The sequence below is a fragment of the Stegodyphus dumicola genome, chromosome X1 (assembly GCF_044657685.1).
Source record: "Stegodyphus dumicola isolate Sdum_Otavi_A_Nest chromosome X1, ASM4465768v1".
In the NCBI taxonomy this organism is placed as follows: domain Eukaryota; kingdom Metazoa; phylum Arthropoda; class Arachnida; order Araneae; family Eresidae; genus Stegodyphus; species Stegodyphus dumicola.
This window is the reverse complement of record NC_140780.1, coordinates 158,969,984-159,106,930: the sequence shown is the minus strand read 5'-3', so window position 1 is coordinate 159,106,930 and position 136,947 is coordinate 158,969,984. Positions and strand designations below refer to the sequence as shown.

Here is a 136,947-nt window from a genome sequence, read left to right as displayed (position 1 = left end):
TATGGAAACCTTTTGGAGGATAAATAAAAAAGGCTGGTATTCACGTTGGAGATCACGAAAAAACCCCATGCAGTCAGCATGTTCGCCGAGATTCGACATTGAGTGGAAATACCAGTATTCAGCTGTCTCGCCAAAAATTAAGAGCTAATCTAGTCAAAAGAAATCATGTTGAGAATGCGATGTGTTCTAATAAATTTTAACTTTATCTTTCTTTTGGCGTTATCTTCGCTGTTGGCTATTGATTTTTAGTAGTATATGAGTTACACACACCTAGCGTGTTATAAACATACGATACATCAGAAATTTTGTGCTAAACTTGTGAGGGTCCTTTTAAATACGTGTGATCAATTTACAGAAAAGAAATGAAATATTTCCAGGAAGTAATTTACGTACGTTTATTTACTTGCAATACGCTTAATTTCTCGCATAATAAATAAGGAAGAAATTATAGATTACATGCCTTGTTTATTGTCTAATCACAAACAAATTATTTTCCAATGAGCAGATTTAAGGAAGTTTTTAATACGAATAAAAGTTCCGGAAACCTACTTAAATGTCCTATTTATTTTCATCTTAATTGGAAACTAAATCGAGTTGTTCTTGAGCAAGAAAGTGAACACACACACAAGAAAGATTCCTAAGTTACAGTAAGCCTATTTTTGTAACGCATTATGAATTATATTTCTAAGGTTAGCAAAGGTTAGATAAAAGAACATGACTTATAGATCATTGAGAGTATCCAATATATTGAAATTTTATATTCAAGTTACGAAAACTACTTAGACGATTGGTTATTCGGATATGACAATGTACTACTTGAGGTTCATCTTTGACATCGCAATTGCATTATGCTGATAGGAATGATTAGACAGTTGACTAATTGATTTGGCAAAATTCGCGATCGCCGATAAGCATCTGCTTAGCCAGCTTCGTGAACGTGATTCTGAGGAAAAACTGGCTTGTATTTAGTTAAATCACTAAAATGCCAATACACTTGGTCATTTCTGGACTCGATATCCGAACCAGATTTTAACTATCTGAGTTTTGGGGAACTAATAGAATACAAAAATAAGTCTGTAATCTGAATCTTAATGGTGTGATCCTAGGAATTCAGTAAACATAGCTATTAAAACTGTGAATAAATAATTTTCGCTGTGGAAAGGTAAACGGTAGAATATCGCTATCTGAATTTATTCGATGATTAAGGAATTCGAATGATGCAGGCAGATTGAATAGGCAATATTTTTCAAACGTAAAATAACGTGCAAATGGACTGAATTATTTGGACTAGGGCAAAGCACATTAGGACTGTCTGCCTAAAGGAGGGATGCTTTCGTGGAGCGCTTTCTGAGGGAAATTGAAACTATTTACGTTACAGTTTGGTTTACTCAAAATAAGCAAGCGGTTTACTGCAAAATAAGCAAGCGTTATCCCGCTAAAGAGAGGGATGCCTTCGGAAGGACTTCCTGAGGGAAATTGGCTCACATATACGTTGCACATGGGGTAAAACCGAATAAAGCTCTCGTTTGTCGGAATCTGAACTTGGCCATCGAATCACTCGGCTAGTTGTGTCATATACGACTGGAAGTGTTATCTATAAGAAATGCGCTTGAATAAAAAAATGATAAATACATTTTCAATTAGTTACTGCATGAACCTCGGAAGCCGCCACTTTTAATTGTTCCTGTTGTCTTATATATACCAAATGTATTTCTTCATAAGAATGATTACATTGAAATAACGGATAGTAGATAATCTGAATTACCTTGTAATGCCTAATTAACGTTTCCTTCCAATATATTAGATACAATCTTGAAGTCGGCTTTTCTGTTTCTAACAAATTATTTATCATTGAGACCAATAGTCATGTATTTCTGGTATTTCGTTCAGGAGATATCCTTGAAAGTCGAGAAGAATTTTACGGTCCCATCTGTGGCCGAGTGGTTTAGACCGTTGAACACTGATAGTTCGAGCTGGATTTGAGCCCAGGCAAAAAAGGCTAGCTTCTTATTTTTTTTTTTTTCTTCCATGGTTTTCCTTATATGTAACGCGAATACGAAGCGGTTTATCTTGTAAAGCTCTTCACGAAGGCTTTCATTACCATAGGTAGATAGTCCTCATGTGCTTTGTTGTAATTCGAACTACGTAACCCGAAACGAATTCTGGTTCAAATATTTAAATCGGTTTAAAAGAATATTTTAAACAAAATTATTTATACGCATGCGTCATATTTATACAAGACTTATATTTAAAATATGGATTCAATACTTTATTAATAACAATTACCTGCACACACACGCACAGACACACGTGAGTAGTAGGCAGTTTTTATTTTTTGTGGCAACGATCGCTTAAACCACGTGTTTGGAATGACGTCAACTTTATTATTTCAATTATTTCCCTTAGATCATTGAGACTATTACAGTCATTGAGACGTGTGTTCCCATTCGTCGTATCAAACTTGTTATTTCACCTAGTCCTCCCTCACTGTGCACCATAATGTCACTAGGAAGGATTGCGCATGTGTGAACCTGCTTTGATATGAAAACCGCGTCACACAATTGTTTTTTCACGACGACGAACGAATACAATCTTGATGGCCAATCAGATTCTTGCTAATAATATCCTTTTTTGTAACCAATGAGCATGTTTATTTTTCTTGAAACGGACTACGATTTCCTTTGGCTTCTAAATCATTACTTTATTCATTGCTGTTTTAAATGTAAGACTTTCCCACATTTTAAATTTCTCTTTTTTTATTTTATTGGAATATTTTAATTGTTTTCTTTTTGTTTTAAATGTAAGACTTTCCCACATTTTAAATTTCTCTTTTTTAATTTTATTGGAATATTTTTAATTGTTTTCTTTTTCTTCTCATCCTAATTAAAGTAAATTTATTAATTTTTCATTCCATTTTTTCCTTTTCCAAACATAAATTTTATTTTTAAATTTCGCAGATTGACGTTTATTTCTGCAAAAGTGAATTTACGTTTTCTTTTTAATTTTTATTTTGTAAAAGTTTTTTTCCTTTTTTTTTTTTTCAAATTTATTCCTTTTCTTATTATTACTTTAATTTTTTTATATTTAACTTTCTTTTTTGGTTTTACAAAAGTAATATTTATTTTTACGAATATAAATTTTCCTTTTCACTTTTTATTTTAGAAAAAAAAATTTTTCTTCAAATTTATTAATTCTCGCATTTTTACTTTATTATTTATTTATTTATTTTATTTTTTTTACATTTAACTTTTTTTTTGTTTTACAAGAGTAATATTTATTTTTACAAATTTATTTTTCCCTTTTGCTTTTTAGTTTAAAAAAAGTTGTTATTACATTTTCTAACTTTATTTTTTTTACAAAAGTAATATTTATTTTCATAAGTTGAATTTTTTTTTCAGTATTTGGTCTACACAAATGCAGTTTTTATTTAAATTTTTTCCCTTATGTATTTTACTTCCAAAAGTAAATTTAATTTTTTGCTTTCCTTTAAATTTTTTTTCTTGTTACATTTTTATTTTACCCTTAACTTTCCCCCCTTCTTTTAAATACAATATGACGTTGCATTTCCATTTCTCCAAAAGTAAACTTACCTACATTTCTCTGTCTTCGAAATTTTAAGCTGGAATTTACATGCATGTAAATTCACTCTGAACAGATAATATTTTCTGTAACTTTAAACCAATACGCCCAATGTTCATTCTATATATAGTTTAACGGGAATACTACATTTACTTTTTATACTACTAAATTGGAGATACTCAGAACTTTCTCTTCTAATGTATTCTACTAAATATTAATAATTGTATTAACTTTTTCGCCAAGTATACAAAACTTCGCGGATTCTCTTTTATACGTCTTACCTCTATTCAAAGTATTCACCAAACTATGTCTGACAAATGTAATTTTTACACTTGCCATTTACACATTTACCCTTATATTTAATCAGCGGCCGAGCGGTAAAGTCGCTGAACACTGCCCACATGTATAACATTTTTATTTATCATGAGCATGACACATATTAAGTAAGTAAAATGCTTTTCACAAAGTACGAAACAAGTTTCTCTTTTAACCGGCTGTATTCTTAAGATAAGAAGCAGTATGGAATGCTTATTACTACTCGTTCCTCATTTCCCCACGCATTGATCAAAATATATGTGTACTTTAAAATCAGTTATACAAATTCAAATGCAAGTATTCAAACAGGAATACTTCACAAACTAGATAAAAGATAGGAACACAATGAGCTTAAGTGATAAATACAGAAAAGCATGTAAGGACCAAGAAACAAAAATGTATTCGTGCAGAACTTTTTAAGATAAACTTGCTCTATTTTTGCACATGGGTTACATTTTTCATTTCAGATTAAGCAAACATTCAAAATAATTACTGTATAACTAAAAATTTTATTCACACTTGTTAGTAATGTAATTTATTAGAACAGTGGCAGACATATAGGAGAAGTATACCATATCCATGGAAAAATTTTTTCCCAAACCAGACTGTAATAGTGAAATATAAAATGGAATAAGAAAATACCATATTTCCAACAAAATTACTATCTGAGTATGCAAAACATGAACAATAAATGTATATTTCTTCTGAAAAAATGTTCCGAATGTTATAAGTTAGGAATAAGAATATTGACTAGATTCATGAACAGAGCATGAAAAATAATGAAGAATTTTTAATTTTATTTTGGCTTTAGTACATTTACTTATACTAAAATCTTTCATTTGGTTGATTGTACTCTACATTTAGGTGCAAGTTGATAAATCAGAGTGATTTTGTGTTTTAAAGATTCAGATTCAGAAATATTACAACTTTAGGAACAATACAACTCAAAAGCAAAAGGATTAAAACAACAATACACTGTAAGCAAGCGAACGTGATAAATTACTCTTTTCGCTGATTTTTGCATTGTCATAGATTTTCTCGTGAAGTCTATTTCTTTCTTAAAAGTTTATATACTAATCTCATTAGAAACATGTCTTAAGAAAATACCTCATCTTCATAAGAAACATCAGCGCTTTGATTTAAATTAGTAATAAAATAAGAATCATTATTTTGTAAATTTGTTTCCCTTTGACTCAAAAGTTCCTTCTTTATCATATTCGAAATGAACAATTAACTGTACATAACTAATATATTGTGTTGATGAACGAGAGTTATATTTCAACTTACTGCATTACATTTCAAGTTAATGTGTTTATTGCATCTTTTAATAAAATCTTAAAAGTAAATGAAATGAATGTTTCATTACCAAATTTGTACTTTCTAACTTCATTCTACTGAAACGAAAACAAGAAGTTAAGTAGAATTGTAAATTCTACGTAAGAGCGAAGATCAAACGCCCACTCAGAGTTTTAGGAGATTGCTGGCATGTTTCTTCGTTGGAACCGCTTTTTACGAAAAACAGCTTTGTAACTAATTTTGTATAATTACCGTCCAGATACTGCAGAGTACTTGACATTCATTATATCTCTTTTTATTAAATTTTCATTTTATATTCTGCGTAATTCAAAAAATAAGTTTCGAATAGGATGAATATTTGCACATTCTACTGAATTGTCTAGATCTGAAGAATTTCTTTTACTTCCAGATTTTTACCTTATGTCTGCATAACCTGCAAGTTATTCCATTCGTCTTCCTGTTATTGATAGAAAAAATTACATTTACGTGAGAGATTTGGAATACTGAAGTTCATATGAATATTGAATAAAGAGAATAAATCCGGCATTCTTTCATAATTGACTAATACTCTGAATAATAAAATTTTAAGAAAACATCAACTGCATTCACGTGAATAAAATAAATACATTCTCCAAACCAAACATCCAAGTGTCAACATAAACGATCTGCAAATATATTTTTAAGTATTTAAATATTTCATAAGCTAAAGATAAACCAAAAAAGTATCGAGAATTCATTGGCGTATGTTCAAAAAGATAAAACCGCAAAGATAAAATAGTTTCCAAATAGCAAAGAGAAAACAGTTTCGAAATGTCTAAACGACTACCTAGAGCACACTCTCAAAACGTTTGCGAAAAGACAATGATCTCACAAAGACATAAATTTTATGGAACATGACATTATTTAAAAATCTTCGTTCGAAACTTTAGTTCTGATATAGGAAAACACACATTAAGTAATTAAATGTGGGTATTCGTGTACATGTTTGTAAATATATATATATATATATATATACACTTTTAGGAAAATTTTGCGTGTTTTCTATTTTGGTAATATTACTTTTAAGTTAGGAACATTTTCTATAGGGGACATATGTGTCTACGAAATTCTTTGAAGAAAACGGAAAGTAAATAATCATTTTGATACTTCACTAGAAATCAAGTGTTATAGTTGAACACCGATTTAAAAATTAACCAAGAGCACAACAAAGTACATATATAAATTATTTTGCTAATCGGTTATGAACTTTTAAGTAGAATATATCTAGAATCTTCCAAATTAGTAATGAAACGTTCAATTTAACCCTTGAGATTTTACTAAAGAAGTCTCTGTAATAGTAAAATGCTGGTTAAAACTGTGCTTACAGAAGGAAAGAATATGCCTTTTTTAAAATATTCGCATGATATGTAATAAAAATGAAAGCATGGCCCCGGTTCAGCAATGCAATACAGGTGTTAAGTAAAAAAGGTTTATAAACTCATTTCTTTGTCACGTACGAAAATGTATTGAACGAGCGAAAGTTAGTAACATATTAGCAGTGGACTAATAAAAAAATTTTGAAAGATTGGTATGAAAATTAATCAAAAAGTATAATATAAAAAACTTTTTCTTCGCAATAAGATATGAATGTTTTCGTTTCAGTAGAATGAAGTTAGAAAGTACAAATTTGGTAATGAAACACTCATTTCATTTACTTTAAGATTTTATTAAAAGATGCAATAAACACATTCATTCGAAATGTAATGCAGTAAGTTAAAATATAACTCTGGTTCATCAATACAAGATATTAGTTATGTACAGTTAATTGTTCATTTCGAATAAAGAAAAAAACTTTTGATTCAAAGAAAAACTTATTTACAAAACAATGATTCTTATTTTATTACTAATTTAAATCAAAGCGCTGATGTTTCTTATGAAGATGAGGTATTTTCTTACACATGTTTCTAATGAAATTAGTATATAAACTTTTAAGAAAGAAATAGACTTCACGAGAAAATCTATGACAATGCAAGTCCGTGATCGTGGTGACTTAGAGAAAATATTCCAAGTCTATATGAGCTGGGTTAAAAGTCTGTATTATCTACATACGAATACGTTAATGTCAGAGAAAATTAATCTATTCCCATAGAATACTAAGATAAAAGTTCCATTTCTTTTCTTAACTTCTGGTTTAACGTGGTAGTGTCGTTGAAGTTAAGTCTTCCAAACCCGTAACAAAATTATTAAATTAAATAATATAACTATTTAGTAAAAATTTGTTCTCAAGACTTTACGAGGCATCGTAAACGATAAATAGGAAAATATTTGAAAATTCAATGATTTGCAGTGGCAGTAATGTAAAAAATGGTAATATTCAAAGTGTTCTAAAGGTTACCAATAAGGTACTTCACAAAAACAGTTTATGAAAACACGAACACATCACAGCCACCCACAAATAACTTCCGTCAAAACTGAAAATTCTGTACTCAAAATTTAGTTTGAATGCAGGAAAAGAAACATTAGGGGTTTCAAAATGAAAATACTAATGTAAACTTTCCAGAATGAAATGTACAGTATTTCAGGAAATATTCATTTAACTTCTAACTTGTTTGTAATTTTGTTAAATCATATGTAATGAGCGAATGTGAGAAACGAAATGCATTCGTATGCGAAAAAATAACAAACATTTAACTATCTGAGAATGGTTTGGTTTTTTTGGTTTTATTAGATTACTGCAAAGCACTCGAGGGCTATCTGCCTTAAGGAAGGGATGCCTTCGTGGAGGACTTTCTAAAGGAACCTGGCTCCTATACACGTTACACATTGGAAAACCCACGAAAACGCCCATGCAGCCTGCCCGTTCGCGGGATTTGAACCTGGGATCGAACTACCAGTATTCAGCGACTTACCGCTCGGCCGCTGGTGGGCCTCTATTTGACGATGAGTCACATTACATTGGAAGTGTAATGGCATGAAAAGTAAAAAAATATATATGTATGGAAAATTTTGATGATCATTTCTGTGTGTGTTTGTTTCGAATAAAAATTGTTAAATGCTCCTAGGTTAATAATGAACAACTAAATTCGGTCAGTTTTCATCAAAAACGCAGTAAGAAGTTCTGCGTGTTGATAAAATATTTCTTAAATTCTTTCTCTTCGTGACTTCCCTCAGACATTGGCAAGACCAACGGCTGTCAGGACAATACAAGATAACTATGTGTTTAATGGGTTACTTCAAAGATATTAAAGAAATAACGTTTAGGAAAAAATGTGGACATTTTCAAGGAAAAATGTTCTCTTATGTTCTTTCGGGATCATAATTGAAAATAAAATGCAAATATTTAATAAATACCTAGATAAATCTCAGGAAAAACGGTAAATTAAAACAAAATGTTTTCTTAAAGTCTATGCAAATGGAAAACAATGATCACAATAAATTTGAAAAAAAATCATAGTTGCATTAATGTTTTGCTACCGATCTATGAATTCATGAAAATCAGCGAAAAGAGTAATTTATCACGTTCGCTTGCTTACAGTGTATTGTCGTTTTAATCCTTTTGCTTTTGAGTTGTATTATTCCTAAAGTTGTAATATTTCTGACTCTGAATCTTTAAAACACAAAATCACTCTGATTTATCAACTTGCGCCTAAATGTAGAGTACAGTAAACCAAATGAAAGACTTTAGTATAAGTAAATGTACTAAAGCCAAAATAAAATTAAAAATTCTTCATTATTTTTCATGCTCTGTTCATGAATCTAGTCAAGATTCTTATTCCTTACTTATAACATTCGGAACATTTTCAGAAGAAATATACATTTATTGTTCATGTTTTGCATACTCAGATAGTAATTTTGTTGGAAATATGGTATTTTCTTATTCCATTTTATATTTCACTGTTAGTCTTTTTGGGGAAAATTTTTTTCCATGGATATGGTATACTTCTTCTATATGTTTGCCACTGTTCTAATAAATTACATTACTAACAAGTGTGAATAAAATTCCTAGTTATACAGGAATTATCTTGAATCTTTGCTTAATCTGAAATGAAAGATGCAACCCATGTGCAAAAATAGAGCAAGTTTATCTTAAAAAGTTCTCCACGAATACATTTTTGTTTCTTGGTCCTTACATGCTTTTCTGTATTTATCATTTAAGTTCATTGTGTACCTATCTTTTATCTAATTTGTGAAGTATTCCTGTTTGAATACTTGAATTTGAATTTGTATAACTGATTTTAAGGTACATATATATTTTGATCAATGCGTGGGGAAATGAGGAACGAATAGTAATAAGCATTCCATACTGCTTCTGTTCTTAAGAATACAGCCGTTTAAAAGAGAAACTTGTTTCGTACTTTGTGAAAAGTATTTTACTTACTTAATATGTGTCATGCTCATGATAAATAAAAATGTTATACATGTGGGCAGGATCGTGTGGCGCCAATGTTTAATTAAAATAATGCTTTTTTTGAAAGTGCGGTCTTTCTTATGATAAGTCATACTTGTACTGCGTTAAAATGTTTAATGTTGATGACTATAGTAGATCATTATATAGAGTGTCTGTCATTATTATCTATTCTGTATAATTATTTGCGTGTAATTTTATTTGCTGTCTATGAGAAGTTAAATGTCACAAAAGCTGTAAGAGTTCATTATTAAGCAACGCCAGTTTGAAATTTCTATCTTAAAACGACTGTGTTAGATCATTTAAGTTAATAATTATGTTGGATCATTATTTGGAACTCTACTCAGTATTTCGTGTAATGTATCATAACTAAGTAGGAGTTATAAGTCAGGTATGATAAATTAAATTTCGTTCTCAAAAGGCTGTAAGAATTCAGTGCTAAATAAATTATTGTCAATGTGAAATATGGGTATCTTTCAGTTAAGTTACAATGAATACGTTAAAAAGCTATAAGACTCAGGAAAAAATAATGATCATATTTAGTGGCTGGGAAAAAATATTTCAAGTTAACAAATTTTTATATTCCAAGTTGGGAAAGGGCGCCAAAGTTTCATTTCCATAGCTGAATATTAATTCCATGTATATTATATTTGACTTTGAGTTCTTCACAAAATGTGACTATTATTCAAAATTAAAATAATAGATTACAATATGGATATTCTTCTCTGTAGTTAAAAAAAATAATTCGATCTTCTGTACCTTGTTAAGAGAGTATGGCTGTGATAAGTTCAAATAGAAGAGTGTTTATAAAGTTCTGCGGTAAATGGTGGAACCATATTAAGAATCCGAGTGACGTTTTTACATGAAGGAAAAATCAAGGTTTAGTGTATGTTTGGTGATTTAAGTAGGATGTGTACAAGAAAATCCAAGATATTTTTCTAAAATATTTCAAAGAGTTAATTTGTGTTAGTAGTATAAATGAATCTTGCTGAATAAAAAGGAGTGTTCTGAATATATACGTATAAATGTCTGGAGAGTAAAATAATAAGAAATGAAATTACTGTTGGTACGTATCTAAACTTAACTGGGTAGAAATGCCCCATGCATTGGTTCGAGTAGACTTAACATGAAAATTTATTACTCCTTATAAGATTTGCTTAAAGTCGGTAGGTCTTGCAACAACGAAATTTATGTAAGTTTATATTTAATTTATTGGGGAAAAGGAATCAGAAATACAGCATGAATATCTTTTGTAAGTTAAATGTAAGGGTAAATGTGTAAAAGGAAAGTGTAAAAATTACATTTGTCAGCCATAGTTTGGTGAATCCTTTCAATAGATGTAAGAAGTAAAAAGAGAATCTGCGAAGTTTTGTATAGTTGGCGAAAACGTTAATACAATCATTAATATTTAGTAGAATGCATTAGAAGAGAAAGTTCTGAGTATCTCCAATTTAGTAGTATAAAAAGTAAGAAATGTAGTATTCCCGTTACACCATATAGAATGAACATTGTGCGTATTGGTTTAAAGTTACAGAAAATGTTATCTGTCCAGAGTGAATTTATATGCATGTAAATTCCAGCTTAAAATTTCGAAGACAGAGAAATGTAGGTAAGTTTACTTTTGGAGAAATGGAAATGCAACATCATATTGTATTTAAAACAAGGGGAAAAAGTTAAGGGTAAAATAAAAATGTAACAAGAAAAAAATTTTTAAAGGAAAGCAAAAAATTAAAATTTACTTTTGGAAGTAAAATACATAAGGGAAAAAATTAAAACAAAAACTGCATTTGTGTAAACGAAAACTGGAAAAAAAATTAAACTTATTAAACTTACGAAAATAATATTACTTTTGTAAAAAAATAGTTAGAAAATGTAGTCACAACTTTTTTAAACTAAAAAGCGAAAGGGAAAAAATAAATATTACTCTTGTAAAACCAAAGGAAAAAAAAAAGTTAAATGAAAAAAAAAAAAATAAATAAATAAAAAATAAAGTAAAAATGCGAGAATTAATAAATTTGAAAAAAAAAATTTTTTTTGCAAAGTGAAAAGGAAAATTTATATTCGTAAAAATAAATATTACTTTTGTAAAACCAAAAAAGAAAGTTAAATATAAAAAAATTAAAGTAAAAATAAGAAAAGGAATAAATTTGAAAAAAAAAGGGGGGGGAAACTTTTGCAAAATAAAAATTAAAAAGAAAACGTAAATTCACTTTTGTAGAAATAAACGTCAATTTGCCAAATTTAAAAATAAAATTTATGTTTGGAAAAGGAAAAAATGGAATGAAAAATTAATAAATTTACTTTAATTAGGATGAGAAGAAAAAAGAAAACAATTAAAAATTTTCCAATAAAATAAAAAAAAGAGAAATTTAAAATGTGGGAAAGTCTTACATTTAAACAGCAGTGAATAAAGTAATGATTTAGAAGCCAAAGGAAATCGTAGTCCGTTTCAAGAAATATAAACATGCTCATTGGTTACAAAAAAGGATATTATTAGCAAGAATCTGATTGGCCATCAAGATTGTATTCGTTCGTCGTCGTGAAAAAACAATTGTGTGACGCGGTTTTCATATCAAAGCAGGTTTACACATGCGCAATCCTTCCTAGTGACATTATGGTGCACAGTGAGGGAGGACTAGGTGAAATAACAAGTTTGATACGACAAAGGGGGTAGCTAAGAGGTAATGCTCTTTTTTAATGCGAGAAATGGCAGGTTCGAATCCCAGCCGTGGAGTTATTTTTAAAATTCAGGGAAAATGATAGTAAATTCATTAAAAATGGAATTAAATGTAACGGAATCAATTAAAAGTAATGACGGATTAAATAATTAAAAAGATGATTCATAATTAAAAAATTAAATAATTAAATATAAGTAAAAATAATGATTAATAATTAAAAATTATTAAATAATTAAAATAATTAAGGGAATTAATTGAAATAATAAAGTTGACGTCATTCCAAACACGTGGTTTAAGCGATCGTTGCCACAAAAAATAAAAACTTTGAAAAATAGGTTCGTTGCCAAAGAATAACAACGAAACTTTGACGACGTCATTCCGTCTACATCATCCCTTCCATCCACGCCACTTCCGATTATCATCCAAGATGGAGGAGAACACGCCGCTTTCTGTGACGTCACTTCCGCCGCGCGGTTACCCCTGCCTACTACTCACGTGGGTTGAAATCCTAGGAAACAAGGCCAGCTGCATGAGTTTCCATAGTTTTCCCCATGTTTTAACGTGGATAATGCATCAGTTTCGCGTAGGAAGTCCTCTACAAAGGCAGGCAGATAGCCTTAGAGGGCTTTGCCATGATCAAACAAACCAACCACCTAAAAACCTTCGTAGCCTAATAAAAGGTAACTGGCTTTTGGCATTGTACATTTTATCAAAGTGTTTTTATAAAAATACAATATCCTACATATTAAAATACAAAATCTTACAAAATTAAAACTTCAAGACAAATAACTTGTGTGATCAAGTTAAATTCTTTTTTAGCACTTTAGAAACGAAAAATGAATATTAGCTTAGACAAGAAGAAAGAAAAAAAATTGTTACAAAATAATCTAAAATTATGTGAAAATATGTGTTAGTGTGTTTTGTGTGTGTGTGGTAGCACTTGTGTGGGTGGCTGGTATGAAAAAGTGTATAAAAAGCCAAGCCAGTTAGTTTCATGACCATAGCTGACTCAAAATTATGTGAATATAAATGGTCAAAATCGGGAAATAATTTGTCATAGTTAGGGTTTAAGTCTAGATCAGGTATTAAAAGTCATAATCAGGAAAGAAATAGGAAAAATTAGAGAATTTTGAAAAATTAGAATAAAATTAATTTTGAACAGAGATAGGAATTCTACTATTTCTAACAGTTAATTTAAATTCACTTGCTGGATTAAAAGGTCTGAGTCTAGTTGAATGAACAATTTCTAATATCTCTTTAGTTAGAGGATTAGGTTTATCAATTTCGTAAGTAACTTCAGAATATTGTTTTAGAATTTTGTAAGGTCCTGAAAATGGAGGAGAAAGTTTAATTAAAGGTTGCGTGTTCGCGAAAAGCAAAGCCATCGTATTTTTTTATATTTTACATATATATGCACAAATAAAACTGAGTTATTATTGGATAGTTATTTGGAATTTAAATCAATATTACTGTTTTCTTAGTTTCTCCCGGAAAAGTGGCCCATGAAGACATTCTGTCCCCTCTTGATAGATAGCCTTAGCGTGCTTTGCCATATTTGACTAAAGAATGAAACATAATGCTACTTTCACTTTGTAGTAATAGAATTCAGTGTTTGTCTACGCACTTAGTTCTTGTTATTGTCAGGTCTTTCAAATATAACAATACCATTTTTCAAATTTTTCCTGTAGTGTACACAAGGACGCCGAAGTTTCAAGTATTGCGAAAGGAACCTGAAATGCAGAATAGCCAAATAATATTTTGTAGTCGTTTTAAAAGGATTATTATGAATCATGGTAAGGAAGTTATTTCGATAATTCTCTTCGTAACATTTTAATAGGCATTCGTAATCGTTGTATAGGATATCGACTAGTGGCCAGTGATGGCATAGATAAACCTGCGAAACACTTGTCGGTCCACTTTCTTTAATTCCTGTGACTGAGTAAAAGTTTCGTGATTTTTCCCACAAATAAAAGCTGGCTTTTTTCAGACACTCCTTCTCGAAGGTATACCTGCCTGTAGACACACTATCTAATCCGTTTTCCCGTAGTTTTGATGTTCAGTTTTGGAAATCTATAAGAACATCTGGAAATGTAGCGTTTGGAAGTATGGAATGTGAGTGACATAACATTAATTTTAAAGGGCAAGAGTAAACACGATTTTAACTTTTATATTAAATATTTCGACAATAATAATTTAAAAAAAATATTGCAGAAATTTGAATATTTTTCGCAGTTAATGATAGAAGAAAGTAATAAAATCTGAGGAAGCATATATAACTAATTTGTTATACATATATTTGGCAGTACTAACTGCACAATCCAATGCTGTTTATTCAATTTTATCCAAAAATGATAATGACATTAGTATCTTCAGAAATTTTTAAACTAAGTATTTTTGATAAGTGGTATCTAACTCTGCGCATTGGCGGTGATTTAAAATACTGATATGATAAATTACCGTAAATTGAAATATTTAATTGGTCGAGTGGATAACATTCTTGAACACTGGTATTTCGACCCCGTTTCGAATTTCAGCGAATGGGCTGGCTGCATGAGCGTTTTCGGGATTTCCCCATATGTAACTTAAATACGTACTAGTTTCTCTTTCCTCCACCATAAGTGTGCCTGAGACAGATAGTCCTTCTGTGCTTTACCATATCCGAATAAACAAATTAACAAACCATCCAACGAAGAGCCTTCGTGAACGTCGCTGCATTTCGATAAAAAGAAATAAATGTGATTAATGCTCCATGATTAATTTTGACAGTTTGTAAGCAAAACGAGATATCTCGTATGATATTAATCAAATCGTAAACTAAAAAATTCACTAAAATTTTAAAATTAAGGTGTGGTAGATTTGTAAAACTAGACTCGAAATTTTGCTTTTATAAGTTATTTTTGATGAGAAAGATTTCCCGTTAAAAAGGGCTTCATATTTATATAGCTTATCTAATTAAAAAAAATTACGAACGTTATTGAAAGTATGGATCTGTGTTTTCTGAACAAATAGTATCAGTTTTATGTAGCTGTCGGGCAATAGAGCGTTACGTAGAGGAAGGTAAAAGTGAAAGTAAGCGGAAGTTTTTGTACGTTTTCGCACTGTTTTATGATGAACTTAAGTCAAAGGAAATATTCGGCGCAGAACAGTTCCTGTTTCTTGACTCAAACGACAAATTTGCACGACAGCCACGAGCGAAACCATGACATCGATATTAATGATGGTCTAATGGTGTCGCTGATATCAGTTATAGCCTTTGGCACTGTGTCAGATGAAAGAAAGTTTCTTGTGTGGATGCCGAGATGTTGAACCTCATGGGTCGTTTTGAGGTTGGTTTATCTCAACACAGAGGGAAAATATGCAAGGTCCATTGAGGTAGGAATAGACCTCCTTCTTTCCCCCCGTGATAGGGTCATCCAATCATAAAAGATGGAATTAATACATTCTTCGGGAAAAAATAAATAGAAATGCTGAATTATGACTACTTTCATTTTATTTTATTAAATATGTACAGGCAACTAGCCTAACTAATACGCCATATGTATTCTCATATTTAACTCGTATTTAAGTAAATTTATTTCAGATGATTTCATGTTAAAGATAAATATTTGAACAATCACGAAGGAAAAACTGTAATTGACGGGGAGATTTAACTTTTGTTAAATACATTTGAGTTCAAAAGCAAACAACGACGTTGAGGTTTCAGGATTTCCAGATACGTGTGCTTGTGAACATACATAAAAAAAACACCTTCCCAAAAGGAACGTTACCTACAGAATATAAACGAAGTTTGTTAGCTTCCGTAAATTTGACTACGCTTTTCTATTCTCATTGCTGCAAAAGAAATTAATAATTACATTCTAATTAACAAATACATTTCTTTCCAAACCAACGCGATCTTATCAGAGTTTGAAACAATGCAAAGTTCCAGTGAAATGAGTGCAAGGTAATTTCTAATGAAACAGAACTCGCTGAAAACCTACTTAGTCCTTGGAGTCAAGGACTAAGTAGGTATGAGATGCGTATTATAAAGTCTATAATATTTATGGTAATCTAAATGTTCTTGACACATTTAAAAATTTAAGAGCACTGAATGTATAAAAGATGAAAACTGAACAAATATTTTGTTAGAAAAATTATTTTTATTTTTATTACTTTTTATCATAGCATTGCCAAATTTCAATACAGGTAACATTTCTTGCTCGAAGCATGTTTAACTAGTACGGTCTACATCCGATTAATTGAGGTAATACCCGGGAAAATGTTCAAGATTAACTTAAAATCGTGGTTAATCGGAGGTAGAAAACCTTTTGATGGTCATCAATGAGCTCAGCTCTAATTTCAGTTGCACAATCGCAATGGGCGCAAACTAATGTAGTTCGCATTATAAATTTATGACTGACAGATATCGCATGTGTTAGGGAAGAAAGAATGCTTAATCTCGCAACCACCGATGTGTTAAAAAAAAAAAAAACACAGGAATGTTAGGTTAGGTTATTTCAATACGGCAAAAGATACAAAGGGTATCTGCGTAGAGGAAGGCATGTCTTCGTTAGGTTAGATTAGGTTAGGTAATTTAAATAGGGCAAAGCGCACGAAAGCTATCTGCCTAAGGGTAAAGATGGGTTTGTGGAGAACTTTCTAAGCGAAACTGACTCTTATTCACGTTAGGCATGGGGAATACCAACCAAGCAGCCAGCCCGTTCCTCTGGGAGCTAACCGGGGTCGAACGGCCAATATTCAGGGGTCTTTAAGCCCTCGGCCACTGGTACAAAGCCAAAACGCAGGAAACAGGCATAACCCTTATTATAATTAACAGGAAATACTACTAAGAATTCATCTATTATATCACCGGGATTTTAGCCATTTTTCTTGGAATGTCCTCCTCGAAGACATTTTTCCTGAGGCAAACAGCCATCGCGCTCTTCGCTGTAATAAATTAAGTAATCTTCAGCATTAATGTAACAAAATTTGCGTATTTTCTTTTTCTCTTGTTATAGTTTTCATCATTTTATGTATTTTTGTATGCCTAACATTTGTATCTCTTTTAGACATTTTACATCTTCCGCCCAAATTGGCTTATTTTAGACATGTATATGTAAATATTAAACATACAACAAAGTCGTCAAAGGCAAATCATTTTATTACTTCCAGAATCAAAGGTTGGTTTAGTTTATTTAGTTATGGCAAAGCAATCGAGGGCTATTTGCCGAAGAGAAAGTTGGCCTTCGTGAAGGACGTTTCTAAGAAAAACTGGCTTGCATACACTTTACATATGGGGGAAAACACGAAAACGCCCATATAACCAGTCCGTTCGTCGGGATCCTGACCACGGACCGAACTACCAATGTTTAGCGATTTTGCAGCTGAGCCGCTGGTGTGCCTCCAGAGTTAAGTGAAAGGTAAAATTCATTCATTAAATATTCTAATTCAGAGCAAAGTTAAAACGCATTAAATATTTTAAAGAATCATACGCAACTTTAGCTTTTCCTCTACAAATTATCAGAAAGTAAATTTTTAGTGATTATACCTGTTACAGAAGAGGAAGCGGCGATTTGTACAAAGCAAACATTAAAATATTTTTCGCACATTAATTTTTATTTATTTATTTATTCACTTATTTATATATTTTTTTTCTACTTTTCAGTTTACACTCTCTTTCCTCTGTAAAAATTTACCTGTTTAAAAGCTGTCGAAACTCTCGCTCCTCGAGTGAGAATCAAATTTCTTTTCCTAAGTTATGCAATCAGGTACAAGGCTAGGAGGTGAAATTTCCGTTAGAATAAACTTTTGCTGGGTCCTACTGGTCGATGAGACCGGTTTGACCGGAACGTGAATCACGTGCTGAGGTACCCGAATGTATGCCATGTCATTTTGGAGAAAAGAATTTTCATCTGGAGCACGGAAGAAGGAAAATAATTCAAGCTCTCACAAACACTTTTTGTACTATTCAGGAAGGCCCTTAAAACCAAAGTAATTTTAAACTTCTTTACCAGAAAATCAAAAACAAGTAGCATAATTATTTTGAGGAAAACGAATAATTTGTTTCATACGTCTGTGTAGACTTTTAGCTAATGAGGATGACGTAACAAGCAACAACAAGGAAATGAAACGTCATTTAATTTTTTAAAAGCTTTTAAAGTCTGTGAGTTCTTAATTTTTCGTTTAATATTTACAAGAGGAATTATAAAATCTTAATCTTCATTATAGCTTTATATTTTGAACATTTATATTTAAAATGTGTAATTAAAAGTTTTCAATCATATTAAGGAATTTTTTACAAAATACATTTAATTTTGTAATCTTTGCAAAATGAGAGTTTTATGAAATGTAAAATGATGCTTAGTTTATCACAAAATGCTTATCATCTGATTAGTTTACCACATTAGAGTATGCATTCGGCAATTTAAAAAAAAAATCAGAACGATCGGAATTTTTTCGCTTGTCTTATGGGAAGCATAATACAGCTGAATTTAAGAGACTTAAAAAAAGGATACTTAACTGAACTTTAAGTTAGGAAAAATTCTAAACTTAAGATTTTAGGGAAAAATTCCAGGCATTTCGAAAGATCCTATAACTCGTCTCCGTTCTTCTAAGAACGAATTATTGAGGAAAACCAGAGTACGCCGTTCGAGCTCTGTCATAGCTAATTAACAGCAGATATTAAAAAAACGAACAAACATATGCATCCAGGCCTTACTCGAGATTCAAACTTAGATCCTTGTTGATCATTAGCATTCAAGCCTAACCATAACATGGAGTGGGCGTCTTTTTTTCAAGAAACAATAATGAGGGGGAGAAGGAGTTTTGGTTAATGAAGAATACAGATTTGTATGATAAAAGAGCGTTGTAAAACGCCTTATTCGGGTCCTGTAATCAAATTGTGGCAAATGTGCAGTTTGTCATGATATAGTAACGGAGTGCAGTGAAAGACATATAGTCATTCTGTAGCAGGTGAAAACGTGTATTTTAATGCTGAAAAAGACACATTAAGCATATCATAGTAAGAAGCTACAGGATGAGCAGGGCAATACGTCTTTGAAATCAAGTAAACATTTCACTTTTTTACCATGGGTGTAACTATTGCGTTTTTTTACACTTTATTTACCTGTTAAACTAATTACGTCTTTATAGCAAAATTATTTTCTGCAAGCCTATGTACTTTAATAAAAGTATAAAATATTTTTGAAAAATGTAACATCCGTTACACATGAATTTATATTTATTGCACAAGAATACTTATGTTAGGAATCAACATATTCATCAGTACAAACATCACGGTAAATAAGTCCTGTATATTTTGGTAGTTTATTTGACTACTTCAAACCATAGTAGAGCTATTTATCTGTGATGAGGATTGCATATTAAGAGAAAGTGACTTCATTGCTACAAATAAGAAAAATTTATGAAAATTTTATGGAGCTAGACCATTTAATTATTGGAGAATCACCCAGTGACAGAAGGTATAAGACTACTTAACACTGATAATTCAATTCAGGTTATAAGCATAATTGATTGGTTGCACGGGCATTTTCGTTGCTTTCCTCTTGTGCGTATGAATCAGGATCTAGTTTTCCTTAAACCCTCTACGACAGCATCCTTATTTTAGGCAGACAACTTAGTGTTCTTTGTCATAATGTAATAAATCCATCAACCTCAGGAAATATAATCCTGGGCAACTACAAGTGTTATGTGGCTTTAGCGCTCTACCACCAACCGGCATAGAATTCTGTAATTCCAATTCTAATTTCGCCGATTAACAAAATTTAAATTTCACTTTTCACTTTTTGAAGGGATGACTTAGTAAGGTCTATGTATGTACAGCACTCCTTTAATATAAGATTTTTGGCCCAGACTCTGATATGACTGCCACTTTAAAAATTTTTTTTTAGATTTTTTCGTTAACCTGCTACCTAAGAGTTATGTCAGTTTTTATAAAAAACTGTGTAAAACTTTTTTTAATAGCATTCAAAATTTAATTTCTAAATGTTAACTGAATTTGCTGTTTCTATAATAACGTTTCTGAACTAATAAGTTTTAAATTTTGTTTTGGCTAAATAAAATTTGCAATAAGTAAGTCTTTAGTAAACTTTAAACTCTTGTCTTTATAACTGTTCGTAAAGTAATTTCGTTTTTTCACAACAGAGGGCTTAAGTGTATTTTGTCACAGCCGACTTCACGCTTAAGCCGCATAATCATTATATATTTTGACAGTCCTTGTTTGTGAAAACGTTCGATTGATTCTACGGAGTAGTTTTTGGTTGGTGCCCTTTCAAATATGGAAAGTGAAAAGCAGCATTTTCGGCATATTTTACTTTTTTACTATCGAAAGGTTAAAATGCTATTCAAGCAAGAAAGAAAAAAAAAATATCCGATGTGTATGAAGAAGATGTATTGACAGGACGCCAGTGCCAAAACTGGTTTGCAAAATTTCAGTTTGCAAAATTTCGATCTGGCAATTTTAATCTTGAAGATGCACCACATTCTGGAAGGTAAGTTGAAGCTGATGGAGGGCTTAAGAACATGAGGTACCCATATGTCGAGTTCTGATATTAAACCTAGGCATTTCAAATGACCATGAACGGTCGAATTCGATAAATTTAATCTCTCAGCGATTTTATTAGTTGTTAATCGCCGGTTTGCATCAATTAATGCCTTTATTGTGTCTTCATCAACTTCAACTGGCGTAAAATTGTTGAACGCTTTACTAACTGTAAGCAAGATAAAAAGAGATATTTCGCCAATATTTTTATCCTACTCTTGATTCTTTAGTCATACCTGGTGCTAAGAAAGGACCCTTTTTCTTATCAAGGCCACATATCTGGTAGTGATACTTTGAGAAGTTTCCATTATCCGTCACGGCGACTATTAGACTCGTAGATAATCGAGGATTAACTGTTATTTTATATACTACAATGTGTAAATTCAGTATACTAAATTCCTGTCGATTTTATTACGTAAATTAACTGCACTTAATTTTGAAAACAGTTAATTAAAAATTATAGTTAATTTGCATAATCCAATGTAAAAATTAAAAAATAAATACAATTAATTTCGTTGGATGATGTAAATTAAACTGTGTTTTTATGTTTATATTGATTATGTAAATAAATTGCATTTCATTTCTATACATTCATTTTGAAGACAGGCCTCACATTTTCAGCGACATTGATATTCAGGAATTTATTATATTTGACCTGAATTCCAAAATTAGATGGTAGTTTAAGCATTTTTATGATGTGTATTCTTAATATTTTTACATCAAAGTTTAGTTGAATATATTTAGAACCTAATATTTAATCACAAGTAAATTATTATTACTATTATTATTATTATTAGTTTTTGTGTATTGATACTCGGATGTATAGACATTTATGCGTAATAATCAAAATATGTTAATTTTACTTTTTATTCCAATTTACTAAATTAAAAAGTGAAATTTTAAACACAAAGGAATTTACTGTCAGTTTATGAGGCTGTTGTGTACGGTTTTATTTATTTTTATTAATAGCTATTTTAATTTGTTAGTGCTTTCTGTCTTCTCATTCTCCTCTCGTTTCCTTGGCAGGATGTAATTATCCTGTCGATGTAGGTCTGAGCCAGGCTGTTAGATTAAATAGAATCGTGTAGTCTTGCACTACTCTTTACTTTTTAGTATTAGCTTATTTTTTGATTCTCACAGCAAGTGGTCGATGATTGTAAGCACGTAAGTCCGTGCCATCTGTAAAGTGGATTATTCAATAGAAAGGTCTTTTACGTCCGTCCTCTGTTGTATTCATCTTCCAATCTTTGCAAGAAGTCGCAAGATTAGCATTTAAATAGATCTAGTTATATTGCATGATAGCCAAAAAGACTAGATCCCACAGCTGAAGCTACACGTTTACACTAACTGTGTATAGTTTAATCTCAGTAAAAGATTAAAAGTTAAAAAATTTAATATGTATAAATACTATCCCACTTATATTGGTTTTCTGTCAGTTTCACCATTGTAATATACCGTCAGGATAGTGAAATGTTTCTTAAAGACATTAATTAGAACACTCTAATTAATTGAAAAATTTAGTCTTTATTCGTCTAAACAAGGTTTTGAAAGAATACTTTTCAAAATACTGTTAAGTACAGTAGAAGAATACGAATATAGAGTCAGATATATGTGATGATATAGCATGTTTATATTCCAGAATCTTTTGCAACTTAGTTTTGTGCAAATTTTCCCTAGGACTTCCTCAGAAGCGTAAATCATGTGATATCGATGTTTTTGCGAATATCGATGTAGCATTTGATAAACATGAAATATTAATTATTGCTATTTAATAATTTGATACAATGAAATGTGTGTAGCCTTTTATAAATCGATGGTACTATGAATTATGTATGGTAAACTGTCAATCATGTGTGATAGATAAGATGATGTTTATCTTATAGCAAACACAATTTCACGAGAGAATTCCTTGATTAAAATAATTTAAACAAAAGACATTGAGGGCCTTTTCCTTCAATATTTAAAATTCAATTAAAATTTTTTTTAGTGTAAAGACATTTACGTTATTTTTAAAGAAGGTTTGGTAAATCCAGGTTAAATATACTAGCAGGTAACACTGTTGAGCAATATTTGTTTCCGCATTTTGAAATGTTTCGATTTAGTAGCGTTATATTATTAGATGGATGCTACCTACGTTATTTTATGTCCGACTATAGCATACTTTTAAGTTCAGTCACCTCACCTCAACGCAAGCGAATAGAAAAAGAAGGTATCTACTGCATTAATAAAACTCGCTTGTATTCAGGTCGTGAAAGTGGTTTAAGATGCCAGAGGGATGTACCTGACCTATGAATGGAGGTCTTTGGAAAATCAGGCTCTGTTTACTTTGCGCAATCTTATTATATTCTTTGAATTGCCAGTCACGGCGCATAAAATATATTTGACAGAACGATTATGCTCCTAAAATAGATTGCTTTCACTATTTCCTAGCTTTAAGTCATGCTGTTCGTGACTTCTTACTGAAAGTAAAAGTTCGTATTCATTGAATTTTCCAAAAGGATAGTAGAATTAAATTCCGAATCTTAGGGATAATTAACATCTCTGATGTACATAAAGTCCACAAACTCTCGCCCAGTGTTCCCTTCTGTAATAATTTAACTTCTGTATTCAGTATAAATATCAAACAAAAAACATATGAAAGAAATTAACTAACGGTTTTCATTTGAAATTTAATATACTCTGCTCCGGGAATAAAAAATGTATTGGATAGCATTATTGAAACGTAGAGAGAGGAGAAAGCTAATTTTTTACATGTACATCAGAGCAATTAAAAGAAACTTTATGCGAGAAAATTTTGCAACGAAGTACTTTGAAAAAATTACAAAAGTAGTAGTATCCTTTTTAAAGTTACCAACTCACTACCTGACTAAGGCAACCAGCTCGAAGGTTATCTGCCTGTGAAGAGGAATGTCATCGCGTAGGATTTTTTAAAAGAAATTGCCTCGTATGCATGTTACACAAGGAGAAAACTACCAGAATTACCATAAAGTCAGCCAATTCGCAGGAGTAAAATTAAAAAAAAAAAAAAATAAGTGGGGGTCAAGAAGAAAGTCCAGTTTCATCACTCCTAATCCAAGAAGAGGATTACCATGTCTAACTAAAAAGCTTCTTCAACGAATTTTCACATGAAGTAGAAGTTCTCAAATGCTTTTCCTTTATCTAAACTCTGAAAATGTGTCTGCAGCTGCCGCACTTCTTGTATAGACAGATAAGACTGTAATAATAGTATGACAGTGGGACTAAAATTTCACACATATATAATATTTTCATATCAAATTTCCTACTCGTAAGTTACATGCACCAACAAGCACATAAAATGATATAAATATTTAATAAGTTTTAACTGGGCAATCAACGAGATGTTTGCTTTTGTTTATGTTTGCACAGTTCGTCATCTTCAACGTGAGCCATTTCGCATATTTTTTAAGGCTTTAAAGAACCAGTTTCAAAAATTAGTAGCTTAGCTCCTTTATTACTAGAAACTTCAACTTTTCAGCTACGGCAAGAAGCCACGTCTATAAAAGCGCTTCTGAGCCTTTAATAACTAATTATTTATATCTTACTTAGTAAATAATGAATTAAAAATCTCTAATTGCAAAAGGTTTGTAAGGAGAAATTACATAAAAAGTGCCCATAGACTCTTTATACTTAAAATGACATTGAACGCGAGGTGAGATCAAAGTGAAATCGATATAAAATCTGTACAGAACCTAAGGTATGATAACACTTAGCCCATATAAAAGCACGTATAAATAAAGAACTAAAATAAAGAAATAAGCAGTGAAATCAAATATCTGCAAAAAATCTGATTAGCTCTTTTGAAGATTTACTGTTATATCCGTTTATTTATCATATATAATGCTTAAGAAAACAAAATGAAACGTTAATATAAAATTATAACGTTAGTTCAAGATGCGCAAATGGTTCTTGAAAAACAGAAAGGTTCTTTTAACGAGTAAGGAATGCATAAAATTAAAAATTTACGAAACTAACAAACAGAAAACGAATAACGAATTGAAGAGTATTACGAAGAGTTGAATAGAAAAATAATTATCTAGTAAAAGTACTTTATTCTTTATACATAACTAATTTACAAATGAACTTTTTTTTACACCAGTTACAATGAAGCTAAACACGCTGTAACTGCTAAAAAAGGTTTAATAAAACCACCTGACAATCCATAATTAAAAAAAAGAAATTTTGACTAAAAGGCACACTTTTGAGACCATATAAATCATTCAACGAAATTGTCGGGAGGATTAAAGATCATTCCAGTAAATCATTCCTGGGAAATTATTCGGAAGTTACATAAACATAAGAAAATACCTTTAGCATTAGAACAATTTTACGTAAAACTATTAATAAAGTTGTTTCTTTCAAATCTCAATTTTGATGAATTTACTCCGAAACCGTTTTAGGATGCACTGTATAATTCACGAGTTATTAGAGCATTTAATGATAGTGTACATTTTTCATTGGACTGACAGAGCCTGGCAGAGAAGAATAGCGTTGATTGCTGGTAGACGAAACTGCATATGAATGTTGTACATAGCATGTAAAATATTTTCTGAAAATTACAGATCATTTAAAATTTTATGATACATGTTGATCAAACATACGGTTCTGGTCTCGTAAATGTATTCATGGATAAATTTCTATTAGAGAATGTGAGTTCAAGCACATTGCTTACATGGTCGCAGTTATAGGACAATTGGTCAAGCATTTCTTTAGAAATTAGATAACATGTCTAAAATCCAAAGTGTCCAGTGACTTTTGAATATGTATTGAATCAAATTTAGGAAAAATCTTAAAATAACTATTGAGTCAAAAGTGTGAGTAAGAGAAAAACAAAGCATAAAAAAAAAAAATCCTAGGAACAGCAAGTAACCTTTCTTATGAATATGAATTTAAATTTGTGTTCCTTTTTTGATTAGATTGCTAATTTTTAAAATTTATGAACCGAACAAATGATTAAATAAACAAGCATAACTGAAATTAACTTGCTTTATGCTAAGTTTTGTATTATGCTTGATTTCAAGGGCTTATAGCAAGTGGAAGTTTATCCTTAAGTGCAACTTTTCCTGTTTCTACTTTACCAAATTTATTTTTCATTCAATGCTAATTGTCTGGAAATGGAACAAAATAATTTCCACTACTTCAATTGTTTTAACCTTCAAATTTGACAGCTATTACAATCAGGTATCTGCTTTCGGTTATTGTGGTTGGTACTAAAATGAGTTTCGTCTTATTACTTTAATGACAAAGAAAATAATCAGGAAAGCAGAACACGGGCGCTAAAGTACGTGAAATATAGCAAAAATAGAAAATGCGAGTTATGTATGCTTAACACAACAGAAAAATGACCATGAATTTAATGATATGAATTCTTCAATGAGTTACTCAGCATTTCAATGGACCTATTAGAATTTCCTTCATTGCGTAAGTGACTATTGTAAACATCGTATTCACAATGCTTTCAAATGAATTTTGTGAATAATAATGACTCGGACCTAGTAATTTTCCCCTCCCTTTTCCCTAAAATATAAGTAAACATGGTGAGTGTGCGGACATCAAGGACATAGCCATCTCGGAGCTAAGAAAAATGCATCTATGCTAAGAGGAAATTTTTTATAGTGTGCAGTATCTGCTTCTGGGTCTGACGTCTGGAACACAACTTTTAATTTGCAACGATATTTTAACTAAACGGCTTAAAGGGATCGTTGTATGGAGTTTTTCTTATATTTATTTGTGATGTAAATATGGTCCGGTTTTCTTTTAGGAAATCCTCCACAAAGGCATCCTTATCCTTAGGTGGATAATCCTTCAGTTCTTTTTTATATTTAATATTATAACAAAAGCATCCTTATACTTAGGTGGATAATCATTCAGTTCTTTTTTATATTTAATGAACTAATTGTATTTTAATATTTTATAAAATGTGACTATAGGTTTTAATTTCATAACATTGATCGGCTTGACACATGCTTTAAATTACAAAGTTTTTCAAAATAAAGTAAAGACTTTCAGAAAAGCACTTTCGATGCTGCGATTTCATTTTATGCTCTTAACTATTAATCAGTTTATCTGGTGTGAGATTGGAGATATACTTTCAGAGAGCGGAATGAATTTTTATGATTCAGCAGTCAAAAATAAAATTTTGTAATCACCAAAATAAAAAATATGAAAAAGCTGGCATCGCAAGCAAATTTATGCACTTCAAAGTAATACTCAGTCATAAATATTCGTTCTGCTTGAGAAAAATTCCTCTCCATGTTGTAACAAACAAACAGTTTTGAAAGCTAACAGTGTAAACTGCAACTGAAATTTCGATAAATATATTATTTCAAATAGTATAGGGTTAAACAGTCAACCTTTAAAATTATCTGCCATTAATATCGCGATATTTAAAAAGATTTTGAATAAATATGTTTTTTTTGTAGTTTACAAATTGATTTTAACAATTAATTACCCGTCTCACCCAAATCAGTTAATTATGAAATTGGGGTAAATCGAGGCTATTTAAAAAATTGTTGGACTAATGCACGTTGCACACAGCATCTCGAAAAGCCTGTAGCTCTTACCTTAGAGAAAAATATGCATCTTTATATAAGATGGAGCTACTCCTCGGCAAGCAAAAGAGCTGCATCATATCAACTTCGCTAATCACTAATGAAGTTGTTGGACTATATTAAACTTTGCCATTAACATCTCTAACAACCTGCAGTTCCCTCCTTGGAAAAAAAGGTGATGCTTGTAGAGCATTATTCTACGCAAGATGAAACTACACTTCGATAAGAGAAAAAAAAAAAAAACCTGCATCATAACGACTTCGTTAGCAGATAATTAAAACAACTACCTCTAGATTTCTACAATTTCTAGAATCGCCCACTAGGAATTTCAGAAATAATATGTTTTCTGGCTACTGAAACACCTCAAAATCGCATCAAATGGAATGCTCTGAATTATCTCAGCTGAAGTGCCACAAGGCATGGCCTGATAGTCTTTCAAACATATACAATCATTGACTATGCCATGTATGTCTCTTCAGGATGTCCCACTCGAAAGGGAACCCGGGTAAAGTTTGATAAAAGTCTTAGAACAGCAGGAAATGAAACCATATTTTTACATGACATACCTTTATGTTTGAAAAATAAAAGTACATTACAAGAAAACCTGGAAATGACATACACCCACCTGTATCACACTTCAACACGTCACTGCATGTTCGTGTCTGTTGCTGCCTGAGTACTGGGGGTCACTGCTTGGATTTCAGAGCAGATATTCTGACGTAACTCGCTGATGTGATAACATTTAAGTCTGTGAAACATGGTCACAATGAGGTTCCAAGACCTGTGAGCGAGTTTCGTGCTTCAGCGTAGCGTGGTTTAACTATTCGTGGTGTTCCGGCCGATTTGCTTCTTCCGGTGCTATTTCATTCTGATAATATATCGATATTCTGTGAAAGAGCGCATGTTTCTTGTGAAACAGTATTTAATAAGTGGGTCCTTTAAGGCGTGTCAGCGACTGTTTTTGGAACGTTTTGATGGTCGAAGTAAACCATATAAACACTGTATTCAAGGTTTTGTGAAGAAGCTAGAGACAAAGGGAACATCGTTAGATCAGCACGGCGAAGAGAATATCGGTAGATCAGCACGGCAGCGGGCTCAGTTAACCGAAGAAAGTGTGGTTGCTGTAAAGACACGATTGTTGGCCGTGTCCACAAAGTCTCTGGGCCATTTATCGCAGGAATTTGGGCTATCGCGTAGCACGTCTCAAAGAGCTGCTAAGAAAGCAGGTCTGTAGCCCTACAAGTTTACAATTGTTCGTGAACTGCTACAGACTGACTATGATAAACGCCTAGCATTACGATACTAGTTTTTTTAAGCTGGTGTCAGCGCGAATTTCATCGCGCTCTTACCAGCAATTCATTTGCCACATAATGAGTATACCACGCCTGTATAACCTTATTTATTTTGTCGCTAATTGGTGAATTACACGAGGAAGAGTATAAAATAAGGTCTTTACCTGTATGATCTGTGTTGGTGTTGCACTGAGATGTGAGATGGGTGAAAATGAGTGTTATGGTAAGATCGAAACTGGGCCAATGCGAGGAATGTAGACAAAGTTGAGAAAGTAAACAATGCTGGTCATTGAACGGAGACAGTCACGAGGGTGTCACCCACGCAGGGACTGACCCAGAGAATGCTGCATGATGTAGGGCTTGGAGTTAATGAGAATTAAATTAAATTAGTGAACTTATTTATTTGGGATTAACTGTCAAATGTAAACAGATGAGTGGCGTATGGTCTTAAGCAGCAAGATAGGCAGTATGGCAGTAGTGGAATAACGTTTTCCTGACAGAATGATTTCCAAAGAATTATGGTCCCAGAGGTCACTAGACGTGACTAGACTGTAAATATGTAATGTTAGATGTCACAAGGAAAAACTTGACTTGCGGAAGTAGAGCTTAGAACTCACTTTTCGCAACTCTGTGAAAATATTTTATGAATAGAACAATTAATAAATATCTTCTTTATACAAAGCAGCTACGCCATCCTTCATATAGCACATAGGTGATGAAAGACAGCTAAGTATTGAACATTCATTGAAAATCATATCCCGTAGAGAGCCTGGAAATTGCTGTCCCTATAAAGTTAATATTTGGTACAATGATAATAAGGGTTTTACTATTTCAAATCTTTCTATATATTTCAAAATCGTACTGAAGAGGTCACAGAGACGTTTTGTCAGATTCCAGCACGCAAATATGAGTAAGCAACAGCAAGAGTTTTTCTAGGTTGAGAAGTAAGCTTTTTATTGCAATGTTATGACAATGTAGTGGCAAAATAATCAGTAGACTGCTAGTTTTAATATGTAAGTGCGAAATCTGAGCATTAATAGTTAGCTCATATATAAGTAAATCGTAAAATTGGTTTTCGTAGCCTTAGATATCAAAACATATTTCTCATAAATTACTACAGCATATTATAGTAATTTCTGATATCAGAATTTTGACCCAGTAACTAAACCGTTATGACTTCAAAGAAGGCAGGCATGAAGTACCAACAAGAATGCGAGGATCATCTGCTATTACAGGAATACTTTCTTGTGAACTTTTTAACGTAAAGCAGCTAGCTTTTTCGTTAGAGAAAAGAAGCATTTTTGTTGCACATAAGGAATCTCCTTAATACACAATTAAAAACATAAATGGATGCGTATATTCCAAGGCAAAATTAACATTAGGTGGTGGTCTTATTCACTCAGCTTCGGGTGTGAATTATGTCTTCTGGAAAAGAAATATTGTATAGTAATAACTGTAATGTAAAGTAATTGGAAAGATAGCCTTTAACTCTTTGAAGGGCGGTGGTTACATACAGTAACTGCATTTTCTACTGAACCCTTTCTTACTCACTCGTGTGAGTGGTTTACAAGACTGAACGTTTCTGAAGTTCCCTTGTAGCTCACTAGATGGCAATCAAGAAACATAAGCCAGTGATTGATGCAGCAATTCGTCTAAGCATCAGCCATCAAAGACAACATTACGACGATGTGCATTCTGCAGCACCAAGAAAAAGCCTGCAAGAACAGTGTGGGATTGCAGCACATGCAAAGTTGCACTCTGCTTGAAAAGAAAAACTGTTTCCATGGGGAAACAGTTTTTCTTTTCAAGCACCATAGGGACTCATTTGTATTGATGTGTTCTGTGGGCGGTGGTCACTGACACTAACCACAAGAAGTGGTCATTTTTTTCACGCGTCGTAGAGACATTAGGTATTTTTTTAGAAAGAGGCAAGATGAAAAATTAACAACGCCTTCGCCGGGAATCGAACCGCGGACCTCTGGAATACCGGCCCAGTGTGCAGAACCATTACACCACGAAGGAAGCATGGAAAGTGGGAGAAATACCTTATGTACTCCTCTTTTTAAAGGGCGACTAGTGTTTTAGGGGACCTAGTCGCCAAATCTTGGGTGTGGAGCATCATCATCCACAACCCTTTCAGTTCGGGCGCCACTGTAGAGACATTAGGTTTTTTTTGGAAGCAAGGCAGATGAAAAAATATGCAACCGCCTTCGCCAAGAATCGAACCACGGACCTCTGGAATACCGGCCCAGCGTGCTACCGTTACACTACGAAGGCACGCTAGGGAAGTGGGAGAAATACCTTATAGGTCTTGGACAAAATAATTCAAAAATAAATCACAATAAAAAGTCACAAATAATTTCATTGTAACACCTGATATAGTAAATAAAACAAGAGTTTTGCTGAAAAGCTTAATTGCCTTTTACTGCCCCTTAAAGAGTTAAAGCATACGATTTATTTTTTACTGTACATAAAAACTGCTGACTAACAAGTAAATAGCAGCCTATAAGTGGCCATAAAACCACGAAACGAAGGTAGTTTCTTTCAGGATTCATATCCCGGCGGGAAACAGGTGACTTCAAGGGTATTTTCAATGTTTTCAACCTGTTTTACATTAATACAAACCCTTTTCCCTTGGAACATTCTTCTTAGGCAGATCCTTTATATGTTCTGCTATTAATAGAAAACCAATCGGTCGAAAAATCGCGGTTAGTTCTGGGAAATTGATTAAAACCTGTATATCAAAATCGAAATATGTATTTCGATTTAGATATACAGGTTTTACAGGCTGCTTCCTTTTCTGTATCCGTGGTAAGAAATTATGAGCCCCTTTAAAAGGGGGGATTTAATGAGTTCACTCAGTTTCATTATGTTATGTCTATAAGCTTACTGTTACCCGGCAACATCTTAGTCAGAAGTGCAGGAACAGGTATGAGTTTCAAATGTGAAATATTATAGCGTTTAGGCTATAAGATATTTTTGCCCTTCTTCCAGCATACCTTCGTGGTGTAACGGTAGCACATTCGCCGCATATTCAAGGGGCCCAGTTTCGAGTTCCGGCGGTCATTGAAAATTTTTTACGTCTTCTGCTTCAAATAATCCAATGCCTGTACAAATAACGCCCGAACTAAACGACGGTGGATAATAATTCGTCACCACCAGGATTTGACGACTGGGTCCCCTAATCCCCATTCGCCCTTTAAAAGGGGGACTGTATAAGGTATCAGTAGTGGGCACAGCCCGATCCATCTAACCAAACAAGTTGGTCTCATGGTCATAACAGGCCACGCCAGGACTGTATAAGGTATTTGCTCTCTCCTTCCAAAATGCCTTCGTGGTGTAACGGTAGCACTCTCGGCACGTATTCGAAAGGTCCAGCTTCGAGTCCCGGAGAGGGCATTGCACATTTTTCCCGTCTCCGGCTTCAAATTAACCTAATGACTTTACAAGGCTTTATTGTGCAATTAAAATGTCCCAAACTAATTTTTAACGTTGATATGCGTGAGACTGAGATTGGCAGCCAACTCATTTCCCTGTTTGTCTAAGGACGTAAAGAAAAATGTCGCTGTGGAAGGAATTTCTGAATCTTAGAAAAGGTTTCAAAAGAGTGATCTCAGATTCGTGTTAAATTCTATTAGCAATGGCTCTTCCAACATTTTCGTGACTAGAACACATTAGCAATGGAATTTCACGTGAATAGCAATGTATTTTTTAAATTAAAGCACAGTGTTTTTAAATAACTTAACGCAAAAGATTAATATCTAGTTTCTAATACGATTTCATCAAAATTCTTTATTTTCCCTTTTGCTACCAATAATTACAAGTTTTAGTCAATATTTAGATTAAAATGAGAGAGTAAATAATGAAGTATTCAGATTTTTTGAAACTCTTTTGAGAAATTTGTTTATTATTTTATTTCATTTATATCCGTATACTTCGATCTTATTACGTGAAGGAAGTTGGTATGATAAATTTCAATTCGCTGGTTTTTATCCGTAAAGAATTTTAGATAAAGAAATTTGTATTAAGTTATATAGTTATTGATTCGTAAATTTCAATTATGCAATATCTGCAATATGCAATCGAAATCTTTTGATCAAACTTCGTTTCGGAAGTTTATTTGGTTAATTTTAACCATGAATGTAGGGAAATGTCTTTGAGTCAGTCGTAGGTCTCTTCTCGTGGCTTGCGAAAAATGTATAAAGAAGGAGTTTTATCGTCTACTTCATATGCTTATGCTGCCTAGTTCTTTTGAAATATACTTTCTAAACATTAAAAGTGATGAGCTTTGGGATACTGCTTGCTAATATTAGCATATATTTTGCAATTATAATATTGCAATAATTATGAAGCTTATTCCGTTCTAAACTATACTGGTGAACAAAATTAAGAGAGGGAAAGCATTTTCCCACATTCCTCCTAAAATACCAGATAAAACCTAGACAGTTGGTTGCTGTATCACTGTGGCGCTGGTGTCGCTGATATGAGTTTATGTGTTCCTGCGGGGGTCAGTACTCCCAGCAGGAGGTATAAAGGTTCGCGTCCAGGTGCTTAGTTCATTCCACTCCAGGTGCTCAGCTCATGCAACACAGTAGTGATTTTTATTATCTTTCTTGAATGTTTTTGCTGCTTTTTAGGTGAAATGAGTACACATCATCGCTTAGACAAAGATATGAGATGGAGAATCGTGGGTAGGCTTGAGGCAGGCAATCCCAAGCTCAGGTTACAAGAGTAACACCAATTGGCATCTCTACTTTGTGGAATCATTTTAAAATCAGTGGGACAGTGTCCAAAAGACCAAGACAAGGCCGCCAGAGAGTCCCAACGACCAATGACGACCGGCATTTGGTACTTTCTGCTAACCGCCGGAGGACGTCTATAGCCACACGGCTGTCTTGTGTCCTCGCTACTGCCACAGGAACATCAGTTTCAAGGAAGACAGTTGCCAGAAGGCTCCATGAGACAGGACGGTATGCCAGAAAGTCCGCTATTTGCATCCTACTCACTCCCTTCCACAAAAGAGGGGGTTTACACCTAACAAAGTATAGTTTACACTTTTACACTCACAAAGACAGTTGCTTACAACACCAACTCTGGATATAGCTTCAGTAGGCTAATGTCCTCTTCATGAATGAGTCCATATTCTGTCTGCAACCTGATTCTCGGTGATTATTGATATGGAGAGAACCTGGAACCGATACCATTCCAGCAACGTCATGGAAAGGGATCATTATGGTGGTGGAGGAGTGATGGTCTGGGTAGGGATCAAGCAAGATACCCGCACACCGCCCCATGTGTTTGACAGTGGTTCCATGAATGGCCAGAGGTATAGGAAGGAGATCCTATAGCCCTATGTGAGACTTTTCAAAAGAGATGTTTGGCCTGAGTTCATATTTATGGACAACAATGCACATATCGCCCACTTGGTTGATTACTATCTGGAAAATGAGGATATTCACCGAATGGATTGGTCAGCCTTCTGATGCTGCAATGACCAACAGTAGAAAACAGAGATTGCCATTGAAGATATACTCATTTGAAATTTACGTCACATTCAACGACTTTTCTTTAAAAGATTTAAATCTTTTTCCTTAGACTATGGCGGTAAATGGATTTCACTTTCTGATACCAGACTTGTGAATACTGAAAAAATGCATGTTCATCATAATTTCATCGTTCGAGAATTTCAGGGAATTTTATAAGATTTCGCGAATACCAAATATTTGTTCATTATCAAATAAATTTTCTAATCTGAGATATTTTTGCTATTATTTTCTGATTTCTCTTGTAGTTACTGGATTACATTTCATACTTATATTATTTTAATATTTATAATAATTAAATTAAATCAATAAAATAATTCTATTTCTTTAGAAAAACTAGAAAATTTTATTGCGAATTGTTACAGCTCCAAAAATCCAAAGCAGAGCTTTGAGGTATGGTATGTTTAATCTTGATCATCCTCGAACCTTTTAGATGAAGTTGAAGATATTTTGCTTTTATATGTATATAGATGAGGATAAACCATTATATGAATTTCTCACCTACATTCCTACAGTTTTTTAAGAAACGCCATTCACTTCTTAAACTAATGTGGTAACGTGATAACATTGTCAAAATCTGACAGGTTTATAAAAATAAATAAAAATTATATAAATTTATAATGATCACTAAATCAGCAGTATTTATTTCTATTAGTACTTCGGCAATACTGAAAATGTTTGAAAGTGTTAGCGTAGTTCCTCTATCTCGAAGATTTCTCAAAATTGTTTGTATAAATCCTAGGCCAAGAAATTCTGGAACAAGAGCAATAAAATTTTACATTAAGAAAAATCTGCTAGACTCCCGGTATACGAATAACGATCTCTTCTAAAATACTCACTAACATCGTCTTCTATAGTTTATCAGTATCCACAAATTGTATCGATACAGAAAGATCTTTTCCTAAATGTAATGGAAATCATGTTGTCATGTTGCGCTGTTGATAACATTTCCAAAATTTGACTGGTTTATAAAATCAAAAACAGTTTTGGAAAATTGTAGTGTATAATAATTGCGTAATATTTATTTCGTATTAGTACTTTGGCCGTGTTGGCCGTTAGTGAAACTGGTAGCTTAATTTTCAAAGCTTTTAGGAAATTATTAGTGTAAATCTTAAGCTGAGAAATTTTCGCAAAATTGTTAGCATAAATCTAGGCTGTGAAACTATTAGCGTAAATTTTCGAAAATTTGTCACAATGCATCCTGCGATGGTCAGGCAAATTTCTCCTTCGATAAAATTTCTACCTTACACATGACATTTCACATCGAAATTTTACTTTGTAATCTCCACCATCTAAGCTAAAGTAATCCCTAGCAATCTTCCGTTTCAGAAATTTCTTCACACCAAGCCATAGTCTCTAATAACAAGCTAATGAAGTGTTTGTTCAACTTCTATAAATGAAGTCCATCACGTCATTTGACTAAAGTTTGCCTATTGTAGTGAAATAGATGCCAAGATAATCAAAGGAAATAAATGCTTGTGGTTCTACATGGGAGTAGCCGGGTCCAAAAGAAGGGGTGCAAAGGTCCGTAAATTGAAAATACTGAACTCAGATTGGAATCGAATACGCCCAGCAGCAACAAAGTGGACAAACTGCTGTGCAGTGGTATTTAGACCAAAGATTTCAAATCTAGGCGATGTGGCTAGTTTCATATGGGTTTTCTTGTTTTTCTCATGTTTAAAGTAAATAAGAAACCAGTTTTCTTTAAAATCTCTTCCATGAAAGCATATCTCCTCATAGGCAGATAGACCACATTGGGTACATTCAATTAAATTAAGAAACAAACTGGTAAAGCTAATAAACGAGCAAATAAGCAATGGAATTGAATGCATGAATGTGAAAGGTATATTTCAATTTTGCAATAATTATTTTAATTTCAAAGCCTTTTTCTATCAATTCTTGTTTCTACATACAACTCCCTACCAGAATGAGTTTTTAGATTCGCGTTGAATGCAAATGAGTTAGTATTTAAGGATGAAGGCTCAACTAACTTCAAGAGAGAGTGCTAGGAATCCTTAGCAGCGCGTGTTTGCCTTCGGGCTAAGTCACTCTTGAAGCTGTTACCCTCGGCCTTATTATTACGCGCCTTTTGATATTCTCCGGCTAATTTAAGTTAAGGGGCAACTAACTACATTAGATACTTGTGTTTAGCTTATGTTTAGTCTCCCTAAGTTAATTATAGTTTAGTTTCTTATTTCTTATTCTGAGTTAAAGCCGAGTAGAGGCTTCCTGTAAGCTCAAGAAGGGACACCGACTGTTATTCGTATGAGTAAAATTAAGAGTATTTTAACCTTTCTTGAGTCTACGTTTTAGTTGTTTGAACTCAGCGATAAGTCGCTATACAGTACACTAGGTACCTCGACGTTCATCTTAGAGAAAAAGAGTGAGGAACCCTACAAATGTAAGTAGATTGTGGAAGGTTTAAGAATAGTAATAAAAAGATTCGAACATTTTTCTCACTGCCAGCGTAATTTAGTCTTTAATTTAAGTATTAATTTAGCCTTTAATTTAGCCATTACTGCAACAATATTTCTTGTCGTCTGAGCGGCATCTGTCTAGATGTTATTTTTCTATTTTAGTCTTCTCTCCTGAAATAGCTTTCGATATACAAAATTCTCTGCCATTTTTTAGCATAACAATGTTTTAACTCTGCACAAGATGGTGGCCGAATATTTAAATTCGCTAAATAGATGTAAGTCGAACCAGTTTCAAATCCAGATGGTTGTTGCTCTTTGTGGTTTTCTCATGTCTTCCGGGAATCCGAGCCAGTTTCCCATAGAATGCCCTCTACAAAAGCATTCTTTCCTTTTAGGCAGATTGCCCTCGTGTACTTTGCCATAGTCAAGTAACCTAAGCTAAACCAACACGCACGAAGTACTAAATGGACGTTCAAGAATACTCTGAGACTAAGTACAAAAGGTACTCTTGAGCATGCTTTGTTTGTAAGAGAAAACAAAAATTGTCGTTGCTGCATTCATTAAATTTTACAACATTAACTCTCTCATGCTGTCGATTGTTTACTTTTTCCTCTTTTCAAAAACTGTACCAGAGTTTTATTTGTTGCAGGAGAGAAATGACAGGAAGAAAAGCACCACTTATTTTGCATTAGCGGAAATAATGACACCTTTGTTTAGAAATGCTGTCAAACTGGAAAAGAAAACGTCCTTATTATATTCGTGATTTTTGGTTAGCTGATCCCTCTTGGTGTTGATTGCAAGGAACTAACCTTGCTACCAGTTTGTACGAGTGCAAACATGCGCCATCGTCAACCCATCAGAATAGGCTCTCCTTGACTTTATGTAGAATTTTAGACTGCTTCTATGCGAAACTGTATAATTAATACTGTATATATCTGTATGTTTAATTACAGTTCATCTCACAATAAATATAGAACCAGTATTAATTTTTAAAAATTCTTTTGTATTTGCTGCGTAAGAGTTATGCCTGTGATAAGAATATTACTAATTTTTTACGTAATTAAGTTTCACACAATTTATTTTCTCATTTGGTTTTAAAGTAGCGCATTTTTAGTACAGATAACAAATGCTTATATTATTTAATTTTAGTCTTCTCCAATATTTTTAGAATGTAGCTATATAATTTCCAATTATTTTACAGATAACTGATTATAATCTACAAAAATCTAAAGGAATATTCGGAATTTGAATCCCGGTAAGGATGTAGCTGTTTGATTAGTTCCACAAAATGTTTTATTCAGTACACTAAATTAAAGCAGTAAATTACACTAAATTCAGTACACTAAATTAACCTAAGCTCCAAACACATGTTTAATTTATAAGAATAAAATAAACATTTCATAAACTCACAAGCATGGCTAAATAATTTGCTCAAAACTATTAATACGTTTTGATTAAAACTATTTTAGAATACAGCTTATTTATAATACAAAATAAATCATATATATGCTTATGATAAGAAGTATTATATAATAACTGTATGCAATTGTTATGTAATGCATTTAAATGATTGCATCGACTACCACAATAACATTAAAAATTTATTTCAACGAAGTATAAAAGATGGCACATACATACAACATTTTACTCTGTGATACAACATATATATCGATAAGTATTTTTTACTTTTTTTAAACTTAATTCACATTACTTCATGATATATGAAAAGTAATATATTGCATTGAACAATCACATACTTCACATCTATAGGATATTAGCATATAGTTTAATTAAACGAAACTCATTCAAAGAGAACATTTATTTTAGTTGCAGGAACTCATACACATGAAATTGACTAATATGCTACTATATATTCTACTTTAGACATAAAGTAACACTACAGCTCATTTGCGAAAAAGAAACAATTATTAATGATAGAGCTTTGAGTTTAATAGTTATCAGAGCAAACCCACTTAAGAAGATAAACACTTTTAAATGACTTAAACAGATATACGATTAGGAGTCAAAAAGTAATCTTAACATTTTTTTTTACCCATGTACAAATAGGATCGAAGTCATTTCATGATTTTTAGAATTATATCTATCGCGTTCAGTACAAGTGTATCAGCGCTTCAGTAACACACACGCCTAGATTATCCAAGGGAAAAATATCTTTTGACTAACTGCTTAGCTTAGCTAGCTTTTCACATCATTACCTATACTACTTGTCAATGAGAGCCTCATTAAAGGATCTACTCAAAGATTTCTGAAGCCATATACTGCTTCTTCATTCTCCGACTAATGTCAGCAGGTTTCTAAATATGAGTAACACAAAATACGATAATTGCTTTTAGTATTCCCTAATACGATAATAGGAATCCTCGTTACAGAATAATATGCACGGAGTCCAGGAGCGAAAACTACGGGCTACTCGGTTCCGTGCAAGCTGCCACAAAATGTGCAACTATATTCACTCTTTTTAGTTAATCTTACATTTCCTGCCCGTCTAACGAGCTTGAGCGAAATAACACCTTAATCTGGAAGGCATATTGTTTCAATGGTATAAATATTTTATTAATTAATATTTTTCTTCATATTAAGGTTACTTCTTTAGACTCGTTTTCGTATTTAATAACAAGGATTCACAGATTTAAAAGAATACATATTACAGTTTAGTTCTTAGAACATTTTGAACTGCTTACAGCCAACAAACATTTAATGAAATTTTTCTTTTTTATTTTATATATATATTAGTGTATGCTTATACAACCACAACATTACGCTTTCACAAGTTATTATACTACACACAAACATTAACATATTGATCACTTACGGAAACATCCACAAAATACACAACATTACGCTTTCACAAGTTATTATACTACACACAAACATCAACATATTGATCACTTACGGAAACATCCACAAAATACACAACATTATACATCCGGGGTTGAACATCAAATGGGGAATTATCAATAATTTAACGATTTTAAGCAATTAATTGTTAATAACCACACGAATATGAGGTTTCAGTTGTCTATTACTGTGGATTTGCAAATATAATTTTTTAAGCTATTTAGAATCTGTTTTGCTTTTCATAGAGTTCTATGACAACTTGGTCTCTAGCTTATGTTTTGAAAGTCTCATAGCGTTCTGTTCACAATATTTGCATCTTTCTAAATATGAATCTTTGAATGATATATATCCGCCAAGCGTTCAGTAAGTAGACCATATATATAACTAATCAAACTTGGTAATTTTGGACTTAAAAAGTCTAAAACTTGGCGTTAAAGCTGCTAATTTGAAAGTATTTATTAAGTAGTTTTTGCATTATCTCCTAGGAAAAGAAATTTTGGTTTTATATACATATATATTTGATTATATATATATATATATATATATATGTGTGTGTGTGTGTGTGTGTACTTTTCACTAAATGAAAATGTACGAATAAAACTGAAAACATTTCATCTTTTTCAACATAGTACTCACCGTGTGCAATAAGAACTTCAGTCACACTTAGCTTGCTGAAGGAGCGGAAAGTATGGTTTGTCTGACTGCTCACTCAATGATATCATTAGCTAAATAATCAGTCAAAGGTACTCTTAATAACTGATAGCGGATTGGATTGCTGTTCGTCTTCAGGTGTGAAGCTGCCTGTGCTAATGCAAGTCAATATCACATTTCTCAACAGAACAATGAATCTGTGTGGACTTATACCTTAAGCTGGAGGGCGTAGCATATCTGTAGCAGTACCTATACACCCATCTATTATATAATTTTGAATTTTGTATTGTAGTAGTCAGTGAATAACTGGTTCAACTTCATTTATAATAAAAAAATCATAGAATTCGAAAAGAATGTCCTTTAATTTTAGTTCTTTGAACATTTTTAGACTTCTTATAGTCATTAAAAATTTAATGAAAGCAATTACTTTCCTTTCTTTTAACCGTTTCTATCACGTGATATACCTAAACACAATATTGTAATTTCACAAGTTATTGTTATCTACTTAAATCAACAAATAAATTCCGTTAAATTACCACATACAACTTTACACATTTGGATTGAAAGATCGAACGGTGAGTTGTGAATACTTTAATGACTGTAATCAATTAATTGATTATGGCAAGAAAAATATGCATTTTCTCCCACTTGATACTATCGATTTAGAAACTGAATTTGTATGAAATGATCTAGAATATGCAGAGTTTCATGTAAAATGGTACGTAAATCTTCTGTTGCTTTTCTTTACTTTTTGGTTTGAAAATTTCACTCAGTTTCGTTTACAAACTTTACATGTCTTCCTAATGTTGGCACTAAATGATGTATATAAATAATTAGACGAATGATCAATACTTTATAATTAGACAGAATATGTGCATACACGATTGGAGGAATGTACAATAGCAAAAAAGTAATTCGCTATTTTTAGCTTCATAGCTAATACGTTCAATGTGGGTATATCAGCACTTCTGTAACATCCAAAAACATTATACAGGAAAGAGAAACAAATATTTTTTTTGACTGACTGCTTAACCAGTGATGTCACTCGATAAACAGTCAATAAAAGAAGACTTTAATAGTTGATTGAGGATAATTACTCTCTCCTCATCTCTGAGAACGTTTGAAAATGTGCAGCCATCGTCACTGCTGTTTGTTGATCTAAAATATTACCACTCAAGGTAACAAACGTATGGAAGCTAATGTTTCAAGTTTGAGGGCATACCCTGGGCTTCAGCCGAAACCCGGCTCCGTTATGATTTTGAGTGAAATTGTAATAAATAAAGCCCGAGATAAAATGAGCTCCGGGATTTTAATTAACTGCTTAAATATTTGTCATTAATTTATCGCAGTTTATTAATTTTTAATCTCTTTACGCTCTATTTAATTTTAATTATTTATTTTAATTTACTTTTCTTGACTGTCTTCCATAGGGCTCCAGAACTTCTGATTTTAGAAATTAAGTCCTGGGCATAGACTATATGTAGGCTATCTCGTCTTCTGTGTGATTTTGATTTCTTATCGCCATATTAATATTGATTTATTTACACTCATTCAGATTTAAAAATAAAATTTATAAACTTTGAATAGAATCCAATTTAAAATTTAATTCTCTCTACATTTCTAGATTACTAATAGTCGCTAAATTTCTAAATAAATGTAATTTTTTCTTTTCTTTCTTCCTTCTTTTTTTTTCTTTCTCACTCTCTCTTTTGTTACTGTTTATAGTAGCTGAACATTTAAATGATGTAATTTTTGTTTATTTTCTTTTTCTCGTGTTTCCTCTTTTCTTTGCCTTTTTTTTTGTCTGCTTATAGTCGTACTGTTTTTCTTTTTTCCTCGATTTGTTATAAATTTTAAACATTTAATGGGATTTTTTTCTTTGTTTTTCACTTTTTCTTTTTCTTTCTTTTTTTCTGTTTTTTTTGATTCGCGACATATTAGCAAAATATTAGGCTTTTACAAGTTGTATTACTGGACGGAAACATGCACAAAATACAAACCCAACAGTACACATTCGAGGTTGAAGGGTTAAACGCTAAATTTTCAATAATTTAACAGCTTGCAGCGATTTATATTTATTTTAACTAACAAGTTAAAATTTAATTTTAAAAACTTTCCTGTAAGCCTTCATTCCCCTAATTGTCAGTGCCAGAATAGTTAAATTTTGTAGCGCGCGTGAAAGAATGCAAATTTCTACTTTGCAGATGTATTTAAAAACCGAGTTTCAGTAGGAGAAAGGAGAGAGTTAGACTCTAGACGTCACCTCTGCCGTAGATACGTTTGCTTATTGCTGGTTCAAGTGGCTTAATTGCATTCATTTGCTACCACTAGTTTTGAAGGGGGTTTAAATTACGGGATCTCACTGAGCCCTGTAGGTTAATTCTATCATTAGTTAATTTCTTCAAATTTTAGCTTTGATACTTGATTTTCAGTTATCGCCTAAGCACAGACGAAGTTTGTTAGCGTCGAGTTGACGCATTGTAAAATTTCAAAGATTTAATAAAGGGTACTTTGACCCTTCTCTTGTGTAGTTTCCTGCTACTCCAGTTTTCACACAGAAGTTTATCCACTGGTCTCTACAAGCTTTAACTGATTAACTGCTTATGACGATAAGAATGTGAATTTCTGCCACCTGTTACCTTAGATTAAAAGTGGGGCCTGATTAGTGCCTAAGGCTACAAAGTCCTGACCTAGGGCGCCGTGTTCTAAGTGCAAACAATCCTGCAATTTTTACTAACTCTTTTTCTTACAAAAACAAGGGAAGTGAACGTTGACAGCTTGCGAAAGAACTCTTTGCCTAAGTCTTCAGAATACCGAATGAGGCACTGAAAAAATATAATTTTTTTGAAGTTGTAATTGTAGCTTTATTTTGTGTAGAACTATAAATAAAGTCTTAATTTTACTTTTTATTTTCCTCTTGAAACTTTAATAATATATCATTCATAATTTCTGCTTTTCTTAAACATTGGATTTTTGAATTAAATTATCTGTTAAAAATGAAACGAATTATCAAAAGTTGTTTTTTTAAAAGATGAAATGTGAGCAAATCGGACTGGAGTCATGTACGACACGAAAACAGTTCAACATTGTTTTAGCATTGTATCTACAGCGCTCAGTGAAGGAATATCAGCACATTTGTACCATTTGGATTGTCCGAGAAAGAAAAAAAAATCTCCTTCTATTGCTTAGTCAATGGTATCATTAGCAGTCAGTCGAAGGAGATTTTAATGATTGAGGGTTATTCGTCGTTTTTCATCTTCGTGCATGCTTCCAACTATGCAGCTACTATTTTCGCAATTGCTTCATATTTCTAATCAGACCAACAAGCTCTGCGTAAAGTAATATTTTAAGCCTGAAAACTTAATATACCTGCAATAAATCCCGTCTAGTATAAGATTTTGATTTCTTATTGCCATAATAGTATAACATTTCCTGCCTATTTAGTAACAAATGCTTATAGACTTTAAATAGAATACATTTTAAAGCTTAATTCTCTGTACATTTATGGACCACTTGTATTCTCTATACATTTAACGACTGTAATTTTGGTATCCTTCTTTTTAATTTTTTCCTTTTTTAATCATTATTTACTATACGAACACGTACATTGAAGAAATACATAAAAAGTATATTCACGGATACAGTAATACGCATTCAGCGTTGAAATGTAAAGGGGGGAATTATCTATAATTTAAAAGTATTTATTTGATTAGGATTATAAAAACGTGCAGCTTATGCTACCTGTTATTGTCAATTAGAAATAAAACTTCTTTTCAGGGGATCTAAAGTCTTTTCTGTTTTACCACTAGTTTATTTAAATCCGAACTCTTTCTCTTCGCTTTTTGATGATTTCTTAGCGTTTTATCTTTCACATTTTCTGCATCTGCATCTTTGAATAAAATGTATTTATCAAAAATGAAAAATTATTGAAATGGTCTTTTTAAGGTAGAAATTTGTTTTAGTTATTTATTTGTTTACGTCTTAGTAAATACATTCTGGTAAAATTAACAAGCTTTACCAGAGCCAATTGAGTTTGTCTTTTGAAAACCGTCTCTGCTCGTATTAATCTTTCAGTTTCCGGAAAATAGCAGTGACACAAAATTTTCAAGGATTGAGTAAACGTTCCGATATATCCACTGCTTGGCTTTCCCCGATTTTAGTTTTTTTTTCAGACATTGGGAAAAGTGCATTAATTTTTATGTGTTTGACTTTGATGAGTATATAATTTTTATGTTATGCAGTCGCTATATTGTTTTTCTTCGCGAAGCCTTTCACTAATATAACAACTATTTACTTTGGCCCCAGCTCTCATGCTATAAAGAGAGAGAGCACAGTACTATTAACATTTCCTTAAAATCTCAGATTATATTCATCTATAAATCAATATATACAATTCGTTAAACTGGTGTTCTTTCTTAATTAATCATACAAGATATGCGTATTGATAAATACTTTATTATTTAAAGACAGACAGGGTTGTTCATAAGTGTCCTCATGCGGCCTTTATTTTTACAAACATTGGTCATAGATATGTACTTCCAACTACAAAAATTCCTTAAATGGGACTTACTAAATTTAAGAAATCAATTTCATATCGAAATCAATTGAAATCGAAAATATATTCTGCTGTTTGTTTATGATTCTTTTTGTTTTACGCATTATATTCCTCCAATTTCCTGCTAACAATGCTAAAGGATTTTAAACAGTAATTAGTTTTTGCTTTAGACAGTAATATTTAAGAATCGTATACCAAAAGCATAAAAAATAATTATAGTAATTTAAAATTTTACAAGAGCTGTGTACAAATCGAAAATATATATTGCTATTTGTTTATGATTCTGTTTGTTTTATGCATTATATTCCTCAAATATCCTGCTTTTTTAATACAAGTGAAATTTTGGCTTTAGATAACAATGCTAGAGGATTTATACAGTAATTAATCAGTTTTTGCTTTAAAAAATAATATTTAAGAATCTTAAGTAGCATTTTCATACTTATTTCTTTCGATACAGAGAAGAACACTGCAAATCTTATTTTTATACCTTTCCTTATATAAATGATCTTTCATTATTAAATTTTTAATGTTTTATAACAATTCAAAGTAATATACATATATCATGATTCATCTGTGAAGTTAAATTCAGTTACGCTATGGAATTATGTTATCCAATTACGCAATCAGTTATGCTACGGAGGTTCGATGGGGACTTCTTATGGTCTCCGAGACTTTTTGCCGCATAGAACACGCTTAAATGCACTCCTGAAATCTGGACTGAAAATTGTGTAAATAATGGGATTGAGCATGGAGTTGACGTAGCCCAGCCACAAGAAGATGGAAAACATGTAAGGATTAGGCTCCCATTCATCATTGAGAAGTGCCATTGAAAGAGCCATCACGAAGAAGGGCAGCCAACAGATGACGAATGCTCCAGTTATGATAGCCAGTGTTTTGGCAGCCTTTCTCTCACGTTTCGCTTCCGTATTTTCTCTAGTGGTCTTCTTCTTCATTTTCATTGGAGTCTGAAAATATATTTGAAAAAAATCGTTTAAAATTTCAATATTTAATGAATTCTGTTAAAAAATTAAAAGTTTCTTTTAAAGAAACCAAAGGAAAACCCATTTATAAAGGGAACTTTAAATTTCCTGAAGTCTAATTGCAAAAGTAAAACGAAGGAACAGAAATAATTCTAGTGAAATCTACGCATTAATTTTTTGATAAGATGAATAAAAAACATTTTTATACTTTCACGTTAATTTTTTTTCCGTATAATGGAATAAACCTGAAAAACTGCTTTAACTTTACTAAATACTTATCGCAATAGTGGAATCATTAGTTACTGCACCAAGTAATTTAAGGGAGAGTCGGTTTATTCACATTATCATGATTATTCACTCAAAAAAATCATCAGTATTTTATCAACTGTTTTTATCTCTTTAGAAATATCTCAAGAAAAACCGAGCAATGGTTAAAAGGAATATTTGGGACAAACTTAGCATTTTATGATTGAATAATCATTTCTTATTTAAAACTAAATTCTCTAAACGTGAAAAATTTCACTAGAGCTTTTCAAAGCAAATGATTTTTTAATTATGAAAATAATCATGCGTACTTTGGAAAGTTTAAAGCTGCTGATAAAGCGCTGCGAACGTTTTGTTAAAAATAATTTCATAACTGTGCTTTGAATGAGAGAAGCTTAATAATGAAAAATAAATATTTGTAATTACAAATGTAGTTTTGAATGAACTGTGTAAATTATGACTGCAAATTATTTACATTCAAAAATTATTTATATTCATTTGAGTACCTCTCTTGACAAGATCTGGAAGGAAGTGGCGATCACCATGTTCCTTCACATCTGTCCTTGTGCATGTACTCAGGAAAATTTTGGTTTTACAGCGAACTAGAGTGGTTCTCAAAATTAAGAGAATTTTACAATTTGATTGATTATAGGAAAAAATGATGGACAGATTTTAATGATATTTGGTATGGGCATAGGATCATTTGATAGAAAAAAGTAATAAAAGAAAATAAGGGTGTGGGATACACGCGTGTAAGGCTGCTCGGCCTAGGAAGATATAAAAGAGAGGTGGCAAGATTGAACTAATAGGAGTTATGACTGCTTCTAACAGTCATCCAACTTCCACAACATGACTTTATACTGGAAATGAAGCAATTCATGAGTCCCTTCAACAGTCCGTCCTCCTCTTGTATCAAAGCTGTTTTCAGATTTTGCGGGAGAAACGGAAGCGTTTACAATTACCCTCCCGAGAGCATCGAAAATATATTTTATGAGGTTTAGGCCTAGATGTCTCGTTAGCCAATACAATCCGTTAATATTTTCACTTTACAGAATGTCACCCACTGAATTAGTCCTATGTGGGTGAGCGTTGTCATCTATGAAATTGAAGTAAGGGCCAACTTCAGCCCTGAAAATGCGAACATAGGGCTCTAAGATTTCTTCCTTGTATCTCCAGTATAAGGTATGTATCGTCACAAAGCCTCTGTCAAAGACATGAATGTCTCTGTGCACGTGCAACATGAAGCTTGCTCAGACCATCAAACCTCCACAGCCGTACTAGTTCTTTTCTGGGATGTTGGAGAGCAGGTACTGTGTCCCTGGCTTTCTCCAGATGGAGGTACGTAGAGAATTGGTTCCTGAACCAGAACTCATCTGTAAAAAAATGGTTAACACTGATGCTTGGTTCAAAGTTGATGCTCTTTGCACCATACTAAATTGGCTTTCTTGGGCTAGAAGAAAGCGAAACACAAACAGCAAGTCTTCTGAAATACATTCCTATTCACATAATAAGCAACACAGGCAAAACACGGAATAAAAAAAAACGTTTTAATGGATATGCGTGAAGTTGATCCAAGACTTTGTGGCATTACTAGACCATATAGCAAACATTATTGCTTGCAAATACAATCAAAAACATATGCATTACGACCATCACATCGTGAAAGACCAAAGGAGTAGGAAGAATGTGCAATAGAAGTACGGTATAACGAGTTATATACCCTCTAGCTGAAACGCATACTTGACAACGGCGAGGCAAGCTGGCAGTAATGTCGTTGATCTCTTGTTGTGGCAGTAGCATCCATTCTGTAGCAATTCATCTCGGAGTTCAAGGAGGGTGACTGGCAGCATACTGCGCCCTGCTCTGTCATCCCGACATGCCCTATTGATGCCCTATTGGATTTGGGTCCGGTGATCTACAGCAGATGCACAGCAGATGCATGATGATCTACAGCAGGCTACAGCAGATGCTGAATGGTTTATAAGGTATTTTCTCTTTCCTTTCAGCATGCCTTCGTGGTGTAACAGTAGTACGCTCGGCGCTGATTTGAGAGGTCCATGTTCGAGTCCCGGCGAGAGCATTGCACGTTTCTCACATCTTCTGCTTCAAGATAATCTAATGACTCTACAGGTGTTACTCTCCAGATTACTGAGCACCACTTGAGCTGTATGAAGGCGGGCATTACCATCCATAAATACGCCTTGGTACACATTATAGCGATAAAAAGACGCACAACAGAGTGTAGGATTTCGTTGCGATATGGGACGGCTGTAACGGAACTATCAAGAATCAAATTCGTAGAGGTCGGGGCGGCTATTCGTTGCCATCCCAGCCCATATAAGTAAGCCTGCGCTCTGTAATGGTCACTTTCGATGATGTATGGCGCCAGATAGTATGTTCCTGGCTTTCGCCATATCATTGCCCTTCGGCAATCATTTTGGATGTTAAAACGACACTCATCCATAAAGAGTACGTGATCCCACTGCTCTGGTATCTAACTGCAATGTTCACTGGCCCAATTCAACCGCGCTCTGACATGCGATGGGGACAAAGAAACACAAACCACAGGTTGTCGGGCGTACAGTCCACCTTCATACATTCGACGTCAGCCGTCGTGCTGTTAGTGGTCTGAGACGTTTTGCACATAAGAACAGGAAGTGATCGTATGCCGTTGTGGTAATCCTTCGGCGTCCAGAACCTATTGATGATACTACGATGCATATTTAGCTCTCTCGCAACAGTAGATTGTCTTGCACCAGCTTGCAACATCCCGACTGCCCTCCAACGCATTTCATTGTGCAAATGGTGTCTTCGTCTCATGCTTTCCTCTTTGGAAATCTCGGATTACATGGAACTATCGCTGCTTGCGAACTGACACATAGGTCCATCGTGCTCCTTTGTAAGACATTACAGTGTGACTGCGGGATTGCGTTTTATGCTAATTTTGGTCGCCTATTTGCATTCGGCGATGCAACCTCTACTTCACATGTGATTTGTATGTTTTAATTCCCTTTCTTTTCTTTTAATGGTTGTTTAGATTTTAGTAGTAGCCATTGAAAGTACGGTAATCCTTGAAACTCGGCTCCTGTGTTCGCATTGAAGTCATGAGAGAGCTTAAAAGCTGTTGTAGTTCTTGTTATATCTCGCTAAAATGGACAAATATCGATCATAATTAACATCCGCGGCTCTTGAACAACCTTGCCCAAGTTTTTTCTGTATGGAGTTCCATAAGTTCATAGTGCTGGGTGTTACATTTGAGTGTTTAGTAATATGCAGTTGAGATTGTCTTGCTTCCAGCCTCACGATAATTTTCCATCTCATTTCACCATTTAAACGTTGATGGGTATTCATTTTAAAAGTATGCTTCTGAGTTTCACCGAATTTGGGGGGAGGGAAAAAAGCCCGCGAGATTTGACGAGGAATGCCAGCGAACGAAGCGCAGAAAGTGCCACATGGAAACCTTCTCCTAACTACTCCGCTGCACGCAAACGTGCGCTAGTATAGTAGGCAATAAATATTTACAGTTTTGTTTGGAAGCACAATTTGTACTATTCTTCCAGTAAGTACTTTTCGCGAAATAAGCAAATCCTCTTAAATTTTGAATGCGCCGTGTGTATGAGCGAATGAGGATTCTCTATTTCTATCTCTTGAGTTGCGAGTAGCGCAGCGATTGCTTGTTCTGTTTTAAATAGGATAGCAATTTTGTCTCAGGAAAAAAAGAAAAATTCGCTAAACGGAGAAATTCACAGTTTTGGTTTTCTACTGAAAGTTTACAGAAATGTTGAAGAGAATTAGTAGGATGCTATTTCCTGTAACTATTATACAGGAATTCGCAACAATAACTACACTGAAGTGCCACTGAATTAGGGATAGACTTTTCTATGCAAATTTTGAAGCTCTGCGCAACATTTACGCTCACGTGAGAACGTTGTGGTAACTGCATATGTAGCTAGTACTATGGCTGTTGTAAATCAGTCATTTCAATTGTCAGTATAGGTAAAATTTTTGATTTAGATACCTCCGATGGTGAACAGATAGTAGGTGCTCGACGCATTGCCCATTCAATTTCCGAAAATGTCATAGAGGTAGGATTTTCAAGACAGAAGGTGTCATGAGTATACCGAGAATACACGGATGATGGGAAAACACTAGCTATCAGGCAACTTGCAAAGGTCAATTAGCCTTGAGCGAATGTGGTGCGAGACGGCTCAGCTGTAAACATAGCTAGTGAAGCCATACATTAGCTCAAATTACCACCCAATTTAATCAGGGCGCCTGTCGTTCGTGCAACGCTCGCTTCACCGTACGGTCTTCGGGAACCGTAGATTCACGATAGTACCATTGCTCAGTGTGCCATATAACTGCACGTCTTGCGTGGGCTAGAGAAAACAGAACATGGATTCTAGAGGACTGTGGTTTGGGTGTGTTTTCTTTTGGCAGTGTTTGGGATCTTTGGTATTTTTACCAAACTCCCTCAATAAGTTTCGGTACGCAGAGTTGCTAGGCGGTCCTCTCTATTCATTTATGTTGGCCTGTCATTCACATGGAAACGGAATATTCCAGAAAGATAACTGCATGTCTCATAGGTCCCAGTTGGATGAGCATTCCTCTGATTTCTTTGTCATGAACTGGCTATTTAGAAGCCCTGACTTGTATCCGAGCACCTCTCGGATATTTTGGAGGAAAAGTGTGAAACCACATCACCCAACACTAGCGATCTCTCCTAAATTGTGGACAGCTATATCCGATGTTTGACAAGTAATGCCCGTAAAATGTTTCCGCAAACTTATTGAATCTATGCCTCGTGTGGCAGGCCATTATCAAGGCCAGAAGAGGCCCAACTCGTTATTGACTTGCTGTTCCTAATTTAGTGGTACTTCAATGTATTTTGGGAAAATTTCACATTAGAGAATTTGCGCTAACATTTTTTTGTTTTTTTCTTCTTTTTTTAGAAACTAATGTGTATGAAGCAAAGTAACTAAATAAGCATTATATGTACATAGAAAGTAACTAAATAAGTATTATATGCACATATTTTTAAATTGATACTTACATTTATAAAACGATTCTAATGATATAACTGTTGCACGAGATAAAGATTTTGATCAGCTTGAATAGTATTCTTGTATATTATATTATAGTAAACCATGCCAAAAAAAGGGAGGCAGGTTTGTATCTTCCGTTCTACTAGGTCGATTGATGAAATTCAACTTGCGTTCCTCATGTCTTGAAAAACTGAATTTGGTATATGTTTATTACTATCGCTTTTTTTATACTGAACTTACTTGATTCCTTCTTTCAAAATTCTTTCAAAAGAGAATTCAAAATTTTGGTTTAATCCAAGTAAAATTCGCACATTTTATGATTTAATTTTTAAATTTTTATTTTAAAATAATTTTTATAAATTTTTCTAAATAGTTTTGTATTATAAAGCATGAATTTTTATTACCATCATTTTTTTTATCATCATCAGAAGTAGATATATTTCTAAGCATAATAGAATGGATTGCAGAATAGATGGAGAGAGAGAGCTTAAGTTAAACCACTCTGTGAGAACTGGAGACATGATGCTAACAGATTCTAGAGACACAGCAGAGAAATTCAATAAACAGTTCTTGAATAAATACAGCCCCAGACCACAGAGATGGCGGAATGAAAATGACAAAAGAGCTGCTAATGCCATAACTGAACCTCAAAAGATCATTAATGATAACTTCTCAAAAGAGGAATTAAACAGGGTAGAAAAAACTTTAAGGTGAAGAGATAACCGGGTCCAGACAGTTTAATTCCAGAGTTTTTAAAATATCTCGGGCCTATGGCTCAAAACACCCTTTTGTCAATGTACAATATATTTTGGAACAGGAACATTAATATCCCATCTGATTGGGTCAAGGCTATGGTTATACCTACCCCTAAAAGTATAAACAAATAAAGGACTTAGACTTTGAGAACTATATCTATGCCTTCAGTATGGCCAAAACTGTTTGAATGAATGCTGACTACTAGATTTAAATATTTCCTGGAAACTACTGAAATTATAGAGGAGGAACAGGCTGGTTTTAAAACATCAGGATTTAATTCTAAGAAAAATTCCTTGGCAGTATTTATGGTTTTCCAGGGAGGCTATGATATTATTTGTAGAAAAAAAAACGCCTGAGAAAATTAGGAGAACAAAGAATAGAAGGAAAATTGCTGGACTAGATTGGAATATTTCTAACTCAGAGAAGGGTTGAGACTAGTTGGAGTAATATAGAATACAAATGCAGGCATTATAAAATCGGCCTTCCGCAGGGTTCAGTGAGTAGCTCCATATTCTTCAACATTTATGCCAGTAATCTCATCAAGAGATTGAAAGAGGTTGGGCATATCCTAGTGAGTATGTTTCCGGATGACCTGGTGATATGGATAGAAACTAGTAACTGTTGAAATTATCAAAGACAGAAACAGCAATATGAATAAAACTCTGAAGATTATAGGTAATGGTCTTGGGCCACAGGTAATAACATGATCATCAACAATTCAAAAACTATGCATGAGTTTTTTGAGACATGTTGTACCTGCCTTTTATTTGCATTTGGAAAAAAAAAAAAAAAAAAAAAAAAAAATGGAAGTAGCAGGACAAAATACCTTATGATTATAATAGACAGTAAGCTAAATTTTTCGGAGCATGCGAAATACACTGTGATTAGAGTGAAAAAAGATTGCCTATTTTAAAGAGACTGGCCAGTGCAAAATAGGGCTGCACGCAAGACACTAAATCTCACTTACAGCACCATGTAGAACCATATCTTTAATAATGAAATTTTGGTTTCGGCTGCACAGACCGAGTTGGAAGTCCGGAAGTGAGCCCAGAATAAAGCTGCCCGCTTAAGCCTTTGACTACTAACGGGACATATATGTCCCACTAAAAGTTTCAAAATTACTGCTAGGTCGAAGATTGCTAAGAATCTCCTGAATGTTGCATATCATCTTCCAATAGTTGGGAAATCAAGACGCCGATGTGCTCTTTGTACACAAACAAACATAGAGAAAAGAAAAAATATGGGTTGCCCAGTGTGTAATGTTTGGTTATGTAAATAATGCTTTACCCTGTACCATACGATGTAAAAATATATTTAATATAATAAAGTTTCCAGAATAATAGGTGTGCTTATAGTAAGTCGATCGCTATATGTGTGGGACATAAGTGTCCCAGCCTTTGGCTTGAAAATCTTTTGTCAAAAAATCCCAACTGTTAAATTTATCTTATTTATGATATATTTTCTTCACTTGGATAGAAAACAGGGTAATTTTTTTAAATTCGTAGTCAAAGGGTTAATTACAGGAGCAGTGGTGTCAACTCCGATAGCAGCTTTACAACCCCATACTTCAAACCCTCATATTGACGTTGAGATATAGAAGTAGGCAGTTTATACAGTTGCTAGATTGAAATCATCTCGGCGGGTAAATTGGATATGAAACAGACAATTGAGCATCATCAGACCTCATTTCTCCAATAGAGATTTGTAAAGGCCTTCTGGTGACTTAAATATTCCTGTTGAAAAGACTTGTAGATTTAAGAATATACTTGTAGACTCCTTTGAGTTTTTGTAAATACCATATAACTAACTAACTGAGTGAAAACAGAGAAAAAGACACATTAGATGTTATTCTAAAAACAAATGCCTTGACACTATTGGACAATAACTACCCTGAACCAGAATAGATACATATATTTACAGATGGTTCTAGAAGGAATAATGCTGTTGGCACAAGTGTACATTATAACTCTTTTCACAGTATGTTCCAATGGGTCAAAATTCTTCAAACTCTGATACAGAGCTTCATACGGTGTTTTTGGCTGTGCCTAATTTTAAATCTAGAAATAAGTTTTTTTTTATAAAGGCCGTCGTTCTTGTTGATTATAAATCAGCCATAGAGTCAATAGCTCTTCAACACCACTCTGAGCTTCCCTTTGCGTCAAAAATAAAACAAGATATCAGAGAACTAAATAGAAATGGTAAAACTATAGAATTTCAATGGATACTATCCCACGTACACAGTGATGGTAATGAAAAAGCAGATCTCTTGGCAAAGAGGAGAACGGAGTTATTTATTGAACAGAGCTCAATTCTTTTGGATTGCCTTAGAAGAAGTATTCGAAAGAATGTAAGCTTACAATACAGAACTATCAATTAAATCGAAGAGTAATTACTCTGAGAGAATATCAGGAATGATTGGAATGAGCTCAGTCACAGGCCACGTAGAAAGGCTGTGGCTAGTTTCAGATTGGGTACAGGGCATGACTGCTTAGCCGAACATCTCGGTAGAATAGGCATATTGACTAATAGCCAATGCCTTATATGTAAAACAGAAACTATTGAATAAGTAGTACTTGCTAGTCTGTCCTGAGTTTGACCCTAAGTTACAACATAGTGGTGAAATTCTCCTGCTATATTGGATGGCAAGGGATCTTTATGTCCTCAGCACATGGTTGCTTTGCCTCTAATCACTGAAGACTTTTAATATAGTAATTGTGAAAGTTATGTCTTAATTTATTGGTATTGTAAAGACTTGAATTTTAGTACTGTAATTTTTAAGTGTTTTTAATATTTTGGTGATGTCAATTTGAATTTACTGTTTTGCTTTTTGTCGAGTGGCTTGATGTAAATGGATTGGATTGATTTCTGAATAAAGTCATAAGAAACAACATATTTCTAAGCATACCTGAAAAAAATTAGATTTCTTTATTCAAAATTTTCCCTGACTTTTTACATACTGGCGCGTTTGAAGTTTTGGCATATTTGTTATAAGAGATAATAACACCAAATGTGGTTTACCCACTTTGTTATAATCTTCAATGAATTGCAACGGTTATTTGGAACCTTAAATTTCCAAATAAAATTTTTTTCAGGATTATTCATGGGGAATTTTCTTTATTTTCAGTGTTATTAATAATGCCTAATAAGTACTTATTAATAATTGATGAAAAGAAATTTTTAAAATATATAAAGAATATTAATCGAAAGTTTAGACTTTTTTATAAGAGTAGATATTTACCTTCGACATTTTATCGCCTGCTGTTTTATATAACTTCATTTTATATGCAACAAAATGTATTCTGCTGATTTTAAAATTATGAATCATAATATGCATTCAATACTTCTAAGTAAGTCAAACAATATGTCAAAAACAGAGCTTAAATTGCGCCGGAGGCCGGCTCTGGTACTTCTTAGTTTTGGGGATAAATCATAATTCTAGTCGGAGCGCGCCAGAGCGCAACGGAGCCCTAAATCAGGAGGCCCCGCCGCTTCTTTTTTGTAACTGAACAACAGTTTCAGTAGAAATTTGATCTCGAAAATTTTATTTTTTGCAATAAAATTATATTACAAATCGCGTATTAAATTTTAATTTATCTCTTTACATTTAATTTAATTTTAATTTAATTATTTAATCACTTTTACCTTTAATTATTTAACTATTTTAATAACAATAATTAATTAATTTCATTTCATTAAATAATAATAATTAAATAAATAACAATTGAAAAATACTAATTATTAAAATTAATTAAATAATAATTACTTTCGTAATAATTAACTATTTAATTCTTAAATTATTAATGATTTTTATAGTCATTTTATTTATTTATTTACTTTTGCTCCTCTTTGTTGACGGTCTTACATAGGGCTGCGGCACTTCTAATTTTAGAAATTAAGCCCTGGTCAAAAATATAAATAAAATATGCTGTCTTCTACTATAGAAATGTGTAACAGCGGCAAAGTTTAATAGAATATAAGATTTTTATCTTCTTTTTTGTCTGAAGCAATGGCAACAAATAAAAATGATTTTGAAGGTGTTTTAAGTCCAAAGATATTTTGTGGCCTTTACTGCGTAGCAAAATTCTTAAACAATTGTTGATTATGTACCTAATAATCCTGAAAGACCCTTTTTTTCAAAGCAAAATTGGTTTTTACGGAAATATAGGATTTATCATAAACACATTTTTAAAAGTCAAGCTGTGATTTTGTGAAATTTTAGCAAGACCTGAACACTACTCATTAGAAATATAATAAATGGTGATTGTTGCTACATTTATTTTTACATCATTATTATTTCTGTTGCATTTTCTGTCATATTAGAATTTATTAAAATTCTTCTTGTAAAATAATTTCAAAAATTTAAAAGTTTCTCCTCCTGTGTAGATAGATTTTTGATTTTATATCGATTAGAATTTTAACACCTGAATTTACTCTTTCTGTCAGCTCTGCCAAAATTAGAAATTAAGTGAGTGACATTGGGAATTCAAATCATTCTCATTGTTTTTATCGCATTCCTCCAGATTGAATAACCACATTAGTCTTCGGTGACTTTCTAGGTTTCCTAGTTTAGAAATTTGTATTTATAAATCATGCATAAATTAGGTTGATTGGTTATTTAAATATGGGAAAACACCTGTAGGCTATCTGTCTCTAAGAGAAAGAATGCCTTTATGGAGGATTTTTATAAGGAAAAGTCGCTCGTATTCACGTTGCACATGGGAAAAATCACGAAAATCTTGCAGGCAGCTCGTTCGCCTGGGTTGGTTTCCTGGACAAACTGTCAGCAGTCATTAACCGTTGGGCCACTAGTGGGACTGCTTAAAATTAAGGGACATGTTATTAGATTTGCAGACTATCTGACGCTAATTAAACAGTTATTATGATTTAAGTCTTTATTATAACTTCTTCTTTCCGTATTCCTTACCAGAATGCAAATTAGCTTTATGTAAATTAGCTTATGTGTATTTAAGCTGAGGTTCTTGAAACTTTAGTTGAGAGAAAGTCGCGTCTTGCTGTTAGTATTTTTCGCCAGCTCTGTTTCAGAATTATATTTCGGCTTTAGAATTCTCACTAGCAGATATTTTAAAAACGAACCGGTAAAACGTATGAGCCAGCTAATTCTATTTACTGTTTAGTCTTAAACTACGTTACCGAAGTTCGAATACTTCTATCTGAAATACCAACAAGTGGTGAAAATGTTGTCTGTAGCACAAACTGCAGCTTTATGTTCCAACTGAAAGTAAAATAAAAAGGTTATTTGAACCTTCTTCTAAATTTCGTGAGTTGTTTAGACTTGACATTAATTCGGTATCTGTCTAGCAGAGTCTGCAGGATTTTAAGTCTAGTTTCCAATTACAATAGCAACGCTATATATTTTAATTTACTGTTTGATTTGAAAATACTGAAAGTGTTATATTCTCAGGCACAAACAGGAGAATTTTATTAGCATGATAATTTTTAAACTACCAACTCTTAGTGCAAATAAACCTTCAGTAACATTTGCTATTATTGTATTCACTTGGTGTTTCTGGAATCTAAGCTAAAGGCGCACGGTTATCTCCCTGCGTTTATTCACCACGGGAAGATTAAACAGGTGTTTAGATTTTGTGATATTAGGTTTATGTTACAAACTGAGGTATCAAAACAATGCTGCAATTTTAAATGTTTCCTTGAATAGCTGACATAAATAGATGAGATTTAGACAATTTTTTTTTAATCTTCCGTTATTCATTCGGTGTGGTGTGTTTAATTATGGCAAAGCACACTAGGGCTCTCTGCCTAAGGGGGGATGCCTTCGTGGAAGACTTTCTAAGGGAAACTGGTTCGTATACACGTTACACATGGGGAAAACCACGAAAACCCCATGCAGCCAGCCCGTTCGTGGGATAGAACCTCGGACCGAACTACCAGTGTTCAGCGACTTTACCGCTCGACCGCTGGTGGGCCGTTTTTCATTCGGAACTGCAACGTATTGCACGATAATCAATCTTCCCACCGGTCAATAACTACTTTGTGGAACCGTTCTATCCTGAAAATAAATATGTGTAGTTAGTGAACCCACGTGTTTTCTAGATTTGTCTTCTCGCGATTATTTTTTTTCACAAAAACTCATGTGTCTTTCCAAAGAAACGTTCTTCCTTAGCACGGAAAAGGATAAGAAAAAATGCGACATTTTACGCTGCCAAAAAACAGACCTTTACAAGCGTTCTCTTTAATTACCTGTTGAATTTGTAATAAGACAGGAAGTTGCATAAATATAAATTGCAATTCTTCCTTTGTTTTTTAATGCACTCTGATAACATAATTGTCAAACTGTGAATGTGAACTAAAACTTCGATTATTTGAGCCTCAATTGACCGGAACGATTTTTGCAACTCGTAATTCAAAGATAAGTTAAAGTGAATATCGAAAAATACTATTCGAAACTGATACTGATTCAAAGTGCAATTTTTAGTATTTTTTTAGGGGTATGTTCCTCCAATTAGGCATATTGAAACTTGGCTACATTTGGATTGATTATTCACTTTTTTCCATAAAAGCGAAAATCTGTTGTACGATAAACCTATACCATATAACGCGTATTTTAAAACTATGTATTAACAATATAAACTAAATTTAAGAGTTTGAAGGCTTTGATCATACCTAATTTTTAGTAGAAGAGTTATAAATTTGATATTGACCCTTTTACAAAGAATGTTTCAAAGAGCTAGTTTTTCTTCATATTATTACAGGTAATTAAAAAACATACTCTTTAATATGTTCTTTACTGATCTTCAAAATTATAGAAATTATATGACTTAAAACGTCTTCGTCGAAATTAAAATATCGGATGACTAAATGAGACAGGATAAACGTTGGATTCCTTTCACCAAAAATGTTTGGGAGATGATTTATTCCTCAATCATTGGGAAAAGCACATTTGAACTCAACTATAGTCCTCTGGGTTTAATCTTAAGCTTAATTTGCAGTTAAAATGTCGGGAAAATGGAAAGCAGTCTCTTGAAAAATGCAACTAAATGAATTTAAACAAAAGTTTTAAAAGAATTTGATAAGAACACAAAATTTATAGAAATATAACTGCGAAACATTATTGCGTCAACATAGTAAACAAATGTTTCTGAAAGAAATAAATTAGAAGAAAGAACATCAGTTTACGGAAAATAGCGTGTTCAAGCAGAAATCTGGAGGTTCAAATCATATTTTGTTGAGGTTTTTCACTCGGTGCAGTGTGTTAAATATGTCAACAAATGGGCCTATACTATCAAAAATGATTGAAGAAATAACACGGCGAAGTGTAACTGTTTTTTCACTGAAGGGCTATATAAATTTAAGCTACGTCACTGAATTTCATATCTCAGCCAGATTTATTGAAGATTCATGAATTTATCCAAAAAGTATACCGATATCAGGAATATATATATATATATATATATATTTCATTGTTCATGAAATTACTCTTTTTCTTTCGCCTCATGCTTTCTAAAGACCCAGCTTCTAAAGACGGTTTAGAATTGATTCTAGTTGAAAATCAATCCAAAGGGGGAAAAATTACAGCTAATAAGGATGGTAGCCAGAATATTTACAGAAAATATTTTATACATATCAATTACAAAATATACAAATCTTGAAAGATTTAAGGACTCCTTTCTTATTCTCCGTAGTGTTTAAGATAAGCTTATCATTACCTGTTAGTTTAAAAATTAGATTAGGTATTTAACGCCAGCTTTTTTAGGATAATAATTAATAAAATTTGTAGGTATGCTATTTTCTTTAAGTACTTGAATAAGCTTCTTCTTCTTTTTTTCTTTTCTTTTTTTTTTGAAGTCGTTAATTTCGGCTCGTATTTTTTTTAAATATTAAGTTGGTTGAGTATTGTGTTACCGATAACTTTCCTAGAGATACTGCAGTTCCAGATGATAAGTTTAATTGTAGAAAAATTAATGATTTCTCTTTTGTCAAAAAGTTTAATTGTTTATGATTAATCATATAAAGATCAAGATATTCTATTTCTTGCTGATTCTCATTGTTAGTGTTATTAATTTTTGAGCAAGAAGGATACATTTGGAATTTTTCTATGGTATAATAATTACTTAAATTCCTTAATAACGATCAGAAAGTTGTGTCGAGATCGTGCCCATAGGAACACATTTATTTTTGTTAAAAATGATGTTATGAAATTTAACTAATGTTAAATATTTTAAACACCATTTTTTAAATTTAATGTTGTTAAACAATGCGGTGTTTTAAATTTAATTCTAAGTTGTTAAACAATGCGCATTTCAGGTAATTATCCAATTTATCTATTGTAATTTTTGAAAGCAATTCCAGAAACAAGTTAAAAAGCTGTTAGGGACTATTGTAAATTTCGTGTAAGGGTAGTGTAGTATACAAATTCTCAAAGTCATAACATTTAATTTGTTCAATTTTCTAGCTCTTCAATAGTAGAAACGATTGTTGAGTTACTATTAATACTTCATCAAAAATTGTGTTCTTTTCTAGCAGAGTTAAAAATCAAGTTATAAACCTTTTTAAGTAGTTGTGGAGTGGAGTAGTGGAGTATTTAATTATGGCAAAGCACACCAGGGCTATCTGCCTAAGGGGAGGGATGCCTTCGTGGAGGACTTTCTAAGGGAAACTGGTTCGTATACACGTTACACATGGGGAAAACCACTAAGTAGTTGTGGAAATAAGGAGTCAATGCTCTTCTTATAATTTTTAGTTCCATTGGCAATGAATCTGAATTTAAGTAGTGTTTAAGAGCATAAAGGTTAGAGAATTTATTGTTTTCATTGTGAACTGAAATGTTAAGTTTACAGTGAAAAACACTAATCTTGTTAATAATGGAGATTTCTTTTTCAGTGATTTTTTTGGTAAGTAACGGATTAATTAAGTTCAGTGTGTATTAGTTGGCGGTAAAATTTTTTTCAAAAAATACTGAAGTTATTACTTGTTTTATCTATTTTAGTGATAGTAAATTTTTGTTTAGGAGTTTAAAATTTGTTTTGGAAGCTTTGTTATAAGACCTTGAAATTAATTTAGTTCTTTCTTTTCATTTGCATCTCGTTTATATTTCAATTTTTCTTTTTTAAAATTTTAACTATTGTTCTATATGACTCCTATGTTTATTTTTGAATTTATTTGTAATTAATAGTCTATCCCCGTATCGTGGAATTATCTCACATATCTGAATTGCTAAGATGTAATTTGGATATTCTAAAACTGAATAGAAATGTAAAATTGAAAAGAGACTTGTTCGGATATGCGAGATGACGAAGCGCGTTTATCATCAATTTTGTATGGAGAGGTTCCAATTCACCTTGATAAGTAGTGTTCTTTTTATGGAATTTAGAAATAATGCTGTCGTTTTATTCTTTATAAGGTATTTCTCCCGCTTTCCTAGCGTGCCTTCGTGGTGTAGTGGTCAGCACACTGGGCCGGTATTCCAGAGGTCCGTGGTTCGATTCCCGGTGAAGGCATTGCTAATTATTCATCTTGCCTGCTTCCAAAAATATACCTAATGTCTCTACATCTTTTATTTTAATTGGGAATTGCAGTGTATTTATTTACAAATTCCAATTAATTATTACCACAATAGGGTACATTTGCTTTCTAAATTTCATTTCGAATTTCTAGGAGTTAATTTTAATATTTATTTCCTCATACTTTATATACATATATGATGAACTGAAAGTAGATCGTTGAGCTTTTTTAAGTCATGCTTAAAGTATACATTGCTAATGAATTGATATAAATTTTAAAATACGAATTTGAAGAAGCCACGATACTCAAATAATTAAAATAAAATTCTAAAAGGAAAAAAAAAAGGAGTATCTGAAAGTAACAACTGTGTTTGAAAAATATATGAAAAAAAAAAATACTTTTTTCCTTCTCGCGCGGATTGAAAGAGAAAGTGAAATAGGTTTCCGTAAATTGAGAAGCTCGCGCAAACTAAAGAAACTGCGCCAAGGCAAATTTTCGAATTACTGATGAAATTTTACACCATTTTCATCAGTTTCACTCAGTTTTTAGGAATAATTGGTGCCGCATAAAAATTGCTACGTAATTTCAGGAAAAGTCCGATTTGTGTCAAAATGTGAATATTAGGGCAGCGATATGTATCTATAAATCTTAAACAGTACAGACATCGTAAACCGCGTAAGGCATGAGAAAGGCGAATTTCGTCAATAAGTCCATGTAGAAAGGGGGCTATAAAACTATTAAGCTGTTCCATTTTTTTTTTTTTTTTTTTTACTGTGTGTATTGTGTATATTTTCTTCTTTAATGCAATATTTGTTGTTCTGTAACACATATTTAAATAATATGAAATCAACATCGGCAATATGAAAATTATTTAAATATGTAAAATAATCTAATAATAATAATGGATTTTGTATAATAAAAATGCTCTTTAATTTGATATTCTTGCAATATCTGACAAGCCATTAAAAAGTCGTACCAGCATTGTCTCTAACCATCTACCGTCGGTCAGGCAGCTAATGATTTCAGAGTTAAGAATCTTTCATCTTGTGACGCGATAAAATTATCAATCCATATTTTCCCTTCGTCAAATATTTGAAATGTGTAGCAGACAAAGAAGTCTGCACCGTCCAGAACAAAACGATACATTGAAAGAGCAATGTCGGGAATATACGCCAGGTATTTCAAAACATTTTTGTCAAGCATCAATAACGTTTCTTTCTCCGCTTTTGTAATACGCGGCTTAGTGTTATTGTAGAATAATTTCGTGAAAGCCAATTTCTTGCTAGTACGTGGATCTTTTGCTTATTTCGTTATACAGTCTCAGCAACTGTTGGCTGTTGAAATCAGAATTAACGTCTGACCTGATGCCAGCAATTTATTATAGAGTATACCTTCTATATCCTACAAAATGCGTAGTAAAACATTTTTGGAGGGAATTTCGTGTTTCACTATCGATATTGTTGCTTCATAGAGATTTACTGACTATTTTGTGCTTTTAGAATTGTAGTAACATAACCCTTTTCTTTTTTAGTCACGATTTTCCAGAGGAAAGATAATCTGTGCTGTCTGCTAAAAAGTTTTCAAAGCTTTACGACATGCTAGTCATTATTCTCCTGGCTAAGTTCATGTCGCACGCACTTTCCTTCTTTCTGAATTTTCCAAACAATGCAAACAACGGAAAGTAGATCGTTGAGCTACAAGTTGTTTAGCAAATTCTTTTTACGTCTGAAGTTCTTTGTGAGCAAACTTCTGCGTGGCGTCTCTGTCTTTTCAGTTTCCTCTCACGAAAACCTGTGATTGCGTTTTCTCAGGATTTCGCATATATTTATTTTAAATGCTTGAGAATTTTTTATTTTGCAACCGTTAATCAAAATATTTAAATTAATTTTTTAAGTACTACATAGCCTCTCTGACGACTTCTCTCCATTTGGAATAAGTTACTCAGAATGCTCTATGAATGATCTCCATACGATCTGTCCAGTAACGTAAATGAGGATATGCGAAGTATATCGCTGCATTGGGATCTAAAGCTCTGTTGCTGAAATATTCTTACATATTCTGAAATATATTTGCTCTGGGTCTGTCGTCCTTGATCTTGAAAAGGTAATAATCAACATAAAAATAGACGGAGCGTTTTTTTCTGCCATACTTTTGCAAACTTTGTGGCGCTAACAATAGTATTTTGAAGTTTGCAGCAGCATGGATTGACCAGTTAAGGAGTTATAAAAGCACCCTTCTATGAAAAATGTTAATACTGGTTACAGAGTAGAAAAGGGGTTGCGAATCACTGAGACAAATTAAATTAATAAGCCGTCTCCCCAGGGTTTTGCATCTGCTGACTGTTTAGGGAAGGAATAAGGAACGCAATATAGAATAATGGTTACTCTGACTATGAGCTTGCTAAGTTAATACATTCATAGTGATATATTCAGATAATTAAATCCACAGAGTTGTTATACGGCTAATCTCGTGCTCTTCCTGTCAGTGATTTTAATGTCGTTTGTTGTACACAGAACATGAAAATACTGATGAAGATTTTAATAATTCTTCTTGGACTCCGGATTTAAAACTTAATTAAATAAAGAAACATTGTTTGAATATTTTAAGACCATACTGATTAGAAATATCAATATAAATGAAGAGGATCAATTTGTAAAACAAATTTATAGTATGATACTGAGAGGCAAGTCAAGAGTGACGACACGGACGAAGGCAATACCCGAACAGTCTTCAACTCCTACTCGCGATCGAAACATTGTTTAGACACGATTTCAGGAAAAAGGTTAGGTTAGGTTATTAAATTACGGCAAAGCTTCGAGGGCTATCTGCCTAAGGGGGAATGTTTTCGTGGAGGACTTTCTAAGGGAAACTGTCTCGTATACACGTTACGCATGGGGAAAACCACGAAAACACCCATGCAGCCAGCCCGTTCGCGGGATTCGAATTTCGAACCGAACTATCAGTGTTCAGCGACTTTGCCACTCGGCCGCTGGTGGGCCCGATTTCGAGAAAAGAGCTTTAGTTATTCGAAGCCGTCTAGAGATAAAGCTTCCGATAATATGCATTAGATGCCCATCAATCTGTATTGAAGAAGAAAGAATACTTTCAGCAGTGGGTTATTTATTATTATATTGAGAAGTAAATGATAAACACATAAAATTTTGAATTCTTAAAAAGTTATGATAAAACGCTTGAAAATTCCTTTTGAATATTTAATTTTTTCGATGTAAAGTATTGAAACTATATAGACAAGCTTTGTTTTAAAACGCCCTCAATTTTGAATTGCTGTTTTACTCTAATTACAGCTTTCTCTAATTCAAAGTCTAAGCAAATTGCTGATATAAATATATAATTTTATATGTGTTTCTTATAAAATCTAATTTTTAACTGTGTAGAAATGAAAGGCCAACATTTTTTAAACTTGTACAGTTCCTGGAAACTTGTAAAAAACTAAGGGGAAACGCAGAAAGGATTATTTATTCGATTATGGCAAAGCACGCAAAAATTATACGCCTAAGTAGAGGGAGGCATTTACGGATGATTTTAGGAAAGAGACTGGCCCGCCAGCGGCAGAGCAGTAAAGCCACTGAATTCTGGTAGTTCGATCTTGGGTTCGAATCTCGTTGAGCGGGCTTGCTGCATGGGTGTTTTAGTGCTTTTCTCCCCATCTTGTCTTTCTTTTCTTCTTAGGCAGATAGCCCTCGAGTGCTTTGCAATAATCAATTAAACCCGCAAACAGTCTAAAGAGAGCTTGCTCGTATCCACGTTGCACATGGGAAAATGCATAAAAACTCCCATGCAGCCAACCAGTTTTCCTGAGCTCAAATCCAGGTTCAAAAACTACTAGTGTTCAGTGACTTTACCGCTCGGCCTCTGGTGGGCAGATAGGGGAAGAAAAAGACTGCGTGTTTGACAGAGTCTAGTCTTCACTATATTCTCCCCAAGAACAGGCTACAATCATACACATAATTTTCCAGAATTTTTTCCCTTGGGAACTTGAAAAGAATACAGTCAGTAATAAATGTTCTGTCGTTGACTTCTTTCACCTTTCGACATTAAAGCAATTTAAAGTGTTGTGCCAACATGTATATGATTTTTATTGCTTTGGAACGGTTACTGTCACGTGACAAAAAGGGGGGAAAATTTTATTTGTAAATTATAAACACACACATATTGTACACATAAATTAAAAACAAAGCTTTGGAATTTGAATTAATACCCAGTATAATCCCATGAAATAGAAACTTCTGTAAACAAAAATATTCTTTACAATTTATAACTTTCAATATGGTTCGCAGAAACTCCTTAGGGTAAAAGTGGGATATCTGAGGACATGTATTCAATAACGAAAAAGGGTACTTTTCCGTTTTGCCGGTGCAGGCGATAAAGTCGCCGATAATGGTACAACTGATGCCAAACGGAATATCTTCGCTAGTAACCTTTTACGCCTCATTTCAAAACAAGTCACAGTCATTTCTTATCAGATATATTGGTTCTTTCAATACTGGCGGTCCACCAGCGGCCGAGCGGCAAAGACGCTGAACTCTGGTGTTCGGTCCGAGGTTCGAATCCCGAGAACGGACTGGCTGCATGGGCGTTTTTGTGGTTTTTCCCATGTGTAACGTGTATACGAGCTAGTTTCCCTTAGAAAGTCCTCCACGAAGACATCCCTCCCTTTAGGCAGATAGCCCTCGTGTGCTTTGCCATAATTGAATAATCCAATCCAATCCTTTCAATTACTGGCATACAATTACATGGAATTTTAACCAGATAGTAAAATTTTATGCCCTAAGGCTATTATCCTAAGGCTATTCGCGGTAATTAAGTCAATCAGAATGCAATCACACCGCTCATCCGAAGGCGAAAATATAGAAAAGGCAAAGTCAAGGGTTAAATTCATCAATTCTACTGAGAATACACTAGCGAAGTAAAGCACTGCGGTTTTACATAATTTCTGAGTAAGCTATTCGTACGAATTGAAATAATTCTTGAATTTAAACTTGTATTCCAAATTAAAGTTTAACTTGAAATTAATGTAGATAATTATTGAGAGAATTAGATTTTTGTAACGTGGTTTACGTGAGATGAGATCACTTGGGGTCATGAGATATGAAATGGTGAATCAGCTTGTTGAACCATGAAAGCATAATAAATTCTTAAATTACTCCTTTTTTACAAATTTAATGTATTTATTTATTGGCTTTTTACAAAATTTTAAAGGCTATTAAAATGTTTAGGCCTTTCAAAATAAAAAATTCTTAGAACTAACATTTTTTATGTGTATACTGTATGTTGTCGCCAATAAAGTCTGCTTGGCGAGATTTGCGCCGGCGAAACGGAAAAGTACCCGAAAAGGCTTATTCTAGCTGTCCCTATCTTCCACTGAAGGTTGTTAATAGAGTTTTTTAATGTGTTATATAAGTAGTTATAGTTAAATTTAAAAAACAGATGCATAATATATTACTGTGGCTAAAGGATGTCAGATATTTATTAAAAGGCAAAGAAAACATACGATTTGAATAGGAGATATAGAGCAAGGAAATGAATTTTGCATCTCAGACTGGGCTCCATCAATAACTTTTACTTATCTTAGTAGCTTTGGTTATTTAATTAAAAAGGCTGCATGCATAAATGTTAAGGTAATATAACAATTTGGCGACTGTGCCACAGTGTCTTGGCTCGTAGCTAGCTTTTCTTATGAACTGGATTGGATTTATTATACTATAACAAAGCAGACAGGGGCTGTCTGCCTAAAGGGAGGGATGCCTTCGTGGAGGATCTTCTAAGGGAACCAGGCTCCTATACGCGTTACATAAGTGAGACAAACCACGAAAACACTCACCCAGCTAACCCATTTGCAGATTCGAACCCCGGTCGAACTTCCAGAATTCAGCGACTTTACCTCTCGGCTGCTGATAGGCCAGATTTTCTTATGATTTCTCCGTTTAATAAGGCTTAAAACTTACATTTTGAGGGCGATCTGTACTTTATTTTTCAAATTTTTCAAATTATGAAATTGCGTCAAATAGCTTCTTTCTGAGATTGAATTGAATTTAAGCTCTTTTAAGAGCTGAATTAACAGAGATACGTTTAATTAATTAATTTCATCAGATAGTAAATTGACAAGGAAATCTGAAGAGAATATCCACATAATACCGAAAAAAGCACTACTTTATTACTAAAATTTGTAAAGAAATTTCGCATTCGCCCATCTGTGCTTACGTTGTGTAAGTAGTAGCACATCCAGCTAGCAACTGGAAGATTTCTTTTGCAATTCCTCGCGGCGGCATGGATGATTTCTCACGTTTCTTGTTCCAAACAATCCGAATGTCTCAAAAGAGTTTCTATTATAGAAATATTTATAGCTTAACTATGATTAACATAAATTAGTGAATAATGTTTAATTATTACATAAATACTGAATTTCAAAAGTTTTATGCTTCTAAATATGATTAAGCTCAAATGTTGCAGATAAAAATAAGCAAAAGAAAATTTGTCTTAAAGGAAAATAGGAACTATATATTGTTTGTAAAATTTATTAATTAAATAAGGCTGCAGAAGCATTGTAATACCACAAGTTTATAAAAATAACAACAGACTGCCAAAAATTATTTCTTTTTATGTTAAGAAATTCAATTTAAGCCTTTGGAATTTAAGACAGTAAGAAATAAATCGCTAGCGAAGTAAACCATTATTTTCTGGATATTTATTTGTCACTTTACAGTGCTTCTAAAACGTTTTAATATCGAATTTACAAGAAATCGAGGTTTTGTAGAAAACAACTTTATCATTTTCCAGTTCTCTTTATGCATTCCCTTCTAGTCCTATAAATCTTTTAGAGATTTTAAATGTTTTCTCAAAAACCAGTTGCTCTTGCATTCCCTAGTAACATTTTCTGAATTTTTGAAATGGCCTTAAAAAGCGCCATTAAAAGTGAGATTTTTTTTAGGAAACATAACCCTCATTTGCCCACTCTGGAGAATAAGGGGGGGTTGATTAATAGGTGTTACACTTTTCTGCGCGACAAAATGATAGCAGATAGTTAACTGTGTAAAGAAAATAACTTTATTGCTTCCCAGATTTTGAAACCTTCACAGTAGATTTTAATTATACAAAAAGAAATAAAAAAAGCCATTTAAATTTTTTTCTGTAAACAGGCATATTTGCAGACACTGCGGTGTTAATCAATGCCAAATGCGATGGTAATCACTGCCAAATGTCAGAGTTTTGCGATTTCGCTGGGAGTAAGGGGAAGGAATATCTGTTCTAAGATTTTTGTAAACGCTTTATGCATAAGGAATTTCTAAAAATGATGAGGTAAATTATTTTCCAAGCAAAATACATTAAATTCATAAATTTATTTATCAAAAACTCTCGTAGTCAGAATCCTGAACAAATTATTACAGTAAAATTACTGATATTACTAATCAAAGTAATCAAAAAGAGAGAGAGAGAGAATGGGATATCATACGTCCATACCATTTTGCTTCCCCCAAAGTACCGATTTAACCGTTCTCTATTAAGTCCTCACCTTTGCAGAAGTTTATGTTTTAGCAAAACGAGTAAAAGGTTTTGTGCCTTGTCAAATCGAGACATCATGCCCCTGCCTATCATTTTTTCCCCTCTTCAAAAGACGTTATTGTCAAGGGTATTCGAAAAAGCTGTAAATCAAACATTTTACCTACACTTACTCGATCATTTTAGAAAAATAATTTGGACGTCCATTATGAAATTACAAATTAATCGTTCCCCCACAATGATAATGTGCCATGTCAAATAGCATTGACTGTGAGGGAATTTTTTGTTCCAAAATTAAAGATTCGAAGATACTGTAATCTAGCATTTTACTACAGTTACTAGATTGTTCTAGAAAAACAACTGAGGGCATTCATAGTGAAACTGCAAATTGATAGCTTCCTCATTACGACAATGCACTAAGTCACATAGCACTGGCTGTGGAGGAATTTTTGGCTAACAAATTTAAGATTTGAACAGGTTATAAATAAAACATTCTACCTACAGCTACTTGAGTGTTTTAGAGAAATAATTGAGAGCATGTATTATGAAACTGCAAACTAATGGTTCCTTCACCACAATAATGCATCAAGTCATACAGGATTATTTGTGAAGCAATTTTTAGTTCCGAAATGTAAGATAACGTTTCTCCATCTGTGAAATAATTCCATGTTATTTCTTTTTAAGACAAAAGATTCAAAACCACTTTACGTACAGTAGCTGCGACGAAGGCTTCGATCGATATATCATAACTGAATTTTTTTATTCTCATTCAGTGGTCAGGGAAGCTGACTTCGATACCGAAGGGCCTGGGTTCGAATCCCGGGGAAGGCATGGTTGTAACTGTGCGTCCCTTCATAGGAAAGGCAATGGCGGCCCACCTATTAGGTGCTTCCATAATAAAGAGACCACTACCTTGTATAGATTAATGGACTGGGTTACATTTGTAATTGTTCACAATCTGCCATTGGGGAAAAAAAAAAAAAAAAAAAAAAACTTTCCTAAATCGCTGAACATTTCACAGTGAAGTTAGCAGCATATGCAGATTTTCACATTCTACATGCTGTGGTACGCAAATGATTGGCATTCCAGCTCATGCGTACAAAGCAGGTATAGATAATACAATTTACATATTGTATGAATGGGAAGATGGCGCAGCGGGTTTCTCATTTAGAAAGGGCATTTGTACTTTGTTTGTTTGTGTAAAAATCGTGTTATACCTCATGTAAGACGGAGAAACTCCTACTAACACGTGTAGGAATTCGGCGTAGCAGGATCGTGGCCTGTCGGGACTGTGGTTTATCGTTCCGCGACGATGTTGCTCGTGTTGATCGGTATTTCATAATGGTCTGGCGAATATGGATTGATTGGTCCAGAAGGGCCATACGGAACACCATGCAAGATTCTACTTTCCGGGAAACTAACACCTGAGAGAACAGACATGTTGGCCTATCGGTTTGTGGTATTACACAACCACGTCACGTACCTTGAGTCAGGAACTAGTCTCGTGTATCCCCAACATGGAGGTACCTCCATGATCCCCAAGGAGAGTGCGAAGACGTATCAGCATCACGGACTGTCAGCAAGTCATTGTTACGACTTCCCTTGATGCTTCAGCAGAGACAGGCGCGCCTATAGTAGTGCGACGAACGACAACCTTTATCGAAAGCAAGCGAGCAAGCGATGGTCATCTGTTTTGGGTGGGAAGATTTCACGGAGGACTTTCTCTAGAAAACTCTTTCGTACTTAGATTCGAGTTCAAGGGCCGAAAAATGTAATTACAGACTTTACTTAAGACTTGTCAAAATGAAGTAGAAAGTTCTTCAAAAATAGTTTCAAAGTTATTTATGATAGAATTCTGTGAAAGAAAAATAAATTTTTATGTGATACCTCTCAGAACAAGAATTGCATTTAATCTAACATTTCTATAAGAATTTAATAACTTATATAGATATTCTTTATGTTAAAAATTAGCATAAATATGAGCATTACTATTTTCATTCGGGCAGCTAAAAAATTTAACAACAAAAGCTAACTTGCCCTAAGCCGAGTACTGAATTTCGTAAACAGGTAACTTTAATTTATATTTACTTACTGAATCTATGCAATAATATAGACAATGAACAATTACTTAAGTCATTCTCAGTTCGTTCTCAAATATGTCCTCAAAATTTATACATAAAAGTGTGAAACGCTCTGTTTTTAACTTAAAATTGAATGAATAGTTAAGTAATTGCGGAACTTTTGATTCTAAGACAGATTCCCAGAGAAATCCCAGAGACAATAGCAATTTAAGTGATGAAATTTTCTGAAAATTCTCTACCTTGTTTTATTTTAAGAAACTGTAATTAGATGTACAAATCTGGAATCAGTTTATAAGGAAATAAAGTCTATATCTACTTTTATTAATGTTCCTTATATGGAAACAAATGAGTCAATACATTCCACTGCGAAAGTAAATCTAGAAAGAAGGTAGCAGTGTTCAGTATATTACACACTCGATCATTGATGGATTCTGAAATTTTAAGGAAGGATCAGCATTGTAATACTGAGTTTTAATGCTAATGTTTTACAGCTCTAATAAGAGAACAGTCTTTTACACCTCTCCTCTTATCATGCTTACTTTTCAGATTTTAAGATGAAAGATCTCTTAAGCAAACACATACATAGGATTAAACTTTAGACCTTCGAGCTTAGAAAGCACATTTAAGAAAAGGTTTTTCACTTCATATGTGAAAACCATTCCAGAAACAATCATGGCCACCTGCAAACTGTGATAAGTAGCTGATAAGCTTAAGGCATTTTACCTTTTGTATGAACTTACTTGATGTAGATAACTGTAGTTTTAAAATGCTATTTTGTAAACTTCTTAGATGATAAATAGAGTAGAAACAACTATCATATAGTGAAAATAAGCTTTAAACCCATATACATTATTCATCAATTTAACGGATAAAATGTCATTTTCATGAGCTATCAGACCATCTAAAAACTCATTAATAATTTTTAATTTCGAATCATTTACTTTCTTCCTCTGACTCTTATAATCACGGGACTTCATAGGACTTCTGCATACGTCATCGTATTTCGTGAAGCGGAAAACCAAGGCCATGTAGGTAGCACATTTCATGAAACATGCTTGAGACGATAAGGATCTTAATTTCAACTCTTGAAACCAAGGCCGATACATGTTGTCGACGATATAGAATTCCCTGTTAATTTTCTTAACCTCAACTGTAAACTTCAAGAACAGTTATATTTATTTAACTTTGTTTCTAGACATGTAAATTTTATCAGCTATGCATTCACATACTTGGTAAGAACTGGTTTTAAATACTTAATGCAAATACTGCGTTTAGATATATAAACGTATTGAGCATTATCCCTATCAACAAATTTTAGAAAAGCCCGTGAATTCCCAAATAGTTTTTTTCTCCTGTTTTTTTCCTGTTGGTAAAAGCTTAAAGGCCGAGAGATGAAGTGAAATCAAGGAAACAACGATTCACAGCACAGTCCAATTGGCAGAAGCTGTAAAGAATACTTTATCCAGAATTCTACTTTTATTAATTCACAGTTTTACTGTCTTCTGTACAACAGACAATAAAAATACGATGTTGATCGAAATCTAATTACGAGTGTTTGGAGTTCAGAGCACAGCGTTTTTCAGTTTATATAAGTAAAAATTAGGATTATAAGGAATTATAAGATGATTTTGGTTTTCCGTAAAACTTAGAACTTTGTGAGCCTTAGAAGGCTTGAGCTTTGTGAGCCTTAGAAGTATTAGGTTGTAATGATGGGCTGAGAATAGCATGGCGATCACTCTACGGAATACTTGTTCTTTAATAAGGGAAAAGCCTTTTGTCTCCCATCCACTTTTTCGTATATTGCGGCCATTCATTCTTATGGTATGGTACCGATTTTTTTGGGGGGAGAGAAACAGAAAATATCGTATGCGTTATCACTAGAAGGATCTTCCGGACTGCTGAAATTTCTTTTACGTTAATTTTATAGCGCTTTTTTCTCGTACTGCGTCCATTAATTCCTACAGTATCTGCTTTTGGAATGTAGAAAATGTAGTATACATTTACTGTACAGTGATATGAAGGAGATGAATGAGTCATATAAGATTAAAAAAGTGTGATGGTCAGAAATAGTTTCTGGTTTCTTAATATGTGCTTTACTTTAATTTAATAGTACCTGTATTAACTTTTGCCTCATTTATAAGTAGTAGAGCGTTATGATGTTTGAATCGAAAGAAGTTTAGATATTACTGATTGTCAAGACTTAGATGCTTTTGCACTCAGTATTAAGTTTCTTTGATCAGTATTAGATGCCCCCTAGCAAATATTTTTAGCATTCCGAAATATTTCAGGGATCTGAGCCTGCGTTTAAATTATCACAAGTCTACCATGGTTTTCAATTCTATAACTGTAAACCCAGAAGAGCGGAGTGGGTAAGATCACTAACACTAGTAGTTTCATTCCGGATGTGTTTATTAGCCTCAGAGAGAGTTATTTAATCGGATGTATTTTTGCTGTTTTCTATGTGAAATATTAATAAGAGCGTTTAGAGGTCTTTTAGGCGATCATCTTTCTTTAGGCATATATCTACAGAATACTTACCGTAAACAATTTTATATCACCGAAATAATGGACTCTTTTCCCTTATCAAAGATATTGTAGAGACATTACAGAATTTACACAGCTAACATTATATACAAGTTACCTTTAAGGCGTGAATTGATTTTTTTATTTCTAATTATCAATACATTTCTTCCTGTAAAGCTCACATTTTCATTACGAGGCCGCTATACAGAGTATAAATATGCGTGAATGTGTAAATTTTCTCGCTCTTGGAATATGGACGCCAAGGGTGAAGAAGGGTTTGGCCTTACCCCCTTCCCCTTGTCAAGTGCGTGAGTTTTTTACCTTCCCTCTTCACTGTGGCTTGTGTACTGTATGAAACGTAATTAAAGTAGTGGCTTCTAGTAGTTGGTATTCTTCTACACTCATGTCCATAAATTAAGGATAATGCAAAATCAGGCAAAGGAAGAGTTAGAAGCAAAACAAATTTGACTTATTTGTAAAGCTTATTTATTAAACAAAAGGTAAAGAGCCAAAAAAGATGCTATATGTTTGATATTATTAAAAAAATTAGCAATTTTTTCTCCCTGGAGCAAATTAAAAAAAAACCTATTTACAAAAAACCAATATTACATGGATGGTATGATTGTTAATACATTGTATGTCTCCCAGACGGTGCAATATAGTCCGTATAACGCCTAGGCATGCTGACTATCAAATTATCGATCTGATCTTGGGGGATATTACACCACTCAAAAAGCAATGCTCTCCGAAGTTCCGGTAGACATATAGGAGGAGATTGACGGGCTGCAACTCGTCGGCCAAGCATGTCCCACACGTGCTGTACTGGATTCAAGTCCGGTGAGAATGCTGGCCAGTCCATACGGGTGATATCCTCCGATTGAAGGCATTCGCTTACGATGTTTGCGCGGTGAGGACGGGCGTTGTCATCCATAAACACAAATTGTGCGCCCATGGTGCCCCTAAACAAACGTACATGTTGTTCCAGAATGACGTCCCGATAGATTTGGCTTGTCATGGTTCCAATTTGAACATGCAGGTCAGTTCTGGAACCCAGAATAATTCCACCCCAAACGAGCACTCCTGCACCACCGTAACGGTGTCGGTCAATGATGTTTTCTTGGTGGTAACGGGTACCTGAAGCTCTCCATATGAAAGTCTGGCGAGAATCAGACTGCAAGCTAAACCTGGACTCGTCGGAAAACATCACACAAGTCCACTGTTGCGGTGTCCACAATGCATGCTCTCTACTCCAGGATAACCGCAGGCGACAGTGAGTTGCAGTAAGTGGAACGCATCTGGCAGGTCTACGAGCATATAGACCAATCTGCCCTAAGCGTCTGTGCACGGTCTGCCTTGAAATTGTCGTACCATTGGCTGAATAGAGCTGACGAGACAGGTCTGAGGCTGTGCTCCGCCTGTTTCTTTTGGCAGTAACTGCCAAATACCGGTCCTCATTCGGCGTTGTAACTTTGGGGCGACCTGTGCTGTTACGTCTACTCACATTACCATCATCTTGGAATCGTTGCCAAAGCCTGGAGATGACACTCTGGGCAATTCCAAGTTCGTCTGATACTTCCACATTCCAGACGGCCGATAATTCTACCACGTAAAAATCATCCAAATGCGTCCTTTGTGTCATAACTATTCGGTTATTGCACTGAAATGCTTATAAAGCGCCTGCGAATAATTTTACTTCTTTGCCTGTATTCCTTATATATCACTCTCTTACACTCTCGTCATTGTGACGTACCATCGGTGTCATCTGGTTACTTCCTGAAATTTGCATATGATTCTTGAAGATGTGTGTAGTGATTTTACAGGTGATATATTTATTTTAAGTTCGATTTCCGCGTGACTCCGAATTATCCTTAATTTATGGACATGAGTGTAGTATATTCTTCCACCTGAGAAGCTATATTTTTCAGCATGAGGAGCCAGAAATTCGAAACTCGACCCTATTTACTAGTTGCCATTTTACTGTTATGTGCCATGTAATACTGCGCTAGAGCTCGTTCCTACGAAAAAGAATTCTATTACTGTGCTATTAATTTACTTCAGCAGAATGAATTAATAATCTGATTTTCATTATTCAACGTCTTGTATGCAACATTTTTAGGAAGATGAAAATGGATTAATCTTCTGTGCAATATTTCGTTGAGTTCGAACTTACACGAACTATTAGACTATAACAGTGTTTTGATTTTCAGCCTAGTGCTGATTCACTTGGCCAAAATGATCTGTTTCCCTTAAGAGTGGTTGCTAAATAAATAATAATTTGTCATATATAAGTGTGTTACTATTTGGTGCGGCCGTATAAAAGTAAGTATAGTCATTATTTCATTCACATACTATAAGGTTAAGAAAGGCTAATTTACGTAATTCTTAAAGATGGTTATTGCCGTACAACGCAATGAACTGCTTACCATTTGAGATAAATTTGTTTACTAGGCATATAGGATGATTCTTTACGGTTTATTAACTTTGCTGCCTTTTATTACTCTCACTTACAGTAACTATTAAACTAAGATAATTAGTCCATAAATTAACTTTTAGTACCATATTTTTCTTAACAATTATGAGTTCCGACTGTTTTTATAAAAAAATCGTAGTATTTTTTTTCTTTATTTTAAAATATGCGCTTGTGGAATTTGCCAGGGATGGAGGAAACTGCAGTAAAACATGTTTTTGAGGAATACATAATTTTGATGCAAATCTCTAAAGTAAACAACTAGGAGATGCTTTAGGAAGATAGGCTGGTGTTCAAGGTTTGTGCGATACCGAGATTTTGAAATTGTCTGTTGTTTTTTAAACGATAACAGATCGCTGTGTACTTGGAGAGAAAATAGCTAAAAAAATTACAGAAAGATTTGAAGACGAATGTGTTTTATTTTTTAATGAATTACGTAATACTTGTTTAATAATTAAAATTTGTATTTGCTAAACTAAATTTTCTTTTTCATGTGTTCATAATATTCACAAACTTACGATAAAAATCGGTAGTTTAGGAAAGTTCTTAAAAATAATTCGCAAAAATCATCAACTTGCACTCGAAAGATAATTTTTACTTTTCAATCTGCAAAAAAATCCCCACATTGCTTCAAGGTCGTTGCGTTCATGCCTATCTAATTCTCCTTGCATTCTAAGAAATAGTGAAATTCACTTTGGCGATCCTTTTTATCATCAACTTCTAAAAGAATTCTCAGAGATAACTAAGCCTTATTCAAAGGCAGATCAAGAAATAAAGTATTCTGTTGTTCATTATGCAAGCGACTGGTGAAACCCGAAATGGAGAATTGGAAGTATCAGAAAAGTGGCAGAGAGGTAGTCCTGTTGACTCACTTGAGGATAGGTCACTATAGGTTGACTCATTAGCATGTAATGAAGAGGAATAGCGAACCAATCTGCTCTGCATATGATGCGGCTTTACCTGTCAAGTATCTTTTATTTGATTGCCTTGTTTATAATTATTTTCATCATCTCTATTTTTTAAACTCAGAAATTTCTCTGAGTGTTGTAACTGTTTAAGCCCCATAATATTTAAAAAATTTTTGAAGGCCATAAAAATTACATAATTTTTTATAAATTTTTTATTAATTTTATTTTTTGTTCCATTATTTCAAATTTTTTAATAATAATTGACCATATAAGTTATTTTCTCCCTCCTTTCCACATGCCTTCGCTCTTTAATTGGAAGCATACTCGACGCGTATTCGAGAGGTCCCGGGTTTGAGTCCCGGCGAGAGCATTGCACATTTTTCAAGTCTCTTCTTCAAAAACACCTAATGACTTTACAAGTGCGCCCGAACTAAAAACTGTGGACGATAATTCACCACCAGGATTTGGCGATTGGGTCCCTCCCACTAGACTTTAAAAGAGGAGTATATAAGGTATTTTCTCCCTCCTCTCCACATGCCTTCGTTGTGTAATTGGAATCATATTCGACGTGTATTCGAGAATTTCAAGCTTCGAGTCTCAGCGAGGGCACTGCACATTTTTCACGTTTCTTGTTTCAAAGAAACCTAAAGACTCTACAACCATATGTCCATTTTACATGTTATTAACTCTGTGTGTGTTTTCGTTGGATTTTAGACGTGCGTGGAATTGTATCTTAAGATTTTTACCAGACAGTACCATGTGTTTGGCCCAATATAAACAGAAATCGTTTTTGTTCCACAAAACCAAATCAGACCTTTGTACTTGCTTCCAAAAATAGGATATTGTACGGAAGTGCGACCTGTCTGTGGCTACAGAGCACTTAATACGCGAGCTGTAAAATGTAATTATGGAATTCCAAACGTCTTAGGTTTTGCAGCAGCCTTTCTAGGAATAAATATTTTCTCACATATTGACTTTATTAAAACATGTCACCAAATCTCTGCCGGTCCTGAAGATGTGCAAAAATGGGTCATCAATATTTATTTTGGCCTAAAAGCGCCAGGATGCAATCTGGCCTTTGAAACACACCTGCTGCATTCCTAAGATTCATTCATGAAGTCACTCGTAAGCTTTCATATGTTTACGCTTTTGTCGATGATATCTTGGTAGCATCAACGAGAGGAACGTTATGAATATCTAAAAACTTTACTCGCATACCTTGAATCATTTCAATTAAGCTTCACTTCTTCAAAATGCACATCTGATATTTCCACCATTAAATTTTAAAGTTTTCCTCAGTGTAGCATAGACCCACTTCTCTAATGTGTAGCGAATATATTAAAATTTCCCAAACCATCCACTGTTATTCATTTAAGATGGTTGTTATGTTTATTAAATTTTTACTGCCGTTTTGTGCCAAAGGCTAGCACCTCTAAATAGATTTTCCGAAGAGGCATAAAAAAAGTCAAAGTTTGATTCAAAAGTTAAACAGAAGGATTTTTTCCAATGGTAGGTTTTTTGCAATTTTTTCCAGAGGCAGTTGAGCATTATTCATAACGGTGAAAAATACCCTAGTTATTTAAAAAAATTATTTGTGATTATAATTTTCAAATAAAAAATTATGTGTGTTTGTTGATGTCAGTGATTCTACTGTCGGCGAACTAAGACATATCGGAAATAACTGCATTTTTGATAGTTAAATGAAAAAGCCGAACAAAGTGGCCCACCCGTGGCTGTGAACTTTTGACTACACATATAGTGTGAAAAGATTATGCCATTTGTTACAAATTAGCAGTACGCACAGACCAAAAGCTACTTATCTATGCTCTTAAGCAAAACCTAGATAACTGCACCTCTCTTCAATGGTAACATTTAGATTTGATATCTCTGTTTAGTACGGATGTCCACCAGACATGTGGAACTAACATCATAATTGCTGACGCTCATTTTTGCGTAGAGATGAATAAAACTTTAAATTCTTCATTTTAAGATTCTGAAGCTTACTCTGCAGCCCAGCGAGATGACCCAGAATTATATAAATCGTGGAATCATTTCACTTTTATTCAAGACAGTACCTTTCCGTTTGGCTACAAAAAGATTCATTTGTAATGCACTTACTGATTCAAACAAACCATTTATTCCAGAAAAGTTTTGTAGAACAAAACTCTGTCATCTATTTGTAGCTACGTTCTATCATATATGTTTGGACCAGCATGAAAGAAACATTCAAGTGTGGGTAAACAGTTGCAATTCTTGTCAGGAATCAAAAATGCATAGTCGAACCTAAACATTTTTAGGCACTTTTGCATTATCTGATACTATAGAGTCTTTCACATTCACATTGATCTTATGGGTCCCCTACATCCATCAGAAGGAAAGAGCTATTGTTTAACTATAAGTGATCATTTCTTCCATTTGTTTGAGTTAGAGTCAATATCTGACTTCTTCACAGGACATTTCCCGTTTTCTGTTTAATATTTAGATTTCTCCTGTTTGGTTGGCTTTCCACTATAAGCACTGACTAGGGAAGACAGTTTGAATCTTCAATGTTTAGAGAATAACTTACACATTAGGCCGTAATAGAATTAGAACCACAGCTTTCCTCAAGCAAATCGCTTAATGGACTATTTTCACCAAATTATTAAATTTATCTTAAAAGCTCATGGTAGTCCTAAATAGACCGAACTATTCTATTCTATTTAGCTTAAGAGTTGCTGTGAAACCTAATATAGAAGTTTAAAGTGCCGACTTAGCACAGGGTACCTCCTTAAGATTTCCAACTGTTTTATGTGAGGAAAGATCAAGTAATAGCCATTCCACATATAATTTTATGCAACAACTTAAAGAAAGAATGAGCTGAGTAAAACCCTGTCTCACATATGTTCAAGGCCCTCCAAAAGTCTTCACGCATCCTCGATTATAAACCTGCTCGCAAGTGTTCTTGCGAAAGAGAAACTCACTCCACTTTTAACTCAATCTTGTACAAGACCCCTTGAAATTCTGTCAAACGATGATAAAACTATTACCATCAACACAAATGAGAAAAAGAAAAGTATGTTTCACTTGATATAGTCAAACCGGCATTTCTTTTCAATGATTTACCTGTATCTAACATCCCTAAACTATAACAGGAATGCATACCATCATCAGCAGATTATGAGACTGTGAAACCTACTAATACACAAGTGTCTAGATCTGGTAAACGAGTAAAATTTAACAAACGTTTAATCACTGAAGTGAACTGGAACGTTCATGTTATTATTATTTCATATTTATATATGAATTATTTATTTATGTAATTCACACTGAGATACTGTATTTATTTTGGATATTTGTCTGAATTGCCGTATACATCTAATGTTGATATTTCGTCGTTCCCTCACTGTGCGCTTTCGCTATGGAGGAAAACTCATGCAGCAATCCATATTTTGAATAAGAGAGGGGATCACTATACAAGTCGATATGTGGCGCTGGAGAGAAGAGATAAAAATCGTGCATGAAAGCAGAAAGAATGCAACGCGCAGAACATTTTCGGTGCGTAAAAACTGTAAATAAAGTTAGTTGGTCCATCTGTGTCTGTTCGCATGCTCGTGGCCCACCAGCGGCCGAGCGGTAAAGTCGCTGAACACTGGTAGTTCGGTTCGAGGTTCGAATCCCGTGAACGGGCTGGCTGCATGGGCGTTTTCGTGGTTTTCCCCATGTGTAATGTGTATACGAGCCAGTTTCCCTTAGAAAGTCCTCCACGAAGGCATCGCTCCTCTTAGGCAGATAGCCCTAGTGTGCTTTGCCATAATCTCAATAAACCAAACCAAAACCTGTTCGCATGCTCAACTTTTTCATACGCGAACTGTTTAAAACCGCTGAATACTGGTAACTCGACTTGCTTTTGGTTCGAATCCATGCGAACGGGATGGCTACATGATTGGTTTTCGTGGTTTTTCCCGTGTATAGCGTAAATACGACCCAGTTTTTTTCATAAAGTCCTCCACGAAGGCATCCTTCCTCACAGGCAGACAACCCTCGTGGTTTTACACTATTAAAAAATAACCTGATATAACCTAACTAAAAAATAAAGAAAAAAACTTTAAGCGTAGTGTGTTTAAACTCAAATATAGCATTTATTCCTCAATATATATGTAAATGCAAATGGCGAGTCTAGTCTGCTATCAGGGCCTGATTTTCACAGTGGCAAATAGGGCACGTGCCCGGGCTTCTATTTTGAAGGAGGCTTCCAAAAATATATAAAATTTTACTCACTTTTTTACTTTTTTTAAATTCTGGGTTTTAAAATGTAAAATTAAAAACTTTAAACTTCGCATTATACTTTTAACAGATGTCAGATACTGAGACTTTCCTTCACATCCTTAGTTTAGTTAGTTACATATCTTTTAGTAACGTTTCAATTAAAAAAAATATAGTGAGTCATTTTACACAAACTGATATAATGTAAAATTTAAAACAAATTGTTGCAGAAGAGAATGAAAATTTAACTTTATTTAAATTGCATTTTTCAAATGATCTTTTTCTATTAGAATATTTAACCGATGAATATTTTACTTGAATTATTTAATTTCTGAGAAATAAAGTATGAAAAAAGAAACGTATTCCTTTTTCATTTAAAATTTTATATTATAAAATTATGATTCATAATGAGCGCGATGACATGACTTTTTAAACAATTCCAGAATTCCTTTTTAGATATTCAAGAACAAACATATTACAGAATGAATAATTTCTTCCGCACTTGAAAGAAACTGACTTTTTAATTCGATATTTTATTCATATAAAAAATTCAATTGCATTAATTTAGTCACATCTCTATAAGTTAATTAAGGTTGAATGAAGTCAACAAGAATTCTTTACGCATTTTATTTTTACAATTTCCTGGTGGTAAGGAGTAGAACAAGATCAAGGATAAAATCTGGTGTAAGGTTAAGTTTATAACAAACACTTGCTAAACTAAAACCATTAAATTTTTACTTAAAAAAATTCTTTTAAATACGTTTAATTTTATTTTCGTTTAAATAAATTTAAATGAACCGTATTCATTTTTACAATTAACGTAAGTAAGTTTGAATGTTGAATTGTAAGTTTATTTCACGAAATGCTATACATGAAATGCAATGCGTGAAGCATAATTTACATTAGTAATATGTAAAAAAGAAGTAAGCTTCCTTATGGTGGCGCCATCTGTTGAGGCGAATATTGTTCTACAGTCCAAGCCGCCGATTTCGCTTACGTTGCTGCATATGCGAAAGACAGATTTTCAAACTGTAGAAAATGTAGATTTTTAAGCTTCTAATATAGCTTCTAATATAATTTATTTTCTACTTAATGAAGTAATTAATCCCAGTATAAGCGCAAAATGCTACAGTTATGTTCTGACTTTAACGAGCGGGAATTATTTATCTCTATCTGCGCCATAAAAGGGTATTTTGTTTTCATAGGCTTTAATTGATATTGCCAATTAACAGTAGACCCCACCTTTGAATCCATTACTTACTTCCATTCAGCTGCCATTGAAACCCATTTAAGAGAACTAGTGAAGGCTGAACCTTATGCATATCTTGAAAAAATTTTTACTGCTTCTAGTTTGATAACATGAAACGATTCTTTAGGATTTCCCAAAAGTACCCGTTGTTTGTTAGAAAATTGTATAGATGGCAGCACAAGTATAAATATCGACGTTGTTCCTGTTTTTCAAGAACTACTCTGAGAAAATATTAGGGAAGGGCTGAAAGTGTTAAAAAAGACATTTTCTGATTTTCGGTTTTTTTCAGAAAATGAAATTAAGCTTTTCTTAGAAATGCAAATGTTGCAAACATCTATTTTTCAGCCCTTGTTTTGAATTAAAAATTTTTAGTCAGAATTCATAAAGCATCAGTATGGTAGAACAGTGGCGTAGCTAGAGCTTTTGCCTCCCTGGACGGTTCCTGAATTTAATGCCTAGGGCACTAAATTTGTCGCCCCTCTTGTTATATAAACAAATAACTAAAAAAATGTCAAAGGGACATATAAGAAAATAAATTAAAACTCTACTTCCATATTTGTAGGAAAATTTCATTCCAAACTTTTAAATTTATATTAAATGAATATCGTCGGCAACGCGCTCTACCGGCGAAATACTCAATTCAATGCACGCGAGCTGCAGAAGTGAGATGTGATTGAACTCACGCTCTGAAGTTTTAAAACAATTTAATGTAATTCCTTTTACAGTTTTATCGTTTTCCTGTATGTTGTTGTTAAGTGTTAATAAAACGTCATTTAAAATTAACTCCTAATTGATTGATTGATTTCCTAAGGATATATTACATGGTATTACTTTTGATGTTTTTTGTTGCCATTACCATCGATGATATTGTAGAAGTCCACTTGATTGCTCTATTTGCAGTTATGTAGACGGTATAAAAAGACTTTTTTTAAATGCAATAAACATTTGTTTATTAATTATTTTTTAATTAAATATTTCTTAAATGATTTTTGTTAAGAAAGCTCTTCTTGCAACTAACAGGAGTTAAGCAGTTGTGAGGAAAGTTCGAAGAAGTACTAGAATACTAATTCAGAAGTCAAACAACAAAAATCAGCGTTAATTTTTTCAAAATTTTCGCAGGACTAGTTTTGATGGTTTTTACCGAACCACCATCCTCTATTTGGTAATTTTTAAAATTAGAAGTGCCGGAGCTCTATGTAAGGCCATCAAGCAATTTAAATAAAAATAAATAAAATGATAAAAAATTAATAGTTAAATTTAAATGGAGAATAAACTGATTAAAAAATTATTGATTTTAGTTAAATCAATGGCAAACAGTAAAATATTAAATTTAAATACAGCAGCTTGTCTGATTTGGGCTACGAATTGAATTACGACTCAAAAATTAAGAAATGCCAGAGCTTGTTTCCGAGCTCCGGCTGAATTTAAGCCCTCTTCAAAGCTAATGCTTACATGAGTCTTCCAAAATTTTGATAATTTTCTTAATCTTTTGATGAGAGGTAAGTCGAAATGAAATTTTATGTATCAGACGACAGAAAATTTTAAAATTTCGTTAGCTAATCATAATTAGTAATTTAATGTAAAATACAAAAATCAGGCTTTATTATTCCAATATGTATTATGAATTATAGAATGAAATACTACAATCTGTGATACCATGTATCATAACTAGCCAAGATGGATACATGTATCCATGTATTTGTCTTTGTTTTTAAGCGCTGGCAGTTTGAAATAGGCTGTCAGAAACTAAACGGACTGGATATACGCCGTTTCGTGGTTTTACTCACGGTATAGCATGACTATGGGCCAATTTCTCTTACAAACTCCTCCATGACGATATCCCACTTGAAAGGATGATAGTTCTGAAATACTTCACCGTCATGAAAAACCTAAAAGCTATACTGATTGAAAATATACTATTATGCAAGATATGCTGACAAATTTTAATGTCAACAGAAGTCTAAACAGAAGTGATGAACTTTAAGAATTTGGACAGGCATCTCGAAATGATTCTGACTAAATTACTTGTAGATGAAAGTTAAGAAGAATGGAATACTGGTGATCTGGTGAGGTGAACTTTCCTTTTTCTTAACATGGTTAGAACAGAAAGACAAGTAACTTCTTCTCATCTTATTCGCCGTATCACTGAACATGGACAATTTCTGAACTGCTTTTGCCTGTTTGAGTGATATATGTGTGTATGCTTGAAGCAGCACTCGGACTCCAGATATGAATTAACATGAATGCATCTTCATTAAGGAGATCTACTTAAAACGTCAAAGAAAGACTCAGTAATTTATGTATTCTTACGTAATGAACAATCAAATGCAGTACCATGCACATAAATTTAAATACGATTCTGTAATTATCAGAAAACTTCTATAATTGCTACCTGACCCATGCCCCAATTCCAGGTGGTGGTCTGGAGACAAATTTCCATTGGTCTCATAGGAAAAGCCTATATATACAGGATATACAGGATAGCTGTCTTTCCAATACAGCACAGTGAACACTAATATTTATAACTTGATGATTTGCAGCTGATAGAGAATGCAGTTAAAAATTCTCTCTGAAGGGGAGGCATAAAACTTTCAGATGATTATTCCATATGTACAATTCCTATTGCACATAACATCAGTACTTATAATTTTATAGAATTATTCATTTTTTGAAAATAATTATAGTTGATGTATTATAATTAGTTAATAATTTGTTTTATTAAATGGATTTAGTGTCTGCATTTATTCGAAAATCTCAATTTGTGCTTAATTCGCAAAAAAGTCATTAAAAAGAAAACAAGGTATTTTAATAACAGTCACCATCCCACATAAAACGAGAAATGGATCTTTGTTATAATATTAAGGGCTACATGACATATACGAGAAGAAATTTAAAAAAAAAAATGGCATAATGCAAACGTATAAAACTTACTTAATTGAACTTTAAAAAAGACTTAGGTTAACAAAAATTATACATAATTATGCATTTACAATTTAACTTATTTATCATACAGGAATTTATTTCAGGGTCTGAGATGTGAAAAAATACCTTTATCGCAAGACTGAATTTCTTCAGACAATCAGAAATTTTGTTTTAGATCTGTCTATCGTGCTTATGATGATCAAAAGACCGAAGTCCCGAGAAACTTTCACCTTCATCTGTATTTTTGGAATTCATAAAGCATTTCCTTCTTATTTTCTAATGAATAAATTTATTAGAAAATAAGAAGGGTATAAAAAAACAGATCTCTGCTGCTTTTGCTGTGGATCTTGAAGACACGTGTAAACAGTAGCAAGCAACGTGGGTAAATCGTTAATTCTCATGTGGGTCATTTCAAGTTGGAAAACTTCGTGGACATATGTTTGAAGATGACTCTATGGATGGTAGAAATGCCTAACTATTTTTTTCCTTTTAATCATGTACCATATATATTTTATGCAAATACATATAAATTCACAAAGAACAAATGTAAAACAATTGCCATTTGCATTTCAAAATATTTGAAGTTAAATTTTTTCACGAATTATATTTTCGATTCACCAATACACAAGATGCTCACTAATTTTTATGATGTTCTTTATGGAAGACAGATGTAATAAATGAAACTGAAACATTCCCCCCCCCCGCGCTTTGTTTCTACTTTGTGTTCTGATTTGTTTTATGAAGGCCTTCGTGAAGAAGACGGTCTCTGTAATAAGCGATAAGCAATTTATGCATCCTTTATCTCATTTGACAGAAAAATCTGATCCAACTGGGCATGCATTCATATGCAATAGACAGAAGAGCAATCGAATTTTACATTTTTCGCAAATGTTTGCAGATATTGGCTACAGAGCAGTATTAGGTGTAATTCGATACAGGGAGAATATGGAAAGAATAATGCATCTTTGCTATAATTAAAGTAACATCGTATCTAAAATGATGTTTCGGCACATGTTACATGCATACATAGAAGTGGAACTCTTTTAGGACGACACACAGATCTTTGCATATTGATAAATAAAAACACTTCCCAAAATTATAGAGGCGATATCCTGGACCTATGCGAAGGATTTTAATGCAGGTTAAACAGAAGGAACTTATTACATATTATAACATGATACTCTTACCTGCATCGAACTCGACTTGTGGTTCAACAACAACAACAACAACAACAAAAAAAAAAAAAAAAAAAAAAAAAATGGTTATACACATAACTACCAACTCAGTTTTTAGATTTAAGTTCAGAATGACCATGTTGTAGTATATTCTGTCCTCAAATAGTCAGCTTATACTCACAGAGAGCTATCTGTTTTAATAGAATAATCGAATTTACTTGTTACTGTGGTTTGACTGACGTCGTTATAAACAGCATGAATCATTACTACAAGTCCTAAAACTACAGTTATATGAGCTGAGTACACTCCGTATTAAAGTACTTTAATAAGGTATTTCTCCCACCTTCTTAGTATGCCTTCGTAGTGTAGTGGTCAGCACGCTGGGCGCGTATTCCAGAGGTCCGTGGTTCGATTCCTGGCGAAGGCTTTGGTCATTTTTCATCTCTCTGGCCTCGAAATAACCTAATGTCTCTACAGTGGCGCCAGAAATAAAAAGGGTGGTGGAAGATGATTCTCCTCAACCAGGATTTGGCGACTGGGTCAACTAAAATCTCCAGTCGCCTTTTAAAAGGGGGAGTATATAAGGTATTTCTACCGCCTTCTTAGCATGCCTTCGTGGTGTAGTGTAGTGGTCAACACGCCCGACGCGAATTCGAGAGGTCCGTGGTTCGAGTCCCGGCGAAGGCGTTGATCAAGTCTCTTGCTTCAAAAAAAAAAAAAAAAAAAAAAAAAAAAAAAAACCTAATGTCTTTACATTTTGTCCATTGAATTGTCTCCCTCATACTGGGTAAAAATTCTCTATAAGCTAACAAAGGATGTTTCTCGTGTAAAATATGCTAGGCTATTTTAAAATTCCTGCTACAATTCATATTCTTCCCAAATTTCCCCAATATTCTTTATGCACTTTTCCCTTTAGTACGACTTTCTGTCTTCCAACTTATGGAAACCAGCGTATTTTACAATCTAAATTTGAAAAAGAAATCCACTTACCACTTCTCTTGTTGACGGGGTACCATTTGTCGCCGAAGTTGTAGTTTCTGTATTTTGAACCGAGGCTGAGCTTTTTTGATCATGTGGCAGAATTTGCACTAGTTGGCTCTCTGAAGGCTGGATTGACCGCAGTGCTTTGGCACCTGGTTTGTGACGAATGCGTGTTCTGGCTACTTGATAAATACGCCAATACAAGATTAGTATGACCACCAGGGGCACATAAAAGGTAGAACATGTTGCGAAGATCTGATAGCCTGTATCTTGACTCACTAGGCATCTGAAGAGAGTGAAAGTACAGATGATCAGAATTCAAAGAATGTAATCAAACATCTATTAAATAGCAACAGATCATCTATTTCTTTCAGTGACAGTATAGATCATGGAGTTAAGAATGAAAAAGAAGTAGACATCGTGCTTCAAATAGAGAATCAAAATTAACTGCATACGTCAAATATTCCCTCCCCAAAGTGTTTTAGCAGACGACCTCAAGTCATCTGTTACAAAGAAGATGGTAGGAATGCTGACAATACATTTACGAAAAATTTAAGTTTTTAAAACAATTCAGAGTTCAATTATGTTTTGTTGTGCTGCTACTGAATATTCAAAGGGAGCTAATGCAACAAATACTATTGTTTCCATTAGATATGTTGTTTTAATGCATAAAATGATTAATACTTTTCTTCTCTTTCGAAATATTTCTGTTTCTTGTAAGTCCCTAAATGTAGTTGGTTTTTGTGTCAAAAATATGTATCTGTTGTTTGTTAAGGACGTAATAATTTCGGATGTAAAGATGGTGAGATTATTTAAACGTCGCATTTACACTTTCTGGCTCTGGCTTTTAATGATTTGAGGGTAACTCGTACATACACATACACACACACTTATATACATATGAAATTCATATGTATATAAGTGTATAAGCACACATACACTTATATACATATGAAAATTTAAGAAATTTTAAATATATAATTTTGAATTAATCATGTTGACAAGTAAGTAACATTAATAGTTTTGTTATTGAAATTATAAAAAAAGTACATTTTTGAAGCTAATATTAAACAAAATAAATTTCTTTGACGAAAGAGACTAATAGAAAATTGGATTTAACTGTTTGAGTTCTTTAACTTTCGATGAATGATATTTTTTAAAGTACTAAATCTTGAAAATCAGGTAAGTTTTGTGTTATTCTTTATATCACTACTTGTTGGTCTTCATAAACTACTGAATCTGAAGAAATATGTTTTAAATTTTATAAAAATAATGCTTTTTTTAACCCCAGGTTTGCTTCCTTTTATTAAGCTAGAATGAATTTCGAAAATTTTTATTTCCAGTCATTTATGAGAATTATTGTAGAACCATAAGTAACTTCGTTTTACATTCTCAATGTAAGGAAGTAAGTATAAGTTGTATATTAAGTAAACATTATTTGCATTTAGAAAACGTAAGTTATTTTAAATTTGTATCACTGAAAGTATTAAAGTTTAAAACCACAATTTCTCCTAATTGATTGATAAAGAGTTTTACACATTGCCAGTGTTTTAAAGCATCCTATAAACTAAAGATTTTCTATGGTGTTGTCTTTAGATTCAAAGCAATGATATATGACGTTTCAAAGTTACGTTAACGTCAATGTGACGTTATGAAGTAAATTTTATATTAATATTTTTGAATTTTATGGTGATTTAGGGTTACAACTGAATGCAAAATTTTCATTTGCTGCGCTAAATGCAACTCTTGAAATGACGCAACTGAAATTCGTATTGTGTTAAACACCGAAAGAATACTAACATAGAAAAATTAGTACTGTTCGTTAGGATTTTATGGCAGAAATTTATCAAGTATTACTTCATGACGTTCATTAAAGAAAATAATTAAACAAGCTTTATTTTATTTGCAAACTTCAATAGATACAATACTTCAATAGTATGAGCAAATAAAATAAATACACATTGTAGGTACTTTTAGATCATTGAATTTAAAATACTAATTTATTTTTGGTAATTTGAAAATAAAATATGTTATAAATATTGCCATTATGTTTTGAACGTTTATTAGTTGGAGTGCGCTTGAATACTGAATGTTATTTTTCCATAAATTTTTTATTCATTTATTAAATAATAAATTTACATATAAATAATTTTAAATGTAAATTGTAGGGTACCTAAATTTGCATCAAAATGTGAGTTTAAATCACATTTTGATTCATATTTAGGGGTTACAGCCGACAACATCGCAGCAAAAATGTCGCGGATTAAAACATCGCGGAGAAAACAGCGCAAGGCGAAAACGTAGAGGCACAAAACATTGAAGAAAATATCGCAGAGAGAAAACATTGCAGTGAAGAAAATATCGCAGAGAGAAAGCATTTCATCATGGTACAAAACATCGTGGTCGAAAATAAAGCAGTTCAAAAACTTCGCAGTTTAAAAACATCGGCATCGAAGATATCATGGTAAAAAATAAAGTACCTACAAATCATCACATGGCGATAACATCGCACACATGCGTTTTTGAAACCCCATACTGACATGTTATGTAACTGACTTCCGTTGTAACAAACAAATGGACATCCAAAAAATTGATTGAACGGTATATATGAAAATGTTAACCACACTTTAAGAATAAACGGAAGCAAAACAATGTATAATTTTCACTAAAACAATATTAGGTTAAAAATGGGAAAGAAAATAATTTGATCAATAACTAGGCAATTTTTATAGAGGTAACCTCATGCAGTTATTTATTTTCCTTTTCTAAGCATTTTTACTTTTATTTTTTATAAGAAATTATCATTAAAACCTTATAAAAAAGGTTAATTTATTAACGACATATGTTAATTAACTACGTAAATTTAAAATTCCATTATGTACTATAAATTGCATTAATTTTCTCCTCATTTTCAATTTTTAAATGCTTAAGTTTCCTTCTTACTTTTTTAGCAAAAAATTATTAATTCGTTCAAAAATATGAAATATACAAGCAAAAGAATCCCTCTTTCCGTCTTTCACTCCCAAATCGTTATACGAGCATGCATTTACAACTTTTAAAACCTGAAAACGCATGTATGCGATGGTAACGTCATGCGATGATTTGTAGGCACTTTATTTTTTACAACGATATTTTCGACGATGTTTTTAAACTGCGAAATTTTTTAACCGCATTATATTCAAACACGATATATTGTACTACGATGTTTTAGAACTGCGTTGTTTTTTTTTTTTGCTTTCTTTTCTCCCACGGTGTTTTGTATCACGAAGTTTTCGCCTTGCGTTGTTTTCTTCGCGACGTTTTCGTCCGCGATGTTTTTGCCGCGATGTTTTTTTCGGCAGACACCCATTTAGGTACACTACAATTTACATATTGGACTTTATTTAAGTAACATGGAGTAAAGCAGTTGCTCTGAAATTATTTATCCATGCCATTACTAAAAACTTAGAGATACATTATTATTTCTTGTTCTACTTATTACACGTCATTAATTTTTTTTAAAATTTATCGGAAAAGAATTTAGAAAAGCAGTTATACAATGGGAATTCAAATTGCTTAAAAAGTGTTGGTTTTAATGAAGTGTTTAAAGCTCTGGAAATCGCGTAGATTTACATGAAAACAGCAATCTAATTTGAATGCTTGAGAGAAGTAACAATAGAGCTTATTTCCCAGGTGCAAAAGAATTTCAGCTGATCAGGCCAGCCATTCCATATCTCTTCTTACCTCCACAGTATAAATAGTTATTGAAAAATACATTGCGTTTATAAGAGTTAAAAAATTAGCATATTTATTTGGAAGAAATCTAATTCCTGTACTTAATTAACTAGGTTTTGGGAAGGCCTTTGTATTTATTGTATGTCTGGTGTACGATGCACAAATCTATTTCAGTTTCTGGCTCTAAAGTATTTACCAACTCGTCGGAATTTGCAAACTATTTCAGGACTTTAGATCATTTTGGAGTCCTCTGCTGTAAATTAACAATATTTACTTACCTGTTTTAGAAGGAAATTCCAAAGCGGAATTGATCCAATTTTTTTTATTTAAAACATTTACAAAAATTTTAAAATTTTCATACTTACTGTATCTTTTTTTATCAGTTTGAGTTACACCAAATTTTAAGATCTGAACTTTCAAATGTATTTATCAAATGAAAAATAATATTCAGATATATACATCAATAAAAACCATTGAACTTATTCTTTAACTTTTCGCAGAGAGAACTTCTAAGCACTAAAGAACATTAATTTTTGAAATTGATAATCACATTTTGTTTGAAATTTAGCGGTGAATACCCTTCAGTATATGATATTTCGTAGTTTACGTTAAACATCTAGCTAGACTTAAGTATTTAAGAATGTGATGAGTTTATTTGAAATCATGCAATACACTGCTTCCGAAAATTCATGCAGCAAGAGAGAAACTTACCTGTATTTTGGATGTTTTGCTAAAAATATCGTATTAAGGAAAAGTGCATTTTGATTCGAAAAGTTCCTATGATGAAGCTTTTTTGAAGAAAAAATGTCTGTAAAGGATTAACTTGATAATTTTCGGGTAATGCGTCTGATAGAAATATCTACAGTTTATGGAAAGCATTTTAATTATGTTTTAAAATTTTTGAAATATGAAATATGATAAAAGCACACGAATTGTTGCACTATAGTGCGCTTTAATTTTTTCTCTGTACTGAATTAATTTTAGAATGAAATCTGTGATCTAGGATTTATAAAATAAGTCAAAAATGCATTACTTAGCTAACTCCCAATTAACAGTGGATAGATTAACCTGGCCTTTTCTAAAAAGAGAATAAGTTTATTTATTGCAGAAACATGGGAAATTACATTTACAGGCTATCCGAATAAAGAAAAATTTATAATAATATGAATGAGGTAACAGCAATGAAAGCAGATAATGTCACAGTGTTTAAGAATTGTTTTTATAATAATCTTAATTTAATTGTACATAATCTGAAATATATAAATATTCTTAAATTATCCATTAAAAATAAATTTCTAAATCTCAAAAAATGAACTAAGTGCATAGTTATTAATCTTCTGTTCTCACTGAATCCTATCAAGATATAAGTGTAATCAATATGAACAAAAGCAAAGTGTTTCCTGTTTTGAAGTGTATTCTTGTTTCGAATGCTGATTTAATTTATGCAACCAAATGTATTTATTTCTCAAATTAAACTGATTACAAGTACAGGTAAACTGCTAATTTACTGAACTGATTATATACGTATTTTTAAAATTGTATTGGATTAACTGTGGATCCCCGGTATTAACCAGGCTAATCGGGAATCTACTGTACTTATAAAGCCATCAGAAGAAAAGGAATGTAATATTCTTAAAATGTAAATATCTGTGTTTCGAATGGAATTAGAATCTAGGATTTTGGATCAGGAACGTTGGCTTTGTATTACCAAAGCTGACAGCCAGCTTATGCTGATTTGTTTTTGTAATGTGATATGACTATTTGATTCTATATGGTTAGGGACTTACCGTAGTCTTCTTAAAGGCCTCCATCCCGTTTAATTTATATTGGAATTGGCTGCGTGCAAAATCAGTGGAAGAAACTGTCGATATCCCGAGGGTTCTGAATTTATTCCTGTGTCTCTGTAAGATCTAAGACATGGGATTCTCCCTGTTTCGCGGACCTGTGCACTATGGTTAAGTTAAGGAAACTAATTTACAGCATTACATAATTTTCGTTTAGAGTATGATCTGACTGTTTCTGCTTGCTAAGCATCTGACTATTATTCTACCGGCTATACTTGACAAAACAAGTAAGGAATATTATAAAGCAACTCTTATGGCAAAGTGAGGAAAAATATTGATTTGAATCAAAGCGATATTGAACTTAAGCTATGCTTAAATTGAAAAATCAAGTAACTTTACACTATATGCATATGTCTGTTTTTTTTTGGGGGGGGGGAGTAATTTAACTTGATGCCCCTGCAGTTACATTAATTATTAGTTAATTTCTACATCCTTCTTTAGCGAGTTTAGATTAAGAATGACGTTACCAAATTTCTTAGAGGAGGAACGTAGTATCGTTTTATTACTATTGGTTAATTAAAAGTTTCGATTTCATTATAATTTGCGAGTGGACGGGAAAGACTTTATTTCCAGTTTTACCGCTATGTACGTACATGCTTCAGCGACGTTAGCTAAAAATCATAAGACAGGGAATTATTTTGAAATAAGGCATTTTAAAGAAATTACGAGCATCTTACTATTTTTAGACTACAAAAAGGAAATAACAACATTAAAAAAAATTAAGGAGCTATCCCTAAATGAAATTATAATTTTATCTTGATTATTCTCTTTTCAAAAAGAAAAAAGGGTTGGGATAGAAATCTATATGTAAAGCTTTAAATATTTGAAAAAATATATTTGCAGCAGCAGATAACGAGTGCGCCTCTTACTCCAATTAATTATGGATGTTTACTTCAAAAAGAGTACGCCCAAAATAAAGAATTCTATTAATCGGCTTCTTAGCCATCCAGCTCCAATCACCGTCAGCTTCTAAACCAGACTAAAAAATTTCATCAAATTGTTGTGTAGCAAATTCACTTTATCAGGTTCAATGTTTCTTCTAACCTTCTTCGGAAACATACAATGACCTGACTAGAACAGAGAGCTTACTAAAGCTATGTTCACTAGTTGTAGTAAGTAGACAGGATACAGACGAAGGGTATACAAAACCCTTTATTTTTTTCTTTATATACAATGACTTCCGTACTTCGGAATACAATGACCCTCCACTCGGGGTCTAACTTAAAAGATATCAAAATAAAACTAAAATCTAATTTAACTTTAGAATAAGATTGGCCTTATAATAACAGGAAGCGTATGTAGCACAGAGACTGTGAACACTACAATACGTTTAATTTATCAAGAGGATTAAAACCTCTGGCCTGGAAGGCAAAGTAGCAACTGCGTAACTTCTAAGGTAAGCGGCCTGCTTCGAACTCACGGCTTCCTCTCTTTTGCTTGGCAAAAAGGCCACACTTAAATACTTGGCGTTCGCCAGACAACTTTGCATAAACTCCTTCACGCTTATAATTCTGGCCGGAAGTAGAAAATAAGAAGTGATAGTAAAGATTTAAAATAAAATAAACGTTAGTAAAACTTAAGATCCTTACAACTTAATTATTTAAATTACAACTTATTAAAAATTAATTTATTAATATTCTAAATTTATGCTACACAATGTGTATTTTATTTAATATCTGTACTGATTTGTTTAATTTTTAATTGGGTTTTTGTACGAAAGATTTGGTGTATTCTTCTCCCTCGTTACTTGTAAACGCGCTGAAACACACAATGGAATCGGGTGCTTTTCATCATATATAATTTGATTGCACTTTGATCAGTATTAAGTTGAATTTTTGTAGAAGATTTTCAATATTATTTTTGATGATTTAGAAATATTCTCTTGATAAATAAATGTCATGCTATTCTTGAAATAACAATTGTATGTTGTATTTAGTCACTGCTCATGATCATCACCAGTTATCAACACGAGGTTAATCCGGTAATTTTAAATCACAACGCAATGTTTTAGTTAGGTTAGGTTTTTTAGGTAAATTTAATTTGTGTGTGGTGTCCCTTGAAAGGCGCCATAACAGCATTTATGTACAGATGATTGTCATAATTACCCGTAGGTTAAACATATTGTATGATTTCTTATTGAAAACAGCGTCAAATGACTTCTATTTTCTGTAATTTTTAAATTATTTACAAATATAAACTTTAGTATTATTTAATTATTTAAAAAAAGGGATCTCAGTACCTAAATTGCGATACAACATAAAATAAGTTAAACAGAGCTCATTAATTCAGTACTGGTCGAGTGGTCAATGTAACTCGAGTTACATGACGACTGACATCAGTCGTCATGTAACTCGACCTTGGATCTCAGTGAATGAGCTTCTTATATGGACCTTTCATAGTTTGGCCCGTGTGTAACTTAAATACGAGTTACGTCTCTGAAAACGTCATTCACGAAAGCATCCCCCCCAAATGCAAATAACTATTTGTGTTTTGTTGCGTAAAATTAATCTATAAGGTATTTCTCCCGCCTTCTTAGCATACCTTCGTGGTGTAATGGTCAGCACGCTCGGCGCGTATTAGAGAGGTCCGAGGTTCGAGTAACGGCGAGGGCATTGCACATGTTTAACGGCTCTTGCTTCCAAAAAATCCTAATGTCTCTACAGTGGCGCCTGAACTCGAAAAGGTGGTGGATGATAATTCTCTACCACCAGGATTTGACGACTGGGTCACCTAATCCCACCTAATCCAAAGAAAATTTCATACATTAGCTTTACTGCGAACAAATTTACATAAAATTGAGGTGCCTATTTAAAAGTAAAGCACTGAAATGATATTTCTTTGAAATTAATTAAGATTGAAAATTACTTAAGGAATGATATTAATGAAAAAAACATAAAAAATTTCTCTCAAGAAGTGAAAAGGATTTAATATTTCTTTGGATCGCAGAACATCAGCTAAACAGGTTGCTGCTTCAGAAGTATAGCTTTAAGTATTGTCAATGAGTTTAAACAAAATTTTACAGAATTTTATTTCTTATATTCTGAAAATAAAGATAAATACATGTTACGTATGCTATATGACTTGAAATGGAGCTTTTATGTTTTCGATTGTATTTAAAATATTTTAACTCATTTGATTTCAAACGGTGAACAGGAAAATGGTATAAAATTCCGATATGGGGGAAAAAAGAAAGTCTTAAATTTGTCAAAGAAATTCTTTCTTTTAGAAACTTTGGTGTCTGTTAATCTCTTAAAGTTTGTCAAATCATGTGTAGTGGCACCATCTCTTGCGATTTGCTTAAACTATGTGTTAAAACATCATTCTTCAGTTCCGTCTACGCGAGCGAGTACATTGATACTAGTCAACAAAATCTTGTAACAGAAAAAATAAAGTTTTTATTTATGTATTTAAGGTCTGCCGATTTCAGATATGTACTCATAATTTGTTTTTTGTCATCCACAGGTTTGGACTAACGGCACTTGCTGACGAGAATGCTTCGTAAGAACAGGTGAATATTTAAACTTTAATTAAATATATATACTACGTACATTAAAATAAAAGTTACAAAAAATGTTTTTCTATCTTTGGTGGGTTTTCTTATTTTAGTTCCAGATTTTTCACTCTGCTTTTCGTTTTCAGTTAAATGTAGCCAGAAACCAAGCTGTGCATCTTTTACTGTCTTTCGTCATCTCTATCTGACTCAAGCCCATAATTATATATTTTTAAAATACAGTCTGGACTTTATTTGATTCCTTTTTTTTAAATCTGCTTTTTATCTGGCCTTTAAAAATTCATATCAAATTCTACGAAATTACTCGTATATTTACTCTTATACTAAAATTGCACTTTTTCTGTTTACCGTACCTTCCCATATGAGTTTTCGCCTTGCGGACAAAAAGACGAGTGCAAAACTACTGTCTACTTTGAATTTTTGTTTGAAAGAAATCTATGAAACTTCCAAGAAAAATATAAGATATTTGCAATGAATTAAAAATAGTTGTATTCTTGTTAAAATTTAATTAGAAGAGTACCAAAATTAAAAGTGTTTTAAAAATCATCTAAACGATGAAAATAGTAATAAGCTGATATACTTGCTCCAACACTGTAATTGAAAAACATACAGAAAGAACAATCAAGCTTATTCCTCCGAAACATACTTCTAATCTTTCTTAAAAAATATTATTAGTCAGGTTCTTGAATGGATTTTGTATTGTATTTAGATGCTTTGCATGATTAATAAAGAAATGTTCCCCACCCCAATACTTGAATTTTATTTACCTATACCTATTACATGCGCTCGGATATATTTTCAAAATCCTCCTACACATTTTATTTCCATACTAAAAATCAAATCGTATCGTTCCTTCTCTCTACCGATACCTTTACATGTTTAATTTATAGCGAACGCGGTCTGAAATCAAGGTGGAAACTACAAATAAGAGATTGAATTAAATGCTGGCCATTTTATTTTATTTAAAAATAAAAAATTACAGTCATAGTTTCAGAAGTCTGTCATAAAGTTTAATTCAAATTTCTTAAGCAATACTATATTAATATTTAGTTACAACCCCAAAAGTAAGTTGTATAACTAAACATATAAGCGAATGTTAAACCTGCAATCGAACCAGAAATATCAGATATTAATGGGCGGTTTGTCATTTTGGATAACTTTAAGAACAGGGACGAAGATTGCGGTACAGCGGAATACATTTGGTTAGAAAGGGAATAATGTAGTGAGGCGCATATTGTATCTACCATCTTTAAATAACAACTCAAAGAAAGCAAATGCTAATAGTAGGTAACATATTATTAGAAATATGAATGCATTGGGAAGATATAGATTGGAAAATTAGTATCATTAACTAAAGAAGGAATATTTTTGTTACTGTAAAATTGTTCAAAGACATCCATCTTACTAATGAAAGAAGTTTACGAGTAATTTTTTCAGATCGAAAGTCAAAATTATAATTAAATATCCAAAGCCGCCCTGATTGGTTAGAGCTCCTGAATGCTGTACTATTCTTTGGGCTCGGATTCAAAAATTAAACAAGGCACGGATATTTGTTAGTGTCTGTGCGGCATGAGGGCACTCAAAATACACGGGAAGTAGAAAGTCCCTTTGAGTGATTTGATGGTAAAGGAAGAGGGATGGAAGATCATTAAACCCCTGCTTCGGGCTTCCATCAAAATTGTTCTCCAATCGTTGATCAAAATTGAGACGGAGTTAGTCAAAGTCGTACTGTCACCTCTATGGTGGCCAAAGCATATGTCAGCGACAGACGGAATCGCTTTTCTTGTCAGAATTCCTGGATTTGTTTTCATCAGGTCAGGCAAGCAAGGTAAGCTACAAAACAAGTGTCTAAGTGTGATTAGCTGTCAGAACATTGTTTACTTCTTCTTTTCGAGGGTATAATTCACGTTTTCTCATGAGAAAATTCAACGCACTTTCAGTTTTGCCGATACTTATCAAATCACATTGATCTGATACACTAATATTCCACGATAACTAGAATCAGAGATGGGATCTTTAAGAATTGAAAAATGAATTCTACTAATAGGTGACAAAATGACATGAAAGTTGAATTTATGGTGAATCCGAGTCATTTTGTAACTGATTGCTAGATTAAATAGTTGCCGGAAAAATATAAAAAAAATACTAGAGCATTGTCGAATGTTTTTGTCTAAAATTACCCTTTGTCAGTTAAATATGCTGGCTGCTAAATGTCCGTGTACGTGTCGGCTAAATATCCTGTCGGCCATCAGCTGTCGGCTAAGTGTCATGCTTTAATTTACTGCAGTACATAACACCGATAACAGATATCATTAAACCCTGAAAATAATGTTCCGTTTATGTCTTCTGTATGAAATAATTTCGGGGAACAGCCATAGCTGTGTTTGCCGTTGCACCGTCCTGTTGGAACGAAAATGGGCCCCCACCAACAGTTTGGGCCACAATAATGCTGCCATACCCAATGAGCATTTATGACAGAGTCTGCATTAATTGAGGCTCTCACTGCCGAAATCTGGAACACACCGGCCACGATCTATGGTATACTAATTGATTGGTTCCTAGCTCTCTACGGATGTAGGTATTCTATATATGTGCATGCTCATTGTGGCAGGGTTGTCATCTCAAAACTATAGATAGTATACGCTCCCCTATAGAATACAGAAGATTCAGTGCACATTCTAGACAACATTAATTATGCATTTGTCTGAGAATACCTAATAAATTAATTCTCCAGGTAGGTAGGCGATTATTTATAGACTAGATTATTTGGATTATGTCAGAGCACGATAAAGACTTTTAAGGTTGTTAGTTATGTTACAGTATGTAAATAGGTGTCTTCCTTGAGACTACAGAATATAATTTTACATTGCATCAGTTCCCGAAATATACAGAATATTTATTCTATCTTTTGTTTGTAAAATATCAAGAGTAAAAGAATGTAATTCAAAGCTCCAAATACTTCGTCTACATCTCTTTTAGTAAATTTGATAAAAAGATAAAACACGTTAAACGCACCCTATTTGAATAGTATTCTGCAGTTGCTGTAATTTTAAGGAATTCCAATGAGTTTAATTCTCTTTTAAAATTAGAAAGAACAGTGCTTGAAAACTTGCGACAGCATTGAAAGTGTTTGTGGAAAACAATAATTATAAACCCATCTTTCAAATAGTGTGCTTATATCATGCCTCATTAACAAAATGAATTCTTGGTATAATGAATAAATTTTAAATGTCTTTGACATGCTCTGTTTTTCACTGTTTTATTATTGATAAATAAATACATTAGCATTTTTAATTATACAGTTGCCTGTCTGTATAAATGAATATTATTTTAGACCCACTGTCTTTTCTTTTAACTGATATGATACAAAATAGTCAATTTAAAATTAAAAATCTCTTAGTAGTGGTGTCTAAGGAGAGGGATACCTTCGTGAAGGATTTGCTAAGGAAACCTGGCTCACATTCATGTTGCACATTCTTGTCGCCGATTAAAAAGGCAAGTTTAATTCTCACAATCATATTTATCACCTTCTATTTTTTCAGCAAAGAGTCAGACAACAAGGTTGGGAAGAATTCATGCTGTGCTGTTTGATTTCTTTACTTTAACTCTTTTATGGTTTATAAGGCTAATTGTAATGGTGCAGAGTATTAGGGCCAGCATATAACAGTATTATTCCGCATTACGTAGTTGCAAACAGAGAAGAATTTATCAGATAACAAATAATGAATGAATTAAACTAAGCTAAATAAATGGTACTGTACATAAGTGGGAGAGAGTAAAATGTACAGCTCACTAGTTACCGCTATTGCTCTCTTTCGGAAGAGAGATAGAAAAATGGAGATAAAAAATGTCAGTCGCTTTGGATGTTACCTGGTCATTTGCATGATGATGAATTGAGCATTTTTACTCATTAAATTTTAATATATTTATAAACATTTTAGTAACATTCAAAGAAATGGGTGAAAGGAAATATCATAGTATGTGTCATAAGCCAAACAAAGCACATTAAGAAGAGAAATAAATGCAACATTTTATATACTGGACTATTTCTCTGAGCGTAAAATACTGATTAGATATGCTTCATAATTCATATAAATTATTGTTAATCAAATAAAAATTATTTTTAAAGCTTTTTAAAATGATTTCCGTTATTCATTTGAATTGCCGCAATGTACCTCCCTCACCTCACTCATAAGAAACCACGATCTTATCAATAATATAAAACCGAATTCTGTATTTAGTAATGGAAAAAAACATTATCCTGTATTGTTAGCTTTAGATGGTATAGACTAGTTACTGACAACTGAAACATGAATTTTTTCCTGAATATTATCATTTCACTGTTAAATATTATTTCAATACTTAGGTGCCGAAAGATAAAGTAAAATCTAAAAGTGCTGAAATATATTAAAGAATATAGCAAATAAAGAAATGAAACTTACTCTTTTAATTCTTCTATTCGGTAAAGAAAATTTTCATCTTTCCAGCCAAAGACAGGAGCAAGTGAAACCAGAAATCCAATCGCCCATACTAAGAATATCATGAAGCCGATCTTACGGCCGCTTCTTTGCCTGACATAGTCAACGCTGGTAACTGCCCAGAATCTATCTAAAGCAATAGCTACAAGGTGAAGGATGGATGCTGTACAACAGAGAACATCTCCTGATGTCCAGACTTCGCAGAGTTCTGGGCCAAGAATCCATTTTCGGTTATTAACCTCATTAAAAGCTCCCAAGGGCATGACCAGGCAAGCTACCATCAAATCAGCAACAGCCAAGGAAAGAACAAGATAATTGCCCTCTGTTTGGAGATTTCTTTCTAAGAAAACTGCAGCGATAACAAATACATTTCCTACAACTGTCGCTAAAATAATTAAGCCTAACAAAATGGTGAGGAGCAACATTTGTATAAGATTCATTTCGTGTAGTGGAGATGTCATGTTGGCGTAAATCCTGTTCGTAAAATTGTAAAGAGAGAAAGAATTATTGGTAGAATTATCATTAAGCCAATAAATTCCAGAAACATTCGTCGTATTTTGTAGTAAGTAAAGTGACTCATTTTGCCCGGCATCTTCTAGTTTTTCAACAAAACTCACCAGAATTTCTGAGGTATTAAAGAAATTTGAAGACTTTTCGGTGTTATTGGACATGAAAATCGTCAGGTTATGCATCAGATACTCTTTAAAAATTTCTCGCAGATATGAAAAATAATTTGAAAATCTTGTAAAATATTGTAAGCGATTGCTGTTCTGATCTACCTCTAAGTTCAGTGAAATTTCTATCTAAAGCCTGTGCAGAAGAAACTTCCACTTTCTGCTGTCTGTTTTAAATAAATAATTCAATCTCACTTCCAAAATCGCAGATTACTGAAAAACTATAAGCTTCTTTTAAATATTCTTTCGCCCTTTCTTCATGAAGGACACGTAATGATGAGCTTTGTAATTTTTTTGTTAATCCTTGGCTCCCTCCAGATGGCAGAAATGTCAAAAATGTCCGATATCTTACTTCTTGAGTGTTTGATCAGAAAGTCAGAAGAAAGCTAAAGTTGCAAATTTTGTCTCGATAACTTTAAACAATATTTCAGGATCGATGGACATCTGTAAAGAAAAAAAAGATAAGACAATTATTATTTCTTTAAATTAGAAATAAAATAAAACTAAAGAACAAATTAATTTTTATATATATGCCCAACCATAAAATTAAGGCCAAAATGAATTAACCAATAAACTCTTGTCAGTCATAAGTTTCAATAAAACAAACTTAAAGTGGGCAGAATACCGAAAGGTATCATCAGCTTATTTACTTTGTAAATTGAGTACCACTTTAATTAAAAAAATTAAATTAAACATAAATATATATGTTTAGGATTTTGCTTATAAAGCTTATTACTTAAGCGCTCAATATGTTTGAACTTTTGTGCTAGCCAAATGATTCAGAACGTGTCAAAAAACGCGATTATCATAAAAAGTTCAATAGAGGCGGTACACATTCACGAATTGTTAAAATTCAAATTCATGAAGTTTTTATACATATTCAACATGGGTACTATTTGTAACACTAATAACATGTAAAAGGTAATCAAGTTTCAATGATTTTCACACTAGAATGTCATTATTAGCTTTATGAATCTTAGGAAGTCAGTATTATTTTATGAAGGATAATTGTAATCTGAGCTAGGTTTGCAGTGTAAGCAACTACATGATGAGTGTTGCAACACTCATCATTGGTGAACCTTCTTAAAAAGAATCACAGGGTCTAGGTTAAGTCAGCGTTTCCGTTGGTCGTAGAAATAGACTTCTAATTACAAAAAGTTTTTAAATAACGTAAAGATTCATTTTCCCCATTTTTAAATAATAAAAAATAATTTTATATAAAATAAGAAATCTAACGTTCTGCCTATCCCTATACTTGAGAAAATTTTATTCTAGTTATAAAAATCTTACTCCAAATCAAAATATCCTACTCCTGTATAGCAAAAAGTGATCGAGATACCCGGTATTAAAATCTAGAACAATATTCAGAGGCGTACACAAATTGAAGAGAGACATGTTTACATTTGTACGTAACTAAAAATAAAATATTGTTTAAACAAGATTTCTAATGATATTCGACGAGAATTTCTATGCAGTTCATTGTGAAAAATACTCAGCAATAGAATGTTTTTCAAAAAAGAGATCTTATTCACTGAATCTTATAGAATTTGTCTTTTCGAAACATCAGCAGGCTTCAGTATGGGCATGTAGCCAACCCGTAATATTATTTGCATTAATTAAAAAATGAAAATATTTGTATTTTTAATGATTTTTTTGTACAATTACCAGATTATGATTATAAAATAATAAAACTTCATGAGAATATTAATTATGCATTTTTAGACTTTGAAAACTTGTAAATTATTTGTGTGCAATTTCTTTCGGCATACCAAATATAATAAAATTATAAATTAAAGACACTAGTAAATCCCAAAACAGTATCACTGAATGGTCTTTAACGGGGAAAATCAAACAAGATTTATTCTAAATAATTTACTAACTGACGCCTCAGTGCAAATTGAATATGGTGTCAAAAATTGCAGATTTTAAAATTAATATCTAGGTCAAATTTGTCCTACAGAGGTGTTTCATGTCTTGTAAGGAGCAAAAACGTTTCCTAAATATAAGTATAGAGATAGGAAGAATGTAAAAAATTAGATTTCGTAATATTTGCAAAATTTTTTAAATTAAAAAATGCCAATGACGATTCGTTGACCTCCCAAGTGCAAATTAAAATTTGCCGCTCTTTTTAACAGAAATATAATATGTTTGATAATGATTTCGCTGCCCTTAAATTTGTCACTCACATGTTGTGCACTATCGCACCCCTCGCTAGGACAAGCTCTGAAAACTCAGAAACATGTTGTGTAGCGAATTTAATATAATTAAGTGATTCATAAAAATCAAAATTTTAATTTGTAATTATTCAAAATTTGAGCTATACAACAAGTTTGGTTATATTCTTTTTATTTGGCTTATTAATTCTAGTGTAATCTATTTCGGCTATTCGAGTTTACGCGAACTGCGTCTTCAATCTTGTACACTCAGACAATGGATATAGGTGAATTTTTTATGTAATAAACTCAGTTTTTCAGGTTAAAAATTAATTTGATTTCTTAGTATTTAATATCATTAGTTGCAGAAAAATTAGCTCTTTAATTTGACATAACTTTCGTTTTCCTAACTTTAATTGCATTTTAGTTATGAGCTTTAATTAATAGTTTTCTTCCGTTTTCTTTGTGATTTCTCCTTTGGGGGGGGGAAGTGCCCTTTTCCGGTAAAATAGTCGCTTTTTCGAGTTTCAGCGTTCCTTCGTTGGGACTGCTTACAGGGTTGTTGAAATTCCAAGTTTTCTCCCTTTACTAGGCGGGGTTATTTGGCGACGGCTTAGCGACTTAGAATTTCCGCTGGGGTTTCAAAGTGGTGGCTTTGGCGAGGTTGCTAACATGAAGGAATGCTGTAGTTGCAACTGGGTTAACTATTGGCGAGGAGTGAGTTGTGCCAAGTTGGCAGTCCGGCGTTCTCCCTTTTAACGGGTTGTTTTGTGGGACGAGGACACTTTTTGACTTTTTTTTCGCTTATCACACTTTTGAGCCGCGAATTAAGATGTTCTCAGGGGATTAGAGGCGCGTGCTCTGCGAGCCGGCAAAAAGGAAGAAATGGCGGAGTTACTCCTGCGTGATCTACGGGGCTCTTGCCCTCGAAAGAAAAATGCTACAAATTAATTTCATCAGCCCTATTTTCATCTGCATAATTTTTTTACCCCTGCGTTTACTATCCATAAGTTTCAAATGTTCTATCTGCTCTGAATACCCACATGAAATAGTTTAACAACGGCTTATGTCCAACACTCAGTGATCTTCAGACTAAACCAAAATCTCGTCAAAACTGATGACCTGTTGCAGAGCCATCTTCAAGGATGCTATTGCTGAAAATTATCGATAACCTGCTCCAGTCCTAGTCCTTAAGGAGTCAAGAATTCTTCCAACTAAAATTTCTTCAAGCGAGGTCAATGCTGGTGACGCTTCTACTTCAAGAAATTCAATGACAATAGTTTTCATGGAACTTTTCTACAATCCATCTGGATTTTAAGTTGTGACCTGTTAAATTAAGAAATTCTTCTTTGACCACCTCACCAACCAGGCCTCCTAGAAGCGACAACTAAGTGATTTTATTTTTTTTCTCAATAGTTAATGGTTGATTTATTTTATTATACACTATTTCTTCTGTACTTAAGAAGTTTTTTTTCTTGTTATAGATAACCTAATTAGAATGGCTAGGGAAATATATTATTAGTTAAATAATTTAATTAAAGCAGTAAAAAAACTTTTTTTATCGTTAAGATTTTTTATATCAGGTGCAATTAATTGGGTTTCATTACTACGCTGTTGGAATAAGTTGTCTGTTAAGATGTAAAGCCTGATTTTATTTTTAAATATTTTACCCGGTTTATTCTCTCATCTCAAGACTCAAAAATTAAAATGTTCAATAAGAAATTTGTATCATTCCGGTTTATTTTCTCATCTCAAAACTCAAAAATTAAAATGTGCAATAAGAAATTAGAATAATTTTGTTTATGTAACTAAGTTCATAAATGCTTATTCTGTGTGGAATGCTCTTGCAAAGTGTAAATTGTTAAATATTATTTTCTTTTTTTTCTCCCCGGGGAGGGTATGTTATTCTATCATACAATGTAAATGATTATGCTTACCAGTATGAATTCAATATAATGTTTGATATTGCAGAATGTTTTGAAGGAAAATTGTGAGTTTATTTTGTTAAAGTATACCTTTTATTTTATTCAATTATTTCTCCCTAACTGGTTAAAAATTTTCTAAAATATAAATTGCTTAAGAGTTAAATAAATAATCATTTCTACTGGATCAGTCAATGGTATGCTTATTTGTGCTCATGTCTTTCACCAGTCCACTACTTAGTTTTATTTCAGGGTTAATCCTGTTAATACACAACGCAAAAACGATTTTTTTTGGATTAGGTTATAGGTCAAGTAGATAGGAAAATCTTGTGTGTTACTGTGTCTCCTTAAAAGGCACATAACAAACACGAATTATTTAAAAAAAAATTCATAACTAGAAGTACTTATCTACGACAAATGGTTGTGAGAATAAAGGGCGGGTAATGACTTTGTAGACATGGTGTATAATTTTAACATTGAACTGAGAGAAAACTAAGAGAGGATATTATAAGGAATTAAAGGCATTCCTTCTACTTACCTAATGTAATAATGAACATATCAAATTGGCCAACTGGAAGATTTTGGGCTCGTTTCCTGGAGCAGAGCGGTTGGTATTTACAAAAGTTTTAGCCCCCCCCCATAACAAATATGTTTGACACTTCAACAATGATAGCAGAAAATTCTGAAAAATGAATGAGGCCCTCTGCATGAAACAAAACCTATGACTTTCAAGATTTTTTAGTTGGGTGTGCTGATAATACACCATAAAAACTGAGCAGAAATGCCTTGAATTACTTATGAGAAAAAGCTTAGTCAGGAGAAATGCCTTGGATTCTTTACACGATTAGTTTTGATTCAAAACTTAAAATCATGGTAACTGATATCGTTCAAAGGGCTTTTTTTAAAATTTTTGTTATATTTTGGAATTTATGAGATTTTTTTATTATATTGCACTCAAACTTATATACTACACACATGTCCATAAATTAAGGATAATTCGGAGTCACGCGGAAATCGAACTCTAAAATAAATATATCACCTGTAAAATCACTACACACATCTTCAAGAATCATATGCAAATTTCAGGAAGTAACCAGATGACACCGATGGTACGTCACAATGACGAGAGTGTAAGAGAGGGATATATAAGGAATACAAGCAAAGAAGTAAAATTGTTCGCAGGCGCTTTATAAGCATTTCAGTGCAATAACCGAATAGTTATGACACAAAGAACGTATTTGGATGATTTTTTACGTGGTAGAATTATCAGCCGTCTGGAATGTGGGCGTACCCAACTGGAAGTATCAGACGAACTTGTAATTGCCCAGAGTGACATATCCAGGCTCTGGCAACGATTCCAAGATGATGGTCATGTGAGTAGACGTTACAGCACAGGTCGCCCCAGAGTTACAACGCCGAATGAGGACCGGTATTTGGCAGTTACTGCCAAAAGAAACAGGCGGAGCACAGCCTCAGACCTGTCTCGTCAGCTCTCTTCAGCCACTGGTACGACAATTTCAAGGCAGACCGTGTACAGACGCTTAGGGCAGATTGGTCTACATGCTCGTAGACCTGTCAGATGCATTCCACTTACTGCAACTCACTGTCGCCTGCGGTTAGCCTGGAGTAAAGAGCATGCATTTTGGACACCGCAACAGTGGGCTTGTGTGATGTTTTCCGACGAGTCCAGGTTTAGCTTGCAGTCTGATTCTCGCCGGACTTCCATATGGAGAGCTCCAGGTACCCGTTACCACCAAGAAAACATCATTGAACGACACCGTTACGGTGGTGCAGGAGGGCTCGTTTGGGATGGAATTATTCTGGGTTCCAGAACTGACCTGCATGTTCAAATTGGAACCATGACAAGCCAAATCTATCGGGACGTCATTCTGGAACAACATGTACGTTTGTTTAGGGGCACCATGGGCGCACAATTTGTGTTTATGGATGACAACGCCCGTCCTCACCGTGCAAACATCGTAAGCGAATGCCTTCAATCGGAGGATATCACCCGTATGGACTGGCCAGCATTCTCACCGGACTTGAATCCAGTACAGCACGTGTGGGACATGCTTGGCCGACGAGTTGCAGCCCGTCAACCTCCTCCTATATGTCTACCGGAACTTCGGAGAGCATTGCTTTTTGAGTGGTGTAATATCCCCCAAGATCAGATCGATAATTTGATAGTCAGCATGCCTAGGCGTTATACGGACTATATTGCACCGTCTGGGAGACATACAATGTATTAACAATCATACCAACCATGCAATATTGATTTTTTGTAAATAGGTTTTTTTTGTAATTTCCTCCAGGGAGAAAAAATCGCTAATTTTTTTTAATAATATCAAACATATACCATCTTTTTTGCTCTTTTTCTTTTGTTTAATAAATAAGCTTTACAAATAAATCAAATTTGTTTTGCTTCTAACTCTTCCTTTGCCTGATTTTGCATTATCCTTAATTTATGGAGATGAATGTATAATAATAATAACAAAAGTGACAAAAAATTCATTATTTTGTCAAATTTATACATAAAACTGAAAATTTTAGATCGAAGTTAACAAAAACATCAACTATCGCTGATAAGAAAATAATGATCAAAATATATTTTTAATTTTATGTTATACATACTAACCATAAGCTTTACAGGAAAGTAGGATAATTGGAAACTATAAATTCTCTACTAATATATGGCCAAATATGTTAATCAACATACAAAAAATTATTCTGTGTGCGAAATGTTGGAGTTATCATGGTTGCTGTGAACATAAACCATAAAAAAGAATTAAACAAAAATCGCATGTAAAGTTTTGAGATCAACGTTACATGACATATGTACACAACTATTCACCCAGTGAAAAGAAAATGAGAAATACATAATAAAAATACTATGTCAGTTTCTCCAGATATATTGAAATACTTAAATTATTTCATTAAAAATGAACTGAGGCGTCAGTTTCGGTTCGTCGTCTGTTATAGAATCTAGTATATCTCCACTTCTAATAAATATATCAAGAAAAGAAAAATTGTTTTTGAACGTGGACTTTAATGTAAAAATGTTAGGAAAAAAAAAATTAGAATTTTAACCGAAATCGGTCTTTTGAACGAAGTCAGTTACCTTATAATTTATAGATTTTTGAATACTTTGCATCATCTGGATTACTGTATTTAGAATAGTAACAGTTACAGATCCATATAAAAGTAGGAAAGAAATATTAAAGCGCGTAAATTGAGAAGTTGTTATATTATTTATAGAGCTTTCTTTTCTTATCTGCATTCACCTCTTCAATTAGTGATTTTCTTTAGTTCTAACCATCCGTAAAATTGCTGTAAATAGGTTTCTCTCCGACTTCTTTAAACCTATCACCTAATTATTTGCTAACACGAAGCTAAGTTCAAACTAAAATTATACGTAGTTAGTTTATATATTCTGGCTATTCTTAGCTAGCAATTAAAATGGATATGGCTTTGCTTTAGAATATCTGAAAATGAGAAAATCGATGCTTAGAAATTCCTCATAAATGCCTAATGAATCAGAGTGCGGATATGTTACAGCCTTCAGAATTTACTGGGTTATATAGTTTTGAAGACAAGCTTTGATCTATCTCTGGGGAATAAGAGACTTTTAAGGAAAAAAAAGTTAGTTTATCAAACACGTTGGACAAAAATGATATTTCTATGAAAACAATTTCCTTTTAATAGTCATGAAAATAACAAATAAAATTGAAAAATGTATACGTTTTACTGAAGATTCTCAACTACCATTTAAAGCTAACACAAAGCAACGAGGAAATACAAACCAATAAAGAATTTTGCAGTTTATATAGCTGCTTTGTACCTTATTTCAGAAAATAATGAGAAAAAGGAATTCAACAAGGGCTGTAAAATTTTAAAATTATTTATTGATGTATAAGGGGGGGGAACTAAAAATTCTATAACCTTTTAGATTTTACATTACGCCCACGGGGCATTCTTTTCACGTTTTATGAGTTACCTTATAAGGTATTTGTTCCGCCTTCTTAGTGAGCCTTCGTGGTGTAGTGGTCTGCACGCTCAGCGCGCAATTGAGAGGTCCAGAATTCGATTCCCGGCGAAGGCGTTGCATATTTTTCAAAATCTTTTGCTTCCAAAAATATCCTAATGTCTCTAAAACCTTCATTTATTAAATATTATGTTCTTCGAATTTAAACCATAAAATTCAGTTCAACAGCAGTATAGCAAAATAATTTTAAAATGAGCATATCTTTAGAATTTTCGATACACAGTCTCGCGCGCTGGAGTTAAAAATGTTTTTTTTCCATACAGTGTTGCCATTGCTCTCTCTGAAATCGTTGAGTTTCTTAATAAAAACTCATAAATGCCTTACGAATTATGAAATAGATAATAAAATACATTTCAAATTCGATTTGGGCTTCCAGCTGCTCATATTCGGGTGGAAACGCACCGTTATTTAAAATTTGATGGCTCCAGGTACCGTTGTTTCATGCCATTGCGAGAAACGCATATACATTTATGCGGATTCTTCAGTATTTAATTTCTTTAAATATAATACAGGGAACCAAATATTAATTTGGTGGCAATAATTTATAAAGTGAACCGACATTTAAAGTTTTCAATGGAAAATGCCAAAACGAAACTAATAGCCTAATTATTTTCTCTCTGTTGTAGCCAAAGACGTAAAACACTGGCAATTCATTTCACCACGAATCTCTTCGTGGAGACTGAACAGGCTCCATACGGCTTCTTGTATATTTTTTTCAAATGCGTAGCGTAGATATCGGCGATGCCGTCCATCAAGGCATCTCTCCTCATACGCGGATAGATATAGCATACTTTGCCATAATCCAAACTACTTATGATGATCCAAACTACTTACTCTTTTTTGACAACTAATGCCGAGAGGATAAGACTAGTGAACAGCGAAGTTCGACCCAGGTTAAAATGCCATATTGTCCTTTGTCATAATCCATTAATTCCAAAATCCAAATTCTAATTTTGGAAGACGTCTGAAATAGTATGCAACAGCGGCAATAGAAGGACTAGTATTAAATAGTGGCAGAAGTTTATTGGATTACAAATAAGTTACAAATAAGGATTTTTTAAATATGTAGGAAGGCAACCTTGCAACTTATCTCGATCTAAAAAAAATTCCTCCATTTTAAAGTTTATATGCGCCATACTAAATAACTACCTAATAGCCTCTCTGTGATTTATTACATCATTTAACGTTATTTGCTTGCGTTGTGAGAAGTGGGTCAACATATTTAGAAATGATGAACTGATATTAAAGACAAACCGCTTTCCAAACATTTAGACAGCAAGGAAGTGCAAGAGCTTACTGATAAAACCAGTTCGAGCACGAAAGAACTTAGGAAATGAATTTTTAAGAGTTTTTATTGTTAATTAAATAAGTATATTTTAAAATTCGAGGAAATTTGAAAGTGGTTTTAACATATGAATCAGATAAAATAATTTTAGAAAAGTAATCACAAGATTACTTTTAATTAAGCAGTCTTTGTGTGATTTCTAACTTTAGATCCACAAATTAAATTCCCGCTCTAACGCTAATACTCACATAAACTGAATTTGTAAGAAAGAAAGAACATTAATTTTCTAATGTAAGAAAACTATTTTCTTCAGATTAATTAGCACAATATTTCTATTACAGACTAGGGAAAATAAAGAACTAACTTTTCTAACGGTTGAATGGAGTACGCTTAGTATGATATCATCCGGTAAGGAATACTAAGGAAGAGTATTTCATAGAAGCATTCAATCGAATTTTTTACTTTTTTTATTCTCTGTATTTGGGTAATTGTTCTACTAAATGAAAGCCGTAGTTTGTGAAAAAGGGAAGGAAAAAAGAAGAAAGAGAGATTCGAGTGCTAATGATCGCCGTTCGAGAAAGAAGCTAAAAAATAATGTATTTATTTAGCAGGTAGAGATAGAATTTTTCCTCAAATGTTAAAGATAATGAGAATCATTACGAGTCTGGTCCAACCCACCGATCGCATCAACCTCATAATGATTCTCATTATGATTGTGCCCACACGTTTATGGCCAATGATTCTGAGGTCACTGAATTTTACCATGATTTTTACTACGTATTGAAGAAATTTTACCTATTTTTATTAAATAAAGATTTCAAAGGATACTGATTTTTTTAAAACTCTAACCTATGCTTTTATGGTTAAATGCACTTATACAAAATATTAATTGTTCTAGTTGTGACCTTGGTGATATGGAAGAGACATTTCATTAGTGCAGGCTTTTGTGTAAAAACACTAAATACATCTATGAAAACACTCTTCAGGGTAATATTCAGAAACATTTTTGTCTATAGTTAGTGAAAATGTATTAGAATATAGGGAAGAGGGCAGAAGTTTGCAATACAGTCAAATCTGAAACATGAAATTTGTTCCGTGCTCTCGCTAGACTTGATGTAGTATTAGATCTGAGATGGATTTGTGTTTGTAAATTAATTAAATAAACTCGAGAAATATAATATTATTAGTTCTTTCAGTGTCATAAATTGTAACCAAACTTTAGATAGACTGGTAGCGAGTTATCGCTAAGCCTAAAATAACCAGTAAGCCTAGAAAAGGATGCAAAAGCCCCTTTATTTAAAACTAAAAAAGAACAGAAGGTACACCTGGTGCATAAAACTCAGCAAACCACTTGTGGCGATTTAACTTAAAATAAAAGTCAAATGTAAAATTGAAATTAAAGTAAGCTAGTAGCCGAAGGCTACACGGATCAATTTAAAGCGAAGTTGGCTCACAAACCTAACCGGCGTAGATATTCAAATGTCGGCAATTATAATGAAAGGCTGAAGGTTACAAATTTTACTTGAGCTAGCATCACCTCAGCAACATGGCCTCGAGACGCAGTCTTACAATCTAAGAAACCCCAGCTTAAATACACGAGAGCTAATTTGCATTATGGCGTGGAAACGGAAAGAGAAGTGACAACAAATGTCTAAATCATATTAAAGGGTTAATTAAAATCAAGATTAATAATTTCGATCGTACACTAGATTGAAGCTTCCTAATTTTGGTTTTGTCTGATAAAAGAGTTATAGGAAATTTTATTCAAGCATTTAATTTGAGAATTCCTTTGAAAAGTTGTGGGTTTAAAAACATGTGTCTGAAAGCCCCTCAATTGCAAATTCTTTTATGGAAAATATTTTACAACTTAAAAATGTAGTGAAAAATGTAATACAGCAGCGACTCTTTTTAGCGTACTCCTTAATAAGAATATGTGATTACAGAGCTAACTTTTACTTTAGAACTGATGATTATATCGCCTTTCTAGCATTCTTATGTTATATGAGAATATTTTACCACTCTAATATTTGATATTATACAATTTAAGGACTGCAGTGAATTAAGTCAGACAAATATTATTAAACAAACACTGATCGTTACATCATTTATTTCAAAATAAGCACAGAAATAAACATTTTAAAATCAAAACATGACATTATTAGTGCACAGTAATACTTTTCTATATCAGCTTTTGTAGAAGGGATATAAGAAAATTGATGGGTTTATAAATTATTTATGAATTCTAGATCTATTATAAAATCTTACATGTAATAAGCTTAAAGTAAATTAAAATATAACTTTTCACACTAAGCTTAAGAAAATGTTAATTACACTTAAACACAAAATGATTAATACTACATGTGTTGTTGTGTTCTGACTTATCTCACTTGTCTGACAGTAACATCAGAACAAACCCACGAAATTCATCGTTGCAAGGAATGAAAGATTGCGCCTGTCGTTGGTAAGAGTCTCGAACACCATACGGGTAACTATACGACTTTGCTCAGTTCCGCCTCCCCAATTTTGATGGAGAGCACCTCAGGGGGACGGGTTCGAGGTTCTCCCACCCCTCTTTCCCTACTAGAAACCTCTCGAGAGGACTTTAGTTTCGCTTCATACTTAGAATGCCCGCATGCCGCACAGACACTATACATTTACAAACATCCATGCCTTCTCCGGAATTCGAACCCAGGCCCTTCGGTAAGGGGGTCAGAGTCGCTAACTACTACCCCGGCTGGGCGGCTCAATACTGCATTATAATGTATACCTAAAATTTATAAAAAATCATTGAAAACAACCTTGGTAATAAAGTATTGACGCGAAATTGTTTAGGCTTCGTTATTGATGTAATCCTTAACTCCGCTTTGCTGAACATATTGTCTTAAATTCAAGATCAAATCTGAAGAAGTAAGAACAGCATTCTGTTATTACGGAAATCGTTGTAAATATACATCAAGTTGAGAATATTCCTCCTACAATTTCAGCGTTTGTAAATGCAGGGGAGAGGCACATTTCAGGGCCTTGTCGATTATGTCTTCATGTTCTTCTCTTATTGAAATCGAAAACAAACTGCTATATCCACTTTTTAAAGACGGCCTTCAATGTTTAATCAGTCGGAAACTATATTAAGAATAAAAAGAAAAAAAATGTTTGTTTTTTATTCTGTGACTAATTTGAACTTTCTGAACTTTTTTTTACATTGCAGCATTTGTTATAATATTTTGTTGTTTTCCGATATTAATGATAATTTTTTCGCTGAGCAACTGAGTGCCGCAGATTGCGAACCGCTGTGATAGAATTAAAGTTTCAAGCACTTAATTATATTAGTAAATACATTGCTTTATTTAATTTTAGATGTGTCATTATGTATCGTGAACGTTCAGGTGAGTCACTTAAAATCGTTGATTTCAAGCTACTAAATATCTTTTGGCTGATTTTCAGTTCTAATAAATAAGAGGAATATTTCTTTAGCAAAATCTATACGCATTTTTAGAGCCAAGGTAACGTTTGCATTCAACTAATTGTTCAAATTCAAAACATAATAAATAAAACTATTTTAAAACTAATATTTTATTATAACGCACTGATTTAAACCCAAGAATTTTCTAATTCACATTTCCCCTTCTAATTAATCTAATAAAAGAGGGAAATATCTTGACTAAATGAAGATGACGTTATTAAAGTAAGATTGTGAAAGTAAGCTTACAATAATATTTACCCTTAAACAGTGCCATTATTTAAAATTACATTAGATTAAAACTGCGAAATTTATTAATGCAAAATATGCGTGCAGATAAGATACAGCCAAATAAGCAATTTATGTCAGCTATGATTAAGATCCTGATTCCTTCCTATGTTCACTAACTTTACATGTTAGTTAAAGCTTTTAATCCCCTACATAAAGCTCTTTTACATAATAATAATAACTTCCTGTATAACTAGATGATAAAGCTTCTTGATAATGGAGTAGGGAAAGTGGCAGAAATGATAAATAATTTTTCTGGTTCAGAAAATCAATTAACTCAGTGTCATAGACATTAGTTAAAGTTTTTATTCTCAGTAAGTTTGTTTATTGAGTATTTATGAAGAGCAAGAATAGAGGTTAACTGAAGTTATTTTTAAGTCTATAAAGAACAGTTTATTTGCCCAAAATATGGAAAAGAGAAAACAACTAATTCAGAAAAAATTTAGTTAGTTCATTGAAGAATTTACATTACCCATCCTTCATATTTTTGAAAAATATGGGTGTTGCAGAATTAATTAAAAACTCATTAAAATTAGACGCTTTTGTATTATCGCGATGTGTAAAAATCAGTTTATTTTCTGGCGACTGCGCTCAAGAAAATATATTATAGTAATATTACCGTTGGTTACACGCAGAAATTTTATTGAAATTTCTAACGTGAAAAATTTATGTTCTTAATTAAGTACCAGATACATTCAAATTATGAAATTTTTTTGCACAAGATCTTCATACCTTATTAAACTTAAAAACAAAAAATAATGGACACTTTAGCAGTCGATAAAGTATTGCAGTCAGTTATAAAATATGACTTCTTATACTTAAAATATGTGTTAGATATTAAAATTTATATTATAGAAAGAAAGACGCGAAATTCTCTGAAAGAAATTTTAAAAAATGAAAGAGTAAATTTAACTGTTTTTACTATGCAAAATATGTTAAAGTATATTTTCATAATGAGTAAGTCCTACAACAGTAAATAATAATGATTGCGATAGGTAACGATTAATACGTACATGAAGGAATTGTTTCGGAAACTATTTCCATCATTATATAGAACATTTAATCTAGTATGAGTCTGAAAAGAACAGTAAAAGCTCATAAATTACTCTATTCTTAAAGCCATGAAACAAACTATGGATATTAATTTAAAAGTCAAACAGCAAAAAACAGAGTTATATTTTCAAATTTTCATTTGCTTGACTTCTAAATTAATACTTGTTCGGCATGTTATTGTATCTTAAGTAAGCTCTGAATATATTTATGAATTCAAATATTGAGCAGGCAAATAATTTGAAAATGGATTTACAGGTTAATTGTAAGTTCAATCATTGTTTGATCATTTTTCTCGTCTGTTATCAATCGATATTAACGAACTATAGAAGCAATTAGTAACTTTCCAAGTACAGGAATTTTTAACAACGCCAGTACAGCCAGTTCACCAATTAAGATATTTACCAATTCCTTATGAAAAAAAAAGTTTCCGAAAGAATTATATACTAGTGTTTATTGAAGATTTCCGAGATTATATACAAGATCCTAGATTATGCTTGACTATTTCAATACGTCCAATAAATAAAAGTTTTCGGATTTTATTTTTAAATATTCTGGTAACTTTTTAAACGTATTTTTTAAAATCTCGTCCAGAGAATATTCTGAGTAACTTTTGTTTCCATTCATCATTAGAAGAATTAATATCAAGAAAGTTTTAAAAATATACTATTATTTTTCATTAGTCTAGGATTAATGCATTAAAAATGACAACATAGATAATGCAAGTGTTGTCACATGCAGAGTTTTGATTTATTATTTTTTTTTGACTCATGAAAGCAAAATTTTAATGCGTAACAAATTTTTCTTCTTTATTTAAAGGAAAACTTTTCTTTACTATAATTTTTTTCAAAGAAGAAGAGCTGTAACTCAAGGTTTATTTTCCTTTTAAATCAATTCCAGAATAACTTAGAAGGGAGGGACGTCTCATTTCTAATGCAGAAATCATGTGCATATGTCAAGATGTAACTCTAGCATATGCACACACTTCCCAAGCCAAAAATAACGATGATAGTCATTTTTGTTTCGTGAAAAAAAGATATCGATATGGATTATATATAAAATTATTATCGGCTGGGAATGGAGACCCGAATATCACTGTCTTTGTAAGGAGATTTACCTCTGAAATACGAAAGACAGCTTTCTTCTGTTTTGACTTCCAATTTATTAAACATGGCTGCTTCTATAACTGTCTTAATGGAAACGATTTGAAGTTTCTCACTTTTGAGCTTTGATGTTCTACCATTGTGAGAAGTGATTTGGAGGCAGAAGATCTTATTAAGCTCTATTTTTGAATACAAAGGGAAAAAGTCATAAATAATTCAAAACTAACAAAACCTTTTTCTCTTTGCTTGTATTTCATCTTTTTTGTATTCATTTTAGAAATTAAATATTTCGAATAATTGCTGCAATGCAGGCAATTTCGTAAATATTTATTTTCCTTTATTTGGGTTTACTTAATAATATTCCTTAACGCATTACCCTGCGGTGTGTTATATCTAAATAGTTAGTGCAGTTCGATTATAGCCGCCCACATTAGCCGTGGTTAAACATTGGGTGTCCAATGTAATTCAATACGTTTTGAATTCTTATTAAAATATTGTATTCATATCTGTCTCTTTCATTTATTGTGCTTTTTTTCCTCTGTACACTAGTCCATGATGATTGCATTTCGAGCCCTATGCTACGTAATTCCGAATCATTCTTTGTGTAACCTATCCCTTCCTGAATTTTGTGCACGTTTAAGCAAATCACCCTGTATATATATATATATACATGTAAATTATATGTTAATAATATGTTGTAAATTATATATATATATATGTATTACATTCGAACATAATATAAGTAAATTCAAATATTACATTTAATTATGGCATAATGAATAAGCACGAAAAATAAAAATAGCTAATACAAAAATTTATTGAAGAAAACTAACCAGAGTATGAGAGCTGTTCAAAAATTCCTAGACAAATCAACACAGTGCGAAAACAAAATTCGTATAAAAATTGCCACATACACCAGATAAGTGCAAAAAGAAAGCAAAACATAAATGCAAATGGATTTTACGTCTCCCGTTACATTTTCATCAAACTTATTCTTTGCTTAAATTATTTAAGGTTATGTACGCGTAGATATATATATGACCTTACACATTCTCATATACATAGGTAGAGAAACTTATAATAAAAAAATAGATTTACTCCATTATGTAATCTCAATATTATCAATTTATGTTTTTTCTTGCTTACATCGTGGAAAATTCATTCCCGCATTAAAATATTTATCTTTAATATTAAATTTCGTAATAAATGATTTTTGTTTATATAGAGCATATATTTTTCATGTTTTTTTAAACAAAACAGAGATGCGTTTAATAGTTTCTAAATTATTTATCGCCAATGCATGAAGGCATAGAAACTCCAGTATACTAAAATATGTAACATATTCTATTGAGTAAATATTCTTCCAAGAATGGATGAGTTTCTAACGATCAGAAAAACGAACAAGAGCTCCGTTCTTTGCATTCACTTCAACCAGCTTTTTCGCTTCGTTTAATGAGATATTGACACTGTATAAATTCACATTTTGATCAAATGCGGAGCTTAGGAAGAGCCTTGAGATGTATTCCATGGTAAGGAATAGAAATAACATTGACTTTGTGAACAAAGAATAACTCTGAGACCATATTTGTTAGGGAAGAAAGTAAGATAAGAATATTTGTTTTCACAAGGTGTGATACCAGTTCTTCTGCTAAAAGGCATTTCAGGTACTGATGTGAGAAAGCAAATTGCTTTCTGAAATTCAGTGCTTTTAATCATCAGGAAATTTGATGCATTAATTTTTTAATGCATTAAATAAATGTAGTTTTTAAAGTAATTGCTATTAATAATAATGAAGACTGATTTTATAGTAATAGTACTAGCTCCACAAATTCAAGTCTTTTACAGGATGAATCTAAATTATTTTCAAAATATTAAATAAATCAGTATTATTGGTGTGGTGTATTTAATTATGGCAAAGCACACTAGGGATATCTGCCTAAGGGGAGGGATGCCTTCGTGGAGGACTTTCTAAGGGAAACTGGCTCGTATACACGTTACACATGAGGAAAACCACGGAAACCTCATGCAGCCAGCCCATTCGCGGGATTCGAACCTCGGACCGAACTACCGGTGTTCAGTGACTTTACCGCTCGGCCGCTGGTGAGCCTACACATTATTGTCTAAGCATTAATTTTTTGTGCTCATATAATTTCAGCTTTAACAGTTCTGTCGGAACAAGTATTAGCTAGTCTCTAGCTAATACTTTTTCAGCCAATTTGAATATGATCTTGAAATGAATGTCTATAAAAATGGTAAGCTTTTGCAATAAGATGAAAAATAATCTCAATAAGTCAATATAAAATACTTTATGCACAGTTTAGCGTGTTAGTTACATGAAAAAAAAATTAAATGTTGAGCATTTTTGACTGAAAAATTCTGGATACATTTTCACGTTTAGTTTTAAAAACATTCATTTTGATGATATGAAAGGCTAAAACTTACAAGGCGAATTTTTCAGCAAAGCATTTTGTTTTCCCTAGGATTTCTTTTAAAGTCCCAGGGAGGTCTATTCGTCCTCGGCATCTCAGAATTATTCTCGCATAGTAAAAAAAAATACTTAAAAATAATAATTAAAGTTTACTTATTTAAAAATTAAATAGTTGATAGGAAACAAACTGTATTTTGAAACTAAAAGGAATTTATTTGTGAAAATATAACGAAATATAAACTTTCTTTTATGAGAAAAGAAGCTGCTTTATTCGAAATTTTAACATTTGTAAGCAGCTAAAATATTTCTTTGCGTATTTTGCTAACAAGTCCTTTTAAAAAGGAAACATTCATATTTTTACCAATAACATGGCATTCATGAGTTTTTTCAGAAAATGTCAGACTAATGAGACAGACAACAACAACCGAAACCAATATCATATGAGACTTCCAACTTGAAATATCAAATTAGTATGAAAAGAATAAAGTTAAAAATCACGATACCTGTCAAAATTAGCTGCTGAATTCCTGCAGATAATAGAAAAATAAAATAAAAACAAAGTTCTGACCGCCAAAGACAAACTTTAATTCTCTTCACGTTTCCTTTTATTTCCAGTGGCTTTGCTGTTTTATCGAAAATGTTTGCACACTGTCTAGCCAAATTTGCAAGCTCTGAAGGTAAGTAATAATCAAATTGTTTACTATTCAGTTATGAAAGTGGTTGCTTATTAATTACTTATATATATATATATTTACATAAAAGTTACTGAAATAGCTCGGCGTTCTCACTGATGAAACTATATCTGGTATACAAACAGCAGTTATTTACAGTTGTAGAACTTAGTGCTGATTTAACTAACCACACCCAGATAGCGGCAAGTACACTCTTTTTGACACATGAAATATATGTTGCAAATACCGCTTGAAATATAAGTACCTTTTAGAAATTCAAATGAGTTTCAAAATTCTCTGAATTCTGACAGCATTTTCAGAGATTAAATGTGCTTCATTCCTGTTTAGCTATTCCCATTCTTTAATATGCTTGTAAGTATTGATAATAAGACCTATTCGTTTATTATTTCTATATTTTCGTTTTCAAATATTTTCTTTTGAGAATTCATCTATCTAAAGTAGCTCAGAATATAATTTTTAATAATTATAGATTTCTGAAAAAAATCATTTCCAAGTTTTTTTAGGAAAGCCTAATATTCTAGTGTTGAAGATTTTAATTGTAAGGTTAATTCTCAGATTTTAATATATAAACTATCTGCAAATATATTCTCTTGAGTTTAACGGAAGCGTGTGGCATAGATTTTATTGAATTCACTAAATGTACAACCTTGGAAGATCTGCGCCCATTGGGCACCAATAGCAATAAATGCTCTCTAAAACCAAACTTGAATCTTGTTCGTAAATCTGAAAAGAAGTTGAAGATTGTCTTTAACTGAGTCGCTGCTATATCATTCAGTGCCATAAAACTCATAAGCTGCAGAGCATCGTTATTAGAGAGAGATTATTTTGTTCGCTTGCTGATTACGACTGAATAGAGATTCATCTCCAGTGAAAAGTCCAATCATTGCTATCTTAGGAAATTCAAATAATGATTCTTTATTTGGCAAATGTAAAAGGTGAATGCTCGCCGCAGAATTAACTTTTTTTAACTTTTAACTAATAAGAAGAGGAAGTATTGAATCTCATCAATTCGTTTTATAAAAGAGCTTTTGATCTTTTGACTAATTCTGGTTTTCTGTCTATAATTCGTTAAAAAATCAACTCTTTCAGAGAAAAAATGGCTATATAATTTTTTTAACAATTCTTCTCTCCCAACTCTGAAGTAGGAATAACATTTTTTAGTATATCAAATTTTATGTTAATTAAATATTTGTACCTCATTAACATCAATCGTAAATTTATAAGTAAATGATATCTAACCATTTTCAGTCACACGTATGGATGTTTTCGTACTTTACAGCAGGTGTAGCATAAATGTGAGCTATTTTTCCTTAGAAAGCCTCCAGTAAGGCATCGCTTTCCATAACAGATAATCTCCGTGTACTTTGATATACCCAATTAAATAAACAAGCAAATAGTTTTGTGCCACATACTCTCCTACCACATTATATTTTACCAGTGGCCGAGTGGTTAAGAACACTGAATATTCGTAGATAAACCCGGTCCGAACCTAGGTGAACGGTCTTGCTGAATAGTTGGTTTTCGTTGTTTTTCCGCGTGAAACGTGGATACGTTCTAGCTCTCCTTGGGAGTCATTCTCGAAGGCATCCTTCCCCTTAGCCTTTGTATTGCTTTGCCGTATTCAAATATACTTAACGCATCGCATTAATTTCGATTTCATATTACCATCTTTTCTATTCCATATTTTGTTTTTACGAAGTTTTGAAGACTTTCAAATTCTAAAATTTGGAATTTTACAAAACTACCTAAAGATATTTTCTTTGTAAAAACTCAGTCAGTGACCCCTGCAATGCAGTATTTCTTAGTTTTTTCTTTAAACGCGTTTTTTCTGTCTTAATTATTATTGTGCTTTTTTGTAGGAAAACGTACAAGAATTTTGACTACTTTTGAAAGGAAGATTTATCTTAATCTTTATGAGCTTTAGATTTTCAGTGAAGACTGGATTATTTAAATTAAGGTAAAGCACGCTAGCGTTAGAAAAATCTGATGGGAACACCACATGACTTCCTTGTACGGCCTATTAAATTATACTTATTTTTGCTGCAACAGTAAACTGATGTTGAACAATATATATTAGATATTTACAACAATTAACTGGTATTAAATACTGTTAGATATTTATTGTTAGATTAGCTACATATATAAACTGCTATTATATATGGATAATTTTCGTTATTTGGCTAGAATTAATCTTTTTCTTTTTAAATTTTACATTGCCGAAACATGAAAATTATTGTCATTTAAAACACTTCTGTAATGGGAAATATATGACTGTGACCAACGATTGCGAAAATAAAGGCCGGGTAAGTACTTTTAAGCCGGATAAGGGAGTGGATGTATCTATCTATCTATTTATCTATCTATATCTATCTATTTATCTATCTATATGCATGTATATATATATATATATGTGTGCGTGTGTATATATATCTATACAGGGTGTCCCAAAACGACCGCATAAACTCTGCACAGCTAGATTCCTCTTTGGGAGTAAATAAAAACTGCTCAAAAAAGCGTTTCTGTACAATCCATAGTTTACAAGGAAAATACGAAAAACAAAGTATGGCGTCACTGCCGGTGCAAGAAAAAACACTTTATTGAACATATCAACAGCAGTATATGCATAATTTAAGGCAGATGTTCAAAGTGTCCGCCGTGCATGTCGAGGCAGGCTTGAGCACGTCGTGGAATGGCTGTCATCACACGTTGCAGCATCGCGGTGTCCACCGAAGTACAAGCAGCATGCAGACGAGCAACTAAGTCCATTGGTGTTGTCACTACGGCTCGATACGCCAGTTCCTTGAGATGGCCCCATAAGAAAAAATCCAACGGTGTAAGATCTGGAGAACGGGGCAGCCACAGAACCGGACCCCCACGTCCAATCCAGAGGGCAGGGTATTCCATATCCAACCAACCACATACAGGAGCATAGAAATGCGTCGGAGCCCCATCATGCTGGAACCAAAGTCCCTGTATTCCCGCTAATGATATGTCATCGAGGAACTCGGTTAAGACCTCATTGAAAAACACCAAAACACCAAGTATGACTGTCCCGAGAGCCGTTCAGGCAGCAAATGTGGTCCAAGCAGGCGATCCCCGAGTATGCCGGCCCACACGTTAAGAGACCAACACTCCTGATGTTTCTGCGGCCGGATTGCATGCGGATTGACCTGGGACCACATATGGATGTTATGATGGTTGAATACCCCATCACGAATGAAATATGATCCATCGGTCCACAGGATATGTGCAATGAAACCATTATCTGTGTTCTGTTGCTGCAACAGCCATTCACAGAAGGCCCCGCGTTTCTGAAAGTCATCTGGTTTCAGACCTTGCACGGTTGTGTACCGAAATGGGTGTAGCCTCTCAGACCGTACAAGCCTGTGCACAGTACTTTTCCTTGACGTCATCTCATGGTCTAATGCGCATGTGCTAACCTCGGGCGTCTCTTCTACCCGCTGCAGTATTGCATCCACCTGTACTATCGTCAGGCGGACCGGAGGACGGCGACACGGATGTCGACGGGCATACTCCCTATAACAGTTTGTAAGGCATTTCCATTACATCGGCCGTACATCAGTTACATGTCGCAGTAATCACGAACGGCCACCAAAGAAGACTACCGGTAGCTGCAAGATGCAGCCTTTTAACCTTCTGAAGCCGGCTGGTACAGCAGTTGTACCAGGAGAATGACTTTCTCAGACGCCGGCATTGGTACAACTGTCGTACCATCCATGCCCTCCCCATTTTAGAGAATCGCCTATCTGTAGATCTTTGGGTGGTCCATTGTCGCTGCTCAGAGTAGCTGCTGGCTACGCATTATTTCCCTCTTCTTATCAGTTTGGCTACGTTTTGGCAAAAACCGCAGGTTTCGTCTCGCGACAATATACTTGAAAATCAAATAGAGGCCATCTCTTTCTCAATGTGTCTCATAACTTTAATGCTAATTTTTTTAGTACTGACTTTTGCTATGATTAAAACGTCAGCGATTTTGCACGCTCTTTAAGCTTACCATATTTAATGTTTTTTAATCATAACAAATAAGAATAGATTAATATTTTAGATTTAATGTCCTTCTAGAAAATAGGTAAAACCGCTTTTATCTTTTACTTCTTTTTCATACTTATAATAAGATTTTATTTTGACATTTTTTTTTTGTGGAGTGCATAAAACCCTTAAGACCTGTTAACTCTTTCAAAGTGCTTCTATTATGTAGGCAATTTTGTCTGATTTATCAGGAGATAAATAAGAGACAATTGTATGCATAATAGTTTTTGTGATTTTCATTCATTCAGTGATTGCTTTCAATGATTTTCATTGATTGTAAATTAAATAAAATCAATTTATCTTTAGACCCTCTTTTAGGATGAGATCTGCCAAAAAGTATTTAAATATTAGTAAAGCTCACGTTACTTCTAAATTGAATCAAAACATCAGTAACATTGTATAAAATTTGGGCCAGTTTTATTTGCTGAAATTCTTATACTCCTCAAGAGATAAAGGAAATTCAGACAAGTTAATAAAAAAATATCTTTAAAAAAGGTTGTTATTTTGTCTGTAATAAGGTGTATGTCAACTTACTATTAAATGTATGAAAATTAGGATTGGATTACGGAAAAGCACACGAACGCTATCCGCTTAAGGGGATGGATGCTTTCGTAACCTTTTGTAAACCTTTTTAAGAGAAAATTGCTCGCATTTACGTTCCTGGTGGAAAACTCCACATGTAATCAACCCATTCTTCGGGTTTGATTGGATTAATTTTGTTCGCTTACTGAATTACATCAAAGCACACAACAATTACCTGTATAAGGGGAGTTATGCCTTCGCGGAGGACTTTCTAAGAGAAGCTGGCTTGCATTTACGTTACACAAAAACCTTGAATCCATTTATTTAGCCGATATTCAAACCTAAGCGAGCTACAAGTGTTCAGCCACCTTTACCGCTCTACTGAAGAGCCCGTAAAAATATTGATAAAGGAAAAGTATTGAAATAACTGATTTAATTTACTAACCTATATTTCTCAATCGACAGTACATAAATTACGCATATGAGGGGGATTATTTGTGAATAAATAAACTGTATTGCACTTTTCTCCACTATTTCATATTACGATGGAATTATTGCATTTCAAAGTTATTTCTCATGAATTAATTTTGCTCCGTTCATGATTTTTGATATTTTCAAAGAGAAAATTCCATACTTTAAATAAAAAAAAAGTACACGAGAAGATACTTTATGCAAAATTTGGTGTAAACGGTTTTCTTAATTTTGCTTTGAAAATATTCCAGGGTAAACGTTTTCATTACTGGAAGAAATATGAAAAACAGGTTTACTACATTGTGTCAACACCCAGTATGTTCTTATTCTTTTGAAAATGTGAAAGATTACTCTTTCTAAAATAAATTAGAAAATATATTATGTGCAAATATAATATTCGTTAAAAATGAAATAGTAGACTTCAACCTTTGGATATAACGATGGTTTTAGACGAAATTTCTACTTATGAAAAGAAATTGACTTATAATTAATTCTTCATGAACATTTAAAACTGTTCTCAAAATTCTTTTGATGATTGCATGTATAGGTCACGGATTTTCTTCTCTAACATAAACAAAAGCCACTTTTACAAAGAAAAATTCTCGTTAAAGATATACCTTCTTTGCCTGATAGTCCAATGTAATATTTGTTAAATGATTAAACGCAACCAATGTATTTCGGGTTTTGATTTTTATATTATAATAACAAAATTATCGAAAAAAGCAGATTTAAATCTCTGTTATTGTTATGTATAGCTTTATTATTGCTGTAAGTTCATCTCAAAATCTAATTGTATTTAATCTCATTCTAATCATCTAATGGTAATAAATATTATTATTATTATTTCATTAAATTAGTCATTACCATTATTTTATTAATGAAAATATGTTATTAAAAATCGCATTCCAGGCTGCAGACTTACAAATCTAGTCTGTATTTACTATATTTTGTTAAATTTTGTTCTCGCTTTCTAATTTTTAATACGAAAATACGCGAGTATAAATGAAGAGTGAAAACAAAGTTAAAAAATTCACAAATTATTTACGAGATTGATTAGAAATAGTGAGTGAAATATAAACATTGCATACATTTTGTTCTAAATAAATTGTGCACTGGATATGCATCCAGTACTGCATATTTATTTATGCACTATTTATTTAGAACTTCATTTAAATGAAAGCAAAATAATCATCGAAAAAATTGCAAATCTAGCAACCCCTCTACTATGGGACGTAAGCGTCGGACAAACATGTAAATTTTACTCCATCCATGGAGGGGGACTAACGACTTTTCTCATTAGGAAAATGTCAAAGAGGGGGCAAAACTGTTTCGGATCGCGCCGGTCTGAAGGCTATATTATGAGAATTTCGGCCCGGTTTTAGAAGATTAAATACCAGTTCAACGGCGGCTTAACGTCATTCCACGGCGCGCGCGCATGCATGACACGATATGCGCGGCGAACGTTTAAACATTATCGTCTGGAAACATATGGCAATACAGTTGTTGATATGTCCAATAAAGTGTTTTTTCTTGCACCGGCAGTGACGTCATACTTTGTTTTTCGTATTTTTCTCGTAAACTATGGATCGTACAGGAACGCTTCTTTGGGCAGTTTTTATGCACTCTCAACGGGGAATTTAGCTGTGCAGAGTTTATGCGATCGTTTTGGGACACCCTGTATGCGTGATATATATATATATATATATATACATATATATGCATGTATATATATATATATATATATATATATATATAATTTATCAAGCAAAGCAGTAATAACAATTTTTAAAAAACCAATTTTGGTCTAGAAAACATCTTGCGCAATATGCTGCAAAATAAGTAAAATATAAAAATTGTAGTAAGCTCGCCTAAAAGCTACCAAGAGCTGCTGCTCCAAAAGGTTTAACACGTTTTCAAAAAATTAATACACATGAAAATCAAATCATTAGACATGTAAAACATTAATAAAATTGAAAAACAGAAAAAGTTAAAAAGTAAGCGGAAAATGGTAAATTAGCCCAATTCGACTTCCAAACAGGCTTTTCAAGGGAAATTTCATTTATTTGAACGTCGAATCAAACTAACCCCATTACGCGTTTCGCCGAAACAGACAATTGAAACTTTTTCGCTAAAAATTTTTTTAAAATTTAGACAAAGTGTCTTGGAAATTTTAATAGTCTCAATTCTCTGTTCCAATTTCCCGACGCGTCCGCTCAGAATGACACATTAAGGTGTTAAAATATGTTAATCAAAACCTAAACTTCCTAAATCTAGACTAAAATTAAAATTAAAATCAAAAACGAAAGTAAATAGCGATGAGCTATTAGTCCTAAAAATGCAAAAACATACGGGCTGGGCCTGCAAGCTTAAAGAAGTTTTTGTTTCTTTTGTTACAACTTTTTCTTGGTCTTAGCAAGACCCACTTAGGTTGTTCTCTTCTTAATTTTTGTTTTATTTTATATTAATAACAGGTTATCATTACAGTTTTCTAAAATCTATTATTTAAAAATTAAATTGTTAATCTTTAAGCTTGCAGGCCCAGCCCGTATGTTTTTGTATTTTTAGGACTAATAGCTCATCGCTATTTATTTTCGTTTTTGATTTTAATTTTAATTTTAGTCTAGATTTAGGAAGTTTAGGTTTTGATTAACATATTTTAACACCTTAATGTGTCATTCTGAGCGGACGCGTCGGGAAATTGGAACAGAGAATTGAGACTATTAAAATTTCCAAGACACTTTGTCTAAATTTAAAAAAAAAATTTTTAGCGAAAAAGTTTCAATTGTCTGTTTCGGCGAAACGCGTAATGGGGTTAGTTTTATTCGACGTTCAAATAAATGAAATTTCCCTTGAAAAGCCTGTTTGGAAGTCGAATTGGGCTAATTTACCATTTTCCGCTTACTTTTTAACTTTTTCTGTTTTTCAATTTTATTAATGTTTTACATGTCTAATGATTTGATTTTCATGTGTATTAATTTTTTGAAAACGTGTTAAACCTTTTGGAGCAGCAGCTCTTGGTAGCTTTTAGGCGAGCTTACTACAATATATTATATATATATATATATATGCGTGTATATATATATATGTTTTTGTACATGTGTATATATGTACGTTTGAACGCATGTATATGTGCATACATATGTATTTGGCATGGTTGATTGCAACAAAGAAGGAGATGTTATAGTAGTATACAAAAGTCTACAGTTTGCTGAAAATAAAACTGAAGATTTAATCTGCATTCGCCTCTAATTTCCTGTTCATTATGATCAACATTCTACGCCATCTAAATTCCTGATCAAAATTTCTACTCCTGAATACTATTACAACTGAGTCGACAGCACACATGTCCTGTGCGTTGGAATTCCAGTGGAAATGTCATCGCAGTGTCTACAATAACCAACCATCTCTTCAAACTTCAATGTGTAATGGAAATTCATAATGGATATCGAGTACCTGCAAGTCCAAAAGAGCTAACGTCAGTGAAAACGAAGTGTAATGCCCTCTCTTAAATGTTTAGAAGAAAAAAAGTTTTAAATCATCAAAGTGTGCCTGTGCTTAATAGAAGTGTTATCATCGAAATTCTGGCTACGATTGTGAAAACGAATTAGTTAATTAATGCCCTCATGTTATATCTTCAAGATATGTTCGGCTCCGTCAATCTATGTGCGCAACTTGGAATCAGCAAGTCGTGTTAAACGTTTTAAATATATTAAATCAAAACCCATTCTTCGAAATATAATCTAGCATATAAGGTGATTTAATAAATGACACGTAATTGAACAGCAATATAAAAATGTAAAAAAAAAAAATCGAATAATAGATTTGCTGCGAGTGCTTAAGAATGAAATCTAGTGCCAGCTTTTCAAAATTAATTCAGTGTTTGTTTACAGTAAAATAACGAATGTATTCCGAATGTTTACGTTCCAAATCATTCTTGTGCTTTCAAGGTCATCCAGCTGCGTATCTTAATATGGCTCTTTCGCAGTTATAGGATTAAATTTACACTTGAAGTAGGTGCCAGAAATTTGGTTTCATTTCTGCTTTTGCGTAATTGAATCTACATTGGGAACTGATATTTTTTCTTAATAAATTGGACACTAAAAAATGTAACACTGTGATATGAAAAAATATAATTTAATGGTATTAGAAATTTGAATTCTAATAATTTAGAAAAGTAATTAAGTAATTCTCAGATTTTTAGTTATTTTTGGGGAAGGCTATTAAGATAAATTTTTATATTTTTGAAATTTTGTTGAAAATTTTGAATAAGTATTTTATAATTATTCTAAAAATGAAGTAGATGTAAAAAATAAGTGAAATTATTACACATAAGTAATATGAAATTATGGTAAATGCATGATAAAATTTATTTTGAATCCATTTTATAATCCGTTTTGGTCTTCTCTTCGGTCCGTACGTATAAAAGGCACGCAAAAAGTCGTCCAACAGGATTCGGGAAAGATCAAAATGGATGTTTCCTTTGAGATTTTATACTCGACATTTTTCGCGATTACAGTATTTCATACAACTAAGTAAAATACATGCTCGTATTCACAATACGCGTGGAAAAAAATCAAGAAAGCTGCTATGAAGCAGAAATTTGAACCTGGTTGAGCTACCGTTATTCAGTAACTTTATTTCTTGGTTGAAGGTGTGTCGGTTTTTAAAGTAGAATACAAATAAAATAAGAAACTAAACTATAAAGCTCTTTTCTTTTTTCCGAAATTTTCTTTCCTTTTTTTTTCAACCGTATGCTGCATGACTTTTATTTTGGAGCTTTGAATGTTTTATTAAAAAGTTAAGTAAAAATAAAAGTAAAGTTGATTCTTTTAAAAAGTTTAAATGACGGAAAGGATTCGTTAAAAATGTACCATCGTAAAGTAAATCCAAAATCTTTTCTCCTCAGTTTAGGAGAGTAAAATTTTGACAGATTCATGAAAGTATCGCTCTGCAATCTGAAACAAACCCGGTCCTTGTTTAAATCATATTTTTAACACGTAATATTCTTGACAGTTCCATTATTAATGGGAAGGAAAAAGGCCTCTCTTACTGCCTCAGTTAAGCAGATAGCTTTTGCAATTACGTTTGTGGTGATTCCACCTCCATCAAGTTTGCTTATAGTTACATCTAGAGTTCTGATTTCGTCTTGTGGAGTACTTTAGTAATGATATTCCCTTCCATTTATATACAGACTTCACTGTTGTCAGCAGTGTTTTGCTCATCGGAGCAGGCATCTTCATTTTCAGTGCTTATGTTGTAGATGTAAGCACGTTATTTCATCCATAAAAGTGTCTCAGTTTAATTAAATCCTACATGTAAGTGGTAAGTTAAGTTTATTTAGTGGTAAGTTAGTTAAGTATATTTTAAACATTATGAGCTTCCTTCTTTTTTTTTTTTTTTTTGAACTATTTATGAAGAACTGTCAGAAAAAGGTTGTAAATAAGCCGTAGGGAATATTCTGAAGAGTAAAACAAATTGCAGTGTCAAGATAAAATAATGCGCAAGCATAATTTAAGCTTAAATTGCACAAGTCTGAAGTTAATTCAACAGGGGAATACTAGGTATATTGGTGCAAATCATGTCTATCCTCCAAAGCATTTAGTTCCATGATTTCTAAAAACCGTACTATTTAAAATATGCATAAAACAAACTTACTATTGAGAAAAATGTAACAAGGAAAAAAGTAGCTTTCCAGAGTTATTTATATTTTCAATCCCCGTTTCTATTTGAAAATTTATTATTCCGTTAGTTGCTGTGATGACTAATAAATTGTATCATTCTTGGCATAATTACAAATTATGACAATATTACCCATTCTCTGTTTTAATAAATTATTAAAATTTATTGTATTAAAAATAAATTTATGGAAATTGCTATTTTTTCCTCACTTGAGTAGTCAAATATTTCTTAGGTTAAAAAAAGTGTATGCAGGTGTACCAAGAAGGAGCTTTACGTAGAAGGTGACACGTAAGCGGAGTGCATGGATTTTCGGAGTTTCTGAATGTGTAATATAAATATTAACGGATTTAGATTTGCATTTTAGAAATGCAAGGATTTACGAATGGAAATACCAAGAAATCAATTTAATAATAAAAAAAAATTATTCAACTCCTTGTTTTTACCAGACATCATCCACAGATGTAGCTGTCTAAAATTCGCAATGACCAGCGCTTAATTTCTATATATAAATTAACCAATAATATAATAATTGATCTTTAAAACAACAAAATATAACAGTTTAAATTCAATGAAATGCAAGAAGATAAATAAAAATTTAATAAATTAAATTAGTAATAAATAGTTCAGTAATAAAATAATGTACCGAACCTCATGTTATTTGAGGCTTATGCTGGAATTAAAATTTCATTCAAAAACTAAGAAATTCAGCGCAGTCGGGCTTTGACTGAATTTAAGCCCTGAATATGTTACATTAGAAAAGGCAAAAATATGCGCCATGGACGCAGTCAGCTGATCGAAGCGATTCTTATTTCCTCTCCTTTCCTCCCCGCAATATGAAAGCGTATACGAATTATTCCCTAATTTGTGGGAAAAAGTGAGTGTTTATTGTTTAAAACTGATTGTGTCGCAATATATTATTATGTTTTAGCTAAGCAAAGACGAGTTTTCTACTCCAAAGTTTATATTTAATGTACTGTACATGAGTATTATATAAACATTAATATTTAACAATATTTTTAATTATTTACAAATTAATTATTTCCAATTTAATTATTTATTTACAAATGATCATTTTCATTCCCTATATTCGGTTACATCGTTCTGAAAAGTGGGAAGAGTTTTTTCCCCGTGTGAAGTCATTAGCCCCGAACGGGTTTGAGCCATTTAGTAGTATTTCACTGCGATGAGCACGTTGTAACCTAGAGTGCATTTAGGAGCACAAGCAATGCTTCATCTTCGTTCTGATGCAAATAGCGAGTAATTGAAATAGCCGATATGGAATTAGTTTTTTCTTTTAAACAAAGAGCATGGCCGGACCGCTGGCTCTTCATTTGTTGTTAGACTGGCCAGACCCATTTTTTGGTCATATGGCCGGCTTGTGTCGGCTAGGAGGATCGGGGCTGTGCCCTTATGAAAATGAGGGAATCAGTGGATGTGATCGCTCGTCCAAGGTGATAACTTCTTGTGCTTTTAGGAACGAAAGTTTTAAACGTTCTGAAATAAGTTCTCTTAAATTTATTACATGTCTTGTAGAGTTAAGGTTTTAACATGAGTATGATGTTTCTTTTTTCCACTTAAATGTTTCAGCCTCCATCGGAAGGTTTGTTTTTCAGGGAAAGATAGGCTTACATTCTGATGTTAGAATCAATTTTAAGACTTATTTATAACTAAAATAAAATTTTACGAGATCAAAAAAGTTTTTGGAGAAATTTCGGTTCACTTTCATAAAAGAACTGCTGTTATTTAAGATTTCGATGCGCTTCAACTAAAAGCAAGATTCATCTCTTAAATTGAGAAATGCCAGACCTGGACTCTGAGGGGTGGCTTTGATGCAATTTAAACTTTGAAACTGAGCATTTGAGGACCTGTGTTTGAGCTCTTAAACGAGATAATTCTAAAAATGGAGGATTTTGAAACTACTTAATCTAATTTGGCTAAGAAGTTTGAGCTATCTTACGCATTCGGATATATATATATATATATATATATATATATATATGTATATATGTAAAGATATAACAAAATACGATGACTGCTTTAAGAAATAATTGACGACCTCAAAATTAACTATTCTAAATTTGGTGTTCTCCCCCTAAATTCACCTGTTCTCCCAAATTTGAGATCTTTCCATGTTGCATAACAACCTAAAATTAACCAATCACAGCGCTTAGCTATACACCTTGTATAAATAGCTACTAATTGCGTAGTCTCTCTCTCTTTCGCCTCTTCTCCAACTGACAGCGTGCCACTCAACCTCTGCTAACAATTCGCCATTAATTAAAATGTAATTGCATATCTAAAATTATGGGGCGCAATTAGTAGCCCTAGTCTTCTAACAGTTATGTGTTAAGAAATTCGTCTTCAAGAATAATGTTATGTGTTAAGAAATTCGTCCTTCAAGAATGGTCTTGTTTCTTCTAAAATTCCATCCACTACCCCATTATGTGCAGTGATGAACGTAGCAGTTTTTTTGGTCATGACTAGAACGTGAATTGGTTTCATCTTCCCCCAAACGTACACGTACAATGTTATATATAAATATATATATATATTAAATACTGTTACTCTCCTGCAGTGCTTTCGATGTTCAGTAACTGCGAAAAAGCCACATATGTCATTCCCCCTTTTGATTGCATACAGTGTAAGAAAAATAAGAAGCAATTGAATATTAATTGAAATGGAATTATAAAGCCTCTCACGTCTGAACTATAATTGAAATATCTTCAGTATTTAAAATATAGGAGGAATGTTTTCAAATATAGAAGGAATGTTATAAAGTCATGAAGAAAGAGCTCGGTGAACAAGAAGAAATAATATGATAAAAAAAATTTCCTAATTCCTGCCATCAGCATTATATTACTATTTTGAATCCATTTTGGGTACTATTATCGAGTATGAAAATAATAACTTCGAAAAGAGAGATTGCTGCAAACTATACTTTGAGATTTGGTTCAAATTTAGTTTCTTGACCAAGTAATCATAGAAGTATTTAAAATTAGGTATGCTATTTAAATGACGGAAATACATAAGAAATATAATATCGCCTTTATATGCTATTAAAGTTAAGCAAAGAGCTTATTATTGATTTAGAGCAAATGAAAATGTGAATAAAACACAGACATTAAGTTTGCAAAAGAACTATTAACATTATGAAGGCAGATTTTATAGAAATGAAGAAGTTCCTCCGTTGCCTATCACAGCTGGTTAAAACATCACGTCTTACATTTGTCTATAGCCAAAATTATTCAGAAATCTCACTTGAAAAATTAAGAAATTTTGGTGGCATTGCCCATTTAGAAAAGTTGTCTTGAGTTTTGGTAATGATCCCAATTAGACATTAAATAATTCGTTTTTCAGTTGCTTTTCATTCATTTCCTTCAAAAGATTGCGCTAAGGTCTAGTTTTCTCTATATTTTAGATAGAAATTCTGGAACTTATTTTTATTGTTCTCACATAGGCACATATTTCCTTTTGATCATTTCCACTTTCGAAACTGAAGAAAAGGTTCTGTTTGATCTTCGAAACTATAGTACTGCAAGTTTCCTCACAACATTTCTAACAATTTTCGATTCTAAAATTATGAAAATGCCATCTCACATCAAACTAGTATAGGTAGGTGCTTAACTTTTTATTGTAAAATGTCGAGTACTGTTCGTCATCAGGTTTTCATGCTGAAACGCACACTGCTCGTCATCAGTTTTTCATACTGACGAATTACACTCTTCATGATATAAAGGTTGCAGTTAACATGTTTCTACTTGCAGAAAACTCGTACAGTTACTTATTGAGAATAAATAGGCGTAACAGTTAGCAAGCTGTCGCTAGATTAAGTGCAAACATAGATAAATAATTATTTTTACGTAGAGAAAAACTTGTTGCGGAGCATATGCTATATAATGTATGAGAATATAGAAAATTTAATGGATCAAAATGTTTAGAGTGATTATGCAAAATCAGAAGAAATGCATACACATTTATCCGGTACTGGCAATAAAATAAAAAATTAAAACATGGAAATATTATCCCAAAGTTGAAAATCTGCTGGACGGCCAATGAGAGACAATAGCGAGTCTTCTGGAAGAACAAACGAGAATGCATTTAGTAGATAATGTGCTTAAATTGAAGACGTTCATGGAAGTACCTGATGTGAACGCTTTAAGTTTTCAGAAACTTAAATTTGTGAATGTCATTCACAGTCATTAGAGTTTCTGAAAAAATGTTGAATATAAACTTCTGGGAACTGTTATCAACAGAAACTAATATATAAGCAGAAAAATAAATAAAGTGAAAACATTGTTCCTACAAGAACATAAAGGGTCCGCCAGAAAAATGATGTGGATACTTTAACAAAGGAAAATTCCTTATTATGTCTTAGTATAATACTTACTTAAAGGTTAATGTAATCATACATGTAATAGGTTAGGTTAGGTTGAATACAATCTTTCAGCACCTATACCTATACAGTTACTTAGCGTGTTGGAAATGTCTCAGTGGTGGCGATTAACGCCCAGACACACTGTACAACGACGAGCGATTACTTGAACTATGGTGAATGAGCCCACGGGGATTGCTGCTGACCTTGACGAAGGTCTTTCAGCATAACCGTTTGCCATTATTTTGTCATTATTATTGTCCACCAAGGCTATTTTGATTCAATATCATACATTACAGCTCACGTATTACATGTGTTGATGAAACACCATACTGCATATTGTAAACATAATTCAATTAAACTTTTAAACCAATACGCAGACATCATCTGCTAAAGCATAGATTTTTTTAGACTGATCCTGCAAATGAAAAAATGGTATTCTGTAACTATCGGCAAAATGAAACCGCAAATATCTCTCTATGCATTATTATGTCACAGATTAAAAAATAACTATATAAATATACTAATCAGAAGGTCAATAATATATACGTCAACATTTTCATAGACTCTGCCTCTAAAGAAGTTCCTGATTATATCAAGTTTTTCCGATAACTATTGAGCGGACAATAATAATAAATTGAAAAAGGTTTGAAATATAAAACATTTATTGAATAATAAATTTATTAATCTTTACCCTTCCCAAAAAAGGTGCATATAGACGAATGTTTAATGATATATATATATGTATATATATATATATAAAGGCCGACTACGTTTTATGCAATTTTTGTGTCCAAGCAAGCAATCTTTAGAATAAAATTTTATCAGCTGCTCGAACCGAATACTCCAACCACGACATAATTCGATAATCGGATACACGATGTTCATTAATGTGTCATAATTATTATCAAAATCATACAAATCATATCAAATGATACGATCAAACTATTTATCTCTTCCCAGAAAACCAAGGGTTTTTTCCACAAGCCATTCAAATAAAATCTAGTCCTGTTTCTCAACGATTCAAATATTAAAGCAATTCCCTGCCACATCCTGTCGATAGGACTTTCGGCTCGCCGTGTTTTTTGGGTGCCCACATGCCGCAAAGACACTACACATTTACAAAGATTCACAACATTCATGCCTTGTCCCGAATTCGAACCCAAACTCTTCGGTATAGCAGTCAACGTGAGTAATCACTTTCGTATTATTTCTTTTCATTATTATTTATTTTAATCCACGTGATGCAAGCTTAAAACGTTAAACCTAGCTATTATACAGGTACGTTTTCTCAAAATGTGTTTTAGTCCTTACTATTTTTGTTAATTAAGAATAAACTTAGAGCTAGATTCACTCGTTTGTTCTAAGCTCGTTGCCCTAGGAGAAAACAGTAAATTTAAACTTATAAGGTATTTCTCCCGCCTTCCTAGCGTGCCTTCGAGGTGTAGTGGTTCTGCACGCTGGGCCGGTATTCCAGAGGTCTGTGGTTCGATTCCCGGCGAAGGCAGTTGCTAATTTTTCATCTCTCCGGCTTCCAACAAAAATCCTAATGTCTCTACAGTGGTGCCCGAACTAAAAGGGTTATGGATAATGACTCTCCACACCCAGGATTTGGCGATTGGGTCCCGTAAAAACCCTAGTCGCCCTTGAAAACGGGGAGTATATAAGGCGGTTGCTATTTTTCATCTTTCCTATCAAAAATATACCCAATGTCTCTATAAAACTTACCAAAGCTAGGTACATTTTCTGCTTATGTACTTAGGCAATGTTACAGAAAGCTCACTAGTTATTGTCATTTTAACACTGTTCCTCATCTTTCACTTACTTCATGGTACTGCCAGTTGGGGGAATTTCTGGTTACATTCTCGGACTTGTATCTTCCATTGAGGTCTGTAATGAACTCTTTTCTTTTTTTTTATCATAATCTGAAGTAGATTGTTCAGT

The 136,947-nt window shown here is 32.9% G+C and overlaps 1 protein-coding gene and 1 long non-coding RNA gene across 2 annotated transcripts; one reads left to right on the top strand and one right to left on the bottom strand.

Moving 5' to 3' along the window:
- Positions 1–38,199: 38,199 nt before the first annotated feature.
- On the bottom strand, positions 38,200–101,507 carry LOC118199969 (5-hydroxytryptamine receptor-like). The gene is made up of 3 exons (XM_035371875.2): positions 100,780–101,507; positions 87,278–87,554; positions 38,200–45,642 (listed from the first exon to the last, which is right to left on the bottom strand). The coding sequence occupies exons 1-3, from the start codon at positions 101,505–101,507 to the stop codon at positions 45,334–45,336; spliced, it is 1,314 nt and encodes a 437-aa protein (XP_035227766.1). The 3' UTR covers positions 38,200–45,333.
- On the top strand, positions 96,279–105,751 carry LOC146993344 (uncharacterized). The gene is made up of 2 exons (XR_015038803.1): positions 96,279–96,334; positions 100,825–105,751. It is a non-coding gene; the product is annotated as an uncharacterized LOC146993344 (long non-coding RNA).
- The last annotated feature ends 31,196 nt before the right edge of the window (positions 105,752–136,947 follow it).

Coding starts and splice junctions, on each gene's coding strand:
- LOC118199969 (XM_035371875.2), bottom strand. CDS start 101,507: ATGCATAACCTGACGATTTTCATGTCCAATAACACCGAAAAGTCTTCA. Junction 87,555..100,779: donor CGAATAGAAGAATTAAAAGA/GTAAGTTTCATT, acceptor CACTCTCTTCAG/ATGCCTAGTGAGTCAAGATA. Junction 45,643..87,277: donor CCCCGTCAACAAGAGAAGTG/GTAAGTGGATTT, acceptor ATATATTTTCAG/ACTCCAATGAAAATGAAGAA.